The sequence below is a fragment of the Oncorhynchus nerka genome, linkage group LG16, assembly GCF_034236695.1.
Source record: "Oncorhynchus nerka isolate Pitt River linkage group LG16, Oner_Uvic_2.0, whole genome shotgun sequence".
Classification (NCBI taxonomy): domain Eukaryota; kingdom Metazoa; phylum Chordata; class Actinopteri; order Salmoniformes; family Salmonidae; genus Oncorhynchus; species Oncorhynchus nerka.
In genome coordinates this window covers 16,780,700-16,924,878 of record NC_088411.1, presented here as the reverse complement: position 1 = coordinate 16,924,878, position 144,179 = coordinate 16,780,700, and the positions used below count along the sequence as shown (strand labels likewise).

Sequence of the window (144,179 nt, the reverse complement as noted above, 5' to 3'; positions counted from 1 at the left end):
CAATTGAGCATTTTGGCCATCAAGGAAAATGCTATGTCTGGCAAAAACACAACACCTCGCATCGTCTAGAGAACACCATCCCCACAGTGAAGCATGGCGGTGGCAGCAGCAGCATCATGCTGTCGGGATGTTTTCATCGGCAGGGACTGGGAAACTGCTCAGAATTGAAGGAATGATGGATGGTGCTAAATACAGGGAAATTCTTGAGGGAAACCTGTTCCAGTCTTCCAGAGATTTGAGACTGGGACGTAGGTTCACCTTCCAACAGGACAATGACCCTAAGCATACTGCTAAAGCAACACTCGAGTGGTTTAAGGGGAAACATTTAAATGTTTTGGAATGGCCTAGTCAAAGCCCAGACCTCAATCCAATTGAGAATCTGTGGAATGACTTAAAGATTGCTGTACACCAGCAGAACCCATCCAACTTGAAGGAGCTAGAGCAGTTTTGCCTTGAAGAATGGGCAAAAATCCCAGTGGTTAGATGTACCAAGCTTATAGAGCCATACCACAAGAGATATGCAGCTGTAATTGTTGCAAAAGGTGGTTCTACAAAGTATTGACTTTTGGGGGGGGGGGGGGGTGAATAGTTATGCACACTCAAGTTTTCTGTTTCTTTGTAATATTTCTTGTTTGTTTCACAATAAAAATATTTTGCATCTTCAAAGTGGTAGGCATGTTTTGTAAATCATATTATACAAACCCCCCAAAAATGTATTGTAATTCCAGGTTGTAAGGCAACAAAATAGGAAAAATACCAAGGGGGTGAATACTTTCGCAAATCACTGTATAAGTATGTTCACAAGGGTTATCAAGAGTATCACTGTTCATTACCATTGACATTCATGAAAGACAAGTACTCCCTTAATAGGCTGCAGGGGAGGCAGTCGACGTGTCAGGGGAGGCAGTCGTTAGTCCTTTACTGGAAAAATCTTTGTTGAAACAACAGTAAAAACATAGATATTGATACTTGTTAGAGAGCTAAACAGGCCTTCGTATTTTTGTATTTTATTTAACCTTTTCAAACTGTGGATCAGAGAGTTGGCATTCACTGATCCTTGAGGGATGGAAATTAAGAAAGGGCTTCACAGAGGGACAGAGACTGTTAATAGAGAATCTAGTCTGATGTGGCCTTTCTTTCTCTTTTTACCCTACAAAAGTAATTATGGCATTCCTTCCGAATGATTGGTAGTTAGCCACTGGCTCACCAAGCACTGTACGTTCCCAATAAATGGCAGACTCATTTGGGTGTATGTGTGCATGTGTGTGCAGACCGACTGTGTGTTTGCTCTAGATGCTGTCTTTCTGCACGGGAAGCCACTGGCAACCTTGCTTCAGTCACTCCACCAGTTGAGCTGGTGTGTGTGTGTGTGTGTGTGTGTGTGTGTGTGTGTGTGTGTGTGTGTGTGTGTGTGTGTGTGTGTGTGTGTGTGTGTGTGTGTGTGTGTGTGTGTGTGTGTGTGTGTGTGTGTGTGGAGGAAAACACTGGCAGGCTAGCCCTTATGCCTGTTTAGCGAAGGCCTGCGTGTCGGGCTTGGAGGCTTGGCGTTTGTCCACCCTCTCCGTGGCCAGGTGGATGGATAGCTAAAACAACACTGGTCAAACCCAAACCTTTATTCATCCCTGCATCCTAACTAATGCCTAACATAGTCTTATTTAGTCATAACTCTACTGCAACGGTTTCCCTTACTGTTTAACGTGATCTAAAATGTATTTCACAGACCCTCTGTAACGTTTTTCATTGGTGGAAGAAGGAGTAGACCAAAGCGCAGCGTGGTACGTGTTCACGATGCCTTTAATAAACTGAACACTGAATACAAAACGAACAAGAGAATAAAGGAAAACCGAAACAGTCCCGTATGGTGAAAACACTGAAACGGAAAACAATCACCCACAACTCAAAATGGGAAAACAGGCTACCTAAGTATGGCTCTCAATCAGAGACAACGATAGACAGCTGCCTCTGATTGAGAACCATACCAGGCCAAACACATAGAAAAAGAAAACCTAGACCTACAACATAGAATACCCACCCACATCACACCCTGACCAAACTAAAAATAGAAACATACAAAGCAATCTACGGTCAGGGCGTGACACCCTCATACATAAGATTGCTTGATGATCATCGCTGATGTTTTCATAAACTTTCTAAATACCTTTCTGATTAACTTCAATCACTCTAAAAATACTTCCTTCAGACTGAAATTTGATTTGACATATCTTGTGCTAGAACTTTTTATTGAGATAATGACAACAGGGTCAGATTCTAAAGATGTGTAAAATCATTTTACGTATTTCTTTCTGATACCCCCAAGTTGACTAAAATAGAGAAAGAGATCATCAAAAAGTTTGATGGTCCATGTTAATAGCAACATCTTGTATAAATCCATGTAATATCTTGTATAAATAGTGCAGGGACGATACCAGTATCGCAATACTCGTTAGTATCGTGGCAACCAAAAACCAAAACACAGAGCGAATTGAACTTCTTTAGGAAAACAGCCCTAATGTTGGAAACCAACATCATGATGTTGTCATCCAGAGTCACGCGTGTTAATTTCCCAAGCTATAGCACACAATATTCTACGTACAGCAGGTTTGTAACGGACCAACAATTTTAGTATGCTTCGTGTTTGTTATATTTACCATGGAAATCAAATGACGAGCCATCACGTAATTTCCCCATTCTAATAACGGCTTTACAGAACGTAATCCACTGGACTGCACAATTCCCATCCTGGTTACTGATTTTCTGATTTAAAATACATCTTGGGGATGAATAAAGCTGGTGTCACATATAATCCATTGACAATTCACAACAGTCTAGGCATAATTCGATCCAGGCCTCTGGGTTATCTAAGGTCTCAGGAAGCCCAGCAGTAGTCATCTCATTTTAAACGGCCCGTCTTTGATTGATTTGCCCTATGTCTAGGAGGGGGATACACAGGTTGATTCATCGAGACTATAAGTCAAACTGATCATGCAGGGCTTAAAGAGGCAATCTGCAGTTGCTACATCAATTTTGGGACATGCAAAGGAATGTTATATACCCATTGATTCTTGAAGAACATATCTTAGAAATGCCTTTTGAGGCTTGTTTTACTCCAATGTTTGTCAATAAATTAAATATAAACAAACACTTTATAGCCTAAAAAAAAAGGTTAAAACTATACATTTTATATCATGAATGGTCAAGTCCTTCCATCCACAGCTCTGTCTATGAATTTGAGAGTGCTTACATTTCTCCAGCCCCTTCCCCCAGCTTTTTCTGAAGCAGTGGCAGGGACAGTACTTTATTATTTTTCAACTCCTGATTGACGCTTTTAGTTTCAACACTCCTCTCCTGTGAAAGCCAGTTCTCTCTCTCCTATATCTCCTCCTTTCCTCCTCCCATCTCCCCCTCTTCCGTTTTGAATCTCCTCCTGCTCCTAGTCCTCAGCTTGAGCCTCCTCTCCCCTCCATTCCCCCCTCTCTCCCTGTCCTCTCCCCCCTCACTCGCTCCTCTGATTGAAAGCAGATAGTTTAGTCATCAATAAGGCTGAACAGAGCTGGCCAGCTAACTTCATTAACACTCTCCAGATGAAGCCGTCTCTATATAGCTGTCAGAGACGCAGGCACATACACACGCACGCATTCAGGCATACATGCACACACAGAATGTTCCTCCATGAAGCTTCCCTCCTTGACTAAAATAAATCCATATCCTTTGATTTGATTGCTTTTATGTTCATAAGTTAGAATGAAAACAAACCTGTATTTATTTTGCTAGATTCCTCAGGCAGGCTGAAAGCCCCTTAGGCCTATTTCTTCTCTGTGACATTGTCAGGTTCCAGGTCTTTGTTAATGGCCTTTGTCAGAGTGGACTGTAATACAACATGATCAAGCGACTCATTTCAACACGCATCAACATGCTGGAATAGTTTCACTCACCATACTTAACACTGACCATGGCAAAGAGACCCTTAGATTTTTTTATATATTTTTTACAGATGATAACAGTTATTAGTTTAGAAGAGAGGTCTGTTGCCCTCCACAATACAGCGTGCGATTGTAGAATCTCACACATTTACTGTCAAACAATGGATATTGAACTGTTTGTTCTTCCCTGTAGACTAGCCCTACCTCTTTCTATCATCAGACTACTCAGAACCTTAGAGTTTTTTTTGGCAGCGTCCCACAGGTTTCCCTGTAAAGATCCTAGCCGGCCCTGCCAAGTCTGTCTCTCTGTATCTCTGCCGCTGTGACGGATTGAGGAATTCTGTTGGACATGAGTGTTCCAGAAAGTCTCTCTCTTAGTTCCATAGAGGCTCTGTGTGTTGCTGCTCCAATTCCTCCCGTCAGACATTGTATGTGTAAGTGTGTGTGGTGTGGTGTGGTAAGAGTGTGTGAACAGTATGTATGTTTGTGCCTGCGTGTGAGCGCAATAAGTTCTCACTGTCACACTGGGGGGAGGGTGGGCGGCGAGCATGAGTGCCGAGCACTGAGAGTGAACCCACGATCCTCTGCACCGAAGAGCGGGTACCTACTAGTATTGAAGGCATCTCCCGTCGCTTTGGGACATGGACAAACGTTGAATACTGAAGGCTGTCTGGTGTGATCTCGCTGGAGTGCGTGTGTGTATACGTGTGTGTGTGCGTGTGGGTATACATGTGTGTGTGTGTGTGTGTGTGTGTGTGTGTGTGTGTGTGTGTGTGTGTGTGTGTGTGAAGATAAAGATTCCCCAGTCAGTTAAACTCTATAGTGAAGCCTATCACTCACTGTCTCACTTTCTCATAGTAGTAGCTCATGTTTGCTCAAGCCCTCTTGTCCTCCATCTCCAGTCTAGCCATCACTTGATCTCTTTTGTTTTTGAAGGATTCAGTTGCTCCTTTACATTCCATTCAGCTCCAGTGTAATAACACCTGACTACTGCTTACAAAGCCTGGGACATGGGAGAAGCTGTTCAAACTCTTCCACGTATTCCAAGAAATTCCTCTGTCCACTCCAGTCTCTTGCACCCATACATTACCAGTCATCCATAAGCTCTCTTTATTACTTCAGATCTCACGCACCTCTGGTATAAAGCTTGATGCTTCAAAAGAGACAGTGAAGAAGTCATGTTAGAATTTGTAGCTTTTAAAGTAATGTTTAAGGGATGTCAAAGCTCTGATATCTTTATTAACCCACCATGCGTACATTAATTAGTGACTCTGCCTTCACCATAAGGTCAAAGGCGCCAAAAATGTTTTCCAGAGGGTTGTTGTGAGCAGGTATGGTGGAAGCCGACTGGATGGAGAAAACACACCAAGATAAGTGTGGGAATGGATACAATATTAGGCCCTATTTGATACTCTCGTACGACCATTGATTGAACAATGGCTTTGCTACACAAAATGCTGGCCCCTCCCTAACCGAAGAGAGGCTCCTTTTGTACTTCTGTGCGGTAAACATTTATTTACAATTTATCACAACATAACATTACAACATTACATCACTACTGCATACAGGATGGAAAGACAAAAGAGTGGAAAATAAGATTGGTGGCGGTGGGTGGATAGAGGGAAAATGGAGGGTGGATGGAGGGATGGGTGGATAGAGAGAAAATGGAGGGTGGATGGAGGGAAGGGTGGATAGAGAGAAAATGGAGGGTGGATGGGTGGATAGAGAGAAAATGGAGGGTGGATGGAGGGAAGGGTGGATAGAGAGAAAATGGAGGGTGGATGGAGGGAAGGGTGGATAGAGAGAAAATGGAGGGTGGATGGAGGGAAGGGTGGATAGAGAGAAAATGGAGGGTGGATGGAGGGAAGGGCGGATAGAGAGAAAATGGAGGGTGGATGGAGGGAAGGGCGGATAGAGTAAAAGGAATTACAGGAGTCATTGAATAGCAGTTAGATGAGTTGAGCAAAATTGTGAGATGTTTTAGAATATGGCTGATATGACCTTCAATATGACTTTCAAATCAATATTACTTGAGAGTTTGTTGAGTCCATATTGCAGTTATAGAAAACGTAGGGAGCCGACAGTGAATCAGTGTTCAATTCATGATGGACCCTTAGGGGGCAGTCTTTCACATAAAGAGATCAGGAAATGTTGGTTGAAAATGAAAGGTTTGTCATATAGCCACAAACGAATCTAAAACTAGCACAACTAACTAACCAAAATTAATATTTTGATATGGGGTCATTGCATGTCACAAACTGTTTTATTTGTTAGACACATCCATGGAGTCACCCATGAGGCAATACAGAATTATTCAGGATCAGATTTGGAATCATGCCAACATCCCAACCATGATGGAATGGGATAGAACTAAGCCATAAGAACTGGGAAGAATGGTCATAGAACTGGAATCAATTCATATGGTAATGACTAGAATGAGATGAAGGCTTACAGTGACGTTATAAACATCACGTTTCTCTAGGAAGTATCTGTTCAGTAGAACCCCCCAGTGAATAAAGCTGAATGAAACAACACCAAACGATCACCCGCCAATCTCTCTCACTACAGATTGTATCAATTTATGAACCCATTTCTCTGAACAACAATACTGTGGTTATTAAAACAATACGCATTGTACATATAAATGATGTATTGCCTTGCTATATTGTTGTGTTGGGTTATCTCTCTTGTCGTGGTGTATGTATTGCATTTTTTTTTTAAATCCCAGCACCCGTCCGCGCAGGAGGCATTTTGCCTTTTGGTAGGCCGTCATTGTAGATAAGAATTTGTTCAAAACTGACTTGCCTAGTTAAATAAAGGTTAAATCTAAAATCCACCAAATAATGTGTATTATTTGGTAAGGAAGGCTTTTTCCTTTGTGCTTACTGTGATAAGAATATGGAAAGAAAAGAGGGAGAGAGAGATTGAGAAGGGAAGTAAGAGAGAATACATGTCCATACAGTAAGTACAGTTCCATTATTGCACTATATAGGAAGCAGACATTTTAATATTTAGCATTTTATTACAGAATAATATTACATTGAATTTATATTGAAATGACAAAGAGAATAGCTGATATAAGATGAGGTACAAGGTATACATGTGTCATTTAGCTGATGATTCATTATCTCTGGACTGGGGTACAGCAGTATATGAATGGGATTTAGGGCTTATGCCCAGTGCTCTGTGACATTCTCTCAGTAATTACAACCTTGATAACTCACACCTATAGTTGATCACGCACGCATGCACGCACACATACGGACACACACCTGCAGCCCCAGGTTGCTGGCAGGGTCTGTGGAAGAACATGGATATAATCACAGATAGATGAAAAAGGAGATTCAAGAAAGTGAGTTTAGTCTGGAAAAAAAAACATTCCTGGTAAAAAAATGTTAAAATGCGAAACTTAAGGGGTTTGGCTCTCAATTAGGGACCTGCAAGGTCTTACCATACAATTTCCCAGAATGTTCTCAATTGGAGAGAAACAGAGAAAGGAAAAACAGAGAACATATTTGGAAGGAGAGAGAGGGAAGAAAGAGGGAAGAGAGGTTGAAAGAAAATATATAGATAGGAAAGCAATTTCCTTTCTAGGTCAAAACTGTTTTGGAAAATGATCCGAAAGTTATTTTATTTAAAAAATATATATATTAATGGCAGGTATTTTCTGATTACACCTATTGCTGTAATAATGTGCTACCCTTACGGAAAAATGAATTCCACATGTGAACACGTGAAATGTTCCAAAAACATGTTTTCATGTGATCATGAGATCTTATGTTAATGTGATAACGTGATAACATGAAACTATGCATGTGAAAACATGTGATGACCTGTGAAGTGTTCCAAAAACACATTTTCATACGATTTAACATGTGAAATTTCATGTGTTTTTTCTGTAAGGGTACTAAAATGGTGTTCTGGCTGTGTGGAAGCAAGTCAGAGGGGTTTTCCAGTAAACGCAGCAGGGGTGGCCATTAACTGTCACAGGGGCGGCAGGTAGCCTAGCGGTTAACCAAAAGGTTGCTGGTTTGAATCCCAGAGCTGGTAAGGTGGAAAAATCTGCGTTCTGCCCTTGAGCAAGGCAAACAACTGCTCCCTGGGAGCCGATGACGTGAATGTCGCACCTCTCTGAGTCACAGGGGTTGGGTGAAATGTGGAAGACACATTTTGGTTTAATTAATTCAGTTGTGCAACTGACTAGGTATCCCCTTTCCCCAACAATCCTTACGGACACACAACACATCTACAACACATTGCGGACCACCGCAAGGCCTCGTGTTCAAGGCACACACGTGTCAGACTTGACAGAGTACATGAACTATGAGATTGAGCTAATCTTTTAATACTGATCTAGTGCTTAGCTAGATCCCAGCACCCAGCTGATTTTACAACTGGGTTACAGACCCTGGGTTACAGACCAACCCAGCGCCATGTCTGATTGACTGAAATCTGATGTCTGACCACCCCCTGACTTTGCAGCATCGGTATCAGAAGTATGCAATTACGGAGCTATTAGAAGCTTGAATGTGTTAAAGGGATAGTTTAGTAGTGATAGTGCCTTAGAATAACACTTAGAGGGCCTCATGGCCTCACGGAACAAAGAGAGGATGTGAATAAAAGTAACAGAGGGTATGTTTTTCTTCCACTGCCCTGATTACCCCTATTTTATCTACACTATCAACAAAAAAAGGTTATCAAGGGGTTCTTTGTCAGAGGTAAAACTCTGCTACCCGTCCCCGACGGACACCGACATTACACATTGGGTTAAGGTCGGGTAGGGTCTGTTTATTAATCTATAACTAGGGTACTGGCAGGGTTTGGGTATCACTAAATTGATCACTAACATTTTGAAGCTGAGCCAATTGCTCGTGCTCTGCTGCACAGTACAGTCATATCTGACTCAGATCATAAACGTGTCATAAGTGCTTCAACCTATACAAATAAAAGAAAGGAGAGATTATGTCACAGAAAATAATAATGTTCCGTAGAGTTTAGAGTCGGAGTGACGAAGAGAAGCTAACAGCTAACTGCTCTGTCATGTCTCTTCATTGAGCAGAGCAGAGCAGCCGAAGCGGAGCCGTTGCTATGGTTACTCACAGACTCAGAGCCGCCATGAGCAGAGCGTATGCAGAGTGAGCTGCGCGCAGGGTGTGGGTGACACACAGAGAGGAGCAGCTAATGGATTTACTAAAGGAGGAAATCATTTCTAATTTTGTGTTTTGGGCAGGGCCAGGCCGGGCCTTAAATTTGGCAGAAGAAATCAGGGCAGGGTAAGGCCGAAACATAGTGGCATGGGTAGGGCTTAAAATTCAGGCCCGTGCAGGCCTCTAGTCAGGGGTGAGGGTGATGTGAAACCATTTTCACCAAATGGTTCTTGGCATATCATGTAGGATTAATTACTTCTGTGATGGTTGTGAAGAACCCCCCTGTCCTTTACCTCTCCACCATGTCTTATTTTATGCCATGAAATGTAACACTGTTAAAAGGTTCCTGTATTTTTACAATACTTTAGGCAGTGAAAGTACGGTAAACAACAAGTTACTGAGTTATGTGGAATTGTGCCAACCATCAGTGGAAGTGTTGTACCAGTTTAACCTCCTAGAATTGATATCCGCTCGCCTGTTGAAATTGAATTAGCATAATTAACAAATCCCTATAAAATCAGTTTAACTAGAAATGTTTGTTTTTTTGCATTAAATGTATCTCAATCCACCGCATCCGCTGATATCCTATTATGACGCCTATATGGAAAGATGAGACTCTCACGAAATGTAATTTATTTAGTAAATGTTTTCTTAACTTTTATTTTCTTAAAACCGAATTGTTGGTTAAGGGCTTGCAAGTAAGCATTTCACAGTAAGGTCTACACCTGTTGTACTTGGCTCATGTGACAAATAACATTTGATTTGAACACGAGGGTTTTGATCTACGACCCACTCAAGCATCTTCGTCTGAATTCGGAAGAGCCAATCTGCCAACTTCTGTCTGCAGCATCCAAACACTTTGGGCTTCACAGTAATATGACCCATCTGTGGAAAGGTGAGACTCTCATGAACATATACAAGTCGGTTGTTTTGAGCCTCACAAAACTGGTCTGAAGGTCCCCCGGTACCAGTTGAAAAATCTCCAGTGCATTCGGAAAGTATTCAGACTCCTTGACTTTTGTTACATTACAGCCTTACTGTAAAATGTATTAAATACATTTTTTACTCATCAATCTAAACACAAAACCCCATAATGACAAAGCAAAAACACGTTTTTGGGACATTTTTGCAGATGTATTACAAATATAAAACAGAAATACCTTATTTACATAAGTATTCAGACCCTTTGCTATGAGACTCGAAATTGAGCTCAGGTGCATCCTGTTTTCATCCTTGATGTTTCCACAACTTAATTGGAGTCCACCTGTGGTATATTAATTTGACTGGACAAGATTTGGACAGCCACACACCTGTCTGTATAATGTCCCACAGTTGACTCTGCATGTCAGAGCAAGAACCAAGCCATCAGGTTGAAGGAATTGTCCGCAGAAGTACCAGACAGGAAAGTGTTGAGACACAGATATTCAAAAATGTCCGCAGCACTGAAGATCCCCAAAAACAAAGTGGCCCCCATCATTTTAAAATAGAAGAAGTTTTGAATCACCAAGACTATTCCTAGAGCTGGCCATCGGCAAAACTGAGAAATCGAGAGAGAAGGGCCTTGGTCAGGGAGGTGACCAAGAACCCGATGGTCACTCTGACAGAGCTCCAGAGTTCCAATGTGGAGATGGAATAGCTTTCCAGAAGGACAACCATCTCTGCAGCACTCCACCAATCAGGCCTTTATGGTAGAGTGGCCAGACTGAAGCCACTCCTCAGTAAAAGGCACATGACAGCCCGCTTGGAGTTTGCCAAAAGTCACCTAAAGGACGCTCAGACCATGAGAAACAAGGTTCTCTGGTCTGATGAAACCAAGATTTAAGTCTTTAGGCCTGCATGCAAAGCGTCACGTCTGGAGGAAACCTGGCACCATCTCTATGGTGAAGCATGGTGGTGGCAGCATCATGCTGTGGGGATGTTTTTCAGCAACAGGAACTTGGAGAATAGTCAGGAACGAGGGAAAGGTGAACGGAGCAAACTACAGAGAGATCCAAGATGAAAACCTGCTCCAGAGCGCTCAGGACTTCAGACTGGGGAAAAGTTTCACCTTACAAAAGGTCAATGACGCTAAGCACACAGCCAAGACAACGAAGGAGTGGCTTCAGGACAAATCCCTGAATATCCTTGAGTGGCCCAATGGCCAGAAACAAAGACCTTTCTGCTGAAACTCGTCAGTCTATTGTCAAGAAACTGAAGATCTCTTACTCCCTTCACAGAACAGCGCATACTGGCCCTAACCAGAATCGAAAGAGTGGGAGGCCCCGGTGCACAGAGGACAAGTACATTTGAGTGTCTAGTTTGAGAAACAGATGCGTCACAAGTTCTCAACTGGCAGCTTCATTAAATAGTACCCGCATACACCAGTCTCAACGTCAACATAGAAGAGGAGACTCGGGATGTTGGCCTTCTGAAGAAAGTCTTTGTTTCTGGCCATTTTGAGCCTGTAATCGAACCCACAAATGCTGATTCTCCAGATACTCAACTAGTCTAAAAAAGGACAGTTTTAAAACTGCTTATTGCAACAGTTTTCACCTGTGCTAACATAATTCATTTCAAATGGGTTTTCTAACGATCAATTAGCCTTTTAAAATGATAAACTTGGATTAGCTAACACAACGTGCCATTGGAACACAGGAGTGATGGTTGCTGATAATGGGCCTCTGTACGCATATGTAGATATTCCATAAAAAATCGTCCGTTTCCATCTACAGCATCTACATCTACAGCATCTACAGCAAGTAGCCTAGTGGTTAGAGCATTGGACTAGTAACCGGAAGGTTGCAAGATCGAAATACCCGAACTGACAAGGTAAAAATATGTCATTCTGCCCCTGAACAAGGCAGTTAAACCACTGTTCCTAGGCCGTCATTTAAAATAAGAATTTATTCTGAACTGACTTGCCTAGTTAAATACAGGTAAAATATATGATTTGAACTGGCTAGCTAACAAGCTAGAAACTAACCAAAACATTGTTTAGAAAGTTTATTTTAGTTGCCTGGTTTGCTAGATTGACATATACTAAATTCATCTTTAAATGGATGGGTTTATTGGTGTTAAAATACACCAGTTATGCTATTTTGGACCACCGGGCTGCTGATGTCATGCAGCCTGTCGTTTTTGTGATTATTCTGTACAGCATTTTGAGATATCAGCCGATGTACGAAGGGCTATATAAATACATTTGATTTGATTTGATTATTATTTTACATAACAACAAGGAGAAGTTTGATGTCAGACGACAATAGAATGTTCATGATGTCACCGTGCCGGCGCCGACAGAGATGGCCGCCTCGCTTCGCGTTCCTAGGAAACTATGCAGTTTTTTGTTTTTTTTACGTGTTATTTCTTACATTAGTACCCCAGGTCATCTTAGGTTTCATTACATACAGTCGAGAAGAACTACTGAATATAAGATCAGCGTCAACTCACCATCAGTACGACCAAGAATATGTTTTCCGCGACGCGGATCCTGTGTTCTGCCTTACAAACAGGACAACGGAATGGATCGCATGCAGCGACCCAAGGAAACGACTCCGAAAAAGAGGGAAACGTAGCGGTCTTCTGGTCAGACTCCGAAAAAGGGCACATCGCGCACCACTCCCCAGCATTCTTCTTGCCAATGTCCAGTCTCTTGACAACAAGGTTGATGAAATCCGAGCAAGGGTAGCATTCCAGAGGGACATCAGAGACTGCAACGTTCTCTGCTTCACGGAAACATGGCTTACTGGGAAGACGCTATCCGATGCGGTGCAGCCAACGGGTTTCTCCACGCATCGCGCCGACAGAAACAAACATCTTTCTGGTAAGAAGAGTGGCGGGGGCGTATGCCTCATGACTAACGAGACATGGTGTGATGAAGGAAACATACAGGAACTCAAATCCTTCTGTTCACCTGATTTAGAATTCCTCACAATCAAATGTAGACCGCATTATCTTCCAAGAGAATTCTCTTCGATTATAATCACAGCCGTATATATCCCCCCCCAAGCAGACACATCGATGGCTCTGAACGAACTTTATTTAACTCTTTGCAAACTGGAAACCATTTATCCGGAGGCTGCATTCATTGTAGCTGGGGATTTTAACAAAGCTAATCTGAAAACAAGACTCCCTAAATTTGATCAGCATATCGATTGCGCAACCAGGGGTGATAAAACCTTGGATCACTGTTACTCTAACTTCCGCGACGCATATAAGGCCCTGCCCCGCCCCCCTTTCGGAAAAGCTGACCACGACTCCATTTTGTTGATCCCTGCCTACAGGCAGAAACTGAAACAAGAGGCTCCCACGCTAAGGTCTGTCCAACGCTGGTCAGACCAAGCTGACTCCACACTCCAAGACTGCTTCCATCACGTGGACTGGGACATGTTTCGTATTGTGTCGGATAAAAATATTGACGAATACGCTGATTCGGTGTGCGAGTTCATTAGAACGTGCGTTGAAGATGTCGTTCCCATAGCAACGATAAAAACATTCCCTAACCAGAAACCGTGGATTGATGGCAGCATTCGCGTGAAACTGAAAGCGCGAACCACTGCTTTTAATCAGGGCAAGGTGTCTGGCAACATGACCGAATACAAACAGTGCAGCTATTCCCTCCGCAAGGCTATTAAACAAGCTAAGCGTCAGTACAGAGACAAAGTAGAATCTCAATTCAACGGCTCAGACACAAGAGGCATGTGGCAGGGTCTACAGTCAATCACGGACTACAAGAAGAAACCCAGCCCAGTCACGGACCAGGATGTCTTGCTCCCAGGCAGACTAAATAACTTTTTGCCCGCTTTGAGGACAATACAGTGCCACTGACACGGCCTGCAACGAAAACATGCGGTCTCTCCTTCACTGCAGCCGAGGTGAGTAAGACATTTAAACGTGTTAACCCTCGCAAGGCTGCAGGCCCAGACGGCATCCCCAGCCGCGCCTCAGAGCATGCGCAGACCAGCTGGCCGGTGTGTTTACGGACATACTCAATCAATCCCTATACCAGTCTGCTGTTCCCACATGCTTCAAGAGGGCCACCATTGTTCCTGTTCCCAAGAAAGCTAAGGTAACTGAGCTAAACGACTACCGCCCGTAGCACTCACTTCCGTCATCATGAAGTGCTTTGAGAGACTAGTCAAGGACCATATCACCTCCACCCTACCTGACACCCTAGACCCACTCCAATTTGCTTACCGCCCAAATAGGTCCACAGACGATGCAATCTCAACCACACTGCCCTAACCCACCTGGACAAGAGGAATACCTATGTGAGAATGCTGTTCATCGACTACAGCTCGGCATTCAACACCATAGTACCCTCCAAGCTCGTCATCAAGCTCGAGACCCTGGGTCTCGACCCCGCCCTGTGCAACTGGGTACTGGACTTCCTGACGGGCCGCCCCCAGGTGGTGAGGGTAGGCAACAACATCTCCTCCCCGCTGATCCTCAACACGGGGCCCCACAAGGGTGCGTTCTGAGCCCTCTCCTGTACTCCCTGTTCACCCACGACTTCGTGGCCACGCACGCCTCCAACTCAATCATCAAGTTTGCGGACGACACAACAGTGGTAGGCTTGATTACCAACAACGACGAGACGGCCTACAGGGAGGAGGTGAGGGCCCTCGGAGTGTGGTGTCAGGAAAATAACCTCACACTCAACGTCAACAAAACTAAGGAGATGATTGTGGACTTCAGGAAACAGCAGAGGGAACACCCCCCTATCCACATCGATGGAACAGTAGTGGAGAGGGTAGCAAGTTTTAAGTTCCTCGGCATACACATCACAGACAAACTGAATTGGTCCACTCACACTGACAGCATCGTGAAGAAGGCGCAGCAGCGCCTCTTCAACCTCAGGAGGCTGAAGAAATTCGGCTTGTCACCAAAAGGACTCACAAACGTCTACAGATGCACAATCGAGAGCATCCTGGCGGGCTGTATCACCGCCTGGTACGGCAACTGCTCCGCCCTCAACCGTAAGGCTCTCCAGAGGGTAGTGAGGTCTGCACAACGCATCACCGGGGGGCAAACTACCTGCACTCCAGGACACCTACACCACCCGATGTTACAGGAAGGCCATAAAGATCATCAAGGACATCAACCACCCGAACCACTGCCTGTTCACCCCCCGCTATCATCCAGAAGGCGAGGTCAGTACAGGTGCATCAAAGCTGGGACCGAGAGACTGAAAAACAGCTTCTATCTCAAGGCCATCAGACTGTTAAACAGCCACCACTAACATTGAGTGGCTGTTGCCAACACACTGTCATTGACACTGACCCAACTCCAGCCACTTTAATAATGGGAATTGATGGGAAATGATGTAAATATATCACTAGCCACTTTAAACAATGCTACCTTATATAATGTTACTTACCCTACATTATTCATCTCATATGCATACGTATATACTGTACTCTACATCATCGACTGCATCCTTATGTAATACATGTATCACTAGCCACTTTAACTATGCCACTTTGTTTACTTTGTCTACATACTCATCTCATATGTATATACTGTACTCGATACCATCTACTGTATGCTGCTCTGTACCATCACTCATTCATATATCCTTATGTACATATTCTTTATCCCCTTACACTGTGTATAAGAGAGTAGTTTTGGAATTGTTAGTTAGATTACTTGTTGGTTATCACTGCATTGTCGGAACTAGAAGCACAAGCATTTCGCTACACTCGCATTAACATCTGCTAACCATGTGTATGTGACAAATAAAATTTGATTTGATTTGATTTGACAACTGTCTACAGACATGCCAATAGATGCAGTATAAACCAGCCTTTAGTCTTGAACTCTTTGGTTGTTTAGTACACTATCATACTCACTCTGTTTAGCAGATGGCCTCACATGTGAATCCTTAAAGGGATGGTTGTGGCTAAGGCTTAAGAGGGTGCTAACGATGCTGAATGTGTGTAGACAAAGTTTTACCAAAGCATTCAAGGGCCATTTTCTCAAAAGTTGTATTAAAAGTTTTTCAACTTCCAAAGCAGAATTACAATCCCATTGTTCCTCAACTGTAGTGTATGAAATATAATTTTCTAGCTCTGAGTCGCTACTTTTATCCAATGCAAAAATTACAATTTCAAATGTTGCTACATACTGTAAGACCGAATCGAGCCATTTCGGTCACATACTGTTTAGTGCCAGATATAAGGGGTTAAATACATGTGTAAAAAAATACAAATGCTTCCTGATCTTTCTTATATCTCTCAGGTACAGGAAAGACACATCAGAATAAACTTCCTTTCAATTTTTTCTGGGGGGACTACCTGTTGTTTCATGTAATGAATCTGTTATTCAATGTGTTTGTATGGGCTTATAGCAGTAAGGCCAAAAATAATTTGCCTTTTTTTTAACCAAAAATGTAAAACATTTTCATTATTCTATATTACTATAGGCTATGTGTAAAAACGAAAAACCACTAAAACACAGATTTTCAAGTGTAAAATATAATTTATTTGTACAGTGCCTTTGTTACAACTATTAAACAAAAATGTTTGATGAAACACAGTAAAAGCTAACTTGTATAATGACAAAAGAAATAAAAACTTCCAAACTGCAAGACATGCATGCATGCGGTCAATGAAGAAAATATCAGAAAATATCAACCGTGCTTGTGAATAGTGCAAATCAGCACAAAAGCATTTTAATGAATGTAAGTGTCGTTATGACAGTGGTCTACTATTGTCAGTTATTGGACACATTATTTGCAGTGGTGTGTATTTAGAGATGCCAAGGGAAGTCAGGCTTCCCCAAAAATGACCAAGAAAAAAACATATAGAATAATTTATCTTTTGTCTCTCTGTTTCATAAAATGTCATCAATTCGCAGGAGGCTGATGTATCTCACTGGAGAAAGCATCCAAGCGAACAAAACAGCGCCCCTCTGTCTCTGTATGTGTAGCCCATCTATGCTGTCTGGTCAAAAATAGTCTGACATTGTTGCCGCAAGTAGAATTGAATGCAAGGGAAGCATTTAGCCTCCCTTAGTATATATTTGTTTAAATAATATCCAATCAGCATTGAGCTAAACTGAGTGAGCTAAGCTGTGAATGGTCCTGGCGGACCAAAAAAAAGCCTGGTTGGATTTGGCTTCAGACCATTCACATTGCATTAGAAGCCATACGTCATTGACAGACAACTGAAAGAGGAGGATGGCATTGGCGTTATCTACAAGTAGGGTGAGCTAACTTTTTTTTCTTCCACTTGCGCACACACACACACACACACACACACACACACACACACACACACACACACACACACACACACACACCATATTTAGCTTACATTGATTGGACTGAATTGTTTTTAGTATCTTTTAGTTGTCACTGTATATCAGACTAAGATACAATTTATGCTTGAGCTGAAAATGTGGTCGGAGGCTCCATATGGAGGGCAGTGACAACCAGTGTGTCTTGCGATGGGTATACAGAGATGAGGCTGCTATCCTCCTGGAAATGTAATAATCCTGGGAGGAAACAAAATAGGTCACGTTACTAGCTACCACCGGCGAAACTGTGATAGGGCTGCCAGAGGAAGTGCTTTGATACACCAACTGTGCACTGGTCTTTCATACCGGCTTTAGCGGCTGAGGCTCACGAGTAGTTTAACTGCCCGTGGTTTATGTGTAAAATGCGCCCTGTCAATCCAGGGAAAAAAAATGGTGCACCAGTAATATGGGTCAAATCTTTGAACTGCTAGAAACAAGCCATTTTCATGAATCTGAATTTGTTCTCTGTGCAACTGGGTACTGGACTTCCTGACGGGCCGCCCCCAGGTGGTGAGGGTAGGCAACAACATCTCCTCCCGCTGATCCTCAACACGGGGCCCCACAAGGGTGCGTTCTGAGCCCTCTCCTGTACTCCTGTTCACCCACGACTGCGTGGCCACGCACGCCTCCAACTCAATCATCAAGTTTGCGGACGACACAACAGTGGTAGGCTTGATTACCAACAACGACGAGACGGCCTACAGGGAGGAGGTGAGGGCCCTCGGAGTGTGGTGTCAGGAAAATAACCTCACACTCAACGTCAACAAAACTAAGGAGATGATTGTGGACTTCAGGAAACAGCAGAGGGAACACCCCCCTATCCACATCGATGGAACAGTAGTGGAGAGGGTAGCAAGTTTTAAGTTCCTCGGCATACACATCACAGACAAACTGAATTGGTCCACTCACACTGACAGCATCGTGAAGAAGGCGCAGCAGCGCCTCTTCAACCTCAGGAGGCTGAAGAAATTCGGCTTGTCACCAAAAGGACTCACAAACGTCTACAGATGCACAATCGAGAGCATCCTGGCGGGCTGTATCACCGCCTGGTACGGCAACTGCTCCGCCCTCAACCGTAAGGCTCTCCAGAGGGTAGTGAGGTCTGCACAACGCATCACCGGGGGCAAACTACCTGCACTCCAGGACAACTACACCACCCGATGTTACAGGAAGGCCATAAAGATCATCAAGGACATCAACCACCCGAACCACTGCCTGTTCACCCCGCTATCATCCAGAAGGCGAGGTCAGTACAGGTGCATCAAAGCTGGGACCGAGAGACTGAAAAACAGCTTCTATCTCAAGGCCATCAGACTGTTAAACAGCCACCACTAACATTGAGTGGCTGTTGCCAACACACTGTCATTGACACTGACCCAACTCCAGCCACTTTAATAATGGGAATTGATGGGAAATGATGTAAATATATCACTAGCCACTTTAAACAATGCTACCTTATATAATGTTACTTACCCTACATTATTCATCTCATATGCATACGTATATACTGTACTCTACATCATCGACTGCATCCTTATGTAATACATGTATCACTAGCCACTTTAACTATGCCACTTTGTTTACTTTGTCTACATACTCATCTCATATGTATATACTGTACTCGATACCATCTACTGTATGCTGCTCTGTACCATCACTCATTCATATATCCTTATGTACATATTCTTTATCCCCTTACACTGTGTATAAGAGAGTAGTTTTGGAATTGTTAGTTAGATTACTTGTTGGTTATCACTGCATTGTCGGAACTAGAAGCACAAGCATTTCGCTACACTCGCATTAACATCTGCTAACCATGTGTATGTGACAAATAAAATTTGATTTGATTTGATTTGATTTGACAACTGTCTACAGACATGCCAATAGATGCAGTATAAACCAGCCTTTAGTCTTGAACTCTTTGGTTGTTTAGTACACTATCATACTCACTCTGTTTAGCAGATGGCCTCACATGTGAATCCTTAAAGGGATGGTTGTGGCTAAGGCTTAAGAGGGTGCTAACGATGCTGAATGTGTGTAGACAAAGTTTTACCAAAGCATTCAAGGGCCATTTTCTCAAAAGTTGTATTAAAAGTTTTTCAACTTCCAAAGCAGAATTACAATCCCATTGTTCCTCAACTGTAGTGTATGAAATATAATTTTCTAGCTCTGAGTCGCTACTTTTATCCAATGCAAAAATTACAATTTCAAATGTTGCTACATACTGTAAGACCGAATCGAGCCATTTCGGTCACATACTGTTTAGTGCCAGATATAAGGGGTTAAATACATGTGTAAAAAAAATACAAATGCTTCCTGATCTTTCTTATATCTCTCAGGTACAGGAAAGACACATCAGAATAAACTTCCTTTCAATTTTTTCTGGGGGGGGACTACCTGTTGTTTCATGTAATGAATCTGTTATTCAATGTGTTTGTATGGGCTTATAGCAGTAAGGCCAAAAATAATTTGCCTTTTTTTTAACCAAAAATGTAAAACATTTTCATTATTCTATATTACTATAGGCTATGTGTAAAAACGAAAAACCACTAAAACACAGATTTTCAAGTGTAAAATATAATTTATTTGTACAGTGCCTTTGTTACAACTATTAAACAAAAATGTTTGATGAAACACAGTAAAAGCTAACTTGTATAATGACAAAAGAAATAAAAACTTCCAAACTGCAAGACATGCATGCATGCGGTCAATGAAGAAAATATCAGAAAATATCAACCGTGCTTGTGAATAGTGCAAATCAGCACAAAAGCATTTTAATGAATGTAAGTGTCGTTATGACAGTGGTCTACTATTGTCAGTTATTGGACACATTATTTGCAGTGGTGTGTATTTAGAGATGCCAAGGGAAGTCAGGCTTCCCCCAAAAAATGACCAAGAAAAAAACATATAGAATAATTTATCTTTTGTCTCTCTGTTTCATAAAATGTCATCAATTCGCAGGAGGCTGATGTATCTCACTGGAGAAAGCATCCAAGCGAACAAAACAGCGCCCCTCTGTCTCTGTATGTGTAGCCCATCTATGCTGTCTGGTCAAAAATAGTCTGACATTGTTGCCGCAAGTAGAATTGAATGCAAGGGAAGCATTTAGCCTCCCTTAGTATATATTTGTTTAAATAATATCCAATCAGCATTGAGCTAAACTGAGTGAGCTAAGCTGTGAATGGTCCTGGCGGACCAAAAAAAAGCCTGGTTGGATTTGGCTTCAGACCATTCACATTGCATTAGAAGCCATACGTCATTGACAGACAACTGAAAGAGGAGGATGGCATTGGCGTTATCTACAAGTAGGGTGAGCTAACTTTTTTTTCTTCCACTTGCGCACACACACACACACACACACACACACACACACACACACACACACACACACACACACACACACACACACACACACACACACACACACACACACACCATATTTAGCTTACATTGATTGGACTGAATTGTTTTTAGTATCTTTTAGTTGTCACTGTATATCAGACTAAGATACAATTTATGCTTGAGCTGAAAATGTGGTCGGAGGCTCCATATGGAGGGCAGTGACAACCAGTGTGTCTTGCGATGGGTATACAGAGATGAGGCTGCTATCCTCCTGGAAATGTAATAATCCTGGGAGGAAACAAAATAGGTCACGTTACTAGCTACCACCGGCGAAACTGTGATAGGGCTGCCAGAGGAAGTGCTTTGATACACCAACTGTGCACTGGTCTTTCATACCGGCTTTAGCGGCTGAGGCTCACGAGTAGTTTAACTGCCCGTGGTTTATGTGTAAAATGCGCCCTGTCAATCCAGGGAAAAAAAATGGTGCACCAGTAATATGGGTCAAATCTTTTGAACTGCTAGAAACAAGCCATTTTCATGAATCTGAATTTGTTCTCTGTGCAACTGGGTACTGGACTTCCTGACGGGCCGCCCCCAGGTGGTGAGGGTAGGCAACAACATCTCCTCCCCGCTGATCCTCAACACGGGGGCCCCACAAGGGTGCGTTCTGAGCCCTCTCCTGTACTCCCTGTTCACCCACGACTGCGTGGCCACGCACGCCTCCAACTCAATCATCAAGTTTGCGGACGACACAACAGTGGTAGGCTTGATTACCAACAATGACGAGACGGCCTACAGGGAGGAGGTGAGGGCCCTCGGAGTGTGGTGTCAGGAAAATAACCTCACACTCAACGTCAACAAAACTAAGGAGATGATTGTGGACTTCAGGAAACAGCAGAGGGAACACCCCCCTATCCACATCGATGGAACAGTAGTGGAGAGGGTAGCAAGTTTTAAGTTCCTCGGCATACACATCACAGACAAACTGAATTGGTCCACTCACACTGACAGCATCGTGAAGAAGGCGCAGCAGCGCCTCTTCAACCTCAGGAGGCTGAAGAAATTCGGCTTGTCACCAAAAGGACTCACAAACGTCTACAGATGCACAATCGAGAGCATCCTGGCGGGCTGTATCACCGCCTGGTACGGCAACTGCTCCGCCCTCAACCGTAAGGCTCTCCAGAGGGTAGTGAGGTCTGCACAACGCATCACCGGGGCAAACTACCTGCACTCCAGGACACCTACACCACCCGATGTTACAGGAAGGCCATAAAGATCATCAAGGACATCAACCACCCGAACCACTGCCTGTTCACCCCGCTATCATCCAGAAGGCGAGGTCAGTACAGGTGCATCAAAGCTGGGACTGAGAGACTGAAAAACAGCTTCTATCTCAAGGCCATCAGACTGTTAAACAGCCACCACTAACATTGAGTGGCTGTTGCCAACACACTGTCATTGACACTGACCCAACTCCAGCCACTTTAATAATGGGAATTGATGGGAAATGATGTAAATATATCACTAGCCACTTTAAACAATGCTACCTTATATAATGTTACTTACCCTACATTATTCATCTCATATGCATACGTATATACTGTACTCTACATCATCGACTGCATCCTTATGTAATACATGTATCACTAGCCACTTTAACTATGCCACTTTGTTTACTTTGTCTACATACTCATCTCATATGTATATACTGTACTCGATACCATCTACTGTATGCTGCTCTGTACCATCACTCATTCATATATCCTTATGTACATATTCTTTATCCCCTTACACTGTGTATAAGAGAGTAGTTTTAGAATTGTTAGTTAGATTACTTGTTGGTTATCACTGCATTGTCGGAACTAGAAGCACAAGCATTTCGCTACACTCGCATTAACATCTGCTAACCATGTGTATGTGACAAATAAAATTTGATTTGATTTGATGGCATTCAGAGACCGCAGCAAAGCCTATTATATCACAACAATTATTATCTGGGGGATTTTCTTCTAGGTCACAAAGCAAGATATTTGTGAGCAATTTAGAGCAGACTCAAATGGCTTGCGCTAGATAACTAGCTAGCTAGCTAGCAAATGTTAGCCAGCTAGCTAGCTAGGATAGCTAAGAAAACATGCAGTAATTCAATGTTGGCTAGCAATAAAGTTACTTATAAATAAGTCAAGGTACCTTCCCAACAGCTGCTAAAAATCAGCATCAGCTTCAAGAAGATATTTACTAAAATAGTCTGAGTTAAAAAATACAGTTACTTTTTGTATATTTACTGTATTTTCACTGCAATCAGTAGCCGGGAAATGTTTAACAAGTGTAATGAATAACCCTCAGTGTAATGAAGAACCCTCCGCAGATGGTTATTCAAAGAACCAATATAAAAAGCCCAATAAAGGGTTCCCCTACAGGGACAAAATTAAGAACAAAAAAGGGTTTGCTTACAGGGACAAAATTAAGAACACTTTTTGGTACTAACTAGCACTTTTTTTGAGATTGTAGAAGGTGGCGATGTAGGGATTCAATGTCTCTTTTTGACTTTCTCTCCGTCATGGTTTATGTCCTCACTCACTGTCACTGTTTTCCCCTCTCTCTCTCTCTCTCTCTCTCTGTCATTTTCAAATTGTATTTATTTCATATTTGCATTTGTTCACACGGTTTCTTCTTTGTCTCTACTCCTCTGTCCCTCTCATACCCCACCTCCTCCTCTCCCCTAACACTCTCCATCCTCATGCATCTCGTCTCCCCTTCTTCCTTCTCGCTTGAAGGATTTATCTAGCGATCCAGGAAATCTTTCCTGGATTGCACCCTACTTTGATTACTTTATTTTTCATTCTGCAAAAATGTGACATTAATTTCCAGTCTCTCCTTTCTGCCCCTTAACCCTGACTTATAGAAAGACAACCATTTAGTTGCGCTTTGCATTTGGTTGCGCTGCTGAGACAACATTAGGGTAACCACTTAATTGCTCCGACCCCTGTCTGTCTCTATTTAACTCTCTGCGTTCACCTTTCAACACTGCTTTAATTCCTTAGATGAGTATTGGAACTATTTTGCTGTCGATGAATAGTTAGTGTGACAGCCAGCGTGAGTGAATAGTATGACAACGCAACCTTTCCTCTCACCCACTGTGGTCCTGTGTGGCTCAGTTGGTAAATGGGGCCAGCCATTTGAATGTAGTACAGATGTAGGCTTTTCATCACATCACACATTTACACTTTGAAATGTCAGACTTGATTTCGCAAAACAAAAAAGGCATCAACCCCTACAAAAATGTCCATTAATTATAATCAATATAATATAATCCTGTTGCTGCAGGATTACATTCCTGCTGTAGCAAACTGGCTCAAATGGAGGTCTTATATCTGTATGTGCACTCACTGATGTAATTTAGGATAACAGTGTATGCTAATTGGCATGCATTATTATTATTATTATATTACCCTCTATTTCCTTGCTTTAGCCCAGCTGGCTTGGGTTTCGAGCAGTTATAATTTAAAAAATGATACATTTATCTGGATGGCTGTTGCCTTTCTCCATGTACTACGAGCTGTTCACACGACCAGTCCATGTATCAAGACAAAATATATTCTTAAACCAGACTTGGTACGTTGTCAAAGATAATAAAAGTCATTTTGTAAAATAGCGGCTTATTCTTTCCAAAATAAATGCTACATGTCAATGCTGTCTACATTAAATAAATCTAATAGAGATCATGAAGGATTTTGGCTTTTACTAAGCTACTTAAGGCCTGGGGCTATGACAATGAATCAATAAAACAAATCAATCCATGCTTATGTACCCAACACATTATTTGGAGAAAAAAGGAATATGTCTAAAAGACAACATTTGGGAGTAAATTACGGAGCCAACAACAACTTTGTCGAAAGGAAATCCTTTAGAAGCACAGTATGTTAATTCATCAACTCATAAAATAACAAAATTGTTCTCTTTCTGCAGCTTGTCAGTTCAATTTGAGTTCCTCCCAACAGGACATTTAAAGGACATATCAAAGCTGTGAATAATACAATAATGACAATAATTAAGGGTACAGAGAAAGATGCAAAATGGAACTGTTATTTCTGTGACCCTCTTGTCGTTCCCCTGGATGGAGTCTGTTTGTTCGTGTTGGATATACATTGCATTCGGAAAGTATTCAGACCCTTTGACTTTTTCCACATTTTGCTACGTTACAACCTTTATTCTATTTATTTTATTTTATTTTTTATCTCCCCAATCAATCTACACACAATACCCCATAATGACAAAGCAAAAACAGGTAAGACATCTTTGCAAATGTATGAAAAAAAAACAACTGAAATATCACATTTACATATGTATTCAGACCCTTTACTTAGTACTTTGTTGAAGCACCTTTGGCAGCGATTACAGGCTTGAGTCATCTTGGGTATGACGCTAAAAGCTTGGTACACCTGTATTTGGGGAGTTTCTCCAATTCTTCTCTGCAGATCCTCTCAAGCTCTGTCAGGTTTAATGGGGAGTTTTGCTGCACAGTTATTTTCAGGTCTCTCCAGAGATGTTAGGTTCAAGTCCAGGCTCTGGCTGGGCCACTCAGGGACATTGAGACTTGTCCTGAAGCCACTCCTGCGTTGTCATGGCAGTATGCTGAAGGTCATTGTCCTGTTGGAGGGTGAACCTTTGCCCCAGTCTGACGTCCTGAGTGCTCTGGAGCAGGTTTCCATCTATGTACTTTGCTCCATTTATCTTTCCCTCAATTCTGACTTGTCTCCCAGTCACTGCAGCTGAAAAATGTTCCCACAGCACGAAGTTGCCACCACCATGCTTCACTGTAGGGATGGTGCCAGGTTACCTCCAGATGTGAAGCTTGGCGTTCAGGCCAAAGAGTTCAATCTTGGTTTCATCAGACTAGAGAATCTTATTTCTCATGCTCTGAGAGTCCTTTAGGTGCATTTGGCAAACTCCAAGCGGGCTATCATGTGCCTTTTACTAAGGAGTGGCTTCTGTCTGGCCATTCTACCATAAAGGCCTGCTTGGCAGAGTACTGCAGAGATGGTTCTCTCTCTGGATGGTTTTCCCATGTTCACAGAGGAACTCTATCAGGGAGACCATCGGGTTCTTGGTCACCTCCCCGACCAAGGCCCTTCTCCCCCGATTGCTCAGTTATATACTTGTCAATAAGGTATTTCTTTTTACATTTTTAATAACTGTGCAAAAATGTATACACACCTGTTTTCACTTTCTTATGATGGGGTACTGTATGTAGATTCATGAGGGGACATTGTTATGTCATCCAGTTTAGAATAAAGCTGTAACATAACCAAATGTGGAAAAGGGGTCTTAAAGGGACAATGGTTTTAATACTTTCCAAATGCACTGTAAATAGATCAGAGTGGCGTAGAAGACAGACAGAGGGCGAAGAGGGGTAAGGAAGGGTAAGGACAAGAGGAGAGGGAGTGAAGAAAGGTGGAAAGGCAGACAAATGGGACACGGTTAGAAGGTGTGAAGCTAATCCAAACTCCACACTAAACCAGACCAGACCTCAGGCCATCTCTGTCCTAGCAGCACTGCGTATCTGGGAAAAGGTCTACATTAAGCAGAAAGGGTTATGATCTAGTGTCCATGTGTCTATGTCCAGTTGTGAAAGTCACCAGGAGGTCATCGACGGGTCAACCAATGTCTTTTTGCACCTGGAGCTTCCTAGATTCCAGATTCCCGGGAGAGAGAGCGACAAAGAGAGAGAAATTGGGATAGGAAGAGCGAGAGAGTCCACTTAAAGGCAGACTCAGCATTATGGGACGGCAGGTAGCCTAGTGGTTAGAGCTTTGGGACAGTAACCAAAATGTTTCTGGATGGAATCATTGAGCTGACAAGGTAAACATCTGTTGTTTTGCTCCTGAACAAGGCAGTTAGCCCACTGTTCCCTGGTAGACTGTCATTGTAAATAAGAATGTATTCTTAACTGACTTGCCTAGTTAAATAAAGGTTACATATAAATACATTATGTCATAGATGCAGAAAGTAAACTGCATTTTGGGTCAATTTACGCAACAACTAAAAGTGTTGAAGCATGAGGCTCAACTTCTCTTCTGTTTTGGTATCGTGGCTAAAATGCTGTAACAACATGAAGCGAACTAGTCCACATGTGCAGATACTGTGTGCCACTCAGAGTAGTACAGGTCACTTTGTCTGTACACCCCAGTCTGGTCCAACCTGGACTCAGGGGTAGACCTAACCTAGTAAATCTAAATCTAAATCTGTCTCCCTCTATTTACATTTTAGTAATTTAGCAGACACTCTTATCCAGAGCGACTTACAGGAGCATATAGGTTTATGTGCCTTGCTCAAAAGGGTACATCGGCAGATGTTGCGCCTAGTTGGCTCAGGGATTCAAACCAGCAACTTTTCAGTTACTGGCCCAACACTCTTAACCTCTAGGCAAATATTAAATATGATATCTTACGTTTTGTATGGTATGTTATAAATTCCAATTTGCTGTGGCTAACGTAAGCTGGGTAACTAGGTGGCTAATGCTAACAATAGCTAGGTGGCTAACGTTAGTTAGGCTAGGGGTTAGTGGTTAAGGTTAGGAGTTAGGTTAAAGGACAAAGGTTAGAGTTTGCTAACATGATAAGTAGTTGCAAAGTAGCTAAAAAGTAGTAAGTTGTTGCAAAGTAGCTAATTAGCTACAATGCTAAAGTTGTCCATGATGGGATTCGAGATACGTTAACTACAGTATGTTACCTCTAGTCTATGGCTGTTTTATGAGGCTGTCTGGTCAGGGATAATCCACTGAGACCACCAAAGAGTGGGAACCAGGGGGTGGACACACAGGCAGTTTCAGCAGGCAAACTTGAGGAGGAAGTGAGCTTTTAGAATAATTTCCTGTGGATTGATGTAGGTTATTGTAGCTTAATATGGGTTATTGTAGCTTAATATGGGTTATTTAACTGGTCTACCTCGACTGTGAGTACACAGATGACAGAGTGCACAGGTAACAGAATACCAAGTAGGCTACTTTATGATTGCACTGCAACTTTATAGTGTTCAGTCTGCAGAAGAAGGAAAATACCTGGACTGTGAGTCATTCTCAGGTACTGGACTGGACTCCGGCTCTATGTCTCCCTGTTCTCTGTTATTCTATAGCAGGGGTTGTGAAGTACGCTACTTTCTTTGTATGGTAATTAATTGCCGTTCATTTTCCCTACTTTTCTCTCAGAACATATCACTCACCTTTTTGTTCTGATATTACTGTATTATTTCAATCATCTCCATTGATGTATGGGATTAGAGAAACCTTTTTTTCACCACAGACCAGAGCAAACGCATAAATATTTTCATGGTCCGTGGTGGGGTGAGTTGGGGGGGGGGGGGTACTGTTTGAAATCGGGAACAGCACGTGACAAGGCGCGCATGACCCAAACAAGTGATCATATATTGCACAGTTCTACATACACTGTCACTTCTTTTCATCTGGCATGCACACTTAATTGCTATCTAGCAAGAAAACTTCACTCTGAAGAATACCGAAACCATTTCAACTCACCATTCTTGAATTGCTAGGATGTGTTCCTGATGCAAGGGCTTTTGTTATTACATCCACAACACATGCTGATTGGCTGGACTGGACCCGCATCTTGTCTCTGACAGTAGCCACCTAAACTTTTAAATTACAGTGCAAGAGTGCCATTGTAGTTACAGTAACAAGCTTACATGGACATGATATGCAATAATAATAGAAATTCTAGCACATTGACTAATAACTATTTACATGATAAGTTTGAAGAGAAGTGAAGTGAGTAAATAACCTATGATCAAATAAGTAGGCTATGTGAACAACAACAGTGCCCCCCTCCTGCTGTCTGAGAACACCCCCCCCCCCAAAGGGAACTTGGAGAAATGAAAAGATTATCTTTATTTGTGCTTAGAGAGCCAATAGCCCCAAACCCCTGCAACCAAACACTGTCTGCTACGATGAAGATGGTAAAGGATCCTAAATGGGACCACTCCAAAATATATGTTTTTGAATGGTGTCCCATTCATGATTCTTTATCTGTGTGGACCAGCACCTGTACGGACCTGTTATAATTGATTTATTATGCAGTGAGTATGGACTTCCTATCTACACATCCAGAGTGAATGTTTCAAATGTGGCAGTGGGGATATCAGATAAACTCATTAAAAGTTTTATGAGGCGTTTTGTGCAAACGTGAGATCTTCTAAACTTACTTATTTTTGCTCCTTTTTGTGAAACTGTGACTATAAGGGCACAAGGCAAGACCCAAATGCAGACACAGGAGGCAGATGTTAGAGCTCCGATGTTTATTATAACAAAGCGAGTAGGCAAAGGCAGGTCGGGGACAGGTGAGAGTTCATAAACAAGGTCAGAGTCCAAACAGTGCCAGACGATAGGTTGTCTTGAGGTCAGGCCAGGCAGGGGTCAGAGACCAGATCCGAGCCCAAAAACGGGGATAGGCAGGCTGGTAGTCAGAACAGGCAGAGTGGTCAGGCAGGCGGGTTCGGAGTCAGGTCAGGCAGGCGGGTTCGGAGTCAGAACAGGCAGAGTGGTCAGGCAGGCGGGTTCGGAGTCAGAACAGGCAGAGTGGTCAGGCAGGCGGGTTCGGAGTCAAGACAGGCAAGGGTCGAAACCAGGAGGACTAGAAACAAACAGAGACTTGGAAAAATTGGAGCAAGGAAAAACGCTGGTTGACTTGACAAACAAGACAAACTGGCACAGAGAGACAGGAAACACAGGGATATATACACTGGGGATAATAAGCGACACCTAGAGGGGGTGGAGACAACCACAAGGGCAGGTGAATCAGATCAGGGTGTGACAGTGACAGTGAAAAATACAATTAAAATCTATCTGTATTTCATCAACAACATGATTTGCATGACATTTTCTATAATTGGCAGGCAGAAACATAGCTGACCTTTTACACAATCGTAGCTTAATTTTCCATGAATTATTCAGTTATAATACCTAATGACCACATACGTTATTCAGCCCTAATCAATGATAGATGTTAAAACAATGTATCTGTGAAGTGAGTGTATTTGGGTCTCATTGAGTAAGACGTGTTCTGCCCTGGCATGTGCTTGAGTAGAAAGATTGTTTCTCGCTCTATAAATCTCCCAACCAGTTGACATTTAAGAAAGACCAAAGACTTCTCGGGAGATTCGTAACAGCTTATCTTTGAAATAAATCTGCTACAAGGTGTAAGACACCAAGAGTCAGTTGGGGAAAAAATTATTCCCATTTCTCAAAGTAATGGATCAGGATCCTAATGTTGGTGGTCATTAAGTACACTGTCAGTGACATTTTGCCAGTAAACTACATATGAAAGTTCACCAATCTAGCTTGTGATGTTGTTGGTCTATGTTTCCGTCCAAAACCATTTGTTGGCATGATGACACAAGTGTAATGGTATTCAGCACATGACCCGGACCTCTAAGCATTTGATTAGCAGGTTAGAATCAAAAGTCACGATAGTGTGTGTGTATTATCCAGACAACAATGTGATAATAGATTCAACATTTAGAGTGTGCTCATGGATAATGCAAAGCTGTAATCGGTGCTTAGACCCAACCTGCTTTTCCTCACAAGCACCTAATCACTCACAGGGCGGTATACATCCTGCCCCATGTCACCTTCAATAGGAATCTAACACAGATGAGAGTTTAAGCAAATTAATGTAACTGAGCCAATTGGCTTTTACCATTGCCGCTCTCTGTCGGATGGCTACTCTCATTCTGCAGTTTGGACATTTCAGATTATAAGACAAGAGGATAGAGTTGGTTCGGGGTTTGAGCTAGTCCATTAGAGTAAGCAATTCAGCAAAAGCAATTCAGAGCGTACCGGTTGCCAAGCTTTGTAAAACAAGGGAATTAAGCAAAGAAATCAACCATAACTTTTCAAACACACCTGCTACCTAGCTTGTGTTCTAACACAGAATAAGAATGTGTAACATTGGTTTTCAAATGATGTTGTAAAGAGTTTGGATAGAAGGAAGCACAGTCCGCCCTATTTACTGACCTATCAAATACTTTTGTCACTGTTGACCACTCGTTACTAAGTTTGTCAAAAATAGGCATGGATCAGGCATCATGTGAGTGTTTTAAAGATTACCTGACAGACAGGACACGGTGTGTATTTTCTGATGGTGTTAAGTCTGGTTTCCAAAGATATTACGAAGGGTGTCCCGCAAGGGTTAATTTGTGACGCAAGGGTCAATGTCGCTTGTCAATACTTCACAGAAGATGCATTTGAATGTTTAAAAAAAGTCAATAAAAATGTGAAATTTCATGTGCCTTAATATAAAGCGTGTATGCCATCTGTAAATACAAATTCAATTGTTAAATTACGAGCCTTGTTGGTTTAGCCATGGAAAAAGTCATTTTCCCGCTAGCCATGATTGGCTGAGATAATGGATGGGCTGGATATGCAGAGAGATGAGTTTGGAATCATCTGCCACGTAGCAGCTTCTGTCTATAACATGAGCTGCTCAGTATGTGTAGGTAATCCTTTCTAATACAGCTTTTCAAAAATATATCACAAAGAACTGCAAAAGTGTTGCTAATGCTCTTCACCTTCTGGGCAACTGAGTTTTGAAATCAGTAGAATGTCCAGTGGAAGTAGGGTATGATAGCTAAGGAGATTCTGGCGTGTGATTGCAAATATGCTGAGGTAATCGAAAAGAGAACACAAAGAAGGCTGTTGTATAAAATACCTATCTCTGGATTACATCTTCAAAAAAGGACAACCATGGCATCCGTGACAGACAGGGAGAAGTGTTCATCCATGTATACTGGTAATAGAGTCTAGCTAGCGACATTTTCAAATATTTTGTCAGAAAGTTGTTTTCATTGCAAGTTAAAGTGTACTGTTAGCTAGCTAACTAACATTACATGTATGATCTGTGTAGTAATATTATTCATATCTCATTGAAAGTCATAGCCTCATGTTAGCTAGCTAGCTAACGATAACCTAGATGGTTAGATTTAACTATCTGTAGATTCATGCAGGGAAGTAACGTTATGAGTTGGGATTGTGGTTCATTGTTGAGCTAGATAGCTAGCTACATGTCTAAACAAAAGTCTCCACTATGCAAGTAACCATTTCACTGTACCGTTCACAACGTCTGTAGCTTCTGCAAGCGACAAATACACTTTGATTTGATTTGATATAGTGTGTGTTTACTAGAGACGATAATGTGAAGAATAACATGACCTGTACCAGAGTCAAAATTAGGATATAACGTTAGGCCAATGAAACAGTGTCCAAGTAAAAAAAATGATCCGGTAGAATGCCCTGCTTTTATTTCGTCACACTCACAGCCATAAGCTATTTTCTGTAATTGAATAGATTTTCCCCTCATCAATCTACACAAAATACACTATAACGACGAAGCAAAAACTGCAAAGCTATTTTCAGGTCTCTCCAGAGGTGTTTGATCAGGTTCAAAACTGGGCTCTGGCTGAGCCACTCAAGGACATTCAGAGACTTGTCTCAAAGCCAGTCCTGCATTGTCTTGGCTGTGTGCTTAGGGTCATTGTCCTGTGGAAGGTGAACCATTGCCTCAGTCTAAGGTCCTGAGCACTCTGGAGCAGGTTTTTATTAACCATCTCTCTGTACTTTGCTACGTTCAGCTTTGCCTCAATCCCGACTAGTCTCCCAGTCCCTGCAGCTGAAAAATATCCCCACCGCATGATTCTGCCACCACCATGCTTCACCATAGGGATGTTGCCAGGTTTCCTCCAGACGTGACGCTTGGCACTCAGGCCAACGAGTTCAATCTTGGTTTCATCAGACCATAGCAATCTTGTTTCTCATGGTCAGAGAGTCCTCTAGGTGCCTTTTGGCAAAATCCAAGCAGGCTTTCATGTGCCTTTTACTGAGGAGTGGCTTCTGTCTGGCCACTCTACCACAAATGCCTGATTGGTGGTGCTACAGAGATGGTTGTCCTTCTGGAATGTTAGCCCATCCCCACAGAGGAACTCTGGAGCTCTGTCAGAGTGACCATCGGGTTCTTGGTCATCTCCCTGACCAAGGCCTTTCTCCCCTGAAGGCTCAGTTTGGCCAGGCGGCGAGCTCTAGGAAGAGTCTTGGTGGTTTCAAACTTCTTCCATTAAGAATGATGGAGGCCACTGTGGTCTTGGGGATATTCAATGCTTCAGATTTTTTTTGGTTCCCTTCCCCAGATCTGTGCCTCGACACAATCCTGTCTCGGAGCTCTACCACTAATTCCTACGATCTCATAGCTTGGAGGGCTGGTTACTGTCCGACGTACTGTCCCTCCCGATAATCGATAAGGTCATTCTGGGTCGATACCTTCGGGCCCTCTGATAAGAGATGAAGAAGGCGGCGAGCATGCAGAACCCCCAGAGCCTGGAGGAATTGCTGACCGCAGTGGAAATCCAACAGAACACCTGCTGAAAGGGGCCTGGGCAGAGAGAGTGGATACGGGGAGGGGGAAGAAAAGCACAGAGAGAGGTGAGGGCTGAAGGAGGCCTGGACGGAAACAGCAGAGGCCGTGAAGCGGGAGGGCGAACCGAACCGACAACAACGTCCGCTGCTGGAACTAGATCAAAGGCATTGCTATGAGTGCAGCGACCCGGGAGGAGTCCATAACCTCCGCATCCCCCAGCTCCGGGGTAACCCGGATGGTGAGTTATGTCACCTCCTGTTGGGCGCACACCAAGATGGCGCCTCCAGTGGTTCCTGTACGAATCAATGGCATCGACACCAGCGCTCTGCTGGTCTCCGGCAGCATGATGACCCTGGCCCAACCTCAGTGGCTCACACGAGAGGGGAAAGGCCAACTGGGGACGAGGAGGTGACAGTGGCATGTGTACACGGGTACACGAAGAGGTACACAACCGTGCCGGTGCGGATAACCACACCAAGGGTGGAGTGCCAGATGCACGTGGGGGCTGTTCCTAACCTGCCCATGCCCTTTCTCCTTGGTAGAGATTGCTCCCTCTTCCAGGAACTGTGAAGGAGGGACCTGGGGAGGCGTGCACACGAGGTAGGAAGGAGAGGAAAATAAAGGCTCCCCTTTATGGAGGTGGAGGCACCAGACGGATTGCCCAACACGGGAATCCTCACAGGCTAGTTCAGGCCGAGCCAGTTAGAAGACCCCAACCTCCAGAATGCGAGGGGCCCGGTGATCGTGTTGGATGGCGTGCTGTTACCTGGGGTAAGTGAGTGACACTACCCCCACTTCGCCATCAAGCATAATTGATTGCATCAGGTAGCAAAGCACAATGGGGAGACGAAAGACTTGTTCCTCATACCCAGCCAGTATGTTAGGACTGTGTTGCAGCTCACCCACACCCAACTGCTTGGGGCAAACCTGGGGATGGAGAAACCAGGGTGCGGATCAGGAATCGGTTCTACCCGGCCCGGAGTCAAGAGTGCCGTGGAGGACTACTGCCGTACCTGCCCGGAGTGCCAGATCACCGTGCTGAGGGCAATATATAGAAACCCTTTGGTTCCCTTGCCCATTACAGTGGTGCCGTTTTGAGCGGGTGGTGATTGGTCTGGGACACCAATACAGTTGAAGTCAGAAGTTTACATACACTTAGGTTGGAGTCATTAAAACTTGTTTTTCAACCACTCCACACATTTCTTGTTAAACTATAGTTTGGGAAGTCGGTTACGACATCTACTTTGTGCAAGACACAAGTAATTTTTCAACAATTGTTTTACAAACAGATTATTTCACTTAGAATTTACTGTATAACAATTCCAGTGGGTCAGAAGGTTACATACACTAAGTTTACTGTGCCTTTAAACATCTTGGAAAATTCCAGAAAATGATGTCATGCCTTTAGAAGCTTCTGATAGGCGGTGGTGGTGGAGGTGTATATATTTCAAGGCCTACCTTAAATCTCAGGGCCTTTTTGCTTGACATCATGGGAAAGTCAAAAGAAATCAGCCAAGACCTCAGAAAAAATATTGTAGCCTCCACAAGTCCAGTTCATTCTTGGGAGCAATTTCCAAACACTTGAAGGTATCGCATTCATCTGTACAAACAATAGTACGCAAGTATAAACACCATGGGACCAGGCAGCCGTCATACTGCTCAGGAAGGAGACGCGTTCTGTCTCCTAGAGATAAATGTACTTTGGTGCGAAAAGTGCAAATCAATCCCAGAACAACATCTAGAGACCTTGTGTAGATTCAGGAGGAAACAGGTACAACAGTATCTATATCCACAGTAAAACAAGTCCTATATCGACATAACCTGAAAGGCCACTCAGCAAGGAAAAAGCCACTGCTCCAAAACCGCCATAAAAAAAGCCAGACTACGGTTTGCAACTGCACATTGGGACAAAGATCATACTTTTTGGAAAAATGTCCTCTGGTCTGATGAAACAAAAATAGAACTGTTTGGCCATAATGGCCATTGTTATGTTTGGAGGAAAAAGAGGGAGGCTAGCAAGCCGAAGAACACCATCCCGACTGTGAAGCACGGGGGTGGAAGCATCATGTTGTGGAGGTGCTTTGCTGCAGGAGGGACTGGTGCACTTCACAAAGTAGATGGCATCTTGAGGGAGGAGAATTATGTGGATATATTGAAGCAACATCTCAAGATGTCCGGAAGTTAAAGCTTGGTCGCAAATGGGTCTTCCAAATGGACAATGATCCCAAGCATACTTCCAAAGTTGTGGAAAAATGGCTTAAGGACAACAAAGTCAAGGTATTGGAGTGGCCATCACAAAGCCCTGACCTCAATCCCATAGAAAATGTGTGGGCAAAACTGAAAAAGCGTGTTCGAGCAAGGAGGCCTACAAACCTGACTCAGTTACACCAGCTCTGTGAGGAGGAATGGGTCAGAAATCACTCAACTTATTGTGGGAAGCTTGTGGAAGGCTACCCAAAACGTTTGACCCAAGTTAAACAATTTAAAGGCAGTGCTACCAAATACTAATTGAGTGTATGTAAACTTCTGACCCACTGGGAATGTGATGAAAGAAATAAAAGCTGAAATAAATAATTCTCTCTACTATTATTCTGAGATTCCAAATTCTTAAAATACAGTGGTGATCCTAACTGACCTAAGACAGGGAATTTTTACGAGTATTAAACGTCAGGAATTGTGAAAAACTGAGTTTAGTTGTATTTGGCTAAGGTTCTCTCTCTCTCTCTCTCTCTCTCTCTCTCTCTCTCTCTCTCTCACACACACACAGCTAATGCTAGCCAGAGCGAGATAAGCTAAAAACTAACGAGGGAATATAAGATAAACCCTCTTAAATTGTCAAGCTAATTGTGTCCCGATTCAGGAAACTAGGTGTATGGCGCAAGTCACGATTTCACAGGAGAGCTATTTGAATGTTAAAAAAAATTGAATGAATTATAGGTGAAATTATCTGTCTGTAAACAAGTGTGTCATGCACAAAGTAGATGTCGTAACCGACTTCCCAAAACTCTAGTTTGTTAACAAGAAATTTGTGGAGTGGTTGAAAAACTAGTTTTAATGACTCCAACCTAAGTGTATGTAAACTTTCAACTTCAACTGTACATATTTGCAGAAATCCATTCAGATGTATTTTGTGACTTTTGGCGAATGTGTTCAAATGATCAAAGGTCGCGCTGTTGCTACTGCAAGCCTGTGTGAAAAAAGAAGTCTGCACAAGGTCTGTGCAGACTTCGGTCCAGGACAAGACAGATATTTTTAAGAGGTTTTATGACCATATCTAAGTACTCGCAAAAAGTTTTTGTCATATTCTTCCTGAGAGTGTATATGAACAGGTTTTCATGTTGCTAAAACGCTGCCAGTTACTGTTTAAATTAAAAACATGAAACGTTAAAAGACAGAGAGAGCAAGTGAGAGAGAGAGAGAGAGAGAGAGGAAAATGGAGGTAAAGAAAGTTAGAAAGGGTAGAGTAATTGCTTCTTACCTTGAAATTCTATTCCAGTTAAGAGCTGTTACTTCTCCACATTCTATATTCCACATTCTTCATTTCACAGTGCGTTCTGTCTATGAAAAGGACACAAATTGCTCCAGCAGGAGTTATCTAACGCCTCTATAATTTATTCAGGTTCGAACGGCGATAACAGCATAATCAGCTAATTCAATAATACGGCCACCATCACTTTCTTAGAATTTTGGCTGATAAATCTCCCTCAACGCTGTATGATAACGAGGTAAATATACCAGGAAACCAGTAAGCTACAAACAATGACCTTGACTGTTTTTCCTCCTATAAATTCTCCCAATTTTTGCTATATTTTTTAAAACACCAACGCTGCACACTGACAATTTTTTAGAGTGGCAGGGGAATTGGCACTCTTCTGCCGCAGCAAATTACCTCTGATAGCTGCTCTGCCGCGACTGGCGGGATTGAAAAACCAGGACCTTTTTAAATTTAACGCTGGCATTGGGTATGGAAAGGTAAATAGAGAAGGAAGAGTCAGAAAGTACAGTTCGGGTAAAGTAGCAAAACCTCAAGCCCTCCTTCACACCCATCCCGAATCCCAACAGAACAGACCAGGCAGGAAATGGTGAGTTCATAATTGGGGGACACATTCAGCAGACGTCCCTGACACATTAGGATAAAGGAATAGTTGTTTAGGAATGATCATTCTTTTTGGAACGGGGCTGTGTGAGTGTGTGTGTGCGTGTGGACTGACTGTGAGTCGACACACCTGGAGAATCACTCAGCGTCCATCAGTGTCTCTGACCCAGAGCCAGGAAGCCCCCACACTTGAGAGTGTGTGTGTGTGTGTGCGTGCGTGGACCTAGAAGCACACCTACAGGACTGGAGCACAGCGCAGAAATAAAGATACACTGTCTGCTGGTCTTTTATGACTTTATTATGGCAAGATGATGTCCAGTTTATGAACTCCGATCATATAAAAGAGCTTAGTCAGGATGGAGAGGAGTTTAGAGGGTCTGTGCTCTTGGGAATACACAGTGGCATCATTTCTGTTTTAGTGGCAGATGTTAAGTGTATGCCAGGGTGGTCATATGTCTCTTCTAAAAGTTTTGGCAAAAAAAGGAAACTTTAAACTTTAATTTCACTTTATGATTTTGATTCCAGTTTATGAATGAGGTTAGAGAAGTCTATAAGGGCTATTAGCATTGGACTCCTCTTCTTACTACATTGGACCTGCGAGTCACTCGACAGTCACAGATAGCACCATACCAGCTCTTCTAAATGCCACAGTAAGTACTTTAGAACGAGGCCACTGCCAAGAGGCCCTACTTATGGTGTTAAATGTCCCCAAACCTCTGCCAAAAGAGAAGAACAATTTCTTCTGCTTTTTTTCCTGACCAATTTAAGACTGTTGGAGCATGAGTCTACTGATTTAAAGCCGACAGACAAACATTCACTGTTTGTCTTTGTACCTCGCTGCAAATTTATTCTGATACACCTCTCATCCATCTTGTGAGTCTGTCCGACGTTGTTTTATTTGTTGTCATTGGACTACTTGTGTTAAAAAGGCCATGAAGAGGAACGACAATTCCCTCTGTTTTCGTTGTTGCACACATCCGTAGCCAAGGTAACAGAATACCCCTCGGAACCCCTGGAATGAGAATTAGAGGGTTCATTCATAGAACCTTCTAGAATGACTGAACGGTCTTATGCTCAGTGCCTGGAGAAGTACAGACATTATAAATAAGGACAGTTATCCAGACTATATTATGTTTGGGCAGTCTTTCGTGTGAGTTTGTGTGTATGTGTGTGTGTGTGGCTGTGTGTCTGTGTCTGTGTGTGTGTCTATCTTCTCTTCTGGTTAAGTCATCTCTGTCCCGGCTCTAGGCCAAATTATCAGGCTGTGTGAGCTGCATGTTGTTATGTGTATTCAGACTACTGTTCAGCCAAATGGACACATATCCTCTCCAACAGACAAAACAATTATAATTTAGGGGTCGATTCAGACTTAGGACATTTACGCCTTTTCCGACGCACTTCACAGTATTTGTTATTCAGACTTACCTTATTCAGTTGTCTAATGCAGTCTGCAGGTGTGGCTACCTTGCGCACTCTGAATAAATGTCATTCAACCACTGAAAACCGTGGAATTTTAATTCAATGGGGTTTTCAGTACATTTATCTTAAGTCATCCCTTTTAAAAGGGTGTACCTTTTAGTTAGAATTTTGTCAACACTCAGTAGAATATATCGACAGAACGGGTTCAGAATGTTAGGGATCAATGAAACAAAGCGAACTAAATATATGCATATTCGTCTCCGTTTCAGCATCAATTGGTAGATTTAAAAATACTCAGATCTTATAGATTATTTAGGTTGAGGAAAGTATTTCTGAATCATAAAATGCAGGTTTGGAGAACCTTTACGTACGAAAGGAAGAGAACTGCGGTTTGATTAATTCTGAAAATTGCCACTTTCAGTTCTTCGACAAATGGTAATGTTGGAAGATTAGTGTGCATAGAATGATAGTAGGGAGAATAGTGTGGAATAGTAGGCCATACCCTCATCTTTTGCCTGCAATAACAATGGAACTGTAAAATGACAAGGCCAAATATTGCGCCATGCATTCAAACTATTAAGATTTGGTCTGAGCTCTGCTCCATAATGTTTTAATTAGGTTATATGTCTTATTTTTTAAAAACATTATCAACAGCTACTAATGATCCTCAGTAACAACCACACGGCTGTGACAGGATTTACAGAGGAAGCAAACTAAACAAAGTAATTAAATGGAATGATAATGTAGGATATACCAACTGAAAGGAACTAACAGTAAATTGGTAGTTGAATATGTGTGTTTTTTAAACCTACTGTTGGCCGATACTGATAGTGGCTAATAATTAACATGATAGAAATAGGAAACAGAGAAGGTTGTGGTAGCCTGTAATTAAGACATCTGAGAATTTAATTGAAATGCTGCATATTTGCACTGCATTTCATAAAATGAACTGTGTGAAAGTTGATATGTTCATATGCTTCCTTTTATTGCCATATGACATACTGTATGTGCTCAGGTTTTACTAGGCAGTTAGTCTGTTTTGTCTGTCAGCGAGATAAATAAATAATTAAACAAACATCAGCCTCTAGAATAATTCTGGAAAACAAAGTTATCCTCTGTCAAGTTAAATATTGGAGCAAGGATCTAAGATATAACATAACACAGTAAAATTCAAGTTGGCCACTGTGTGGATGTTGCTCTTCAGTCCCCATAATAAGAGTCAGTCCCCTTGATTCCTCCTGGGGGTGCCACAGGGTTCAATTCTCGGGCCGACTCCTTTCTCTGTATATGTCAACGATGTCGCTCTTGCTGCGGGTGATACTCTGATCCACCTCTACGCAGACGACACCATTCAGTATACATCTGGCCGTTCTTTGGACACTGTTAACAACCTCCAAAAGAGCTTCAATGCCATACAACACTCCTTCCTTGACGTCCAACTGCTAGTAAAACTAAATGCATGCTTTTCAAATGATCGCTGCCCGCCCGACTAGCATCTCTACTCTGGACGGTCATGACTTAGAATATGTGGACAACTACACATACCTAGGTGTCTGGCTAGACTGTAAACTCTCCTTCCAGACTCATATTAAACATGTCTAATCCAAAATTAAATCTAGAATCAGCTTCCTATTTTGCAACAAAGCATCCTTCACTCACGCTGCCAAACATACCCTCGTAAAACTGACTATCCTACCGATCCTCGACTTCGGCGATGTCATTTACAAAATAGCCTCCAACACTCTACTCAGCAAAACATATGCAGTCTATCACAGTGCCATCCGTTTTGTTACCAAAGCCCCATATACCACCCACTGCTGCGACCTGTATGCTCTCGTCAGCTGGCCCTCGCTACATATTCGGAGCCAACCCACTGGCTCCAGGTCATCTATAAGTCTTTGCTATGTAAAGCTCCGCCTTATCTCAGCTCACTGGTCATGATAACAACACCCACCCGTAGCAAGCGCTACAGCAGGTATATCTTACTGGTCATCCCCAAGGCCAACACCTCTTTTGGCTGCCTTTCCTTACAGTTCTCTGCTGCCAATGCCTGGAACGAATTGCAAAAATCGCTGAAGTTGGAGACTTACATCTCCCTCACTAACTTTAAACATAAGCTATTTGAGCAGCTAACCGATCGCTGCAGCTGTACACAACCCATCTGTAAATAGCCCATCCAATCTACAGTACCTACCTTATCCCCATATTGTTTTATTTACTTTTTTGCTCTTTTGCACACCAGTATTTCTACTTGTACATCATCACCTGCACATCTATCACTTGTGTTAATTTTCTAAATTGTCATTTCTTTGCTACTATGGCCTATTGATTGCCTTACCTCCTCACGCCATTTGCTCACACTGTATATAGACTTTTTTTATTGTGTTATTGACTGTATGTTTGTTTATTCCATGTGTAACTCTGTGTTGTTGTTTGTGTCGCACTGCTTTGCTTTATCTTGACCAGGTTGCAGTTGTAAATGAGAACTTGTTCTCAACTGGCCTACCTGGTTAAATAAAGGTGAAAGACCCCTAACAAAGCCCTGGGCTTCTATTGGTCTCTTATCTGGTCTTAAAGTGCTGAAGTTACTAATGTCCTGTGGAGACAGAGATAGACAGCCAAAGAGAGTGTGAGTACTGCTACTGAAGCGGAACCATTATCTCTGATGGGAAGATGGGTGCTACTGCTTAGGTTTAAGAGCTGTCACTAGTGCTACTGACAAAAGCTTGAAACGAACAGCTCTTATCCAGAGCGACTTACGTAAGTGCATACATTGTGACTCGTTTCAGGAAACTAAGTGTATGCCGCGGGTCACTACTTCACAGGAGCGTCTTTTGACATAAATGCCTTGTGGAACATATGAACTTTCATGTGCCTTTAACCAGTGAAAGTGCAGGGCTCCAAATTCAAAACAACAAAAATCTCATTATTAAAATTCCTCAAGCATACAATTATTTTACACCATTTTAAAGATAAAAATCTCTTTAATCCAGCCACAGTGTCTGATTTCAAAAAGGCTTTACAGCGAAAGCACCACAAACGATTATGTTGTTGGCCGATCTGCGGCCAACAAGGCAGAGTTCATCTCAGCCTATGCCACCCTCCAGTCCCTCGACTTCTTGGCTCTGACGGAAACATGGATCACCACAGACAACACCGCTACTCCTACTGCTCTCTCTTCATCCGCCCACGTGCTCTCGCACACCCCGAGAGCTTCTGGTCAGCGGGGTGGTGGCACCGGGATCCTCATCTCTCCCAAGTGGTCATTCTCTCTTTCTCCCCTTACCCATCTGTCTATCGCCTCCTTTGAATTCCATGCTGTCACAGTTACCAGCCCTTTCAAGCTTAACATCCTTATCATTTATCGCCCTCCAGGTTCCTCGGAGAGTTCATCAATGAGCTTGATGCCTTGATAAGCTCCTTTCCTGAGGACGGCTCACCTCTCACAGTTCTGGGCGACTTTAACCTCCCCACGTCTACCTTTGACTCATTCCTCTCTGCCTCCTTCTTTCCACTCCTCTCCTCTTTTGACCTCACCCTCTCACCTTCCCCCCCTACTCACAAGGCAGGCAATACGCTCGACCTCATCTTTACTAGATGCTGTTCCTCCACTAACCTCATTGCAACTCCCCTCCAAGTCTCCGACCACTACCTTGTATCCTTTTCCCTCTCGCTCTCATCCAACACTTCCCACACTGCCCCTACTCGGATGGTAGATGATCTCGCCATCACGGTTGACAACTCCATTGTGTCCTCGTCCCAGAGCGCTAAGAACCTTGGCGTGATCCTGGACAACACCCTGTCGTTCTCAAATAACATCAAGGCGGTGGCCCGTTCCTGTAGGTTCATGCTCTACAACATCCGCAGAGTACGACCCTGCCTCACACAGGAAGCGGCGCAGGTCCTAATCCAGGCACTTGTCATCTCCCGTCTGGATTACTGCAACTCGCTGTTGGCTGGGCTCCCTGCCTGTGCCATTAAACCCCTACAACTCATCCAGAACGCCGCAGCCCGTCTGGTGTTCAACCTTCCCAAGTTCTCTCACGTCACCCCGCTCCTCCGCTCTCTCCACTGGCTTCCAGTTGAAGCTCGCATCCGCTACAAGACCATGGTGCTTGCCTACGGAGCTGTGAGGGGAACGGCACCAGTACCTCCAGGCTCTGATCAGGCCCTACACCCAAACAAGGGCACTGCGTTCATCCACCTCTGGCCTGCTCGCCTCCCTACCACTGAGGAAGTACAATTCCCGCTCAGCCCAGTCAAAACTGTTCGCTGCTCTGGCCCCCCAATGGTGGAACAAACTCCCTCACGACGCCAGGACAGCGGAGTCAATCACCACCTTCCGGAGACACCTGAAACCCCACCTCTTTAAGGAATACCTAGGATAGGATAAAGTAATCCTTCTCACCCCCCCTTAAAAGACCTAGATGCACTATTGTAAAGTGGCTGTTCCACTGGATGTCATAAGGTGAAAGCACCAATTTGTAAGTCGCTCTGGATAAGAGCGTCTGCTAAATGACTTAAATGTAATGTAAATCACCACCAAGTCACAGAAAAACACAGCCATTTTTCCAGCCAAAGAGAGGAGTCACAAAAAGCACAAATAGAGATAAAATGAATCACTAACCTTTGATGATCTTCATCAGATGACACTCATAGGACTTCATGTTACACAATACATGTATGATTTGTTCGATAAAGTGCATATTTATGTAAAAAAATCTAATTTTACATTGGCGCATTACGTTCAGTAGTTCTAAAACATGCAGTGATTTTGCAGAGAGCCACATCAATTTACAGAAATACTCATCATAAATGTTGATGAAAATACAAGTGTTATACATATAATTAGAGATATACTTCTCCTAAATGCAACCGCTGTGTCAGATTTCAAAAAAACTTTACGGGAAAAAGCAAACCAAGCAATAATCTGAGTACAGCGTTCAGACAACAAAGCAGCCAAAAAGATATCCGCCATATTGTGTAGTCAACATTAGTCAGAAATAGCATTGTAAATATTCCCTTACCTTTGATGATCTTCATCAGAATGCACTCCCAGGAATCCCAGTTCCACACTAAATGTTTGATTTGTTCGATAAAGTTCATAATTTATGTCCAAATAGCTTCTTTTGTTAGGACGTTTGGTAAACAAATCCAAACACGCTTGCAGGTCCAGCCAAACATCGGACGAAAAGTTCAACACGTTATATTACAGGTCGAAGAAACTTGTCAAACTAAGTATAGAATCAATCTTTAGGATGTTTTTATCATAAATCTTCAATAATGTTCCAACCGGAGAATTCCTATGTCTGTAGAAAAGCAATGGAACGAGAGTTAACTCTCTCGTGACCACATGTCACGAGCCTGTGAGACTGCCAGACACCTGGCTCAATCCCCTCTCATTCAGCCCCCCTTCATAGTAGAAGCCTCAAACAAAGTTCTAAAGACTGTTGACATCTAGTGGAAGCCTTAGGATGTGCAATATGACCCCATTTATATATATATTGGAATGGCAAAGAGTTGAAAAACTACAAACCTCAGATTTCCCACTTCCTGGTTGGATTTTTCTCAGGTTTTCACCTGCCATATGAGTTCTGCTATACTCACAGACATCATTCAAACAGTTTTAGAAACATCAGAGTGTTTTCTATCCAATACTACTATTAATATGCATATATTAGCATCTGGGACAGAGTAGCAGGAAGTTTACTTTGGGAACCTTATTCCTCCAAGCTACTCAATACTGCCCCCTGTCACCAAGAAGTTAATAACAAACTTGTATGCCATCTGTAAATATGAATAAAATGGTTAAATTATGAGCCTAGTTGGTTTAGCCAAAGAAAAGGTCAGCAACCTTTCCTCTAGCCATGATTGGCTGAGATAAAGAGTGGGCTGGACATGCCGAGAGATGAGTTCAGATTGGTCTGCCATGTAGCACTTCTGTCTATTTGAGCTGGTCAGTATGTCTAGGTAATCCAGTCTAACGTGTATTTAAAAAAAATATATATCGCGTAGTACAACTGCATAAGTGTTGTTCTCCACTTTCTGGAGGACCGAGTTTTGAAATCAGTGGAATTAGAGTATGATAGCTAAGGACACCGGTCTCCAGATTACATCTTCAAACTAAGGGCAGCCATGGCATCCAACAGGAGACGCATCCATCCACGAATGATTTATCTGGGAAAGATAGTCTAGCTAGCTCCATTTTCCGAATTTACACGTTTCTTATTTTGACAGAAAGTAATTTTCATTTCAAGTTAAAGTGTACTGTTAGCTAGCTAGCTGGCACGCTAGCTAACATTACATGTATTATCTTATTCTTATCTCAGAGCCATTTGCTTTGCTAGTTATAGCCTAATGATAGCTGGCTAACATTGAACCTGGTTGGTTAGCTACCTGCAGATTATTGCAGGGTAGTAACATTATGAGTTGGGATTATGGTTCTTTCTTTTACCTAGCTAGCTAGCTAGCTTATCAAAATACTCCACTATGCAAGTAACCATTTCAATAGAATGTCACTGCGACAACTGTTGATAGACGTTGCTGGTATATTCACTCTGGCTACCTACTCCAATTTTAGACCACCCTCGTCTGAGTGTGCCATTTACGAATGCTCAACACCTGTTGAATATGGCCGGTGTCAGTAAACGTTGGCAAAAAAGTGTAAATTGTTGCCAGCAGCACAGTTGCAGTCACCAATGCTTTGGATAACATAAAAACAGCCTAACCAGCTCTGCTAGGGGGAGTAAACTGGTCAGTGAGCTGATCTCTCATTTACCACCTTTTCTGTTTAGTCATCAAAATCTTTCAACTTTGAAAATGTATATTTATTATATAATTATGATTATATAACTCCAGGTTAATTACTCTGACTAACGACCCTTTAAATCTCTGTTTGGCCCATTTGAACCCGAAATACAAAAGGAGGAAAACTCGGAGGAGTTAAACAGAGTTCTTTTTAATAAGTGCTCATATTGTAGATGGACACAGCGCAGCGCTGGCGGTTGTCTTAAATAAAGTATGGCAGGAACTGAGGCAGCACGTTTACACCAGCAAAGCAAGCTGACTAAACCCAACAATAGGAACAAGAAAACAATCCGCATTTGATCAGGGTGTGTGTGTGTGTTTGTGGCCCTGGTCCTGTCCCGGACCCAAAACTAAGCTGTTTACATTTACACTCTTCAAAATGGGGAGCGACTCAAAAGTGAATATCCCATCTTCGAGTATTTGCCACCACAAAAGAGGTGTGTGTGTACGTTTGTGTGTGTAAGTTTGTGTGTGTACATTTGTGTGTGTTTACGTTTGTGTGTGTGTACGTTTGTGTGTGTGTACGTGTGTGCGTGTGTGTGTGTGTGTACGTTTGTGTGTGTGTTTGTGTGTGTGTGTGTGTACGTTTGTGTGTGTGTGTGTGTGTGTGCTTGGGTGTGATCAAGGGAGCAAATCGGAGCCAAAGAGTGCAATATAGCTACGTTGTTTGTGTTAGCCAGAAGGAAATATAGAAAACATCTTGGTTCCCGATATGACAAAAACATTAAAAGAAAAGCTTTCTTTTTTACAACCAAATCAAGATGTTTGATGTGAATGGCAGGTTATAGAAGGGTGCAGTCACCTTTTTTTGGTGATTTCACTAGTTAAAAAATAAATAAAAATAAAATAAAATAGTACATGGACACACCCGGCCTGCACACCTGCGTACTGGAAATGGCTCGAGTCGCACAAACTGTAACTTTTTTGTGATTTCACTTTCAGTTTTTGAGAAACTTACCCAAAACCGGGAATCAAAAAACATTAACAAAGGCAATTTTTTATATTTTTTATATCCTTTTAGAAACAGCAAAACTCTCAGTATAGTGATGCAGGTCTTTAAATGTGGCATACATAAAATGTGTGTCATTCCGAAATGTATCCGCAAAAGTTCGGAATGACACAATTTCATGTGTACAACATTAAAAACAAGTGAAATCATAAAAAAAAGGTGTCTGGAACATATAACCTGCCATTTCCATCAGAAATAGAGATTTGGGAGTAAAAAAAGAAACTTCTCCTTTTAACATGTTAAGCAGTAGACTGGAGCAGGGTCTGCTAGACTCGTTATCAGTCTCCAGGCACAGATGTCTGCCCTGTGAAAAGCCAAGTGCATCTCCCTGGAGGTGTGTGTTAGAGCTCTGCTACCCCACCTGAGCCCGATGGGTCCTGACATTCCACATCATGTTAGGGATGGGTAGGGCCTGTTTTGTCGCCAATAACTAAGGTACAGGTGGGGCACGGGTATCACTACATTGATCACCTGCTCTGCTGCGCGGTGTGGTCATATCTTACTAAGATCATGACATGATGTCAGAAGTGCTTTCACAGAAAATAATAATGTTTCTTGAGTTTTGTTCGTTGTTTAGATTGACAAAAAGTAGCTAGCTGACAGCTAACTGCTCTCTAATGTCTGGTAATTGAGCAGAGCAGGCCAAGCAAAAGGTTTCTCTTAGATAATACAGCCAAAAAAGAAAAATTGTCTATATCGTAAGAATTCATGAAAACAAAAATGTGTTTTTTGGTCTTAATTTAAGGTTAGTAGTGTGGTTAACGTTAGAGTTAAGTTTTTGGGTTAGGTTTAAAATAAGATTTAAGAAAATAAATGGTAAAAAAATAGGCTGGTTTATGACTTTGTGGCTGTGGAGACGTTGCTATGGAAATACATGCACGCAGAGTGAGCTGTGCGCAGGGAGTGGGTGACACATAGAGAGGAGTAGCTAATGGATTTACGTAATAATGGAGGAAGTTATTTCTGCCTTACATTTGGCAGAAGCGATTGGGCCAGTGCAGGGCTCGTGTGTGTGTGTGTGTGTGTGTGTGTGTGTGTGTGTGTGTGTCTGTGTGTGTGTCTGTGTGTGTGTGTGTGTACGTACAAGTGCCATGGGTAAATATGATTTTGTCTGCCTGACATGCAAAGGAGTTTGGATAGTTGCGTAAACAATAGCATTTTTGCAAAGACATTACAATTACAACATCAACAACAATCGCGACGACGACTGAGAAATGTACAGCATCCATATATTTCATATATATGTATCTTGTTCGGTAAATGTCTTTTAAAAGCAGAATTCTACCCTTGTCTTGATTTGAAACAAATGACTTCTGTAACACTTGGCCTGATCGCTTTTGTAATCAGATATGGTATATTCATAAAGCATATGTCAAACCTCGATCTGCCACAGTTGAAGCCCTTTCACAGTCCTTAGGCTCGGACGCATCTTGTTGAATTGTTCATTCACTGACATTATATTAGAATGGTCCGTTTCAGTCTCCTGGTGTGATTGGCGTGGGTCTTTGAAGAAGAGAGTATTGTGTTAACCAAACGGTTGAAGGCTTATAGTAAAGAGTCTCTTTTCTTTGTTTGTTCATTAATAACTTGTTTGCTCCCTCTGTATTTAGTAATTGACAACATTGTTGATTGATGAAAACTTGCATACATGAGCCCGACCACAGTCATACACACACCCGTACAAACTTGCGCGCGCACACACACACACACACATTACATTACATTACATTTAAGTCATTTAGCAGACGCTCTTATCCAGAGCGACACACACACACACACACACACACACACACACACACACACACACACACACACACACACACACACAACATTGTTCAAACTTTTCTGGTTGAACAGAACAAAAGCAGAAAATATGTATTTCATTGTCTCCCTCAACATGAAACATGTACAACCGTGCACAGAAGAAAAACAGAATGTCATTGAAACTGAATCAACTTCGATATAGAATATTGTCCTCGTTTTGTTCTATGAATGACTGAATTTTTTTTAAATGATGTGAACTCAAAAGAGCAGAAAATCCCAACACTACATAGAAATGGACTTAAACACTTGTGGCCTAAAGTTTTCAAATTATGTGACAGATTGAACAGGGTTTCTGATGGAGCGCCGCAAGGGATCAATGGAAAGTGAGAATGCCTGACACTTCCCAAAATGTCTGCCTGAAACAGTCATCCACAGGAAGTCGGTGCGTGACACACACAACCTAAACAGGATACTGAGAACTTAGTGTGTTTTATAAACAAGAGTAAAGAAACAAGGGACAATATTCAAATCAGATCAGCAGTAACCCGTGGTGAACCACAAACATATAACTTATCATTGCTTTTGTTTAAGCGGTGTAACTGGTTTGGAGCTGTCAGATCCACAAGCGGCTCCCAGCGATATAATTATCACAGGGAGTAGAAATCCTGTGCAGCTGTTTTACAAGTTCAAACACTGGAATGTGTGATGTAATCTACACCTTGATTAGGCTGATTAAAACGTATTATTTTGTTTAATGATTTTCAATTAGTGTCATGATTTCTATATGGCCTACACATTTTTTGTTCTGAATTGAATCTTGGCCAAGAGCTGCCAGCTCTATGGTTCCTGTGTGTGTTGAAGTCACTGCCGTCGCTCAGGGGAGGCTGGTTTGGAGGGTAAATTACGATTGTTATCTCTTTACATTAGTCCAAGAAGCATCCAGATTCATCTAGCCTCTTCCGATAAAAGAACGAGTGAGGTCTGCTGAGTGCACTGCACTTTCTTCCTTCCCTCCTTATCCCCCTCCTTCACCGCATCGTCTTCCTCTTCCTAGTTCCATGATGACGAGTTTAAGCAGTAGGATCTGCTATGTCCACGCCTTTCTCTTTCTCCTTTTCCTCCTGTCCCCTCTGAACCTGGGAGTGAAACAGAGGACAAAGGATCATTAATGCAGTGGCTGTAAATCTGAGTGGCAAGACAGGTCTCTCCAGAGCTTCTAGAGAAATGCCAAAGCGTAGAGGTGGCACAGCAAACCTTGTTCATCTCCCTGTACACAAACTCACCCCCCCCCCCCCCCCCATACACACACACTCAAGCAAATAGCACCGGCTTCATCTGTATATCAACGCCTCTATCTCTGCTATTGTTTGCACCTACACGTCTGCCATATGTATTCTCTAGTTGTTCCTAACAGCTTTGTTAACACACAGAACTGGATAGTGGTTATCTGGCTCAGTGTGTGTTTGGAGGTGATGGACACAGCCTATGTGTGGAGGATCAGACCTTCTGTTAGCCTGCCCAGATGGAGGTGCACACACAAACACACACACAGAGGGTTTCATCTCAGTGTAATAATGTTAACATGGGCAGGAGGGCAAAGCTGACACACTAACAATGCCAAGATGACCTAAGGGTAGATGTATGGTGATTGATTATAGTTACTATGCCCTTGCAGAGTTTTAGTACCGTAGTGCACTTGACTTTTAAATACTTTAAAAGGTTCCCATTACCATGAAGAACTTACAGATTGTTCTTCAAACAGTCACTATTTACAGCCAGCATTTTTTAAATTTATTTTTTTACTTCTGAGTCAATGGAATATCATGAGCACTGCTGCATAGAGGAGAAGACGAGGTCATTATGGCAAGAGAAATATACACGTTTACAGTGTGTGTGTGTGTGTGTGTGTGTGTGTGTGTGTGTGTGTGTGTGTGTGTGTGTGTGTACATGTGCAGTACTCCTGTTTAACAAGTGTCCGGACAAAACTGTTTCCACATGCAGATGAGTTTACAGGAGTTCCTAACTGGAACAGCTAACACCACCCAGTCCCCTAAATGAGAGACTTTCCCCTATCCTTACAGAAGAAACACACAAACACACAGAGAGAGCGAGAGCTTAGCATGGGTTTTACAGAGGGCCTTGTAAAGAGTCTTATTTTCCACACGGTTTGTGCCGTCGCTGTTGGCATGAGAAGTGCTGAGAGGAGCTCTCTATAAAATGTATGCTCTCACTGTGGCTGTATCTCACTAATACACATCAGCCCAGCAGGCTGCGTTTACACAGGCATTCCAAATCTGATCTTTTGACACATTTTTGGCTGATGGTCAAAAGACACATTTGTGGAAAATGATCAGAATTAGGCTGCCTGTGTAAACGCAGCCTCTGACACACCTTACTTTACTAATCAATGGCTTGATGATCAGTTGATTCGTTGAATCAGGTGTGATTGTGCTGGGATGGAACTCATTCTACACACCCGTGAGACAAAGAGAGGGCATCACTTTTAACTCTTCAGAGAAAGATTGGAAATGGAAGCTAGAATAGATTGAGCTGTCAATTGCTATATTATTGGTGGAGAGTTCCACTTTCTTTTCCCATCTGTCCCTCTCGCTACCATGGTATAATCAGAGCGAATGAGGATCAGAGAGGTGGCATTCACAACCCCAACTCTCCCTGCCATACGGCTACACTACCCATCCCTGCTGCTCACAGATTACCTGCACCGCCTTCATTGTCATTCTAATAATCACTGTCTCTATTCTGTTACAATGCTGTCTCTCTCTTATGACAGCATTCTCTGTTTATTCTAATCCGAGCTACCCATTCCGTTAGAGTCTAGAGCAGTTTTTGTGTTGCGATCCACCAAGAGCTTTCAGAGTTTCCCTTTGACCTGAAAAAACATAAACAGTGTTTGTGGTTATAATTTCTTTCCATGACCCATGAAAGAATCCCTCACAACTCACACTCTGTACCAGGGAGTCCCGATCATCCCACACACAGTAGCTTCATATCAGCTGTAAGAAGGGCTAGTCTTTCACTGGACCTCAACAGCTGGGCAGAAACACCAATGGGTCGCTAAATGTCATTTCTGCAAGCCATGACACCCACCACCTCAGATTGTTCTGAAATCTTTTTGGTAGTTATAAACATATTTTTTTTATATATTTTTTTATTTCACCTTTATTTAACCAGGTAGGCAAGTTGAGAACAAGTTCTCATTTACAATTGCGACCTGGCCAAGATAAAGCAAAGCAGTTCGACACATACAACGACACAGAGTTACACATGGAGTAAAACAAACATACAGTCAATAATACAGTATAAACAAGTCTATATACAATGTGAGCAAATTAGGTGAGAAGGGAGGTAAAGGCAAAAAAAGGCCATGGTGGCAAAGTAAATACAATATAGCAAGTAAAACACTGGAATGGTAGTTTTGCAATGGAAGAATGTGCAAAGTAGAAATAAAAATAATGGGGTGCAAAGGAGCAAAATAAATAAATAAATAAAATAAAATTAAATACAGTTGGGAAAGAGGTATAAGATTAGCACATTATTTTGTGTAAAATATAATTTTATTTCTGAGAAATTAAGCTAATTGATTGCACCCAAATTGGCCATTTCAATGTATGGCATTCATAGTATTCAACAAATATAGTACCTAACATCCGATTTGGACCTAACTTTTTTCTAACAATGAGTAAGACATGAGGAATCCAAAGAAATTGTTAAAAGACACCCACGGACCCCCACACCCCATGCCAAACCCAACTCACACTGTACCAGGGAGTCCCGATCTCACACACACACAGTAGCTTCATATCAGCTGTAAGGGCTAGTCTTTCTCTAGATCGCAACAGCTGGGCAGAAGCACCAATGGAAATGAGAAATGCTTTGTCCTATAAGTATATTCAGGAAATGTATCCAGGAAATGTTGGTCTTTGCATTAGCATTATACTTACTCCTGTTGTATTTTAAAGGTTATGGATGTGGTTATAATTGCCAAGCTGTATTCATTTCCTGAGTTGGAGAAAGACCTTTAACCATTAGGCTCATGCACACAAGTAAACAGACAAAATAAAGCACAGAGAGAGAGTCTGACAAATTTGTTCCAGCCACCAGGCAGAAGCACCCAGCCAGTGTATCCAATGTCTAATGCTTCTGAGTTAGGAGTTAGGCCTCAGCACTGAGAAGTGCTTGGTCATGCACAGACATTCCGACATGACGTAATGGTGGAACACTGACTTGAAATTAGAATGTCTGATGTCTCATTTGTGATTCATTCCAGTCTAATTCTATGGTTAGACCCAAGGACTGTATGGTTGGAGAAAAATGAGGAAATATAGAGTGTTGAGACATGGTCATCCATGGTGTTCAGTCCCTCTCTCTCAGCAGCTCTGGGGAGGTGTGATTTCGGAGTTCTTCTCTGCTTATCCCTGCTTAGGACTAAATACCCTCTAGGGGGAAATTAAAAACCCTCTCTAGGGGGATATTAAAAACCCTCTCTAGGGGGAAATATTTATTCGCAGAGAGACACGTGTGTGTGTGTGTGCATGTGTGTGTGTGCGCATGTGTGTGTGTGTGTGTGTGCACGTGTGTGTGCACGTGTGTGTGTGTGTGTGTGTGTGTGTGCATGTGTGTGTGTGCGCATGTGTGTGTGTGCGCATGTGTGTGTGTGCACGTGTGTGTGTGTGTGTGTGTGTGTGTGTGTGTGTGTGTGTGTGTGTGTGCGCATGTGTGTGTGTGTGTGCATGTGTGTGTGTGCGCATGTGTGTGTGTGTGCATGTGTGTGTGTGCACGTGTGTGTGTGTGTGTGTGTGTGTGTGTGTGTGTGTGTGTGTGTGTGTGTGCACTGTAAATGCATTTTTTCTCAAATACTAATAGCAAGTTGAACTCTTAAGCCAATAAAAAGTTGTTATTACTTAAAATGTTTGTGGTTCTGACTCAAAACTAAATGAGAAGTCACACCAACAGTTTTTTAAAGATATAACAACAAATGAAAAAAAAATCCCAGCATGCTCTGCTGCAGGTCAAATTTTTTAAATTGTTTTTAATATCTGTTTTTTTTGCATGCATAGTACATTGCGTGATTAATATTATGCTACACAAAGATAAATAACATACACTTTTCTGAACTAATCCAATCATTTAGTTATAATATTTGCACCCATTACTGAAATGCTTATTCCAGTTAAGATGGATCAGGTAGTCTCCTCCAGCTGTGCAACTGTTGGATATCCTGATGACTCACTGCTTCCAGACAATTTCCATCAGGGAGGCTGGGACTATGGATGTACAGTGTGGTCTGAAATTATTGACACTGTTGACAAAGATGAGCAAGAAAATACTGTGCTTTTTCGAGGCTCAAAAAACTGGGAAATTATATTATTTAATACTTATACAATTGCTCAGAGAAAGACGTTTTACATAACAAGCAAACATTTGTTTTCAATAAAACGTAGGGCTAAACTATTTTGATACCCCTGTTTTCAATACATTTCAATACCTCACCTTGCAAGGATAACGACACTTTACCTTTTTCTAAATGGTTTATGAGTTTGAGAACACATTGGGAGGGATCTTAAATCATTCCTCCATGCAGAATCCTAAAGATCCTTCATCTGCGCTTATGGACAAACCACAGGATTTCAAAGGGTTTCAAGTCCAGAGACTGAAATGGCCATTGCAAGATGTTGATTTGGTGGCCAAATAACATCTTATTTTTCGATTTTGATGTGTGGTTATTGTCTTGCTGGAAGACCCACTTGGGGACAAGTTTCAGCCTTCTGGCAAAGGCAACAAGGTTTTTGGTAAAAAATATCCTGGTACTGGGTAATGTTCATGATGCCATTGACCTTAAGGACCCCAGGACCAGTGGAAGCAATATAGCCCATAACATCAAAGACCCACCACCATATTATACAGTAGATATAGGGTTGTTTTCTGCTCATGCATTCTCAATTTGACTCCAAACCCACCACTGGTGTGCATGGCCAAAGAGGTTTCTTTTTCTTGTCATCTGGCCTAAGCACTAGTTCCAATCCAAGTACCAATGCCGTTTAGCAAACTCCAGGCGTTTACATTTCTTGGATGACATGGAAATATAGTTCGTTGGCCATGCACACCAATGGTGGGTTTGGCGTCGAAATGAGAACGCAGAATAGTATAAAATAATATAATGTCCCTATTTTTTAGCATACAATATAGCTTTGTATTTCTTTTTAAATTATGTATTTTTTAATATTTTTTTAAATATTTTGTAATTTATTTATTTATTTATTTACATTTTTGCTCATCTTCATTAAGGGTGTCAATAATATCATAACCCACTATATCTCAATAGTCTCACCCACCTAGTTAGGTGTCCACCACACTCTGTCATTTTTCAGATCAGTAAAGATGGAGATGAGAAGTGGGAAGGAATGCACTTGGCTACTTAGATGCCTCCTTTTAGACACAATTCATCTGGAGTTCGTCTGACGGTCCCCAGTATAAGTAGTCATACACCTGAGTATTAGACAGAGCACGTTAGCTGAGCTGTACAAATCAGATGGATTATACTATTGAGGTTTACATTTACTGGAGGAATTACAATGTTTGTTACTCTTCTTATTGTTCTGTATCTCACACTGTCTGCATAACTGCTTTTCAATGGTTTGTATCACAATCCGGCCATGATTGGGACTCCCATAGGGCGGCGCACAATTGGCCCAGCGTCGTCCAGGTGTGGACGGGGTCGGCCGTCATTGTAAATAAGAATTTGTTCTTAACTGACTTGCCTAGATAAATAAAGGTTAAATAAAAATACAAAATTCAACTAGAGTAGTCGGACAAAATGAGTATCATAACAGATATGGGCAATTTTCTGGATACAATTATATTTTTGTAATCATCTTTTTTTTTTGTAATCAAAACTAAACATCTTTCTCATGTCAGTCAGTCAAGTAAGGTGCTACAGTGCTACACTGTCTAAGTAACTCAACTGGCTAGTTTGCTTGTCTGTAAAGAAAAGGGTGGGCTGCACATGGATCCGGCTGCTCTAATTGGGTAGAGTGAAGCTGTATTTCTCTGTCCACTCACTTCATAAATTCACCTGATCACTTTCACTTTTCTGCTTCAATTAAGAAGGAAAGAAATTCCACAAATGTGCTTTTAACAAGGCACACATGTTAATTGAAATGCATTCCAGGTGACTACCTCATGAAGCTGGTTGAGAGAATGCCAAGCGTGTGCAAAGCTGTTATCAAGGCAAAGGGTGTCTACTTTGAAGAATCTCAAATATAAAATATATTTTGATTTGTTTAACACTTTTTTGGTTACTACAAGACTCCATATGTGTTATTTCAGAGTTTTGATGTCTAAACTATTATTCTACAATGTAGAAAATAGTAAAAATAAAGAAATACCCTTGAATGAGTAGGCGTGTCCAAACTTTTGACTGGTATATATGGGGAATTGGAAAGATTGGAAGTGATTGGGGGATTGGAAGTGATGCAGACAATTACATTGATGGACGCTGCAATATATTTTCAATATTAAAGCTGATCTAACCCCTAGAAAAAACTTGTGATGATGCGAACAAATAGCTCTGTTTGCTGGAAGAGGAACCCTCACCCTGTGTGTGTGTGTGTGTGTGTGTGTGTGTGTGACCTAGGCCTGCTGAGAGAAAGTGGCAGATCATGAAAGGGAAGGAAGCAGTGTTTATGTATTTTTGTCTCTCTCCTTCTCTTTAGGGATGATTCTGTGTTTCATCTTGTTCAGAGCTAGGTCACAGTCTGGGTAACGACGTGAGCAGGATCATAGAAGTACGGATAGAGAGGAACAACTAAGGTGTGTGTGCTAGCGTTCCTGTGTGAGTGTGTGTGGCTCTTGTATCGGCCTCCACAGCCAAATGAAGTGGCACGGGCACCATAAGGGCAAAACTTTGGTACAGAGAAACGTATGCTGAACAAAAATATAAATGCAACATGCAACATGCAACAATTTCCACGATTTTACTGAGTTACATTTCATATAAGGAAAAAAGTCAATTGAAATGAATATATTAGGCCCTAGTTATGGATTTCACATGACTGGTCAAGGTCTCAGCCATGGGGAGCAAGGCTGAGGCAATCAGATTACGTTCTGCCCCACAAAAGGGCTTTATTACAGACAGAAATACTCCTCAGTTTCATCAGCTGTCTGGTCTCTTTCGATCCTGCAGGTGAAGAAACCAGTTGTGCAGGTCCTGAGGTAGCATGGTTACACGTGGTCTGCAGTTGTGATGTTATGTTTGCAGTGTTATGTTTTGTGCAAATCCAATGAAACACATAATTAGGTACAGCTCTCCAAATTTTCAAGCATAGCCGTGGCTGCATCATGTTATGGGTATGATTGTTAAGGACTGGGGAGTCCTTAATGATTTGCACAGGCAAAATCCTAGAGGAAAACCTGGTTCAGTCTGTTTTCCACCAGACACTGGAAAATAAATTCAGGACAATAAGCTAAAACATAAGGCCCCATCTACATCAGAGTTGCTTACCAAGAAGACAGTGAATGTTCCTGAGTGGCCGAGTTACAGTTTTGACTTACATCTGCTAGAAGAGCTACAGTATGGCAAGACTTAAAAATGGTTGTCTAGCAATGATCAAGTCAGTTAAGAACAAATTCTTATTTTCAATGGCGGCCTGGGTTAACTGCCTGTTCAGGGGCAGAACGACAGATTTGTACCTTGTCAGCTCAGGAATTCGAACTTGCAACCTTTCGGTTACTAGTCCAACGGTTACTAGTCCAACGCTGACAGAGCTTAAAGAATTGTGAAGAGAATAATGGGCAAATTTTGCACAATCCAGGTGTGGAAAGCACCAGAAATAATCACAAATGTAATCGCTGCCAATGGTGATTCTAACATGTATTGACTCAGGGCTTTAAGTACTTATCTAATCAATATATATGAGTGTTTTATTTGTCATTTGTTGCTTTACAAATGTTATAATTTTTCTTCCTCTTTGACATTACAGAGTATTCTGTGTAGATCGTTTACAAAAACAAGAACATTTAACCAATTTTAATCTCACTTTGTAACACAACAAAATGTGGAAAAAGTCAAGGGATGTGAATAGTTTCTGATTGCACTGTATGTGTTCTCCTAGTAAGAAACTGTCTGGAAAAAGCTGACTTTCATGTTCAATCTTGCATTCTGAATGCCTGTGTTTAAGATGCAAACACTTATTAGCACATCTAAATGCATCATGTTTAAGTTTTAAACACTGACGTGTAGGTTATAAATGTATCACATGGTTTCATGTTTCATGGTTTGACAGTGAGGCATTTTAGAGACACCCTGTACCTCTGAACACAGATGGGACGAAGGATTCGCATCCCAGCACAGGCAGATGTGGAGACACACACACACACACACACACACACACACACACACACACACACACACACACACACACACACACACACACACACACACACACACACAAAAGAATATAGCACGGACAGCAGTCTATGACCAGCTGAGGCCTGTGCTAACTACCCCAAGATAAATTCACTAATGCCACGTTTCCCTGGTTGGTGCTAAACACATAGCAGCATGACATAGCAATCCATCACAAACTGCTCTGTGTATGTGGGTGTGTGTGCATGTATGAGTTTGTGTGTCTGCTTTAGCAGGTCCAATAGAGTCCATAACTGCAGAACACACAGGTCGTACAGGGCTCCCCGAGCGCAAGAAATAAGGCTTTACGAATACACACACGCACTCACAGAGGAAATAAGGCCTTCTGTGCCTCATGGCTTCTTTGGCAGGATAGTCTGGAGAGCTTACTGTCTGTCTGTCTTAGCTGTGTCCTACTACTACTTAGTCACATGTGGTCAGTGGGCTATAGCATGTGCTGGCATGAGATTCACTGAAGCTGTTTTCACTCCGATCGTCTTTTTTAAAACATATTTTTAACAGCCATTCTCCCTCCTCTTCTTTAATTCAGTTTAATGGTTGTTCTCTCTCTCCTCTCTTCTCTACATCCATTTACAGTTTTTTTCCAACTGCTTACACAAGTTTTCAAAACTGTCTCCTTTTTTTCAAAACTTTACACACAATTCCCAAAACTGCACACACAAAATGCAAAGTGCCTCACATCTTCTTCAAAATGTAACACTGCATTCAAAATGCCATAAACACACGTCAGAATGAAGCATTTGCATCAAATGGCAAACACTGCTTTCATAATACTACATTTTTGGATATACCATGTAAACACTGTTGTTCTAAATCTAAAGCTCTTTGGTCTTTCATAGGCTTATATCTACATTTCAATACAATGTTCTACAGTGAAAGTAATCGGCTGAGAGGGGTAACAAGTACACTGTAAACACCAATGCAATGTAGAAACAGAAAATATTTATTAGGCCAAACATTACTGTGGTATACAGTAGCGTACAACAAAACCATAAACATATGTAAACCAAAAGTATATTCTTTAGAATACAGTAAAGAACACAATTGTGTGTGTGGGGTCCCGGGGGGCGGTACAGGAATTGGTGGGGGGGGGCAGTCACCAGTGCTAAGCTACGCTTCATCTCTTTTCCAGCCTGAGTCTGGCCACGATACTTCGTCCACATCACAAGATACATTTTCTCTTGCCAAACATCGAGGAAAGTATTTCCTAGCATGGCGTATCCAACCTTGGACAGAGGCAACCTCTATGTCCCCACATATACCATATTTATAATTGCAGTCTCTTGTACATCTGTAAACAAGCATCCTCGTCCTCCTTGATGTCTTTGCCTTTCCACTCTGTACAGAATTCAAACACAGTATGTGTTCAGCATAGGAACTGTAAACAATGTACAAAAGAAATGTAGTACAGCATGATAACCAACCTCATTCATTCAATGCAGTGCAGTAAATGGATGGCTTAGAGTTACAAATGTTTATGCAATACTATGAAGTCATACGTATTTTACAGTACATTACTGTAATGCTAAAATAGTCATTAGATAGTTGCATACCTGTTCTCATTTCTGAAGGTTCGAATTATGGACGCCACTGTAAATCGACTCAAATTGGGCTGGACTCTCAGTCCAGCCTCTCTCATGGTCAAACCGTGGTTGATCACATGATCAACAAATTTTGCCCTAATCTCATTAGAGATGCCTCTCCTTCCTTCTCTTCTTTGCCCTCGTCCTTGTCCTCTCCCTCCTACTCCTCTTGCTCTCTGTCCATTGTTGGCATCCATTGTTCAAAACAGGTCATCTGACCTTTGACCTATTTATAGGCCTATACTACAGTAAAGCAGTGATTGGTTAGTGATCAGTTAAGCTATTAGTGTTTGCACATTTGAGGAGTGTGTGTGTGACCTGGTGAATAAGTGTAGCATTTTGATTGGTTGTGTTTGGAAAAGGAAAGCAAGTCACTTCCTGTTCGATTTTTGTGTTTTAGGTTGAGAATTGTGTGTAGTATTTTGAAAAAAGTGTTTTATGCAATTGACAACTGAGTCAAAGGCTGAGAAATAGCTTATGGTTTTGCACATTTGGTGTGTAGTTTTGCACTTTGAGTGAGAGGTTTCAAAAATCGTGTGACATGAAAAGATTTTGTGTGTAAGCAGTTGGAAAAAACTGTAACAGCCTCTCTCTCTCTCTCTCTCTCTCTCTCTCTCTCTCTCTCTCTCTCTGATTCCTGTCTGGTTAGGTCAGGTTATCTGTTCTCATTTTATAAGCCTGCTCTCCATTACCTTGCTGAACCTGTAAGTATGCATGTATATATGTGTGCGTGTATCTGCATACTCATACTAGCACTCCACACACCTGCAGACCGCAGATTTATCACTCTTCTCTCCCTGTGGCCTCCTTTCTCTAAGGTGGAAACATTTTTCAGTTCAGTTCATTACAAGGACTAAACCCCTGAACAGTGTGATTTTATGACCCAGATTAATCACACCCAGACTAAAACAGTCTACATTGCAACACGCTTTGGATTCCTAACGGAGACATCAGCAGACTATATAACGAGCAGATTATAAAAACAAAATACTGTATAGTGATTACATCTGCCATTGATCATCATTTACAACCCAAAGTGTTGCTAATACATCTCTGCCTACATCTATCTGGACACCAGTCCATGATGAGTGCTAGCCCTATTGTAGCTCTGCTGACATGTGGAAGTGTTTTTCATCCCACGAAGATTATATCCTCCAGGATTTGTCCTCAGTCTATCTGTATTTTAATGATCGCTCTTGCCTTTTCCCCCTAATATTACTACTTTCTCGCCCAGCACACGCGAGCTGTGGGTTTTAGCGTAGTCTCTAACTCTCCATAGCGTGCAAGTCACAACAGAATCGCACCATGCAACATGACAACTGGCAATGGGAAATGGAAATATGGGTCTGGGTTTGTGTGATAAACATGAAGCAACATGCACGCAACAGTGATCAAGAGCTATTGGATCTATTGGTTTGCGTTATCTCTCTCGGCTGTCTAATATAATTACTGCTAAGTTGTTCATTCAATTTACAACAACCTCCATCAATAACAACTTACAGGCTGTTGGCTCTGGATTTTGTGAGTGCCATTCATACAACATAAATTCTTCTGAGCAGCAGTCCATGCTTCCACTGTGATCTGTCAAACACGTCCTTCCCCGTTCATTAAATTCTAAATCAATTTGACTAAACACATTTCTGCTTGACTGAATTAAAGTCTATTTGACTAAATTCATTTCAGTAGGGCTTCAATCTGGTTTCAGAGCTGGTCATGGATTCACCTCAGCCACGCTCAAGGTCCTAAATTATATCATAACCGCCATCGATAAGAGACAATACTGTGCAGCCGTATTCATTGACCTGGCCAAGGCTTTCGACTCTGTCAATCACCACATTCTTATCGGCAGACTCAACAGCCTTAGTTTCTCAAATGACTGCCTCGCCTGGTTCACCTACTACTTCTCTGATAGAGTTCAGTGTGTCAAATCGGAGGGCCTGTTGTCCGGACCTCTGGCAGTCTCTATGGGGGTGCCACAGGGTTCAATTCTCGGGCCGACTCTCTTCTCTGTATACATCAATAATGTCACTCTTGCTGCGGGTGATTCTCTGATCCACCTGTACACAGACGACACCATTTTGTATACTTCTGGCCCTTCTTTGGACACTGTGTTAACTAACCTCCAGACGAGCTTCAATGCCATACAACTCTCCTTCCGTGGCCTCCAACTGCTCTTAAATGCAAGTAAAACTAAATGCATGCTCTTCAACCGATCGCTGCCCGCCCGTCCAGCATCACTACTCTGGACTGTTCTGACTTAGAATATGTGGACAACTACAAATACCTAGGTGTCTGGTTAGACTGTAAACTCTCCTTCCAGACTCACATTAAGCATCTCCAATCCGAAATGTAATCTTGAATCGGCTTCCTATTTCACAACAAAGCATCCTTCACTCATGCTGCCAAACATACCCTCGTAAAACTGACTATCCTACCGATCCTCGATTTCGGCAATGTCATTTCCAAAATAGCCCCAACACTCAACAAACTGGATGCGGACAATCACAGTGCCATCTGTTTTGTCACCAAAGCCCCATATACCACCCACCACTGCGACCTGTACGCTCTCGTTGGCTGGCCCTCGCTTCATACTCGCCAAACCCACTGGCTCCAGGTCATCTACAAGTCTTTGCTGTGTAAAGCCCCATCTCAGCTCACTGGTCACCATAGCAGCACCCACCCGTAGCACGTGTTCCAGTAGGTATATTTCCCTGGTCACCCCCAAAGCCAATTCCTGCTCTGGCCGCCTTTCCTTCCAGTTCTCTGCTGCCAATGACTGGAACAACTCCAAAATCACTGAACCTGGAGACTCATATCTCATATTAGTGAGGGCACTAACTGTAAGCACCAGCTGTCAGAACAGCTCACAGATCAGTGCACCTGTACATAGCCCATCTGTAAATAGCCCATCCAACTACCTCATCCCCATACTGTATTAATTTATTTATCTTGCTCCTTTGCTGCCCAGTATCTCTACTTGCACATTCATCTTTTGCACATCTATCACTCCAGTGTTTAATTGGAATTGGAATTACTTTGCCACCATGGCCTACTTATTGCCTTACTTATCTTACCCCATTTGCACATCCTGTATATATACTTTTTCTACTGTTTTATTGACTGTATGTTTGTTTATTCCATGTGTAACTCTGTGTTGTTGTGTGTGTCAAACTGCTTTGCTTTATCTTGGCCAGGTCGCAGTTGTAAATGAGAACTTGTTCTCAACTGGCCTTCCTGGTTAAATAAAGGTTAAATAATATATATTTTTAAAGGAATCAATAGCTGCATTGTGTACCAGTGGAATTGTGCAGCACATGTAGGCAGGGTAGGCAGTGAAAACTCTGTGATATTCGAATGAAAAATATATTATGTTAAGACAAATAAAAAAATAATTATGTGACACATTTTCATATTTTATTCCCATTATCTGTTTTTTCTGAAAGATTCAGGTGGATTTTTTGCTCAAAATCAAACATTTTGCTAAAACTGCACACAAAAAAAGGCGCCAGGGAATTCATGACTTTCTATCCATCCATACGAATCCATACGAATCCATTCAAATCTTTCAAATGCACAGCCTTTCCTGTCTCCAGGCATGGTCAGCATAGCAAAAATACTGTTTTTCCTACAGTAACTTGAAGTAGTTTGAGCCGATTTCATATTTTGCACATGCGTATTGCCTAAACATTTTCTGTGGGTAATTGTCTGGGATAAGCTGTGCACATTTGGGGATGTAAGCATCATTTGGCGCTAGCATCCCTTGAACTAAACAATGCTAGCTTGCTATCAAAAACAACCTGATAAATGGACACCACTGTACTGCACCTCAAACAATTTCCCAAGTTAAAATAATCATGTAATAAGCTGTTTGGGGGATTCGAAGAGTGAAACGTGAACTTTATTTTTTTTTTTATCTTCCCCATGTACATCTCTTAACTTTCTCCATCCCACCCTCCCATGTACATACAACTATTCCACCTCTGGAACGTCAACTATAATGACAGTTAAGACCAGACAGAGGCAGGATACAGCATAGAAGACGGGATTTTATTCATGACAGGCAAGTCAACCACCATCTCCCTCATTGCTAGCTGTCGGGCAGGTGAACAGTGAGTGATGGACTGTCCTCTTGTCTGAAAAGTCATTACCAATTAATACTTTTTACCCAGACTTTTCGCATCTCGGGCATTTCATTTTGCTTCGTGGACGCAGTGTGGGCTCAATGTGGGCCCAAGCCTTATATTCCATGGTGTTTACATGCACCGCGCATTGGAAGAATTACACATCCATTGTGAATGGCTATGGAGTTTTCATTGTGAATTATTCAGATGAAATGTGTCCATATTTTGGTATTTTAGTGCCACCTTTCAGTTATAACTGTAAATGCAAAATAGGTCTATGGCTGAGTTGATCAGTGTGTCAATTTGTAGAATTATTTGAAATATGCAGTTATCCGAGGCTATTGCTTATCTATCTTCACTACGTTGGTATTTACATTTGGTGAAAACATTTTTGGTCAATTTCGGTTTATAGCCGATGTCACCTTGGTTGTTGGAGCTATCTATTGTATGGTGCGGCAGGGTAGCCTAGTGGTTAGAGCGTTGGACTAATAACCGGAAGGTTGCAAGTTCAAATCCCTGAGCTGACAAGGTACAAATCTGTCGTTCTACCCCTGAACAGGCAGTTAACCCACTGTTCCTAGGCCATCATTGAAAATAAGAATTTGTTCTTAACTGACTTGCCTAGTTAAATAAAGGTACAATTAAATGGTGGGCTTCATCAAGGTTTATTTGTGAGTAAATCTGGCTTTGATAATGGCCAGTATTTACCCAGCCACCGACCTCACCGCACATCGCTGGTGCAGTGTCATCGCTCTCTCTGGTCTATTGTATGACACTGAGTGAACAGCTTTAACCCTGTGAGATCCCTGATTGCAAAAATGCAACAGGTCCTAAACTCACATCCAACACTACACAGTTCATCTCCTAGCATTTGTTGTGTGTCCTGTCTTCTCTATAATTCAGTGACATGAAGAATTTTTTTTACCGAGAAACAAACATTCTGAGCCAGAAATAGAGGTATTTTTGTCAGTGAAGGCAAAAACGCATTTGCAAAAATGCTTGGGTCTCACACTACGGATTGTTGCTTTCACCTCTATGCCTCTCATCCCTCTGTAAGGTCGTGTGTGTGTGTGTGTGTGTGTGTGTGTGTGTGTGTGTGTGTGTGAGAGAGAGAGAGAGAGAGAGAGAAAGAGCAGCAAAGTGCTTTCACTACATGCAGTACAATCATCAACACCCCCTTCATATCTCTCTCTCTCTCTTTTAGTGACGTTGGTTGAGAAGTGGCTTTTCCTAATGGGCCAAAGCTGCCAGACAAGCCCTTGAACACACACACACACTCTTCTCTACATCAGATATCCCTCTCACTGGGGTTTCAATGGCTCTACTCTAACCAGTTTTTTGCCCTTTTGGCTGAATACAGACTTACTAGGGGTTTACATTTTTTTTATGACACTGTTATTGTTTTCATTCTTTTACTTCATTAATGACCTTCAGGTCAAACGTGTTATTCATTTATTTCTGAAGTTATGGGAAAAACAAGAAAGTGGCTTAGTCTAACTGGATTAACTACCAAGGTGGGACCGTGAGTCTAACTGGCTTAACTACTGAGGTGGGACTGAGTCTGGGCCTGTTTCAGACTGCGAGGTCAGTCTGAAAAAGTCAGTCTGATGCTTGACTTGTTTATTTGTGCCGACGACTAAAGTGACTTTCACAGGAATGGCTTGGCTGTGACTCCTTATAGTGTCAAACTTCAGGTAGGCTTGGCTGTGACTCCTTCAGGTAGGACATCAAATGTTTGGGCCAGACTTATTGACAGGAAATGGACGGAGAGGGAGATGGTTTTGGAGTTTAATTATGAGATTCAATAATTCTTCTGGGTTTTCATTAAGGCTGAACAATTGTGCCTCATCAAAAGCACTCGATCAAAATCAACCCCAGCCAGAGAGAGTTGTTATTTATTGAGATTAGTCTATTTATTGAGTAATTTCATTTGTGTATCCCCAGAACGAGCCTTCGCTCCACTCAACTTAAGTTCCCAAATAAACTAATTACCTTGCCTAAAACAACACCAACAGATGGAGGGCAACAGTAAAACTTTAGCGGTGGAAAAGTTTGCGAAATGCTCGTAAGATGTGGAGCCAGCAACTGCCAGGTTTGGTTTCCAGACCATCCGAGGCAAATACCAGAGATGGTTCGGCAAGACTTTATTAGGAGATGCTGCGAAGAGACAGTGTCATATTATTAAACACTGTTTGACTGTCGTCCAAGGCAAGAGAAGAAAGCAGAACACAATTGGAAGTAGTAAGTTAGGAGTAAGTGCGGCTAGCGGCTACTCAACAGATGTCCATGTAATCGTTTCCAGCTTAAGGCCTAGATTCAATCAGCAGACATCCGCATAGTAGATGTTTTGGGGGTACCGGGGGTGGGACGGCATTGAAGCCATCAAATCGGTGAGCAACTGCTCTTGTGATCATTGTCACAAAGCCACATCCACCCCACTCCCGTTAAAATATCAGAACGAGAAAGTGTAGGCTATTTAGAAATAATTACTCTCAAATTGAAAAATTGGTCAACTTAATAATGAGGATTTCTACCATCCTAATGCAGGTGTAGATTACATCTCACGTTCCACTGTTTGAACTTGTAAACAAGGCTGCATGGGATTTACTCCGTGCAGCCAATGGAAATATCGGCTTCAGGTATAATGCCAGGAGCCACTTATGGATTTGGCACCTCTTAATGTAGTTCAACCTCAGACACAGTCAAAACACTCTCTATGAGGATGTTGGCTAAGCGGATCGGTTTGAATCCAAACTTAAATGTGTTTTGTAGTTGTGGAGAATAGGCCCTTTTATCTGTCCTAATGTAATGATCTAATGACCAGTCACTGGATCACAGAACAGTAATATGACATCACCCGCTGGCAGAGGTTTAAAGTCATTCATTACAGTTACTCTCATTACTGTAATTGAGTAGCTTTTCCAAGTACTTTTTTTGGTATTTTTCAAAGTCAGTCATTTTACTTCTACTTGATAAAATGTAATTAACATAACAGTACTTCTACTTGAGTAGGATATTCCAGTACTCTTTCCACCAGTGGTGAGTGAGTGAAAGGTATTTTTTTGTGTGAGGGAGAGAGGGCGGCAGGGAGGGGGGTGGGAGGGAGGGTGTAAGGACTGACGCTGGAGAAGAGAAGCAGGTACAGGGAGTTGACATTTAATTAGGAACGGACATGCAACAGGACAGGAACAGCGTCAGAAATGGTAACACAAAGACAGACGACAATCTATGCTGAAGCGGGGAATGGAGCTGGGGAACAGACAGATGTCAGTGAAGTAATAAACCCGGTGATATAGTCCAGGTGAGTCCAGTGAATCGCTGACCTGCATGACAAGGGAAGGCAGGTGTGCGTAATGATGGTGGCAGGAGGGCGTAACGCAGGGCAGCCTGGCGCCCTCTCGCTCCAGGGGGGAAGAGTGGGAGCAGATGTGACAGAGGGAGTATAAATGGGTGAATGTCAGCCGGTCCCGTGGACAAGTAACAGACTTTACTGTTATGCACTTTTTTGTGTAGCTTTTTTATTTATCAATACATTTTGATTCCTTTGAATGTTTAATAAAAAAACAAACATGTTATTAGTATATTCTGAACAAATCATATACAGATGTGCCTTGTTGCAACTCATAAAATAAAGGACCTTAGTTCCTACTGTACATTCATTTCCTCTCTTCCTTTTTCAATGTAATGCAATTTAATGCAATATTTAAATTTTAAAAGCAACTCAGAGTAAAAGTAATGAAGTACTTTTTAAATGAGCTACTTTTACTTGAGTTGTTTTTTCAGTACTAGTTTTTTCAGTACTCTTTCCACCGCTGCCCGCTGGCCAAGAGCTTGGTGAGAACATGTTCATAGATACAACACTGCTGAGTGAAGGGGGGCAGTACTCTTTCCACCGCTGCCCGCTGGCCAAGAGCTTGGTGAGAACATGTTCATAGATACAACACTGCTGAGTGAAGGGGGGCAGTACTCTTTCCACCGCTGCCCGCTGGCCAAGAGCTTGGTGAGAACATGTTCATAGATACAACACTGCTGAGTGAAGGGGGCAGTACTCTTTCCACTTGGTGAGAACATGTTCATAGATACCACTGCTGGTGAAGGGGGCCTCTTTCCAAGAGCTTGGTGAGAACATGTTCATAGATACAACACTGCTGAGTGAAGGGGGGCAGTACTCTTTCCACCGCTGCCCGCTGGCCAAGAGCTTGGTGAGAACATGTTCATAGATACAACACTGCTGAGTGAAGGGGGGCAGGATGAGATTGACCCTATTCCGCTCAGGCATTTCCAAACCATGCATCAACTCTGTTTTCTGAACTTCTGTACTATTAGCTATTATCCCAAATGTATTGCTTATCTGTCCTCGCAAATGAAAGCTACAAGTAATTGTCTGAAATACCACCACGCTCACATCATGAAGGTTATGCTTGGCCTTCAAATATGCCTTACTAATTATTCAGTGTAATTTTTCAATAACTGCGCTGCAATATACAGGTGACAACCATGTGTGCATTTGTGTGATGTGTTATTGCGGTGTGTTCCGCCTCCTCATTAATTCACATAGAATTACACCATTTCAGTGTTGCGGACAATTTACATAGGAGGCATTACTGAGCAGGACAAACTTCTCTCTTCAACCAGAGCAGAACAAACTTCTCTCTTCAACCAGAGCCCAAGCACAAACTTTTTCCTCCCTGGCACATTTTCCAGCTGCCCTCACTTCGCCTTCACTACTAATAATAACTTTGGACATGTGCATTTCTATCAAAGTAAGTGCCTTATCATTATCATTATAGTTTCTGTATATTGTGTTGTCATTTCTACTGTAGCACACTGTATGTATGTATGTATGTATGTATGTACTGTACAGTTTACATACACTTAGGTTGAAGTCATTAAAACACATTTTTCAACGTCTCCACAAATTTCTTGTTAACAAACTATAGTTTTGGCAAGTCGGTAAGGACATCTACTTTATGCATGACACAAGTCATTTTTCCAACAATTGTTTACAGACAGATTATTTATCTTAAAATGCACTGTATGACAATTCCAGTGGGTCAGAAGTTTACATACACTAAGGCTAACTGACATAATTGGAGTCAATTGGAGGTCTACCTGTGGATGTATTTCTACTATTATCTACTATTATTCTGATAATTCACATTCTTAAAATAAAGTGGTGATCCTAACTGACCTAAGACAGGGAATTTTTTTACAAGGATTAAATGTCAGGAGTTTTGAAAAACTGAGTTTAAATGTATTTGGCTAAGGTGTATGTAAACTTCCGACTTCATGTATGGAGCATAATGTACTTACTGTTTTATTCACGTTTACAAGCACTGGTGACAAGTCATGTATTCCGATTCTTGCATTGTAATGGACATATACTGTATGATGTATGTAAAATACTATAAGTCCTATTGGTTATGATGAGCTAATGCTGAGCTAATTACCAGCTATGTGTGGCGTCATGTTGACATCATACAATGCATTCCGGTTGTCACGTAAGCGTCTGTCAGACCAAAGATGTTATAACAAAACGAGGTGAAGGGATGGCTCACTCGTCTTTCCAGTAAACTTCTGGAAGTGAAGGATGGTAGATGACACACCCCCTTCAACATGCATACTGCAAACAGGCCCAACTCATCTTGTAACCTCTTATTTTTGGTTGCCGGGGAAAAAACAAACATGTCGGTGCTCACAAGCTACCCAATGTCGGATTACTTTATATTTTAGAAAGTGTTCTACTCAATTATTTCGATCACTAGTGAGGTCACCCATGATGTGATGAATTATAAATCATAATTGCTATTAGCTCATTCATACGATGGTTTCTGTCATTCAAGAGTTAGCTAAATATGATCCCTTGTGTTAAGTCACTCTTTCCTCAGTTAGCGCTATAACTAATGTAGCCTACATTTTCTGGTTTGGATGATAATTGTGTTATGCTGTCACAACTTCTGTGAATGTCTGAACATTAAATAAAAAAATTAAAAAACTGCTCACATTGAGGACATAACATTGTAAAGACCGTGTTCATGCAAAATGTTTCTGTGAATAAAAAACAATGTGGCTATCTCAAATGCTGACTGTTGCGTCAATCATAACTGGACATTCTAAATAAGTATTCTAATCACACCGGTTTGAGAGTACAATGCAGGAACCACTGTAGAATGATCACACCTGTGTTTGTATGTGTCAAAGTGTTAATGAACTTATTACCTTTGCTAATGTGTGTCTGTGTGTGTGTGTGTGTGTGTGTGTGTGTGTGTGTGTGTGTGTGTGTGTGTGTGTTTACGTGCCTATGTGTGTGCTAAATAACTTTTATCTTCACAATTTAAGCCTGTCTAATGAAGAGCCCTCTTGGGTGATGAATGTCACATTACCATGAGTACCCAGCTAATTGGGTTCTACTGTATGGTTCGTATATTATGTAATTCCTTTCCTTTTCAAAACTTATTACAATATCACTGAAATACAGGAAATGAACAGGGAATTAGACTAGGCCTATAGGCACTGTAGGGTACTCTATGCCTGTAGTGAGTAATATTGGACTTGGAATAAAAGGTTATCTATAACATATGAAAGTAATTTGAAAGATCAAAGAATGTTGACATTTTAAAATATAGCTCTTGGATCCATCCCCACGATATCATAGTCAAATCAACTCTCTCTTTTAATGACGAAAGTACCCTCGCCCGCAAAGCACTGGAGCCAATATCTGACCTGTTTCAGGAAACTAGGCATCTGTCACGGGTCAATACCTCACAGTTAACTTTTTTTAATCAAAATGCATTTTTGGCAGAAATGCTTCTCGAACATGTGAACGTTCATGTGCCTTAATAACAAACTTGTATGCCAACTGTGAATACAATTGTTTTTTTTAAATTACGAGCCTAGTTGGTTTAGCCCAGGGCCTGATTGGTGTCACACTTTTTCTCCATCCCTAGCAAACACAGCTGATTAATCAAATTGCATTCTAAACTGAAGATCATGATTAGGTGATTATTGGAGTCAGGTGTGTTAGCTGGAGTTCGGACAATCAGGCCCTCGAGGAATGGAATTGCCCACCCCTGGTTTAGCCAAAGAAAAAGTCAGCAACCTTTCCGCTAGCCATGATTTGCTGAGATAATGAGTGGGCTGGACATGCCAAGAGATGAGTTTGAATTGGTCCGCCATATAGTACGCTTCTGTCTATTTGAGCTGGTCAGTATGTCTAGTCCTGTGTAACGCACATTTTTTTAATGTATCATGTATTAAAACTGCATAAGTGTTGCTCTCCACTTTTTGGAGGACTGTGTTTTGAAATCAGTGGAATTTGAGAATTACAGCTACGGAGACAGGTGTTTTCTCAGTCTTTAAATTTCATCTTCAAACTAAGGGCAACCATGGCATCCGACAGAAGATTTGTCCAACAATGAATGATGTATATGGGTAAGATAGTCTAGCTAGCTACATTTTCAGATATTGCAAGTTTATAATTTTGACAGAAAGAGCAATTTGCGTGGCTAGCTATAGCCTAATTTTAGCTAGCTAATGTGGAACCTGGTTGGTTAGCTACCTGCAGATTCATGCAGGGTAGTAACGTTATAAATTGTGATTATGGGTCATTGTTTATCTAGCTAGCTAATGTTAGCTGGCTGGCTCGCTAGCTAAAGTTACATGTATGACCTTATTATTTGTATCTCAGAGCCATTTGCTTAAATTGCTATAGCCTAATGTTAGCTAGCTAACATTGAACCTGGTTGGTTAGCCACCTGCAGATTAATGCAGGGTAATAATGTCATGAGTTGAGATTATGATTAATTGCTAGATGTCTTGCTAGATTAATTGCTAGATTAATTGCTACATGTTTTAACAAACGACTCCACTATGCATGTAACCATTTCGGGTGCGTTCGTAAATTCAGTCTGGCCATCTACTCCGATTTCAGAGCACACTCATCTAACTGATTCATTTACGAATGCTCAACACCCGTTGAATATAGCTTGTGTCAGTAAACATCAGTAAACTAATCGTCCAGGGTATCCTGTGTGCACTCTTAACGTGAAACACTCTGACTTTACTAATGGACAATCTGACAGCACAGCTGCAGTCACCAACGCTCTGGATAATGGCGAGTAATGTTTAGTGAGCTGTTCTCTCTCACGTAGATGTCTGGTAGTAGCTAGCAAGTTAGCTTGGGTGCTTGACTGCTGTTGTTAGTACATTCGGATCAACCCTGGGGCTAAAGCATAAGAGGGTGTGAACAATGCTGAATGGGTGTAGACAAAGAAGGGCTCTCCAATAGTAGTACGAAAACATTCAAAGACCATTTTCTCAAAAGTGAGTTTACAAGTTTATCAACTTTCAAAGCAAAATTACTTTCCCATTTTTCCTCAATTGTAGTGTATGATATACCATTTTGTAGATCTGAGTCTCTACTTTTATCCAATGTAAAAAAACACAATTTCAAATGTTGCTACCTATGACCGATTTGAGCAGGTCGGTCACATATAGCCTCACCAATGCGACACGAACGTAGTGTCATTTAAGGTGAAGTCTGAATACTACAAGCATACTTTTATGAAAGCATTGGCAGGCAACATACCCCTAAGACTTGTTGAGATGTTATCTCACCAGTCCATCAATGATCCTGCATAAAACCCCCTGTTATTTCGGATGACTCTGTGATCTCGCTCTCTGTTGCCGATGTTAGAAAAACGTTTAAACAGGTTAACACTCACAAGACCGCCGGGCCAGACGGAATACCAGGGTGCGTTCTCAGAGCATGCACTGACCAGATGGCAAATGTCTTCTAAGACATTTTCAATCTCTCCTTGTCACAGTCGGAAATACCAACATGTTTGAAGCTGACTACCATTGTCCCTGTTCCCAAGAAATCCAAGGTAACCTTCCTAAATGACTTCCGCACTGTAGCACTCACATCTATAACTATGAAGTGCTTTGATCATGACACCATTATCCCAGACACCCTGGACTCCAATTCACGTAAACAGATCCACAGATGATACAATCTCAACTGTACTTCACACTCCTCTCTCCCATCCTGACAGGAGGGGAAATAACTATGTGAGAATGTTGTTCATAGACTACAGCTCATCATTCAATACAATAGACCCCTCCTAGCTCAGGACCCTGGGAATAAACACTTCCCTCTGCAACTGGATCCTGGACTTCTTGATGGGCTGGCCCCAGGTGATGAGGGGTAGGCAATAACACCTCTGCCATGCTGAACCTCAACATTGTGGTGGCAGGTAGCCTAGTGGTTAGAGAGTTGGGCCAGTAACCAAAAGGTTGCTGGATCGATTCCCCGACCTAACAAGGTACAAATCTGTTGTTTTGCCCCTGAGCAAGGCAGTTAACCCACTGTTACCCGGGCGCCAAAGACGTGGATGTCGATTAAGGCAGCCCCCCACACCTCTCAGATTCAGAGGGGTTGGGTTAAATGCAGAAGACACATTTCAGTTGTACAACTGACTAGGTATCCCCGTTTCCCCTCAGGGCTATGTGCTTAGTCCTCTCCTGTACTCTGTTCACCCATGACTGCGTGGCCACACATAACTCCAACACCATGCCTGTATGTAAATGGATTTCAGATAGTTGTTTTGGCCACCCGTGAGAGTACATGTCATTCCTGTTCATGTTAATCTCACTTTTCTTTCAATATTTTTGGACATGACATATTCTAATATCAAATTAATAACAGTATTATTTAAATATTATAACATAGTGGTAACTCTCCCAACACTGGGGCATGCATAGGCACTTGAGGAACTCTTGAGTAAGCCTCACAAAAGATACAGAAGTGTCTTTGCTCAACCGTAACATGTGATGGCAATACAACAGAACAGATGAACCAGAAAGACATTTACTCTCACTCCCATACCTCCAGTCTTCTGATCTGATCCAGCATCAATAACCCAACAACCAAACTGAGTGGCCCAACTGGCTCGGTCAAAATAACCCAACATGTGTTTTGTCCAATGATTTTATCTTTTTTTTGTATATGATTTTATCCCAGCAATTTAAAGAGCGTAGGAGACTTTCAAACAAAAATTATCCATCCTTTTCTCAAGTCACTGGACATTTGCCAATAAAATGCAGGGGAGTGCCTGTCCCCCCAAAAATTCAAAAAATTCAAAAATACATCTGTCTCACCAGGACGCCAGCCCATCTACACCTGCAGCATTGTGGTAGCCCATGAAACAAAGGAATAGCATCCGGTGTGAACAAGGGAACAGCTCAGTCGGACTTGAAGTTGGATTTGAAGTCGAAATCGAGGTTAGTAACTGTTGTTCTGATGTCCAAAAGTGCTCGGTCGGTCATATGTGATAATAGTATGAACTTTCCGTACAAAAAAAACACGAAAAAAGACACTAAATAGCAAAGTCGGGTTGGAACTCATAAAATGACGTCTTTCTCCGTCGGCATCATCTTTCAATGGAACCATAAGTGGTCAGTGTGTTCATGGCCATCATTGCTGTATATGAGGCATTAGCAATCACAACAGACACAGATTCAAGTCGTTTGAAGCCAAATCCGTCTCACCTCACGGTTGTAAACAAATCAAAGCGCCGACAAGGACAACTTTTCACATCACTCCGCTCTTCTCTTCTGAAGATCTTTTGATCAACAGAGCGGGAAAACTGCCTGCTGCTGACTTGAAATAAATGTTTTTTTTAAATCCAGAGATGAATGTTTCACCAGTTCTCAGTAGTCGGTTATCTGAGTTTTCAAGGGTATTTGAAGTGTGTTAGTTGAAGTAGTCCGAGGTAATCAAGGGGACAGCGGGACACCAACAGGTAAGGGTGCACCGTGAATACAAGTCTGAAGAAAAATATGGCAGATGGGGTGTAATGTTCAGTGTGAAGTTAAAAAAAAATCTGTTTTGCTCACAGTTTAGAAAGCCACAGTTTGTAAAGGTTAGAAAGTTTAGATTATTTTAGGTGTCCAGAAGTTCTAAACTACGTATAAGCTACTATTAGGTTATTGTGTGTGCATGTCATTGCATCTGGTCTGGCATCATGTTGAAGTTATCTCCTCAGAACTTAGAAGAACATATGTGATTAAGCAAATGTACTGTATGTGTCCTCTCTACCTTCACCCTGAGAGAGCAGACATCTAATGAACCCCACAGCTCTCTAGCGTTACCTCTCTCTCTCTATGTATATATATATATATATATATGTCACGTGTGCTCCCTCTCCGGCTTCTAGGTCACCAGGCTGCTCGTTATGGCACACACCTGTCACCATCGTTAAGTACATCAATGCATTATGACACTCACCTTGATTACCTGCCCTATACATGTCACTCCCTTTGGTTCCTTCCCCAGGCCTTATTGTTTCTGTTTCATGTCTGTGCGTTGTTCGTGTTTCTTGTTTTGTATTATGTTGTGTTTATTTATAAAAACACTGACTCCCTGAACTTGCTTCCCGACTCCCAGCGCACATCGTTACATATATGGTCCATCTTTCCTGGCGGATTCATTTATACCATTGATTTACCTAGCTGAGATATAGACTGACAGACTCTTTAAAAGTTTGTATCTTGCTTGATTTTATGGCAAGAATGTTTAAATGTAGAATTGATTATGGCTCGCACACTTCCACAGAACACACACAAGCATTATACCTAATTCACAGACACTAAGTAGATGTTGCTTAACCACACACACAAAACCATTATCACGCTAAGCCTCAGGAGCTCTCAGACTAGCCAGATATTTATGTTTGAAGGTACTGCATGTGAAAGCCCTATGGCTGGTATGAAAATTGGGAAAGAGTTCAAGTTACCTTAGCCAAACAAGCCACCATCACTAGTGAGACTGCTTCGTGACTACTTCAACAGGTGGTTTGTGTGTGTGTGCGTGCGTGCGTATGGGTATGTGCGTGTTTATATGTGAACGTGTGTGTGTGTGCTTGTGATGTATTGAGTCTTAGGGAGGTTGGTTTGTAAAAGCTTTGTAAATACAGAATGGCCCAATGGTGTTTTCTCTTACAGTGTAAGCTGTGGCGGCAATGAGTTACTGCAATGTGTGTGTGTGTTGATATACTGCAGTGTGGCAAATCCAGCAAGGAACCTGGACTGAAGAGAAATGGGTTCACTGAAACTTTAGCTCAGCAGCTCTGTAGAGAGACAATGGGGTTCTAGAATGGAACTCCAAAATTGAACTCACAAAACTGCAAACACATTGTATTCTACAACATAGTAAAAAATGAAAGTCACAAAATTATGAATTAACCCAACACTCTAACATAACTGAAATCTTGTTGACAGTTACTTTATGATGTAGGATCTTAAATTAATAGTTTTTAATTCTTCATTTAAACAGTGAATTTCAAACACAAAGACCAGGGAGGTTTTTCAATGATTCGCAAAGAAGGGCACCAATTGGTAGATGGGTAAAATAAGTGTCACGACGCCTACTGAAGGTGGCTCCCCTTCCTGTTCAGGTGGCGCTCGGCGGTCGTCGTCACCGGCCTACTAGCTGCCACTGAAGGTGGCTCCCCTTCCTGTTCAGGTGGCGCTCGGCGGTCGTCGTCACCGGCCTACTAGCTGCCACTGAAGGTGGCTCCCCTTCCTGTTCGGGTGGCGCTCGGCGGTCGTCGTCACCGGCCTACTAGCTGCCACTGATCCCTTTTCCCCCTTTCTCTTTATTGGTTTCACCTGTGTTCATTTTAGCCTGACTGGTCGGGCTTTATTTACCAGCAGGCCCGCCTGGGAGTGTCCGATGTACATGTGTACACGTCTGTATGTCAAGGTTTTCTGTTTAAGTCCCCCGTGTTTGGGGCATTTGTTTTGGTTGGCGTATGTTCACCGTTGTTGTGCATTAAAAGTTAGCACTACCCTGAACTCTCTGCTTCCTGCGCCTGACTTCTCACCCACTACACCCCAGGCGTTACAATAAGCAGATATTGAATATCCCTTTGAGCATGGGTGAAGTTATTAATTATACTTTGGATGGTGTATCAATACAGGCTACTTTCCTAACTCAGTTGCCGGAGAGGAAGGAAAGTGCTTACGGTTTTAACCATGAGGCCAATGATGACTTTAAAACAGTTTAAAACAGAGTTCAATGGCTGTGATAGCAGAACTGAGGATGGATCAACAACATTGTAGTGAATTCAAAATACTAACCTAATTGATGGAGTGAAAAGACGGAAGCTTGTACAGAATAAAAAATATTCCAAGACTTGCATCCCGTTTGCAACAAAAGTCACTAAAGTAATACTGCATAAAATCCCTTTCTGTCCTGAATACAAAATGATTATGTTTGGGACAAATGCAATACAACATATTACTGAGTATCACACCATATTTTCAAGCGTAGTGGTGGCTGCATCATGTTATGGGTATGCTTGTAATCATTAAGGACTGGGGAGTTGTTCAGGATAAAAAAAAACGTAATGGAGCTAAGCACAGGCAAAATCCTAGAGGAAAACCTGGTTAAGTCTGCTCCCAGACTCTGGGAGATTAATTCATCTTTCCTACAAGACAAGGCCAAATCTACACTGGAGTTGCTTACCAAGAAGACAGTGAATGTTTCTGAGTGGCCGAGTTCAAAAGAAATCAAAAGAAATCAGCCAAGACCTCAGAAAAAAATGTAGACCTCCACAAGTCTGGTTCATCCTTGGGAGCAATTTCCAAACGCCTGAAGGTTGTACTACACCGATCGCGTCGCAAAATACATTTAGGAATCTATGTTATTCAATTATTGCATGCACACTGCTCGCACGCGCCAACGAGTGTCTGCGTTTAGCCATGGGCTAAAATAGAAGTCATTCCTATTTCTGACGCAGATCGCGCTGAAAGTCCTGCCTCTTCCATCTCCTCATTGGTTTATAGAAGAAGGTACCCACGTGCCATCTTCTCATTGGTGATTGAAAGATGAACTGTTTTGCCGGTTGTCATGGTAATACTATGAAAGTGTAGATGCCAATCACCATATAAGTTCAAAGAGGAAAAACCTGTAAGGAGGAGAGATGACTAGAAACGATTCGGTTGACCGTTTTATGTGTGAATTAATTGTCGGAGTAGAGGACCTTGTGCATTTCAGGTAAAATAACAACTCAATGTTTATTTCAGAGGACAAATTAGCTAGCAACAGCAAGCTAGCTAAATAGGACAAATTAAGCTAACTAGCTAAATTGCCATACATGTTTAATGCTTTTCGACCTGTCCCCAAATTAATGTCATTAGTTCAGAGTTTGTGATGATATTTTAACCTGCGTGTCGTAATCGTGTTTGGTATAGGGGGACAAAAAAAATGTATGCACAATAGCACACGATGGTGCATGCACACAGCCGGTTTGGGTTCCATGTGAAGGTACCACGTTCATCTGTACAAACAATAGTACGCAAGTATAAATACCATGGGACCACATAGCCGTCATACCGCTCAGGAAGGAGACGCGTTCTGTCTCCTAGAGATGAACGTGCTTTGGTGCGAAAAGTGAAAATCAATCCCAGAACAACAGCAAAGGATCTTGTGAAGACGCTGGAGGAAACAGGTACAAAAGTATCTATATCCACAGTAAAATAGGTTCTATATCGACATAACCTGAAAGGCCGCTCAACAAGGAAGAAGCCCCTGCTCCAAAACCGCCATAAAAAAGCCAGACAATGGTTTGCAACTGCACATGGTGACAAAGATCGTACTTTTTGGAAAAATGTCCTCTGGTCTGATGAAACAAAAATATAACTTTTTGGCCATAATGACCATCGTTATGTTTGGAGGATGAAGGGGGAGGCTTGCAAACCAAAGAACACCATCCCAACCGTGAAGCACAGGGGTGGGAGCATCATGTTCTTGGGGTGCTTTGCTGCAGGAGGATCTGGTGCACTTCACAAAATAGATGGCATCATGAGGGGGGGAAAGTATGTGAACATATTGAAGCAACTTCGCAAGACATCAGTCAGGAAGTTAAAGCTTGGTCACAAATGGGACTTCCAAATGGACAATGACCTCAAGCATACTTCCAAAGTTGTGGCAAAATGGCTTATGGACAACAAAGTCAAGGTATTGGAGTGGCCATCACAAAGCCCTGACCTCAATCTTATAGAGAATGTATGGGCAAAACTGAAAATGCGTGTGCGAGCAAGGAGGCCTACAAACCTGACTCAGTTACACCAGCGCTGTCAGGAAGAATGGGCCAGAAATTCACCCAACTTATTGTGGGACGCTTATGAAAGGCTACCCGAAACATTTGACCAAAGTTAAACAATTTAAAGGCAATGCTACCAAATACCAATTGAGTGTATGTAAACTTCTGACCAACTGGGAATGTGATGAAAGAAACAAAAGCTGAAATAAATCATTTTCTCTACTATTGTTCTGACATTCCACATTCTTAAAATAAAGTGGTGATCCTAACTGACCTAAGACAGGGAATTTTTACTAGGATTAAATGTCAGGAATGATGAAAAACGGAGTTTAAATGTATTTGGCTAAGGTGTATGTAACTTCAACTGTATGTAGGCAGCAGCCTCACTGTGCTAGTGATGGCTGTTTAACAGTCTGATGGCCTTGAGATAGAAGTTTTTCAGTCTCTCAGTCCCAGCTTTGATGCACCTGTATGGACCTCTTCTTCTGGATGATAGGAGGGTGAACAGGGAGTGGCTTGGGTAGTTGTGTTCCTTGATGATCTGTTTGGCCGTCCTGTGACATCGGGTACTGTAGGTGTCCTGGAGGGCAGTTAGTTTGCCCCTGGTGATGCGTTTGTTAGACTACACCACCCTCTGGAGAGCCCTGCGGTTGCGGGTGGTGCAGTTGCCGTACCAAGTGGTGACACAGTCTGATAGGATGTTCTCAACTGTGCATCTGTAAATGTTTGTGAGGGTTTTAGGTGCCAAGGCAAGTTTCCTTAGCCTCCTGAGGTTGAAGAGGCACTGTTGTGCCTTCTTCAACACACTGTCTGTGTGGCTGGACCATTTCAGCTTGCCAGTGACGTGTATGCCGAGAAACTTGAGGCTTTCCACTTTCTCCACTGCGGTCCTGTCTATGTGGATAGGGAGGGGGGGGGGGGATACTCCCTCTGCTGTTTCCTGAAGTCTACGATCATCTCCTTTGTTTTGTTGATGTTGAGTGAGAGGTTATTTTCCTGGCACCACACTCCCAGAGCCCTCACCTCCTCCCTGTAGGCTGTCTCATCATTGTTGGTAATCAAGCCTACTACTGTTGTGTCGTCTGCATACTTGATGATTGAGTTGGCCATGCAGTCATGGGTGCACAGGGAGTACAGGAGAGTGCTGAGCACACACCCTTGTGGGTCCCCAGTGTTGAGGATCAGGAAAGTGGAGGAGTTGTTTCCTACCTTCAACACCTGGGGGTTGCCCATCAGGAATCCAGGACCCAGTTGTACGGGGCGGGGTTCAGACCCAGGGACTCGAGCTTAATGATAAGCATGGAGGGTACTATGGTGTTGAATGCTGACCTATATTCAATGAACAGCATTCTTACATAGGTATTACTCTTATCCAGATGGGATAGGGCAGTGTGCAGTGTGGTGGCAATTGCATTGTCTGTGGGTCTATTGGGGCGGTAAGCAAATTGATGTGGGTCTAGGGTGATGGGTAAGGTAGAGGGGATATGATCCTTGACTAGTCTCTCAAAGCTCTTCATGATGAGAGAAGTGAGTGCTACGGGGCAATAGTCATTTAGTTCAATTACCTTTGCTTTCTTGGGTACAGGAACAATGGGGCGGCAGGGTAGCCTAGTGGTTAGAGCGTTGGACTAGTAACCGGAAGGTTGTGAGTTCAAACCCCCGAGCTGACAAGGTACAAATCTGTCGTTCTGCCCCTGAACAGGCAGTTAACCCACTGTTCCTAGGCCATCTTTGAAAATAAGAATTTGTTCTTAACTGACTTGCCCGGTTAAATAAAGGTAAAAAAATAAAAATAAAATGGTGCCCATCTTGAAACATGTGGGGACAACAGACTAGAATAGGGAGAGATTGAACTGGTCTGCGCATGCTCTGAGGATGCGGCTAGGGATAATGTCTGGGCCAGCAGCCTTGCGAGGGTTATCACACTTAAATGTCTTACTCACATCGGCCACGGAGAAGGTGAGCCCAGAGTCCATGGTAGCGGGCTGCGACGGTGGCACTGTGTTATCTTCAAAGCGGGCGAATTGTTCCCCAAACACGTTTTCATGTAATTACGTGAAGTTACTGTGATTAAATGTTACAATATGTAAAGCAACTTGTGATAACATCAAACTACAGATGTGAAAACGTGATCACATGTGGTGTTCCATAAACACATTTTCACATGATTTCACATACTAATTTTCATGTGAATTCATACGATTATCCACGTGAAATCATGTTTTTTTCTGTAAGGGGTGGGCACCATTATCCCCCTGACTCTCACCATATGAATTGCTGGACCAAAAAACAGGGTTTTTTTGTCCATGAGGTAGAGCATCAAGCAGAAAGGATGTGTGCAGCTTACTGGCATCTTGTTATGAAGCACTAATAGATAGTTCTGAGAGACTCTATAAAGGCTGCCAAAGGGACATTTCTCGAGTTGCAGCCGAGACAAGACACAAACAAGCGCACACACACACACACACACACACACACACACACACACACACACACACACACACACACACACACACACACACACACACACACACACACACACACACACACACACACACACACTCAAGCAATGTCGAGGTATATTTTTTTATGTTGAGATACATTTATTTATGTGGACTGGAGGTGCAACACCATATTTGTATTCCCTCTCTGTGAAACAAACATGTCACAATAGTCAGGTTTGAAATGGACACACGTTTTGTGACACTGTGGGGAAGTAGGATAGATTAGAAAGAGCAGAGAGCACCATTGTATAACAATGTTGCATATTTCAGCAGAAAGGAATTTGGAATATAAAAGAGGAGAGAGGAGGTGAAGAATCTTACAATCAACAGAATGTATTGAACCACCATCAGGGTCATCGTCTCTCACCTTTCTTTGCGTCTGAGACCAGAGGTCTTGGGGTGAGTGGATGCATAACTTCATATTCAGACCAAACTTGAGAAAGTCCCCCGTGTACAGTGTTTCCTAATTGCTTCATGCAAGTGCTCTTACACAACTACACTGCGCAAACAGCAATCTTACCAATACAATTGTGTAAATAAGTTACATTTCACAAGATCGAGCTTTCATCTTAAATATTACAACGTGAAAAATGTATATTTCTGTAACACAGCCTATGATATAGCCTACTGGAACAGCTAGGGTCTATAGACAGCTCAAAGTTGTTCTAAAACAGATTTTGGGTGCAGTTAGACTTGCCAACTGTCTCACATCTTTGTCTCTTTGTACAGTGCTCTAGGAGTGTTTAGAGCTGTGTCTTCTCACAGATGAATGGCTTCCCAATCTGTTTTTGTGTTTTAATCAATACTTGACAACAGGTGGAAACAGTGCAGTCAAGCTGAACATAACTCAGGTGCCACAGTCTGCCTTGTGCGCATCCATATTAAGGAACATCTTGCGGATGTAAAACAACCTGAACGTAACTCAAAGATGCAGATTGTGCATATCCCTGTTTATACACCCTGTGTAACTGAGAAAGGACTTAGAGAGTTGGGAGAGTTGCCCCACAATTTTGCGACTCTCATGGGCGAATTCTGCTGAGAGTAAGTGAGTGAAACAGTATCAGTGGCATATATATAACTACATCTATATATAGATTTCTTGTATGAACAAAAAACTGGACTCTGAGAACACAGATGTCCAGATATCCTATTGATCACATCCTAGCATTATGTCCCTGCTTTATTTCTAGTGATGGATTATACACACCTACCAGACATTCTGTTAAACACATACACACGAACACACACACACACACACACAGTCATTGGTCATCCTGTTATATTTAGCTGGGGAAAAGTTGGTGGTGTTTCTTTACACAGATCTCCTTGTACCTTGACACACACCACACAACCTCGCACACACTAGTGATGCGCAGGTCAGCTGTTTGTTCACCCACACCAATCTGCAACCCCCGATGGCCCTATTCCCACTACAAGAGGTGAAGGAGAGACAGAGGAGCGGGGTGGAGAAAGAGATTTCTACTTTTAAATTCACATAACATCCTTGCTTTAGCTTTCAATGTGGCTGGCAACACAACATTCTTGGTTCGCATCACAAATTGACCGTTAATGTCACAGTAGCCACTAGCCAGTAAACTCAAGCTATTTATGAATCCAAGCAAATTTTCTTCTAAAACATATTGCAATACATATTGCAATAACGCAATTAAAGCTTATTCCGCAACACTCCACAAGCATGTGCAGACAACTAAAAGGTTGATTTTCTCGTCCGTACACATTAAATTAGCGGAAAATTCACAGCTAACTCCTGCTAGCTAGCTATCTAGCAAACTAACAACATGCTTTATGTTCAAGTAAAGACAGCAAAACAATACTTAATGTTTACTCCTCTAATACAAATATAAAAGCACAGTAATGTAGTGTCATTCATATGATAAAATACAGTGCCTTCAGAAAGTATTCATGGCCCTTGACTTATTCCACATTTAGTTAAGTTACAGCAAGAACATGAAAACATATTTTGTTGTGTTACATTGAATTCAAAATTAATTAAATTGGGGGGGGGACTTTTGGAATATTTGTTTTTCTGTACAGGCTTCCTTCTTTTCACTCTGTCATATAGGTTAGTATTGTAGAGTAACTACAATGTTGTTGATCCATCCTCAGTTTTCTCCTATCGCAGCCATTAAACTATGTTACTGTTTTAAAGTCACCATTGGCCTCATGGTAAAATGACTGAGTGGTTTCCTTCCTCTCAGCCAACTGAGTTAGGAAGTATACCTGTATCCTTGTAGTGACTGGGTGTAGTGATACACCATCCACAGTGTAATTAATACCTTCACCATGCTCAAAGGGATATTTAATGTCTGCTTTTTTACATTTACCCATCTAACAATAGGTGTCCTTCTTTTCGAGGCATTGGAAAACCTCCCTGGTCTTTGAGTTTAAATCTGGGTTTGAAATTCCCTACTCGACTGAGGGACCTTACAGATAATTGTATGTGTGGGGTACAGAGATGAGCTATTCACTCAAAAATCATGTTAAACACTATTATTGCACACAGAGTCCATGCAACCTATTATGTGACTTGTTTAGCACATTTTTACTGCTAAACTTATTTAGGCTTTCCATAACAAAGGGGTTGAATACTTATTGACTCAAGACATTTCAGCTTTTCATTTTAATTTATTTGTAAAAACACAATACCACTTTCACATAATTGAATCCATAAATTCAGGCTGTAACACAACAAAATGTGGAAAAGTCAAGGGGTGTGAATATTTTCTTTAGGCAATGCACGCTACACAGCTAGGTAATGTTAGCTAGCAAGCTAGCTAAACATTTTTTTCTGCATCCTCACATAAACGTGCTGTAGCTTAATGCTGACATTTAGCTGAACCATATCTAGATAGGAACTTAGGCGTACACTAGCAACCCTGAAGTTAGAACAAGCCTGGCTTTATTTTATCAATATCATGGAAGTCATTATGAGGTAAAAGCAAATTGCAACTGAAAATGTAAATAATTCCCTGGAGAGTTCCTTCTTGCCTGGACCCCCTGAGGTCTCAGTGCAGTCAAGCAATTAACCAAAAAAATAAAAATAAATCTGATTTAAATCTACGGCAACCATTTCAAAATGTAACAGGCTGTTACTACAGTCAGTGTCCAGATTTCAGTTAGGCTACTATTCCATTTAACCCATCTGAACAGTACAGTGCTATTTTGAAGTCCCCGTCTTGTGACTGTCAAATTTGTATAGCGCCTCACAAACATCACACATAACATAGCCGGTGCTGCTAGCATGTTCTTTTACCACTTCACTAAATCTTTCCCAAACATTAGACTATTGCTCTGGCCCTCCCTTCTGTTTATTTTCAACTCTCCATTTCGCAGATTTTCTATGAATTCAACTCCAACATTGTCCTTTTTGCCTCAGTGGATCAATGTTAACTTTTCTGCCCATGTTCGTAAAAGCCTTTGGCAATTGGCGTGTATTTGACGTACTACAATTACGCCATAAAGCTTAGGCTTTGGCTACGGCAGATACAAATAATGAAAGAAAAACCTCAATGTAGCCTATTGATATGAGTTGCACAATAATGATACATTCATGGATTTTTTTATGCATTGGTTTCCCTTTGTTCAACCTGCCTGCCACCCACTCGCCCTTCATCCACACAATATGTCTTGACCCTTAACTCGCCCGCCGCGATGATATAACCACAGGGTCCGCGAGTTATGAGCCAACCCTTGCATCACTAACAAACACACACTCACCGCCATTGATCATTCCATTAGATTTCGGAAAAATGTTTACCCGAGATCTCCTTGTACCCTGACACACACACACACACACACACACACACACACACACACACACACACACACACACACACACACACACACACTGTCTGACACTATCTGATTGCCACACATTCAAGCCTCACTGAGTGATTAACATCACGAGGCTATATTCAAGAAAAGGTGAGGTTTGGAAAATGAAAGTGTAATTTCCTCTCCAGTGTGGCCTTGAAGTGGCCATTACGGCTGAAAACACACATTTCACTTCAATTCTCTCTCATTATAATGAATGCAGCCATTATAATTAGATTGATGTTAGATTGAGCCAGCCCTATTCATTTCTCATTACAACCAATAGATGAATTATCTAATGACTTTCAAGGACAGAACGGGTTGTGTGATTGAGGCATGAGGTTGAAGTAACTCAATCAATCTAATTCAATTGTTGAAAGGTGTATTGCTTAGTAAAAAGGTAATTCAGACAGACACAGAATGCTAAACACAGAAACACAGGCCTGGCCGTAACATAAGAACAAGCCTAAGGTGACAGGGACAGAATTGGATTCCTCTCGAGGGAAGTCACAGCTGTATTCCATTCCAACATATTCCAGTCTGTGCTAGCGAAACAGTCAGGTAGTGTAGCATCCGCATTATCTGACCACTTCCGTATTGAGCGAGTCACTGGTACTTCCTGCTTTAGTTTTTGCTTGTAAACAGGAATTAGGAGGATAGAATTTGCCAAATGGAGGGCAGGGGAGAGCTTTGTATGCATCTCTGTATGTGGATTAAAGGTGGTCTAGAGTTTTGTTTCCCTCTGGTTGCACATGTGACAGGCTGGTAAAAATGTGTTAAAACTGATTTAAGTTTGCCTGCATTAATGTCCCCGGCCACTAGGAGCGCCGCTTCTGGGTAAGCATTTACTTGTTTGCTTATGGCCTTATAGAGTTGGTTGAGTGCGATCTTAGTGCCAACATCGGTCTGTGGTGGTAAATAGACGGCTACGAATAATATAGATGAGAACTCTCTTGGTTGATAGTGTAGTCTACAGCTTATCATAAGGTACTCTACCTCAGGCGAGCAATACCTCAAGACTTCTTTAATATTAGACATCACGCTCCAGCTGTTATTGACAAAAATACACACACCCCCACCCCTCGTCTTACCAGACGTAGTTTCTCTGTTCAGCCGGTGCATGGAAAATCCCACCAGCTCTATATTATCTCTATGTCATCATTCAGTCACGACTCTGTTCTTAATGTTCCGTTGGTAGGATAATCGTAATCGTAGGTAATCAATTTTATTTTCTAATGATTTGCATGTCAGCAGGTAGAATGGATGGCAGTGGGAGTTTACTCTCTCGCCTGCTGATTCCCAGAAGGCAGTCCGATCTGTGTCTTTTCTTCACGCAAATGACGGGGATTTGGGCCTGTTCCTGGGAGAGCAGTATATCCTTCTCATCGGACTCGTTAAAGAAAAAATCTTCTTCCAGTTCATGGTGAGTAATCATTGTTCTGATGTCCAGAGGTTATTTTCGGTGTAAGAGATGGTAGCGTCAACATTATGTACAAAATAAGTTTCAAAATAAGTCACAAACAATGTAAAAAAAACGAACAAAATGTCAGCCATCCTCTTCGGCGCCGTCCTTGCCCCAACAACAGTGAAGTTCCTGAGGGAGCAGGGTGCACAGAATCAACAATGCGTTGTGCAGGACTGTAATAACATCACATAACGAGGTAGTTAAAGGACTTACGGTAACACACCTCTCGGTAAGAGGGCACTCCATCACGACACCAAATCTACTATCTACCATTTAGACCTCTGTCTACATCTCATCTTATCTGTGAAAGCTATGGTAAGGTATGGTATTAGCCAATTCTATTTGATACAGCTTGGGTATAGCTGTACAGAAGAGTTTAGATATGGAACAAAGATATACTGCCCTGTTTTCGGCCTTTTCTGAGAGCGGGTCAGTCTACCGTACACGGTTAGGTGAAATTTAAACCAGGGCAAAGTTGGACTCTTGGGGATATTCAAAATATTGTGCCTGCTATTCGTAATCTGTTTGCAATCTGTTTGTTTGTTTGTTTATTTGTTAGTAGTGCTCTTTGTGGAAACTGTGTTTCTATGCAATAGGCAGCTGCACTTTATTAGAAGTCACAGGAATGTCCCATGGATATCTGTTTCTGTTTTGTGTGCCTCTAGACAGTCCTAACCACTACAGTGTGTGTACCTGTTTTCCTCGACACACAGGAATGGATGATATTAAAAGTAAATGAAAAGAAGAAGACATAACTCCTTCCCACCGATAACTAATCTGATTTCATTCCATTGCAGACCGCAGAGCAATCCCCACTTCTATTACCAAACCTTCATGCTTTTAGATGTTTTTAGAAGTGTACTTGAGATAAATGCTGAATCCACAATTAGTGTCCCATTTGAGTGTGATAGTTGGTTGAATTCATTATAAAAATAACACTACAGCAATTTGAGTGCAGAGTATACAGTTGCCTAGTAGGCCATAGTGTATGTGTGCTAGTTTCTAAACAAACTGTGTTCCTATTTCCTGCTCAGGAGATTGTCCTATGGCTACTTCCTGCACTAGGAAGTGTTGTGTCTACATGTGATGGTATCTGTGTGCATTAAATATGGAATCTTCTGCCAGCACGATGAGGCAGCTGATAATCCATCAACAGATGTCACTGGGTTCAGAGGCTATTCTTTCATGTGCAATATATACAGTACCTGTCAAATGTTTGGACACACCCACTCATTCAAGGGTTTTTCTTTATTTGTACTATTTTCTACATTGTAGAATAATAATGAAGACAACTATGAAATAACACATATGGAATCATGTAGTAACCAAAAAAGTGTTAAACAAATCTAAATATATTTTATATTTTAGTTTCTTCAAAGTAGCCACCCTTTGCCTTGATGACAACTTTGCACACTTTGCAGAAATGTTTTGGTACTCTTCCCCAGGTCTGTGCCTCGACACACTCTACGGACAATTCCTTTGACCTCATTGCTTGGTTTTTGTTCTGACATGCACTGTCAAATGTGGGACCTTATACAGACAGGTGTGTGCCTTTCCAAATCATGTCCAATCAATTGAATTTACCACAAATAGACTCCAATCAAGTTGTCGAAACATCTCAAGGATGATCAATGGAAACAGGATGCACCTGAGCTCATTTTTAAGTCTCATAGCAAAGGGTCTGAATACTTATGTAAATAAGGTATTTCTGTATTCATTTTTTTTAAATTAGCAAACATTTTGAAGAACCTGTTTTCGCTTTGTCACTATGGGGTATTGTGAGTAGATTGCTGAGGATTTTCTATTTTATTTAATCCATTTTAGAAAAAGTCTGTAACCTAAAAAGTCAAGGGGTCTGAATACTTTCCAAAGGCACTGTATAATTTGGGAAGACAGTTTATTTCTTTGGTCTGAAAGAACCGTGTTAATTAGCTTGTAAATTATTATTGTTGATAAATGAACATCATCAATATCATTTTTACTTCTTAGATCACAGTTTTTACTTGTCCCTCTATGCAAACACAACTCAACTGGCTACTCTACAGTGAGTTCAGTTCACAGTACAATGCTATGTCCTTCAGAGGGACTCTCGCTCTAAAAATAGCTATGTGTGTGTTGGTCTTCATGGGACAGGCACGGACTCCTCACGCTGCAGTTAGGTGTTTATAAGACTAACATACATTTGGGAAAGTGGAGTGTGTCAGATAGATAGCTAGGTCTCTCCACCGCAGTAGGGTGCCCAGGCTTGTGGGACTGTATTGTGTGTGTGTGTGTGTGTGTGTGTGTGTGTGTGTGTGTGTGTGTGTGTGTGTGTGTGTTATACGCAGCAGGGTTTATTCTAGGGCAAGGAGCTATAGCTCAACACTGACTGACACACACACATATATACACGCACACACACACAGTCTTGTCTTAGTTATGATCACGTTTGTTAAGATAACAAAGATTGAAAATGCATATCCTTTCAGTATGTCTCCATAGGTATGCAAGACATAAATGTTACTGATGGCTTTATATAAAACATGTAATAGAAGAGCATATTAGATTTCCCCTCCGTTCTGCCTTGTAGTGATTGTCTTTGTTAGCACCCACAGTTTTCACCTAGCACCTATATTTTCCACAGCTTGTTAATTAACACCTATATTTTCAACTAAGTGTATTGCAATGGTGGAGAGGAGAGAGAGAGAGAGAGGAAGTGAGAAATAAAGAGCGATTGAGGCAGGAGGCAGAGGGAGAGGAAGAGCATGTGTGTGGTGTGGTGTGGTGTGTGTGTGTGTGTGTGTGTGTGTGTGTGTGTGTGTGTGTGTGTGTGTGTGTGTGTGTGGAACACGATAGTAGCACAGAGCTCTCCGTGGTGGTGTCGTTGTGTCCACCGTGTCTCCTATCTTTCCCTTCACTCCCTCCCCCGTTCCTCTTCCCCTATCCTTCCTCCCCTGTTCCTCTCCCCTTGCATTCCTCTTCACTGCAATCAGCTCCTCTGAATCCCCCTGCTTCCTTGCCAAGGCACATATAAGTCACAGGGTTGCCACACATACAGCCACACACACACACACACAGATATGCAGAGACACACACTTACACCCACACACACACACACACACCACACAGAGCATCTCCCCACACACTCCATGTGCACATTTGTTCAGCTGCGAGCTGCTTATGAAGCTCTCCTATCTGAAATTAAGCTCACACCTTCAACGACAACATTTCCTCACCACAAAGCTGAGCCAGCTTCCACTCCATAGAGTCTTACCAGAAAAAGCACCCAGAAAGGGAAAACAGAGATGAAGAAACACAAAAGTAGAAGTTGAAGCAAGAAAACCTAAACTAGTAACAGAACCCTGTTAAGATGGGCGGAGAGTGGAATATTCCCCCAGGGTGGACATGTGTGCATTGAAAGTCTAGGGAAAGGGATGAATAGGTAAATATGGCGGGAGTTAAGAGTTGGGAGAGCTTTGCGCTGAGGTGTGGCCTTGTGGTTACAGTGTCCGCCCTGAGAGTGGAAGGTTGGGACTTTGATCTAGAGGGCTGTATCTTGGTCCCGATAGAGATCATTGTGGCATGGTCAGCATTTTTCATGCTGCGGGTAGGAGCGTTAGCCTACCTATTGTATAAAAAAAACCTCTGTCGCATTATACACACACTCTCAGATTCACTGCAAGTTCAGTAGCCTACCTCTCCTCTCCAAGTTGGGCGTGAGTGATCAAGTGCGCTTACAGTATGTGTGGTCTCAATGAAATAGAGCAGACTGCATAGGCGGAGATGGGCATGCAAGATCAGGTGAACGTTGTGTCTCAAAGGCCTAAATAGAGTAGCCTAGGCTATAGCATATGCATGGGCGGAGAAGCACAGGACAGTTATCTTTCCAAGGAAATGAACTTCCTAAATATGATTAGGTTATAGTTTACTACATTGCCTAGAAATAAATATTGGTCACCTATATTTGTCTCTGTCTGAAAATCGTCCTGCTTCTGAAAGGTAAGCTATAGGCAAAACGTAGCTCAAAATAAAGTGCAAGTATTTCCTCTCTTTCCAAATCTGCTCTCTTCAAACTACATCTAGCCTTTTGGCTGATATAGCCCCGTAATATGATAGCCTAATATAATGGGCCATGTGAGAATCTCTGGTAATTTAACCTATAGGACCGTGCCCCAGGACTACCTGACATGATGACTCCTTGCTGTCCCCAGTCCACCTGACTGTGCTGCTGCTCCAGTTTCAACTGCTCTGCCTTATTATTATTCGACCATGCTGGTCATTTATGAACATTTGAACATCTTGGCCATGTTCTGTTATAATCTCCACCCGGCACAGCCAGAAGAGGACTGGCCACCCCACATAGCCTGGTTCCTCTCTAGGTTTCTTCCTAGGTTTTGGCCTTTCTAGGGAGTTTTTCCTAGCCACCGTGCTTCTACACCTGCATTGCTTGCTGTTTGGGGTTTTAGGCTGGGTTTCTGTACAGCACTTTGAGATATCAGCTGATGTACGAAGGGCTAAATAAATAAATTTGATTTGATTTGATTTGACTTAGGTTATATTTGTACATTTTGATATTACCTATAGAGCGCAAAATAGCTGGCACAGTGGCTGGCAAGCGAGGCTCGTCATATACGCCCAAGGTAACATTAGGGGACTGTAGGTGTGTTCCGGACCAGGTGTTGTGGGATCCCCGTGACTGTAAAGTATGGACCCAATGCATCTCTACTAGGCATTCAGAGTTAAGGAGATACAGTATATTGGGTTAAGGCCCTGTGACAGACTAGTGTCCTGTCAAGGTGGTGTATTTGTACATCAAGCTGCCTCACACTACAGAAACAAGAAATAAACTCCAGCTCCTATGAGCCGTCCCGGCTCTCACAAGCCAAGGCTCGTTCAAAGGCTTGGTCTGTTGTTTTTATGAAAAAGTTTTCATTAAATAATTTTTAATAATTTTTAACCATTGGAAGTTCTGATAGCTAAGGATTCCGCGATGAGGTTAGTTTTTTCGGCTGGTAACGCAAGTTTGTGTCTTGGATTCCTGAAGAAGAGAAAAAAATTGGTAGCGGTTAGCCATCACGCTAACAGAGCAAGATAACGCTAGCAGTGCTAGAGTCAAAACACCAGTGGTATGAGTCTACGTCTGCGCTCAAATGCGCTAGATGTGAGATTATATCCACGCAAAGAGGAGGAAAATAAGGTAGAACTGATGACTGAACATAAATTCTTTGTCTGTTCGAAATGTATCATCATCAAGCAGCATAGGGAAGAGATTATCTGGCTGCTAGCTCAGCTGTAGGATAAACAAGATGTGCTTTTAAGTACTTTGATGCAGCCCAGACACACAGAATTTCAGTTCTGAATGCCTCATACAGCCAAGGGGTTGATAAATCGGGCAATACTGACCTGATCCAATCCACTGGACCGATGGTAAGCTCAACTCCGTGGCCAGTGGGAGATTGGACACTGGAAGGCGAAGGAGGTCGGGTGGGAGGCAGTCTGGTCAGCCTCCATATATTATAGAAGATCAGATCCAGCTATTGAACAGCTTTACCCCACTGGAGGTGGACATACCGGCCCCGGGAGTTAGCTCTCATCCTGGGAGTACACCAACAGCCAGTAGCCATCCAGGGGCACCCGCCACAGCTCAACCGATCGCTGACCAAAAGAAACAAGGTCTTGGGGCCTCCTCCATTTCTCTGAGGTTTCCGACGCCATCCGCTGCTACTGGTACATGTGCGGCGAGTCAGGCTGGTTCAAAGCACACCCCTCCCCCCAAGGCAGGCCCGTTTCTGTTCCCCCTCTTCCTTCCCAATCGGATTCCATCACAACCACCATCGTCGTGGGCAGCTTGATGGTGTGAGATTTTGTCACCCAGGCGCCAGTGTCCAAGACATCAACTCCCTTCACCCCACAGATCTAGCCAACTACTCTAACATAGGCACCATTGTCACTCACTTCAGATTTATTGACATTCGCTTTTGGCAATCTGAGTAACTGAAGAAGGACTACAACATTCTCTTGAACACCCTTGTTTTTACAGGGAAGCAACAGAGGACATGGAAATCGTATTATATCGCAGAGAAATAGAAGTGCAGGAAACGTAAGTAACCTAATCTATGTTCCTTTAATGCTACGAGGGTACTGTCTGCAATATTCATACGCACTGCCAAGAGTAGTAGGCTAAGGCCCAGTTCTCTGTGACATTTTAGAGACACATTTGCATACACCCACGCACTCACTCATGACGAAGTTTTACTTTCACACACAAACGGAGCGCAAAGAAGAATGAACATTAAGAGAGAGTGGACATTGAAGAAGAAAAATACAAAAATAAGTCAAATAAATAAATTGGGACTGGAATTTTCCAAAATAATGTTTACAGGTTAAATATGTTAAATGTAAAAGTTTGAAAGCATGGGGAAATGTACAGTGGAAAATGTTATTGGAGTAATGCAGTAAAGGGGATGACAATGTTATAATGTTGTTTGCATTGAAATATGATGAATGTAGACAATGTGTTTTAAGCCTATAAGAACAAGGCCGTAGGGCCTGTAGGAGGTTGACAATGAAAGGTTATAATGCTGAAATGTTGTAATGATGAGATGTTTAACTTGTTGGATAACTAAGAGCTAAGGGGAGTAGTAAGTTAGGTTAGAGTAGGATTGTAATGGAGCCAAGTGGGGAATGGTAATATAAAAAAATGTATGTTTCAAAAGATAAGGTTTTATTAACATTAAGAGTGGTAGCCTGAATTGGAAGTTGCCTGGTCAGAGCGGCTAGGAGGAGACATCCTGTCAAGGTGGGCATCCTGGGAGGAAAGGAGCATTGTCCGCATTAGGTGTTAACCACTGTATGTGTCATCGGAGCAGGTGTCAGTCATGATGAGTTAGCAGAAAGAAGAATGGAGGGTATAAAAGAGCTATGATTTTTGGGAGATGGGCACTCTCTTTGAGCTTGCTAGAAAAACCTGTCGACTGCTGAAAGAAGATTTTTGGTGTATCTTTTTAGCCTAAAATATATTTTGGGACTTAGCCTAGTGGTTAGAGCGTTGGACTAGTAACCGGAAGGTTGCAAGTTCAAACCCCCGAGCTGACAAGGTACAAATTTGTCGTTCTGCCCCTGAACAGGCAGTTAACCCACTGTTCCTAGGCCGTCATTGAAAATAAGAAGTTGTTCTTAACTGACTTGCCTAGTTAAATAAAGATTAATTTTTAAAAAGATTTTTATACTCAGTTAAAGTAAAATTCTAGGTCTCCCGAGTGGTGCAGTGGTCTAAGGCACTGCATCACAGTGCTAGAGGTGTGACTACAGACCCAGGTTTGATCCCAGGCTGTGTTGCAGCCGGCTGCGACCGGGAGACCCATGAGGCGGCGCACAATTGGCTCTGTGTCATCGGGGTTAGAGGAGAGTTTGGCCGGCTGGTGTTTCCTCCGACACATTGGTGCAGCTGGCTTCTGGGTTACGCGAGCAGTGTGTCAAGAAGCAGTGTGGCTTGGCAGGGTAGTGTTTTGCAGGACGCATGGCTCTTGGCCTTTGCCTCTCCCGAGTCCATATGGGAGTTGCAGCTATGGGAGAAGACTGTAACTGCTAATTGGATATCACAAAGAAGGGGGGGGTGACTATTACAATTCTAGGAGGAATCCTTAAGGTTACCTCATTGATAGAGGTTTGGTAAAATAGTTGTTTGAGTTTTAGACGTCGTCTTAGAGACTGATCATCCTTAGGGGGAGCCAAAAAAACTGTTTATATAGTTGTAGAAGGTAAGAAACGTTTTTTATTTTTAAATATTGTGCTTCTCATAAAATTGTAAGAGAGGATGGCTTTCACTTCAGCAGCAATAAATTCATGAACTTGAGGAAAAGATCATGATCATTAGAAAGCAAATTACGGCCTCCTCTTTAAATCTGCGTAATCCTCCAAAGCTCAGTTGTCCTGAGTCTGCACAACTCTGCCAGGACCTAAGATCAAGGGAGACTGTTTTAGTGCTATATCTCTTGACACAATGATGAAAATAATCATGGCCTCTAAAACTTCAAGCTGCATACTGGACCCTATCCCAACTAAACTACTGAAAGAGCTGCTTCCTGTGCTTGGCCCTCCTATGTTGAACATAATAAACGGCTGTATCAAACTCACTAAAAGTGGCAGTAATAAAGCCTCTCTTGAAAAAGCCAAACCTTGACCCAGAAAATATAAAAAACTATCGGACTATATCGAATCTTCCATTCCTCTCAAAAAATGTTGAAAAAGCTGTTTCGCAGCAACTCACTGCCTTCCTGAAGACAAACAATGTATACGAAATGCTTCAGTCTGGTTTTAGACCCCATCATAGCCCGGAGACTGCATTTGTGAAGGTGGTAAATGACCTTTTAATGGAGTCAGACCGAGGCTCTGCATCTGTCCTCGTGCTCCTAGACCTTAGTGCCGCGTTTGATACCATCAATCACCACATTCTTTAGGAGAGATTGGAAACCCAAATTGGTCTACACGGACAAGTTCTGGCCTGGTTTAAATCTTATCTGTCGGAAAGATATCAGTTTGTCTCTGTGAATGGTTTGTCCTCTGACAAATAAACTGTACATTTCAGTGTTCCTCAAGGTTACGTTTTAGAACCACTATTGTTTTCACTATATATCTTACCTCTTGGGGATGTAATTCGAAAACATAATGTTAACTTTCACTGCTATGCGGATGACACACAGCTGTACATTTCAATGAAACATGGTGAAGCCCCAAAATTGCCCTCCCTAGAAATCTGTGTTTCAGACATAAAGAAGTGGATGGTTGAAAACTTTCTACTTTTAAACTCGGACAAAACAGAGATGCTTGTTCTAGGTCCCAAGAAACAAAGAGATCTTCTGTTGAATCTGATGGTTGTACATTCGTCTCAAATAAAACTGAAGGACCTACGCGTTAGTCTGGACCCTGATCTCTCTTTTGACGAACATATCAAGACTGTTTCAAGGACAGATTTTTTCCATCTACGTAACATTGCAAAAATCAGAAACTTTCTGTCCAAAAATGATGCAGAAAAATTAATCCATGCTTTTGTTACTTCTTGGTTAAACTACTGCAATGCTCTACTTTTCCGGCTACCCGGATAAAGCACTAAATAAACTTCAGTTAGTGCTAAATACGGCTGCTAGAGTCCTGACTAGAACCCCCAAAATGTATCATATTACTCCAGTGCTAGCCTCCCTACACTGGCTTCCTGTTAAAGCAAGGGCTGATTTAAAGGTTTTACTGCTAACCTACAAAGCATTACATGGGCTTGCTCCTACCTATCTCTCCGATTTGGTCCTGCCGTACATACCTACACGTACGCTATGGTCACAAGATGCAGGCCTCCTAATTGTCCCTAGAATTTCTAAGCAAACAGCTGGAGGCAGGGTTTTCTCCTATAGAGCTTCATTTTTATGGAATGGTCTGCCTACCCATGTGAGAGACGCAGACTCGGTCTCAACCTTTAATTCTTTACTGAAGACTCATCTCTTCAGTAGGTCATATGATTGAGTGTAGTCTGGCCCAGGAGTGTGAAGGTGAAGGGAAAGGCTTTGGAGCAACGAACCGCCCTTGCTGTCTCTGCAGGCCGGTTCCCCTCTCTCAACTGGAATTCTCTGCCTCTAACCCTATTACAGGGGCTGAGGGGTGCGTCACTTGAGTGGGTTGAGTCACTGACGTGGTCTTCCTGTCTGGGTTGGCGTCCCCCCCTTGGGTTGTGCCATGGCGGAGATCTTTGTGGGCTATACTCTGCCTTGTCTCAGGATGGTAAGTTGGTGGTTGAAGATATCCCTCTAGTGGTGTGGGGGCTGTGCTTTGGAAAAGTGGGTGGGGTTATATCCGGCCTGTTTGGCCCTGTCTGGAGGTATCATCGGATGGGGCCATCGGATGGGGTCTCCTGACCCCTCCTGTCTCAGCCTCCAGTATTTATGCTGCAGTAGTTTGTGTCGGTGGGCTAGGGTTAGTCTGTTATATCTGGAGTATTTCTCCTGTCTTATCCAGTGTCCTGTGTGAATTTAAGTATGCTCGCTCTAATTCTGTCTTTCTCTCTCTCTTTCTTTCTCTCTCTCGGAGGACCTGAGCCCTAGGACCATGCCTTAGGGCTACCTGGCATGATGACTCCTTGCTGTCCCCAGTCCTGGCCTTGCTGTCCCCAGTCCTGGCCGTGCTGCTGCTCCAGTTTCAAATGTTCTGCCTGCGGCTATGGAACCCTGACCTGTTCACCGGACGTGCTACCTGTCCCAGACCTGCTGTTTTCAACTCTCTAGAGACAGCAGGAGCAGTAGAGATACTCTCAATGATTGGCTATGAAAAGCCAACTGACATTTACTCCTGATGTTCTGACTTGTTGCACCCTCGACAACTACTGTGATTATTATTTGACCATGCTAGTCATTTATGAACATTTGAACATCTTGGCCATGTTCTGTTATAATCTCCACCCGGCACAGCCAGAAGAGGACTGGCCACCCCGAATAGCCTGGTTGCTCTCTAGGTTTTAGTCTTTCTAGGGAGTTTTTCCTAGCCACCGTGTTTCTACATCTGCATTGCTTGCTGTTTGGGGTTTGAGGCTGGGTTTCTGTACAGCACTTTGATATATCAGCTGATGTAAATAAATTTGATTTGAAAAAATAAATACATTTGATAATAGACAAAAAAACTTTTTTTTGGCACTCCCCAACAGGGGTATAGTTAAGGGCACTGAAGGTGGTCTATCAATTTATTTTACTGTACATTTTTGCTCATCATTAATTTGTGATATAGATTTGTGATATTGATTTGTGATTGATTGACTTATTTGTGATGTTTTATGCCTGTTTCTGAAAATTTGAATAAACGTGCTATATTGTTCTGAAACCCTGTGTCATCAAAGAGTCATACAAGTGCATGTCGTTTTACTCTAGGTTTCTGAAGAAGGCTTGATTATTTGAGGATCTCTAGCTAATTTTCTTGGTTAATTATTCCATCGGGAACCCGAGTAGCTGGTATAAAGGAACGTAACCTGATACCTAACAATAGTTACTGAGTGCATTGGTAGGACTCTTAGTGAGGAGTGTCTCTAGGCTAAAGCCAGAGCAGGACGACCCTCTCATGGTGTGCCAAGGTTGAAACTCTGTCCCGGGCGATCCTGTGAAGGCGTCGAGTTTATACGATTCAGGGAGCATAGGCACTCAACTACGGGGATAGCCTAAGGACAGTCCCTAGCTGTAGACCAGCTCAGTGATAAGGCAGAGCAGCATCTATCAGATCTGTAGGGATTAATGAGGATTGGGTAGGCAGGGGCGAGTTGAATTGTTAATCCTGCAGAAGTGGTATTTTAGCTTTGACAGCACACAATTGAAATAATGAAATTGACAACTTATTAACATCAGAAAACATAAATTTTCTTGCCATCTCTGAAACACACTTAGATACTTGATTTGATGATGAAGAAGTAGCTTCTGCTTACATGTTTATAGAATATATAGGAAAGACATAAATGCAAATGTAGCAGGTGTTGCCATGTCTGTTCAGAGTCATATTCCTGGCTGAGAAAGGATTTAATGTCAGATGACGTGAAAGTAATATGGTTCAGGTTCATCTACCTCACCTTAAGCATATTCTCATAGGAAGTTGTAATAGCTATATCTAGGAAAAACGAGTTAGCCTAGACAATCTGATGAGTGACAATATTAGGCCTATCAGTTGTCAAATTGTCCATGAAGAGATGGGCGCATCTGGTAATTGACAGATGCAGGGAAAGGAGCATCGCTTTATCAAATCTTCCTTCAGTCACATGCAGGTAAAACATTGTGATTTCTATATAGTATTTGATTGAACATATTCTGCCAAATAGCTCTCAGATTTCAAGAGGTGCAGCTCTTTTTTCAAATTGCACTTTTTCCAAGAATATCTGTGCTGTCCATGCATTCAGCACATGAACACTCGCCCGGCAGCATTGCTCTGCCTACTATAAGCAAAAACGAGTAACATAATAAACTTTAAAATTGTAAATATGTTAATCTGTCGTCAATGGCTGAATGGGAGCTAGAAACCAGATAGAAACACATAATGGTGCATGTGATATCGAAACCAAGTACCTGCTCAATGGCTTTCCATATTTGGGAAAAGATTGAACCAGGCCAGTGGGTGAGCGACTGTCTGAGACTGTGGTTTTTGAGAATCTGGGAGCCTTACATGGGCAAAGGCAGAGATGTGAAGAAGTTGCCCGTGGTCACATCAATTTCCCTGGTAGACAAGTTGTTTGCAAAGAAGACTAGCCTGCTCCGAACAGTGAACAAACAATGGCGGGAGCTGCTCTCCTCCGCGCTGTATCGGCTGTCGTGGGTGAAGAGGACCAAAGTGCAGCGTGGTACATGTTCATGATGTATATTTATTTGAACTCAGAACACTATGATCAAAATAACAAAACTAGACCAACACGAAACAGTTCTGTCTGGTACAGAGAAAGAAAACAACTACCCACAAACACAGGTGGGAACAGGCTACCTAAGTATGGTTCTCAATCAGAGACAACAATTGCCAGCTGCATCTGATTGGGAACCATACCAGGCCAAACACATAGAAATACAAAACCTAGACTACAAAACATAGAATGCCCAACCCAACTCACGCCCTGACCAAACTAAAACAGAGACATAAATAAGGAACTAAGGTCAAGACGTGACACGCGCAAAACATACCAGAAACTCCACATCAGTGATGGAGAGCAGTAAACACTCACGGTGACAAGATGTAAAAGAAAGTGTTTGCATCCTCAGCTCCATGCATCCCATGGGTCTAGCATGTGAGCTTCGTGAGAACCACATGAACGCCAAGAAAGAAGCTACAGCCACAAAGCAGGCCGCAGGTCCTGCTATCCCTCTTTCCCAAACACCACAGCTCCCACTCGGGGAAAAATAAGACACAATGTCAAGACTGCAGGTGCACACAAAACAATGCCCATGAAAACTGTGTGCAGTGCAACTGATCTGTTTGTAGGGCTTGCTCACACAAAGCCCCGAAGATCAGTGCTCACTCTGGACCCGAAGCATATTGATTCAAGACTAAAAGCACGGGTACATGAGCATTTCAATCAACAAATGACTGTTTTTATTTCTTGTCATTAATATTTTTCTACTAATATTTCTTCATGCAATTAATTCTTTACAATTGTTCATGCACTGGTGCTTTTGTTTAGGAATACAGCAAATAATTTCACCTGAGCACCTAGCTGGTTATATTAATATTTTTTTATATCATTTATTTTTTACCCCCTTTTTCTCCCCAATTTTGTGATATCCAACTGGTAGTTACGATCTTGTCTCATCACTGCAACTACACAATAGGCTCGTGAGAAGCAAAGGTTGAGTCATGCATCCTCTGAAACATGACCCGCCAAGCTGCGCTGCTTCTTAATACCTGCTCGCTTAACTCGGAAGCCAGCCGCACCAATGTGTCAGAGGAAACACCGTTCAACTGACGACTAACGTCAGCTTGCAGGCACCCGATCTGCCGCAAGGAGTCGCTAGAGCGCAATGAGCCAAGGAAAGCCCCCCGGCCAAACCCTCCCCTAACCCGGACGACACTGGGACAATTGTGCAACTCCCCAAAGGACTCCCGGTCACAGCCGGCTGTTTCACAGCCTGGGATCAAACCCCAGAAAGAATTGATCCCTCAGCACTGCGATGCAGTGTGTGACTCGAGAGGCACCATATTATTATTGGTATAATTTTTTGAATTTCTAATTTGTCAAAAGAAGCTGTAGCTGGACTATATTAATTACTATAACTCTATTACTAATCAAATGGATTACACTGTAATTATCATGACACAAGGCGAGACCCAGATGCAGACACAGAAGGCAGATGGTTGGAGTCTTACAATGTTTATTAATCCAAAAGGAGTAGGCAAGAAAATGGTTGTGGACAGGCAAAAGGTCAAAACTAGTTCAGAGTCCAGGAGGTATATAGTGGCAGACAGTGTCACGACTTCCACCGAAGTCGGTCCCTCCCCTTGTTCGGGCAGCGTTTCGGTGGTCGGCGTCGCCGATCCACATTTCATTTTCCATTTCTTTTGTCTTCTCTTCCCACACACCTGGTTCCAATTCCATAATTCCATATTGTGTATTTAACCCTCTGTTTCCCCCATGTCCTTGTCCGGAATTGTTTCTTGTAAGTGTTTGTGCACGTTATGTCTGGCATGTGAAGTGTTTTTGACCCATTGTATATATTTATTGTTTTTTGTTCACGATGATTTTTAATATTAAACTGCACCGTGGTAAAGCAGTCTTTGCACTCCTGCGCCTGACTTCTCTGACTTCTCTGCCGCCAGTATGCACTCATTACAGACAGTTTGAAAGGTCAAGGCAGGCAGAAAGGTCAGGCAGGCAGGTGCAGAGTCCAGAAACAGGCAAGGGTCAAAACCGGGAGGGCTAGAAAAAGCAGGAAAACAGGAAAAATGCTGGTTGACTTGAAAAACATACAAGAAGAACTGGCACTGAGACACAGGAAACACGGGGATAAATACACTGGAGAAAATAAGCGACACCTGGATGGAGTGGAGACAATCACAGGGACAGGTGAAACAGATCAGCGCGTGATGTGTATTGTTTAAATTGTATGGGAAATAAAAATAGACTATAGGCCTAAAATTAGACAAAACATATCCTTGACTCTTTTTTTATTGATATAGTTCCATGAATATTTCTTCATGCAATTAATCATTTACAATAGTTAATGCACTATTTTTCAAGCATTTATTGATTAACCATGTTTGCGCTCCTTGCAGGTTGATATGCATCTGATGCATATGCTGAAGAGGATGCCCGGTAAGGTCCGCTAGCGGGTACTTATATGCTGAAAGGCCAGGCGGATCTAGTGTTAAACCACCTGACCAATTCTTAAAACAATGAGACTCCCTAAATCTCTCTCAGAGTATTACCAATCCCACAAGGTATGACAGCAAACACCTAGAAAAGGCTACTCTCTGATGCTATCCTCACAAATAATCCTGACAGGTATCAGTCTGATGCTTTCTGTAATGACCTTAGTGATCACTGTTTTACGGACTGTGTTCGTAATGGCTGCTCAGTTAAACGACCTGTCCTGATTTGTCATAGATGCTTCCTTAAAAACTTTATAAGAATATTTTGAAGATAAATACACAACGCAGAGGATGAGAAGACTAAAAACTAGAGTACTAATGGTCAATAGGGAATTGTAAATAGGAGTTGGGTCTCAGTTCAACAGCTGTTTAGAATCTGTGGAATGTCACTCCTGAACTCAGAGCTACGTGTGCTAGTAGGGAGCAGGATACTTGTTATTTGGCCATTGGCCAAGTTGTACTGCAAGGACTTCTGTTTGGTCAACATCAGGCTAGATTGGGGGGGTTATAAATGACATCCTGTTCCTTTGTTTGGTGGAGAAAAGCTGAGGACAGGGGAGACTGAACATCTACCTCCCAGCATAACATCTTGATTTGTCCTTCTCAAATAAACCAATTTTTCTCCCCCTGATTTGCTTTGGAGTTTGTGTTATTGAAGGATAACATCAATTGCTAACAACTTTAATGAGCAAGCTTTCATTCATGACCTGGCCTCTGTGATTTGGTATAGAATCAGCTTGATACATTCTGTTGAAGATGCTAGGAAACTCTTTTTTTATATTTTCAGTGGTATTTTTTAACAAGCACACCTCCATAAAGAAAATGTGAATTATAAACAGGTTCAGTGCCTGGTTTTACCGTGATCTGGCAGTTAATCAACCTCAATAACACCATTTGGCGAAAGGCTTGCCACACAAACACTGACTGGCTGAAGTTCAGGCAAATGAAAATAAGTGCAAATAAGTGCGTAATGCCAAAGTTAGTTAATTTAAGGAGCCGTTCTCTCTCTGTGGGTCTAAACCCAAGAAGTTCTCGAAAACGGTGAAAGACCTGGAGAATAAACCCTCCTCCTCACAGCTGCCTATGTCCCTTAATGTTGATGATGTGGTTGTTAGCTGACAAGAACCACATGGCTGAGGTCTTTAATCCCCACTTCATTAAGTCTGTATTCCTATTTGACTTAGTCATGCCTCCTTGCCCGTTCAACACTTCCTCATCTCCCAGCCCTTCTAATGCGATTATCCCTGATGCACTTCCCTCTTTTCCCCCCTGCCCCGTTACACAGCTTCTCCCTGCAGTCTGTTGCTGAGTCTAAGGTACTAGAGGAGCTCCTTAAACTTGACCTCAAAAAAACATCTGCGTCGGATGGTTTAGATCCTTCCTTCTTTAAGGTTTCTCCTACAACAGTGGTTCATCAAGTTTAGAGCTTATACCGCAACAGTTTGTGGCATATGGTGGTAAACTGCGTAATTCTGTCCCCGCACCACACTATCATAAGGGGGAGTTAGAACACTGATCTGTCAGTAGTCTAAACGGTGCTAAAATGTTGGGATTTTTCACACCTAGGTGAGCTATTAGACTATCCTTTGGTAAATGAATGGAGGTGTGCATGTTTCAGTCTGAGAGTCTCTCTTCTCTGGCACTAGTGTCCTGCATCAGGCAACAACAACAGAAATAGCTGGTGGATGTTGAGATAGAGCTTGGGTAAATACAATGACGGAATTATACATAACATGTGGACTGACGTTTTCGAAAAATAGGCACGGTGGGCTTTTGGTTTCTCTCCCTCTAAAAACATAAATAAATAATCATAAATAACAACCTGGCTTTATTTAACACAGTGTGAGTTTCTGAAACATTCTTTGCTGTTGTGAAGAAGACACTGAATGAAAGAGAGTCCAGCGAGGATAGGGAGGGGAAAAAGTTGCCCATAATTTGAAGACCTGAGTTACTTACTTTATTTATTTTATTTATGAAATGTACTAGTTAATTTAGGCAATTTAATACATTCGTTTTGACATGGCCTATTTAATAGGTTATTTTGCAGCATAAAGCTATATTTGTCAGCATAAAGCTGAGTGACTCAGTCATTCGTGGCTTTGGATCAAAATAAATCATTACATTAAAGAAATGCTTTGACCAGGTTAATCTGCTCATGTTGTGTGTGTGTTTCTGTGTATATTTATTTTTTACAGGCAAGTTAAGAACAAATTCTTATTTTCAATGACGGCCTAGGAACAGTAGGTTAACTGCCTGTTCAGGGGCTGCCTGTTCAGGGGCTGCCTGTTCATTCAGGGGCTGCCTGTTCATTCAGGGGCTGCCTGTTCATTCAGGGGCTGCCTGTTCATTCAGGGGCTGCCTGTTCATTCAGGGGCTGCCTGTTCATTCAGGGGCTGCCTGTTCATTCAGGGGCTGCCTGTTCATTCAGGGCAGCACGACAGATTTTGTACCTTGTCAGCTCGGGGATTTGAACTTGCAACCTTTCGGTTACTAGTCCAACGCTCTAACCACTAGGCTACCCTGCCGCCCCGGGTATGTTCAATTATCTGTGACATTGTGGTTACAATGAAAAATGGAAACAAAATAAATCAAATACATCTTCTTCATAATGAATAATCAGATGTGTGTTGCAAGCTTGTCATTTGTCCTTTCTTTGTAAAATTGTAACACAAAACATGCACATACAAATGACAACTACATCACACCTTCCCAGACCCACACCTCACTCTCTGCCACATAACATATACATTTTAGTCATTTAGTAGATACTCTTATCCAGAGCTACTTACTACTTAAAATGCATTCATTTTCATACTCTTTTCATACCCTTTTCATACTGCTACCCTTTGCGAATTGAACCCACAACCCTGGCCTTGTAAGCACCATTGTTACGGATACAGTTATCCTGTGTGTGTGTGTATCCTGTGTGTGTGTTTCTTTTCTCTCCTTCTCCCCTCACAGGTGAACACCATCACTCAGGTGCCTCAGGGTAACTGTAGTTTGAAAGTCTCAGTCCCCGACCGCAGTTATGAACCATTCATTTTCGAGGGGTTTGTGTCCCTAACGAATGACGAAGCGTCTCAGCGACCGGTTAAAATCCTTAGAGATACTGGTGCGGCGCAGTCGTTTATATTGTCTGATGTGTTGCCCTTATCTGACGATACATATTGTGGTTCCAGTGTGTTAGTGCAGGGTATTGAAATGGGTTTTGTCCCAGTGCCATTGCACTTTGTGAAAGTACACTCTGAGTTAATCAGTGGAATATTCAGAGTGGGGGTACGCCCTATGTTGCCAGTGAAAGGTGTGACCTTTATAATGGGTAACGATATTGCCGGAGGAAAGGTAGTACCCGTATTGGAAGTATTGGATAAAAGTGACCACTCTCTCTCGAATGAGCTGGCACAGAGTTATCCACATGTGTTCCCCGCTTGTGCTGTCACTCGTGCTCAGGCACTACAAGAGGGTGACATGATAGATTTGTCGAACACTGTTCTGTTCAAAGAGGTTAATCAAGAAGATGGATTGTGTGATACCTCTGAGAAGCTGATCACCTCTGACAAACAGCCCAGGAAAGAATCAAAGAACGTTGAACTTATTGCTGATGCAATACAGTTACCAGTCACTCGTGAGCAGCTGATTGCTAACCAAAAGGTTGACAACAAGCTTGCTAAATGTTTTTCTAGTGTTGTCTCATTGGAAGATGTGAAGAAGAAGAACGTGGCTTACTTCATTGATGGTAATCTCCTCATGCGTAAATGGAAATCCCATGTTGACGCGGATGGAGATTGGAATGCTGTTTACCAAATAGTGATTCCTACAGCCTTTCGACAAAATGTGTTATCCCTTGCTCATGATCACCAGTGGTCTGGTCATTTAGGAATCACAAAAACTTATGATCGGATCCTTCGACATTTCTTTTGGCCGGGTTTAAAACAAGATGTAACTCAGTTCTGTCGGTCATGCTACACATGTCAGATAACAGGAAAACCAAATCAGGTTATTCCTCCCGCTCCTCTTTGTCCCATACCTGTCATAGGTGAACCATTCGAGCATGTGGTGGTTGATTGTGTCGGACCGTTACCGAAGACAAAATCGGGTAACCAGTTTTTGTTAACGATAATGTGTATGGCTACAAGATACCCCGAGGCCATTCCTCTGAGAAGGATTACAGCCCCGGTAGTGAGTAAAGCCTTAATAAAATTCTTCACGACATTCGGGTTACCTAGGGTGGTACAAAGCGATCAAGGTACCAATTTCCTATCCAAGCTCTTCAGGCAGGTGTTAAAATCCTTGTCAATTGCGCACCGTGTGTCAAGCGCCTATCACCCAGAGTCTCAGGGTGCACTTGAAAGATGGCATGAGACACTGAAGTCTATGCTACGTAAATATTGTTTGGAATCTGAGAAAGATTGGGATGAGGGAGTTCCTCTAGTTTTGTTTGCTGCTCGTGAAACTGTGCAGGAGTCCCTAGGTTTCAGCCCGGCTGAACTGGTGTTTGGTCACACAGTGAGAGGACCAATGAAAGTCCTTAAAGAACAGTTCTTGTCCCAAGAGTTGTGTACCAGAGATGAGAATGTGTTGGACTACGTTTGTCGCTTTCGTGAGCGCCTACACCAAGCTTGTGCTCTCGCAAAGGAAGCTCTGTCTTCCTCACAGAGGAGCATGAAAAGACACTATGATAAAGAGGCTGTTTCTCGTCCACTACAGCCAGGTGACCAAGTACTGGTGTTATTACCTGTTCCAGGATCTTCACTGTCAGCTCGTTTCTCGGGTCCTTATTTAATTGAAAAGAAAATAAGTGAAACTGACTATGTGCTTCAAACTCCTGATAGACAACGCCAATCTCGTGTGTGTCACATTAACATGTTGAAAGCTTACCACACCCGACCCATCACACAGTTAGAGAGTTCAAAAACAGAGGAAGGTACTGCTGTCTCCTCTGCTACTACTGCTATGATAGTGGACTGTCATATTGATGATGTTGATGGCTTGGAGTTGCGCAATACTCAGCTCAGAAATGTTGCTGTCTATCCAATCCGGTCTGGTTCATTTAACGGATGGACAGGCCAATGATATTGTGAGGCTACTACACAGTTTTCCATGTCTCTTTAATGACGTTCCTACTCGCACAAATGTGTTGGAACATGACATTAATGTTGGAAATGCTACACCTATCAAGCAACACCCATATCGTATCAACGCTTCCAAGAGGAAGATAATGAGGGATGAGGTGAGATATTTGTTGGAGAATGACCTGGCTAAGCCAAGTTCAAGCCCTTGGAGTTCTCCTTGCATTTTGGTTCCTAAACCTGATGGTACGTCCAGGTTATGTACGGATTATCGAAAGGTAAATTCTGTCACAATGCCAGATTCGTTCCCGTTACCCCGACTGGACGACTGTATCGACACTATTGGTGCTGCTAAGTATGTAACTAAGTTAGACCTCTTAAAAGGTTACTGGCAGGTTCCGTTAACTTCACGTGCTTCTGAGATTTCTGCCTTTGTGACCCCAGACAACTTCCTACAGTACTCAGTCATGGCTTTTGGGATACGAAATGCACCAGCCACTTTCCAACAACTGGTTAACTCCGTATTAGCTGGCGTTCCTAATTGTAGTGCATACCTTGATGACCTAGTGATTTATTCGTCTGAGTGGTCAGATCATGTTGACTCGCTAAGGGTAGTATGTGAACAGTTGGCAGCTGCTTCTCTAACCCTGAACTTGGCAAAGTGCGAGTTTGGGAAGGCTACTGTTACCTATCTCGGTAAAGAGGTTGGCCATGGACAGGTGCGCCCTGTTGGTGCCAAGGTCTTGGCTATAACTGCATTCCCTGCACCTACCACCAGACGAGAGCTACGCCGCTTTTTAGGGATGGTTGACTACTACCGTAGCTTCTGTAAAAATTTCTCTGCGGTAGTTGCTCCATTGACCGATTTGCTTAGTCCAGCTAGACCATTTGTGTGGTCCCCTGATTGTAAGAGAGCTTTTGAATCAGCGAAAGCACTCTTATGTAGTACACCTGTACTTGCTGCTCCAGATTTTGAACAACCGTTCAAACTTGAGGTAGATGCTAGTGCCAGAGGTGCTGGTGCTGTTCTACTGCAGCAGGACAAGAGTGGAGTGGATCATCCCGTTTGTTATCTTTCACGTAAATTTAATAAATGTCAAACAAACTATGCGACAATAGAACAAGAAGCTCTTGCTTTGTTGTTGGCTCTGCAATACTTTGAAGTATATATTGGTTCCAGTGCCCTACCCGTGATTGTATATACTGACCATAACCCCTTAGTTTTTCTCCACCGAATGTACAACCAGAACCAGCGCCTTATGCGTTGGGCGCTGATTGTACAAAATTATAATTTGGAGATCCGCCACAAAAAGGGTTCTGATAATGTGTTGGCAGATGCTTTGTCTCGTGTGTGAAAATGATTTCTGTATGTTTTGCAAGGTTTTTGCTTTGTTGTGAGTTTTCATTGAAATACTGTAGTCGCAACCCCTAGGGTTGCTCTTTTAAGGGTGGGAGTGTTACGGATACAGTTATGCTGTGTGTGTGTGTGTGTATCCTGTGTGTGTGTTTCTTTTCTCTCCTTCTCCCCTCACAGGTGAACACCATCACTCCCCAATCAGTCAACAATCAATCATCAATCAGAAGACACACCTCCTACTTCCTATCCTATCACAGTTCCTTCCCCATGGTTTAAAAACCCCATCATTTGTTTGTTCTAGAGCTCAATCTCTAGCTCAATCTCTCTGTAAATGCCATGTCTGTAGGTCTCTGTGTTTCACTCTCGCTTTGTGTCTTAACCTCTCTTTTGTTTAAGCACCTCCATAGCATTTTGTCATCACCTGTGAGTATGGTTTTTGGTTATGGTGTTTGTTTGTTGCTGGTGGGAAAAGGGGGAAACCAAGACAAGTCGCCCATGGGCATACACTACCCGTAGGTGAACTTTGTTAAATACACTAGTTAGAACTGGGCGGACCACCCACTGTATTTTTGGTTAGTTAGTTAGCTGTTGTTAAAGTAGGCTAGTCTAGTTTAGGGGTGTGTTTTTGTATATTTATGGTTTCTTTCCTTGGTTCCAGCTCAGCCCCTTTTCCTGCTCCCCCCATTACCGTGTGTTTTTATAAATAAACCTGGAGTTTGACGGTAGATTTCTGTTGTCGTGGTTATTTCGTTCACACTTTTACTTTGTCACAATAATAATTTGCATGAGTTATGTTACGGTCTCATTACCATCCCCCCTAGACTGTCGGGCCAAAAGGGATTCGTAACAACCATGCTCTCTACATACTGAGCTACACAGGGCACGAGGCCTCAAACTGCATAATTTTGTTTCTCTCCATCACCCACGCACTTTCAACATTTGGATGATAAAGCTGAATTTGGATTGATTTTCAGTTTTTAAGTATACACTTTTTTTGAGGTGACTGATGAGAAAAGTATCATCCAACCAATAGGGTATCTCATTGCATCCTTATATGTCATGTCTTGAAATATGCAGACAGACGAATTCAAAGTTAATTGCCATTGTAATACTTCTGACAGCCACATTTGTAACACCGTCCATAACTTTTGGACCTTATACAATTCCCAGAAAGATTATTATAACCTGAACCTGGTAATCAAATGTCATTTGCTGAGACCCTTTACCCAACAAAATAATACATTAATTTCAACATTCACACCTCCATTAATTTACAAAAGGATAGTCTAACAGCCTGGCTAGGTGTGATAAAAATCCCCCAATTTGTGCCACAAGTTTAGATGACCGATAGATGCTGCGGTCAGAGTTGAGTCCTATTGTAAAGTGGCAAACTTGCAATACATTCGAGGCTTAAGTCCTCTAAAGTTGTACATTTATAAATCAATATCACAGATCTGATTTGCCCTAACAAAAAAAATGCATCGACCCTTACAAATATATATTGTAGCAAGAGGAGAGAAACTGTATATGGTGAAGACAATCAGAAAGAATGTGTCTGTAACCCTGCATTATAATATAACTTGTTTTGAACGAAAGCCAGGAATTAGTGAGTCACTCAGCCCTACGCTTGGGGTCCTGCTTCTGTTGTCTATTTGAGTGTTTGTTTAATATCCTACTGATTCTGTGATCACCAAGCCTCGAAATGTTGGATAAAGAAATTTGTCATGCTATATTAAAAGCTTTACAATTTTGTTTCATTAGACCAGACTCGCTGGTATTACTTCTAATTTATTTAGTGTTGTTTACACTCTTCCAAACGGGCAGAAAAATGATATTGTAATCTAACAGCACCTGTTTGTCATGCAACATTTCACCTATTTCACATGATATGCCAAAAATACTTTCCACTATCCACTAGACTAAATAGTCAAATTTTTCCTTTCGATTATTTAGTGAACCATTATCATGTTGTTTCAAGTTATCCCTTCATGCAAAAGCGATTTGGAGTTGTTGCGCTGGAGACTAAATGTGTTACAATTTCATTTGAATGAACGGAATGAGGAGAATGAAGAAGAAAAAGGTGATTGAATTTAGAACAATAGTGTAAGAATTGCTCTTCGTCTGTACCGCATGCACACAAAAAAAGTATATATCAATCAATGATGTCGCTCTTGCTGCTGGTGATTCTTTGATCCACCTCTACACAGACGACACCATTCTATATACTGTAGTTCTGGCCCTTCTTTGGACACTGTGTTAACTAACCTCCAGACGAGCTTCAATGCCATACAAGTCTCCTTCCGTGGCCTCCAACTGCTCTTAAATGCAAAAAGTAAAACTAGTAAAGTAAAACTAAATGCATGCTCTTCAACCGTTCGCTGCCCTCACCTCCCCACCCATCCAGCATCACTACTCTGGACGGTTCTGACTTAGAATATGTGGACAACTACAAATACCTAGGTGTCTGGTTAGACTGTAAACTCTCCTTCCAGACTCACACTAAGCATCTCCAATCCAAAATGAAATCTACTTCCTATTTCACAACAAAGCATCCTTCACTCATGCTGCCAAACATACCCTCGTAAAACAGACTATCCTACCAATCCTTGACTTCTGCGATGTCATTTACAAAATAGTCAACAACATTCTACTCAGCAAGTTGGATGCAGTCAATCACTGGCTCCAGGGTATCTATAAGTCTTTGCTAGGTAAAGCCCCGCCTTATCTCAGCTCACTGGTCACCATAGCAGCACCCACCTGTAGCACGCGGTCCAGCAGGTATATTTCACTGGTTACCCCCAAAGTCAATTCCTTGTTTGGCCGCTTTTCCTTCCAGTTCTCTGCTGCCAATGACTGGAACGAATTGCAAAAATCACTGGAGCTGGAGACTCATATCTCCCTCACTAACTTTAAGCATCAGCTGTCAGAGCAGCTCACAGATCATTGCACCTGTACATAGCCCATCTGTAAACAGCCCATGCAACTACCTCATCCCCATATTGTTTTTTTTTTTTTTGCTTCTTTGCACCCCAGTATCTCGACTTGCACATTCATATTCTGTACATCTATCACTCCAGTGTTAATGCTAAATTCTAATTACTTCGCCACTACGGCCTATTTATTGCTTTACCTCCCTAATCTTACTTCATTTGCACACACTGTATATAGACTTTTTTCTATTGTGCTATTGACTGTACGTTTATTTATTCCATTTGTAACTCTGTGTTGTTGTTTGTGTCGCACTGCTTTGCTTTATCTTGGCCAGGTCGCAGCTGTAAATGAGAACTTGTTCTCAACTGGCCTACCTGGTTAAATAAAGGTGAAATAAAAAAATAAAAAAATAAGTAACATATTTTCCAGACCTAAGTTAATTAATGTATGTGTTTTATTTATTAAATGTACTTGTGGAATGTTATCGAGTAGATAACAACAATAGAAAGAAGCTTCTGGTGGCAGAGAGTCAGGCTGAGAATGGAGTGAATATGCACTGTTCTGTAAGTACGCAACAATGCTGTTGGCCAGGTGTAAATGTTTTAGAAACCTTTCCAATAAATTGGAACACAAAAGAAGCCATCCAGCCTTGATGGGCTATCAGCAATACAGTAGACACTTATAGAGTTCAGGGACTTTACATTTATTAATGGATGTTTGTGAGGCACGTCGGCGGTCGACGTCACCGGTCTTCTAGCCATCGCCAATCCACCTTTCATTTTCCATTTGTTTTTTCTTGTTTTCCGGCACACCTGGTTTGCATTCCCTCATTACTCATCTTGCATATAACCCTCTGTTTCCCACCATGTCTGTGTGTGGAATTGTTATATGTAAATGTATGTGTACTCCAGGCTGGTTTGCACCGGGTTATTGTAACCCGTGTGTGTTTAGCTTTCTGAGTGCCGTGTTTTGTTCGCCTCAATAAAGGGCTCCGTTTGCTAACCATGTCTGCTCTCCTGCCCCTGACTTCCCTGCAGACAGTTACGTACTCCTTTACAACCTGTCACTTCACCCATCACTTTGCATAACCCACCACATACACTGTTTTCTAACTACATCTGGATTTTCATTTTATTTAACCTTTATTTAACTAGGCAAGTCCGTTAACCTCACTAGGGTACGTGGGAGGTCCCACCTGGCCAACATCCATGCAGAGCGCCAAGTTCAAAAACAGAAATACTCATTCTAAAAATTCATAAAACATACAAGTGTTGTACATAGGTTTAAAGATCAACGTCTTGTTAATCCAACCACAGTGTCAGATTTCAAAAAGGCTTTACGTCGAAAGCATACCATGCGATGATCTGAGAACATCGCCCAGCAGACAAATCATTACAAACAGTAACCAGCCAAGTAGAAGTGTTAAACAAGTCAGAAATAGAGATACGATTAATCACTTACCTTTGACAATCTTCATATGGTTGCACTCAGAAGACATTCATTTACTCAATAAATGTTTGTTTTGTTCGATAAAGTCTCTTTATATCCAAAAAACGTTTTGTTTGCGCGTTTTCTTCAGTAATCCACAGGCTCAAACGCAGTCCCAACAGGCAGACAAAAAATCCAAATAGTATCCGTAAAGTTTGTATAAACATGTCAAAATATTTTTATAATCATACATAAGATTGTTTTTAGCCTAAATAATCGATAATATTTCAACCGGACAATAACATCGTCAATGTAAAAGGTAAACAAGAAAGGCTCGCTCTCGGGTCGGACGCCTGAAAAAGCTCTATGACACTGTAGGGTTCAGTCATTCAGACTGGTCTTACTCCCTCATTTTTCAGAAAACAAGCCTGAAACAATTTCTAAAGACTGTTGACATCTAGTAGAAGGCATGGGAAGTGCAATTTGAGTCCTAAGTCAATGGATACTGTAAAGGCATTCAATAGAAAACTACAAAATAAAAAAATCCTACTTCCTGGATGGATTTTTCTCAGGTTTTCCCCTGCCAAATCAGTTCTGTTAAACTCACAGACATTATTTGAACAGTTTTGGAAAATTGAGTGTTTTCTATCCAAATTAAATACATATTCTAGCTTCTGGGCCTGAGTAGCAGGCAGTTTACTTTGGGCACGCTTTTCATCCAAACTTCCAAATGCTGCCCCCTAACCTAGTGAAGTTAAGAACAAATTATTATTTACAATGATGGCCCACCCCGGCCAAATCCAGACGATGGTGGGACAATTGCTCACCGCCCTATGGGACGCCCAATCACAGCCAGTGGTGATACAGCCTGAAATCGAACCAGGGTCTGTAGTGATGCCTCTAGCACTGAGACTCAGTGCCTTAGACCGCTGCGCCACTCGGGAGCCCCATGACAAATTTCTAAGGGAATGAATATCACTGAATGACAAAAATATTGGAATAAAGTAGGCTAATTCAATTGAACACATCACATTGTTGCTTTCTGAAACACCCAAAGTCATCCAATTGTTATAATAGGATTTGAAGCAATAGCCCGCATGTGGTCAAGTATTTCAGCACCGTTTGCGCTGAAAGAGAGGCCATCAGTAAAACATTGTGTTGTTTGGTAAAACTAGGTTAATTAAAAATGCTGGAATATGCTCTTTCAGATAGGGTATAGCAATCAAAACGTCTGGCCTGCATGGACCTCTGTAGGATTATTTGGAAAAGTAAGCAAGCACCAACAAGCTTCATAAAGCGCCCTCAAAGATGCCCTCTGATGGTCAAATTAGCATCAATAGCAACAATGGCTGACAGTAAAATGTGACTCACCACCTGGATTCGGTCTTATGTAGCAAAATTTGTGTTTTTTACATTAGAAAAATGTAAAAGTAGAGACTCAGAGCTACAAAATGGTATATCATACACTGCATTTGAGGAACAATGGGAAAGTAATTGAAAGTTGATCAACTTGTAAACTCACTTTTGAGAAAATCGCTTTTGAATGTTTTGGTATTTAGTGAAGAGCTCTGCTTTGTCTACACCCATTCAGCATGGTTCACGCCCTCTTAAGCTTAAGCCTCATCCATCTCGTTTCGCTCTCTGAGCGTTCAGAACGCACACTTGACGCTCTGGCCGATGATTTGTTTACGTATGGATAACATGAAAACAGCCAAACCAGCTCTGCTGGTTTTTTTGCAGACATTTACTGACACTGGCCATATTCAACGGGTGTTGTACACTTTAGCTTAAGACATGTAGCTAGCTAGCTAGGTAAACAAAAGCTAAGTTAACAAAATGCTAACACATATCACGTAATGTTAGCTAACAAGCCAGCCAGCTAACTTTAGCTAGTTAAACAACAATGAACACAGTGCCAAATCATGTCGTTACTACCCTGCATGAATATGCTGTGAATTAGGTTCAATGTTAGATAGCTAACATTAGGCTCTAACTAGAAAAGCAAATGGCTCTGACGATACGAATAATAACGTCAGCTATGGAGCCAGCCAGCTAATGTTAGCTAGCTAGCTAACAGTACACTTTAGCTAAAGACATGTAGCTATCTAGCTAGGTAAACAATGAACCTAGCTAGGCAAACAACGTTTAAGATCACACACGTCATGTAACGTTAGCTAACGAGCCAGCCAGCTAACATTAGCTAGTTAAACAACAATGAACACAGTGCCAAATCATGTCATATCCCAGAGCAAACGGCTAGCTAGCTAACAGTACACTTGAGCTTGAAATGAAACCACTTTCTGTAAAAATTGAAACGTGTAATATCTGAAAATGTAGCTAGCTAACTTTAGATTATCTTTCCTATATACATCAATATGCATGATGGACGCATCTCCCTGTCACGAATGCCATGCCACGGTTGCCCTTACTTAGAAGATGTAATCCGGAGACAGGTGTTTTCTCATTCTCTTTAGCTATCATACTCTAATTCCATTGATTTCAAAACTTGATCCTCCAGAAAGTGGAGAGCAACACTTATGCAGCTCCACGACACAATGCATTTTAAAAAGCCGCGGTCGACAGGATTACCAACACAGACTGACCAGCTCAAATAGACAGAAGCCCTCTATATGGCAGACCAATCCTCTCTCCTCTCTCAGCATGTCCAGCCCACTCATTATCTCAGACAATCATGGCTAGTGGGAAGGTTGCTCACTTTTTCTGTGGCTTAACCAACACGGCTCGTAATTTAACAGTTTTATTCGTATTTGCAGATGGCATACAAGTTTGTTATTAAGGCACATGAAAGTTCATATGTTTGAGAAGGCATTTCTGCCCCAAAAAAAGGCATTTTGATAAAAATAAAAATAAATGTTCAAATGGCTCTCCTGTGAAGTCATGACTTGCAACATACAACTAGCTTCCTGAATTGGGGATCCACTGATCCACTGTATCATTGCCAAGGCGATCTCTCACCCTTTTAACCCATATTTCCTCTCTGGGGATGTTCCCAGTGCTTGGAAGGCATCCACGGTGCATCCTTTATTTAAAAGGGGAGATCAAGCGGATCCTAACTGTTATAGGCCAATATATATCTTTCTCTGTTTATCAAAAGTGTTGGAAAAACTTGTCAATAAGCAACTGACTGGCTTTATTGATGTCTAAAGTAATCTCTCTGATATGCAATCTGGTTTCCCCTCAGGTTATGGATGTGTCACTGCAACCTTAAAGGTCCTAAATGACATCACCACTGCCCTTTATTCTAAGCAATGTTGTGCTGTTATTGACTTGGCCAAAGCTTTTGATATGGTAGACCATTTCATTCTGGTGGGTGGACTAAGGAGTATTGGTGTCTCTGATGGGTGTTTGGCCTGGTTTGCTAACATACTCTCATAGAGTGCAGTATGTAAAGCCAGAACATAAGATGTCTCATCCACTTCCTGTCAACCAAGGGAGTACCCCAAGGCTCGATCCTAGGCCCTACACTCTTCTCAATTTACATCAGCAACATAGCTCAGGCAGTAGGAAGCGCTCTCATCCATTCATATGCATATGGTACAGTCTTAAACTAAAAAAACACCCAAACTACATTAAAATAACCTGGAGTCCAATCAATGAGACAAGATCAGAAATGTTGGTTAGAGATGCCTAGCCCTATAAAAAAACACTCACAAAATGTAAGTTGACTATTCACAAGAAGCATTGCCTGATGTGAACCATGCCTCGAACAAAAGAGATCTCAGAAGACCTAAGATTAAGAATGGTTGACTTTCATAAAGCTGGAAAGGGTTACAAAAGTATCTCTCAAAGTTTTGATTTTCATCAGTCCACGGTAAGGCAAATTGTCTATAAATGGAGGAAGTTCAGCACTGTTGCTACTCTCCCTAGGAGTAGCCATAAGGAAAGATGACTGCAAGAGCACAGCGCAGAATGCTCAATGAGGTTAAGAAGAATCCTAGAGTGTCAGCTAAAGACTTGTAGAAATCTCTGGAACATGCTAACATCTCTGTTGATGAGTTTATGATATGTAAAACACTAAACAAGAATGGTGTTCATGGGAGTACACCACGGAAGAAGCCACTGCTGTCCAAAACATCTGAGGTTTGCAAAAGAGCACCTGGATGTTCCACAGCGCTACTGGCAAAATATTCTGTGGACAGATGAATCTACAGTTGAGTTGTTTGCAAGGAACACACAACACTATGTGTGGAGAAAAAAAGGTACAGCACACCAACATCAACAACTTATCCCAACTGTAATGTATGGATCATCATTGTTTGGGGATGCTTTGCTGCCTCTGGACCTGGACAGCTTTCTATCATCAATGGAAAAACGAATTCCCAAGTTTATCAAGACATTTTGCAGGAGAATGCAAAATGTCTGCCAATTGAAGCACAACAGAAGTTGAGTGATGCAACAGGACAACGACCCAAAACACAGAAGGAAATCAACAACAGAATGGCTTCAACAGAAGAAAATACGCCTTCTGGAGTGACCCAATCAGAGTCCTGACCTCATCCTAATTGAGATGCTGTGGCAGGACCTCAAGAGAGCGGTTCACATCAGATATTCCAAGAATATTGCTGAACTGAAACAGTTTTGTTAAGTGGAATGGTCCAAAATCCTTCTTGACAGTTGTGCAGGTCTGTTCTGCAACTACAGAAAACATTTGGTTGAGGTTATTGCTGCCATAGGAGGGTCAACCAGTTATTAAATCCAAGTGTTCACATACTTTGCACTGTGAATGTTTACACTGTGTTTTCAATAAAAACATGAAAACATATAAATGTTTGTGTGTTATGAGTTTAAACAGACTGTGTTTGTCTATTGTTGTGACTTAGATGAAGATCAGATCAAATTGAATTCCAAAGGGTTCTTGCCACTGTATTGCTGTCTCTACCTTTTTGCCCTTCATGCTGTTGTCTGTGCCTAACAATGTTTGTAAAAATGTTGTGCTGCTACCATGTTGTGTTGCTGCCATGTTGTGTTGCTAACGTGTTGTTGTTGCGTTGCTCCCATGCTGTGTTGTCATGTGTCGCTGTCAAGCTGTGTTGTTGTCTTAGGTCTCTCTTTATGTCGTGTTGTGGTGTTTCTCCTGTCATTTTTTATTTTTTATCCCAGCCCCTTTCCCCACAGGAGACCTTTTGCCTCTTGGTAGGCCGTCATTGTAAATAAGAATTTGTTCTTAATTGACTTGCCTAGTTGAATAGAATAAAAAAAGATAGAGGAAAGCTACAAGCAATAAATATCATGAAACTCCCGGGGATAATAAAAACAAACAATTATACACGGATTCATGTTTTTCTGTTGGGTATCTTTAATACATGCAATAGGACAGTGATCACTGATGACATTAGCAAAGACAACCCTCAATAAGTACTTGTAGGGGCTATTTTTCAAAGTGTTGTCAATCAGCGAGGAGTTTGCTGGGTTTCTTACATGAATGCATGTAGTTTTGGAGATTATTTGAGTCAGGTTAAAGTCAAGACAAATATTCTTCAAATCATCAGAGGCCGGGGTAAGCAGATCCAGGTTAAATTCTCCTGAAATAAGTCCTTCAGATGACAGAAAAGGTTTGAAATATTCAGAAATAGCATCAAATGCATCCATCAGTGCAGCAGACTGGCAGTAAATCCCCGCTACAAACAAAAGTGTATTTTGGCACAAGGCCACATCTACAGTGCCTTGAGAAAGTATTCAAACCCCTTGACTTTTTCCACATTCTGTTGTGTTACAACCTGAATTGAAATGGATTCAATTTAGATGTTTTTTTGTCACTGGCCTACACACAATCCCCCATAATATCAAAGTGGAATTGTGTTTTCTACATTTTTACAAATTAATCAAAAATGAAAAGCTGAACTGGGTTGCGTCAATAAGTATTCAACCTCTTTGAAGTTAAATACTTTTTTGTTTTTTTGAAGCCTAAATAAGTGTTGGATATAATAAGGAAGACCAGGAAGATTGTCCAATGTCTCGAAAAGAATGTAACCTAATGGTATATGGGTAGGAAAAAATGCAGACATTGAATATCTCTTTGAGCATGGTGAAGTTAATAATTACCATTTGGTGTATCAATACACCCAGTTACTACAAAGATACAGACATCCTTTCTAACTCAGTTGCCAGAGAAGAAGGAAACCACTCCGGGATTTCAACACAAGGCCAATGATGGTGACTTTAAAACAGTTACAGAGCTTAATGGGTGTGATAGGAGAAAACTGAGGATGGATCAACAACATTGTACTTAATCCACAATACTAACCTAATTGAGTAAAAGGAAGGAAACCTGTACAGAATACAAATATTCCAAAACATGCATCCTGTTTGCTACAAGGCACTCCTGAACACAAAGTGTTATGTTTGGGGCAAATCCAATATAACACATTACTGAGTGCCACTCTCCATATTTTCAAGCATAGTGTGTATATGTATGCTTGTAATCATTAAGGAATCAGAAGTTTTTCAGGATAAAAAAGAAACCTGGAGCTAAGCACAGGCAAACTCCTAGAGGAAAGCCTGGTTCAGTCACTGGGAGATTAATTTAACATCTACCCTGGAGTTGCTTATCAAGGAGACTGAATGATCCTGAGTGGCAGAGTTACAGTTTTGACTTAAATCTGCTTGAAAATATATTGCAATGATCGACAACCAATCTGACAGAGTTTAAACCATTTTCAAAATAATTTTGGGCAAATATTATACAATCTAGGTGTGCAAAGCTCTTAGAGACCAGAAAGACTCCCAGCTGGAATCGCTGCTAAAGAAGATTCCAATATGTATTGAATCAAGGGATTGAATACTTATGTAAATTGGATATTTCTATATTTCATTTTCAATAAGTGTGTAAACATTTCTAAAAACATGTTTTCACTTTGTCATTTAAGGATATTGTGTGTATATGGGTGAGTTTTTGTTATTTTTGATTAATTAATTTTGAATTCAGGCTGTAACACAACAAAATCTGGAATATGTGTGACGATGGTGCCAATATTAGAGTTATTGACCAGAACGGACTCAAACCAAGCTAGTCTAACTGCTCCAGCAGCAATTGATGGCGTCAGGAGGTGTGGTAGGCTGGTGGTATGGACAGGAGTTGTAGCTACTGGCTGGCTGCCAGCCGTTAGTCAATTCCCAGGAACAGAGCCGACTCCCAGAGCCGGTAGGTCTGCCTCCATTGGGGCAAAACTGTTTGATAGCCCAATCTGATCTTCCAGGATAGATGTAGACCAGCCAGACATCCACCCTCCAGGACCTCCTATGCCTGGCTAGTGATCGGCGCTCGACTCATCGGCACCCTGACTGTAGGAGGCACTCAAGACCGAGATGCAATTCTCCCGGGATGCAGCTTTGTCGGTGAAGTTTGATAGCAGGTCCTGCTTCTACCGCAGCTGAGCTAACAACAGGAGAATCTCTTCCTGAAGCTGCATGATGGTGATGCATATAGGGCAGATGAACCCCTGTCCATCGATCAGTTCCCCCCTTTTCTTTCCTCTTGCATGGGAATCATCTCGCACCTGTCACATTTGGGCCCAGCCATGTATAAACACCCAGGTAGGCTAGCACTGCTACTCTGCTAGCCAATAGGATCCAAGCTCGGGTCAGGTTCGAGCAGTCCCAGCCACAAGGGCTAACCGTGATGTGGATAAAAACTTGAATCGAAACGCTAAATCAAACAATACGAAGACATAGATTAGACTAAAAACAGACTAAAACAAACTATGCATTCACATGCCAAACCAATCAAAAAACACCAGCCTTCCCTCCAACCAGACGTGATGTAGTCTACATTACAGTAAAGCACAAGGAGTTCCCATGGGAATGAATATGTTTGGAGAGATGTGCGATAACATCAGGGGAATTGCCCAAACTATGCATGGACCTCCTATGTCATAGTCTGTTTACTAGACCTATCTCACAGGCTGACCTCGCCGTAGTTACACACAACAACACACCTCTTTCACCCCATCAGACATACATTACATCACTATAAATGGGTTCACTGTTTTTCATTTCTATAAATGAGCAGACATGTGGAGATAATGCCCCAATAAGACCAAGACCAGAACCTCTTCTCCTACCTCACAGGCTGTTGTTGTGCATGGTGCGCTGTGACGGCGTGTGTGTGAGCACGAAACTCTCCGTGCACTGCTGGCTGCTAGACGACAGCGACCTCCTGGGCGAGCGCTGGAACCGGTTCCTCCGGTTGAAGTAGCTGCCCGAGGTGCATGTACGTTGGCGCTTCCGCAGGTACTCCTTGTAGTTCTTGGTGAGCAGCGTGTAGAGGAAAGGGTTGATGCAGCTGTTGGAGTAGGTGAGGCAGGTGGTCAGATAGTTGATGTTGCGCTTGGCCTTGGTGGAGAGGTCGATGGAGGGGTGGAACTGACCCAGGAGCTGCCAGATCCAGAAGGGCAGGAAACAGGCCCAGAACAGCAGGACGATGGTAAAGATCAGGTAGAGGACCTGGAGAATAGAAAAATACAAGATGGAGTTAGAACTAGCTCAGATAGAGGAGCTGTTGGACAGGGATTTACAAGATTACAGCAATCAATCACATTCACTTGTTTTACCAAAGGATATTCCTTTGACATATCTAAATGATGGATAGGCAGAGAGATAGTTAGTTTGATTGACTGACCTTCTGGTTTGGTAGTTTCTTGGTTTGTTTGAAGGTTTCTGTCTGAGAGATCCAGTAGGTGCGAGCCAGACCGATGTATAGAAAGCCGATGATCATCCCCGGAGCCACGATGCTGGTACAGAACAGGAAAGTGATGTACACCTTATAGGACAGCGGAGAGATGGTCGGCTGGCACATGGCCTTGCTACCTACCATCATCATCTGAATCCTGAGGATCATGGGTAAAGTAAGAACCAGGGAAGCCACCCATACAAGCACCGCAATGGCTTTGCGGTAGCTCTTGGACCGTTTGACTGTGTCCAGCGGTTTCAGCACGGCAAAGTACCTCTCCGTGCTCATGATGGTCAGCGTAAAAATGCTGGCATGCATCGTCAGGAAATCCATACTGATCAGAATTCTGCACCCAGCATCGCCAAAATACCAACCTTTCAGGAAGTACGTGCAGACAACGAACGGGATGGTCAACAGATAGAGCAAATCCGCCAAGGCTAGGTTGATGATGTAAATATACATGGACGCTGCGGAACGCATGGAGTGACACATGACCACGAGGGTGTAGATGTTTCCGGAAACGCCGACCAGACACATGAGGGAGAGTATACAGCCTATGGTGAAGGTGGCGGCTGTGTTTTCGGGAGAGGAAGGGGCAGAGTCAAAAGGCGGGTCAGTGGCGTTGGGGATCCGCTCCACCAGGACCAGCAGGGGTTTCATGGATACAGTGGTCATCGCTATGGAGGGGGAGCGGGGCATGGGAGAGCAGAGAGAGATAAGCAAGGGAGTGTTATCAATCATTATTATTCAATTATATTTCTGCAGCAACAACAGATGTTCCATGTATATTATGGTGATTTTAGGTTATGGGAAGAAAGGAATAGGAAATACAGTGCCTTCAGAAAGTATTCATAACCCTTGGTTTATTCAACATTTTGTTGTTTTACAGCCTAAATTCAAAATGGATTAAATAAATAATAATCTCACCCATCAACACACAATACGCCATAATAAAAAGGGAAAACATGTTTTTAGAAATGTTTGCACATTTATTGAACATGAAATAAATAAATATTTAATTTACGTAAGTATTCACATTTATTCACAATACATGTTAGAATCACCTTTTTGGCAGCAATTACAGATGTGAATATTTCTGGGTAAGTCTCTAAGAGCTTTGCACACCTGGATCGTACAATATCTGCACATTATTTATGTTTTATTCTTCAACCTCGGCCAAATTGGTTGTTGTTCAACTTTAACCAGGCCATTCAGAAACATTCAATGTTTTCTTGGTAAGCAACTCCAGTGTATAGCATGGGCTATACACTGGAGTTGTACCCCTTCTACTGATTCTACTGCCACTATACCCCTTCTACTGCCGGTACGGGGCATGGAACCCCGCAGATCCTTCACGACTGGAATACCGACATAATCTGCCCGAGAATTCCAGCAGGCTCCTCAGGCGCGACGTCCTCTGAAGGCCCATTCTGCTAATCGTGACCTGCTAGCTTTCTAGAGCATATTGGACTGTTAGCTGATCCATCAACCAATTTCTTGGACCACTATACCCATTTTGCCAATTGGACTTGGACCTCTCTGCTACTTGGAACCCTACTAGTTCCACGACTGGTCTATCGATGTCACCTCACGAGGAGACAAGAACAGACTTTCCCCCATCGCGACGTCCCTCTAAGGCCCTTCTGCTAACTTGCTAGGCCCGGCCTGCTAACTGCTAGCTTGCTAGCCCCGGCCTGCTGTCTGAATCGCCATGTCCCCAGCCAACCCAACCACTCACTGGACCCATAAGATTCACTTGGCTGCGCATGCCTCTCCCTAATATCAATATGCCTTGTCCGTTACTGTCCTGGTTAGTGATTACTGTCTTATTTCACTGGCTCAAAATGCCTTAACCAACCATGTTGTTCCACCTCCCACATATGCGATAACATCACCTGGTTTAAACGTCTCTAGAGACTATATCTCTCTCATAATTACTCAATGCCTAGGTTTACCTCCAATGTACTCTCTTCCTACCATACCTTTGTCTGTACAGTATGTCCTTGAATCTATGCTATCGTGCCCAGAAACCTGCTCCTTTTACTCTTTGTTCCGAACGTGTTAGACGGCCAGTTCTTAAAGCCTTTAGCCATACCCTTATCCTACTTCTCCTCTGTTCCTCTGGTGATGTAGAGGTTAATCCAGGACCTGCAGTGCCTAGCTTCACTCCTACTCCCCAGGTGCTCTCATTTGTTGACTTCTGTAATCGTAAAAGCCATGATTTCATGCATGTTAACATTAGAAGCTTACTCCCTAAGTTTGCTTTATTCACTGCTTTAGCACATTCTGCCAACCCGGATGTCTTAGCCGTGTCTGAATCCTGGTTTAGGAAAACCACCAAAAACCCTGAAATATCCATCCCTAACTATAAGATTTTCCGCCAAGATAGAACTGCCAAAGGGGGCGGCGTGGCAATCTACTGCAGATATAGCCTGCAGAGTTCTGTCTTACTATAAAGGTCTGTACCAAAACAATTTGACCTTCTACTTCTAAAAATTCACCTTTCCAGAAACAAGTCTCTCACCGTTGCCGCTTGCTATAGACTAACCTCTGCCCCCAGCTGTGCTCTGGACACCATGTGTGAATTGATTGCTCCCCATCTATCTTCTGAGCTCGTGCTGCTAGGTGACCTAAACTGGGACATGCTTAACACCCCGGCCATCCTACATTCTAAGCTTGATGCCCTCAATCCCACACAAATGATCAATGAACCTACCAGGTACAACCCCAAATCCGTAAACATGGGCACCCTCATAGATATCATCCTAACTAACTCTTCAAATACACCTCTGCTGTTTTCAACCAAGATCTCAGCGATCACTGCCTCATTGCCTGCTTCCGTAATGGGTCTGCGGTCAAACGACCACCCCTCATCACTATAAAAACGCTCCCTAAAACACTTCAGCAAACAGGCCTTTCTAATCCACCTGGCCGGGGTATCCTGGAATGACATTGACCTCATCCCATCAGTAGAGAATGCCTGGTTATTCTGTGCATTCCTCACCATCTTAAATAAGCATGCCCCATTCAAAAAAATAGAACGAGGAATAGATATAGGCCTTGGTTCACTCTAGAGCTGTCTGCCCTTGACCAGCACAAAAACATCCTGTGGCGTTCTGCATTAGCATCGAATAGCCCCCGGGATTTGCAACTTTTCAGGGAAGTTAGGAAACAATATACACAGGCAGTTAGGAAAGTTAAGGCTAGATTTTCAAACAGAAATTTGCATCCTGTAGTACAAACTCAAAAAGGTTCTGGGACACTGTAAAGTCCATGGAGAATAAGAGCACCTCCTCCCAGCTGCCCACTGCACTCAGGCTAGGAAACACTGTCACTACCGATAAATCCACAAAAATTTAAAATTTCAATAAGCATTTTTCTACGGCTGTCCATCCTCTCCACCTGGCTACCCCTACCCCGGTCAACAGCTCTGCGCTCCGCATAGCCACTCGCCCAAACCTCCCCCACCCAAATCCAGATAGCTGATGTTTTGAAAGAACAGCAAAATCTGGACCCCTACAAATCATCAGGGCTAGACAATCTGGACCCTCTCTTTCTAAAATTATCTGCCGAAATTGTTGCAACCCCTATTACTAGCCTGTTCAACCTCTCTTTTGTGTCGTCTGAGATTCCCATAGATTGGAAAGCTGCCGCGGTCATCCACCTCTTCAAAGGGGGAAACACTCTCAAAACTGCTACAGATCTATATCTATTCTACCCTGCCTTTCTAAGGTCTTTGAAAGCCAAGTTAACAAACAGATTACCAACCATTTCGAATCTCACTGTACCTTCTCCGCTATGGAATCTGGTTTCAGAGCTGGTCATGGGTGCACATTAGCCACGCTCAAGGTCCTAAACGATATCATAACTGTCATCGATAAGAGACATTACTGTGCAGCCGTATTCATCGACCTGGCTAAAGCTTTCGACTCTGTCAATCACAACATTCTTATTGGCAGACTCAACAGCCTTGGTTTCTCAAGTGATTGCCTCGCTTGGTTGACAAATAGAAATCTCCGATAGAGTTCAGTATGTCAAATCGGAGGGCGTGTTGTCCAGACCTCTGGAAGTCTCTAAGGGGGTGCCACAGGGTTCAATTCTCTGGCCGACTCTCTTCTCTATATACATCAATGATGTCGCTCTCGCTGCTGGTGATTCTCTGATCCACCTCTACGCAGATGACACCATTCTGTATACCTCTGGCCCTTCTTTGGACACTGTGTTAACTAACCTCCAACTGCTCTTAAATGCAAGTAAAACTAAATGCATGCTCTTCAACCGTTCGCTGCCCGCACCTGCCCACCTGTCCAGCAGATGGTTTTGACTTAGAATATGTGGACAGCTACAAATACCTAGGTGTCTGGTTAGACAGTAAACCAGACTCACATCCAACATCTCCAATCCAAAATTAAATCTAGAATTGTCTTCCTATTTCACAACAAAGCATCCTTCACTCATGCTGCCAAACATACCCTCGTAAAACTGACCATCCTACCGATCCTCGACTTCGGTGATGTCATTTACAAAATAGCATCCAACACTCAACAAATTGGATGCAGTCTATCACAGTGCCATCCGTTTTGTCACCAAAGCCCCATACACTACCCACCACTGCGACCTGTATGCTCTCATTGGCTGACCCTCGCTTCATACTTGTCACCAAACCCACTGGCTCCTGGTCATCTATAAGTCTCTGCTAGGTAAAGCCTCGCCTCATCTCAGCTCACTGGTCACCATAGCAGCACTCACTCCACTAGGTATATCTCACTGGTCACCCCCAAAGCCAATTCTTCCTTTGGCCACCTCTCCTTCCAGTTCTCTGCAATTTAAAAAAAAATATTTTACCTTTATTTAATTAGGCAAGTCAGTTAAGAACAAATTCTTGTCAGTTCGGGGGTTTGAACTTGCAACCTTACAGTTACTAGTCCAATGCTCTAACCACTAGGCTACCCTGCCACCCCAATGACTGGAATGAACTGCAAAAATCTCTGAAGCTGGAGAGTCTTACCTGCCTCACTAGCTTTAAGCACCAGCTGTCAGAGCAGCTCACAGATCACTGCACCTGTACATAGCTCATTTGTAAATAGCCTATCCAATCTACCTCATCCCCATACTGTATTTATTTATTTATCTTGCTCCTTTGCACCCCAGTATCTCTACTTGCACATTCATCTTCTGCACACCCTACCATTCCAGTGTTTAATTACTATATTGTAATTACTTCGCCACCATGGCCTATTTATTGCCTTACCCCTCTTACCCTACCTAATTTGCAAATGCTGTTTATAGATTGTTCTACTGTATTATTGATGGTATGTTTGTTTACTCCATTTGTAACTCTGTGTTGGTGTATGTGTCGAACTGCTTTCCTTTATCTTGGCCAGGTCCCAGTTGCAAATGAGAACTTGTTCTCAACTTGCCTACCTGATTAAATAAATGTGAAATAAATAAATAAATAAAAATATATTTGGCCTTGTGTTTTAGGTTGTTGTCCCGTTGTAAGGTGAATTAGTCTGAATACGGTTTTCCTCTAGGATTTTGCCTGTTCTTAGCTTTATTTAATTTCCTTTTATCCTACAATACTCAATAGTTCTTGCCGATGACAAGCATACAAATAATATGATGCAGCTACCACCATGCTTGAAAATATGAAGAGTGGTACTCAGTGATGTGTTGTGTTGGATTTTCCCTACACATAACACTTCGTATTCAAGACAAAGTACATTTCTTTGCCACATGTTTTGCAATTTTACTTTAGTGCCTTAATTCAAACAGGATGCATGTTTTGGAATATATTTTATTCTGTACAGGCTTCCTTCAGTTCACTCTGTCATGTAGGTTAGTGTTTTGGAGGAACTACAATGTTGTTGGAGTAACTACAATGGTTTTGATCCATCCTCAGTTTTCTCCCATCGCAGCCATTAAACTCTGTAACTGTTTTAAAGTCCCCATTGGCCTCATGGTGAAATCCCTGAGCGGTTTCCTTCCTGTCTGGCAACTGAATTAAGAAGGATGCCTGTATCTTTGTAGTGGCTGGATGTATTGTTACACCATCCAAAGTGTAATGCTCTGCTAATATGTATTTTTACCTACAGTATCTACTAATAGTTGCCCTTCTTTGCGAGGCGTTGGAAAACCTACCTGGTCTTTGTGGTTGACGCGACTGAGGGACCTTACAGATAATTGTATGTGTGGGGTACAGAGATGAGGTAGTCATTCAAAATCATGTTAAACACTATTTCCATGCAACCTAAGTGCATTTTTACCCCTGAACGTATTTAGGCTTGCCAGAAAGGGGTTGAATACTTATTGCCTCAAGACATATCAGCTTTTCATTTTAATTAATTTGTAAAAACATAGAAAAACACCATTTCTACAATGACATCATGGGGTATTGTGTGTAGGCCAGTGACACGATCTCAATTTAATCCATTTAAAATTGAGGCTGTAACACAACAAAATGTGGAAAAAGAGGTGTGTGAATCATTTCTGAAGGCACTGTAAATAAATAGATATTTTCTTCAACGATCACTCCACCAAGATCACCATTGGTTCCATGGATGCAGTGGCCATCGCTGGAAAGAGGAGTGGAAGACAGGGAACAAAACAGAGAGCTTGAGAAGAGAGGAAGAGATAAAGATAAAGATTAGAGCGAGAGAGAATGACAGAGATAGAAAGGGTGAGAGAGAGAGAGAGAGAGAGAGAGAGCGAGAGAACAGTCGGAGTAGTAGTGGTGAAAGTGTTGCTAGATGCAACCAATTTGATTAACAGTGAAGTCTCATCTTGAATTAGACCTTCTGCTGGTCTCGCTAATCAAGATCTGGAAATGTGAGTATAATTAGATACTTCTGTGTATAACAGGGATGAACCGGACAGCAAATCCCTAGGAAAGAGAAACAAAGTAAAACTTTTTCAAAAGAAGCGTATCTTAGGGAGCATGAAACTTCTTTCTACGGACTTAAGGTCAAATCCACTGAAATTCTATTCAGGAATTGGGAAATGCAATCATGTTCCAATAAATATGGTATGGTGGGTCGATATACTTAACTGCATTGACTGACTGGAATACAAATGTCTGTGACCTTAGCTGCCCTTTGGCAGTACTGTGGTTCAATACTGAGTGCACTTTTAGAAAAAAGGGTTCCAAAAGGGTTCTTCGGCTTTCCACATTGGAAAATCCTTTTTGGTTCGAGGTAGAACCCTCTGTGGAAAGGGTTGTTATTCGAACCCAAAAGGGTTCTACCTGGAACCAGACGAAGAACCCTTTTATGTTTTTTTTTCTACGAGTTTAGGATCAGGATAATAGCATATAGGAATCTAATAAGACATGCGTAGTTAGGGGGAGATCATCATAGATCATATTGGTCTGGTTATAAATTGCTTATAAATATAACTGTTATGTTTTGTGAACAATTATATTAACTTACAGTATAAAACCCGTCGGCCTTGATGTCTATATGTCTACAAATCAATATAATAAATGGTTTATACGTGGTAAATAATATTAATAACATGTCATACGTGAACAAACCCTACACAATTATAAAAAATAAAAAATACATGTTCCTGCTTTTTTTTCTAATCTGCAGTCTCTCTTCAGACTCAGAAATTCAGATGGAAGAGTTTGGTTTTAGATCCATGCTCTTATAGCCCTTTAAATCCACTATCAATGTCAGGATCCTCAGGGAAAGGTTGTTGTTCCCCTAGGATCCTAAATCCAGCTGTTCAAACAGAGGTAATTTACATATCATCTGATAACTTCTGATAGTCAAATCAGGCCACATACTCCATCTCTGATGACCTCCCCAGAGGACGACGCAAACATTTCCACAAAATGTATTCTAATTAGCTAGGAGATCAAATATTAATTGACTATAAAAACAAAACAGCAGACTGTTTTCCAGACTGGATGTAATTATAATTGTACTTTACCTCAGTCAGATTCTCTCTCTCTCTCTTTGTCTCTCTCTGTGTCTCTCGCTCTCTCAAAACTCTGACATAAATCAATACAAATGTAATCCGCTCTAAGTCTCCCTGTGCGACACCAGCCAGACACATCACTAGCAGACGTGATGTTAAAGGACAGACTTAATGTCTGGGAGTTACACTCTGATGCCTATTTAATTAACTACTCTTTATCTGCTCTGACAGAGCCCGGCAGCCTGTTGGAGTGCCAGGTGTGTGCGTGCGTGTGTGCCTTACCTTGATTGTAAGCCGCAAACAGACTGGCAGCCTGAACAGAAAAATGTAGCATCTAGCTCCGTTTGCCCGTTGAACCATCACTTAGCTCACTCTGGTTCCCCAAATTTCACACATACTGCAGGTATGTCTAGAGCCATTAAAGTCCACACAGAATCTTCAGGAAATGTGGTGATTCTTTGCATTTGAATTGAGATAAATAAAAAAATCCTGTATCTTGAGTTTGGGTTTAAAAAAATCCTGTGCTATAATACCACTGTCTTTAGTTTACCATAGTAAAAAGTCTGTCAATCAAAAGTCTGTCAATCAAAAGGTGAACGAGAAAGGTGTCTTTTGAGCTGGAGTAAAACTTATCCTACGCTCTCTGTTTCTCAGTGCCTCTTGAGAGTACCTTCCACAGGTCTGGTTGACAGCTTTAAAATGCCACCGGAGAAATTGAATTTAGAGGAAGAGAAAAAAAAACATCAATGAAATGATGAGGAGAAAAATGAACGTTTCCTTACGGGGAGCAGAGAGTGACGGAGGTGAGAATCACAACAAGCCACAGCTGGTTACGGTGAATCTCCTTCACTGAGACACGGTGTGCCTGAGAGACTGAGAGAAAGAGGGGAGAGAGGAGGGAGGGAGAGAGAAGAGGGAGGGAGAAAGAGACTCATAGAGAAGCACTCTCGCGAGAAGTGGGAGGGGAGACGACTGAAAGAGGGACAGAATGGGGAGAGAGAGAGAAATGGATTGAGAGAGATGGAGGGGGGAGAAAGATAAAGGAATTGGCATGGATTATACGGAAATATGCAGGAAATATGTCCTGCTCACTCTCCTCTACCCTTTAACCTGCTATTTTTGTGCAACAGTAGTGTGTGTGTGTTAAGCTGGGAAAACATCTTTCAGACTCCCTATCTCTCAGCACAGGGGCGCCGCAGGGTTGTGTGCTCTCCCCCTTCCTCTCCACCAATGACTGCAACTTTGCTGATGACAACACCCTGGTCGGTATCAACTCAGACGGTGACGAGTCCAAGTAACATGGAGAGATTGACTGCCTGGTGGCCTGGTGCAGTAGCAACAACCTGGAACTCAACACAGTCAAAACTGTGCAGTTGGTGGTTGACTTCAGAAAATGTCCCCCACCGTCTCTCCCCCTCGATATTGATGCTTCAGGCGTCAGCAAGGCCAAGTCATTCAAATACCTGGGAACCATCAGCTCCCACAACCACAAATGGGAGGACAACATCACAGGGGTGACAAAGAGGGCTCGATGTAGGACGTACTATCTGCGCTAGCTGATGAAACTCAATCTCTCTCTGACAATTCTGATTCGGTTCTATACGGCCATCATTGAGTCCATCCTCACCTCTTCTATCACCGTCTGGTTTGGGTCTGCCCTCCGCAAGGGCAAACTGCAGCTCATTGTCCGGTCTGCAGAGAAGGTTATCTGCTGTCACCTGCCTTCCAGGACAAGGAAGCGTGCAGGAAAGATTTTCACCTACCCTGCCCACCCCAGACACTCCATCTTTCAAAGACTCCCCTCTAGCAGACAGTTTATGTCATTACCAAAGCCGACCACCACCTGAACATTTCCTGTAAATCAGTTAGTTTTATGTTTACTGTTCTGATTTTGTATTTTATTCTGTATGATGTATATGTGGACTTGTATTTTGTTTGTATATTGTCTTTTGCTGGCAGCACCTCACTAAGTCAAATTATGGGTATGTGTAAACGTACTTGGTGAATGAAGGCCATTCTAATTCTGTAATCTTCCAAGGTGTTTGTGTGTACAGTATATTTTATGGTACTATGTATACATGACTATGCTTCTTTAAACTTTTTCTTGTAAACATCAGATATAACCGGAGATGTTTTGTGTGTGTGTGATTTCGAGAAAGAGCGATTCAGTACTTGGCCCTGCACAGTTTTAATCAATAAACTCTCTCTAACCAGAGACAGAGGGGACAAGACTCTCATATCTCTCCCACATACAGAGGTCCATCCAAGGTCCTCCTGAAATCACAGGAGACAATTTGTGTTGATTAGAGAGAACTAACATCCCATTCCAGACCCCGGTCCATACACACACCCATGACAACCCACCCTTAGAGATCAGACTCATTATCTGCATTAGCCTGGACTGCCCATAATCTACTGCTGTGGGACTACAATTCAAGGATATTGTATCAAACACACTTTTAAAAAATTATTACACAGTTTACCATATTACCCCTGAATGTACTGTAAACAGGTTGAAAAGGGCTGGGAAAAGAGATCATAAGATGGTATGCTATGCAGAGAAGCATCAGAGGCAGGAATGAGGCATGGGTGTGGAATGCAGAAGGCTAATCTGTTTTAGATGTTAGTCACGTAGCACAGGAGGACTGACAAGCAGAGTCTATTTTTACTTTTGTGTGAATGCGTATTTATTTAGATGTATCTCTGTATGTAAGAGATCCTTTAACTCACAACCTCTAGAATATGTGGGTTTTTCCCCCCACTGAAAAAAACAGGCTTTTGGCAAATCTTTGGTCAATTTGCTGCAAATGTGCTGTAATGTCATTTTCACATGCAAATTAGTTTTGTGGCAAACCATTGTGGCAATTTAGCAGCGACTTGTGAACCTCTGGCAAAAATTCTGGGAAACTTGTGGCAAACATTCTACTGTTTGTTGCAAATTTGCTGCAAACTCATTATGAATATGCTAATTAGATCAGGTTTTTGGTTACTTTGGGCATTAACACAATGTTGTATCTCCATAAACCAAATCACATATAACTTTAAATGAACTTGCTTCTCACAGATAAAACTCAACTCAACAATACTAAACATGTATTCAATATCTTAACAGATAAAAAATATATCCAGTACAACTTCAAATCACCAGCATGCTAATGAAGAAAAGAGCAAAGACGTTTTTTATTTAACCTTTATTTAACTTTATTTAAAGACTGAACATTTCCCAAATAAACTGTTCATTTAATGTAGCTACAACATTTACAAGAGAGAAATGCGAACACTATGGGGATGTGGACCTTAGGATGTTTAAAGGGGGGGACTACATTACAATGAGCTTTCAACCAATGGATGTTTAGAAGAGAATGAACAAAATTGAAATAACTAAAACAACAGAAACAAAATCAAGCCCAGTTCAGAACTGTTGCGTGTTTGGGTGAACTTTGGAGATGGCGGCCCAGTGGAAGTCCTTTGTCCCAAGCTTGTTGAATGCATGCACTGAAACAATCAGAAAACACTAAACAAAAACATTAGGATACTGAAAACAATTACTGAAAATTATTTTATATTTTGGCATTTAAAAAAAAGTAGACTCAGCGGCTAATGGGCAGGTCTGGCTTTGGAAAAATGGGGTCAGCCATTACAATGTTGCCTTGATGTTGATATGCTTCTTACTGAAACTACCATTCTATGTATTTTTCAGCAAGGAAATAATGTAGCAACATAAACGGGGACTAGGCCTATTAAATCTACCTTTAAATGTGTTGCCAACTATTCTTAGAGAGCTACAGTAAACCCGATTTTTCTCCAGCCAAGCCTCAACACAATTGATTCAAACAAATCAACTAATTACTCATTTCAATTTAGACTGGAGACTTCCTCGTTAAAAGAGACAGCTGTCTACTAGTTGTCTCCTCTTCATGACTCTGTTGTATAAGGCTTGGGTGGAAGAAAAGCTCAATCAAATTGAGTTATACCTAATATGGTAATTCATATTATTTTTCCAAAATGAATTATTGTTAATTATTGTTAACTTACATCTCAAAGACATGCATGCAAGAAGCCGTGTGTGCAGACACATTTATCTGTCCTCAGTTTGATTGAAATCCTCAATCTGTCTTTTTGCCTTGTAACTGATTGATTCTAGAAAGAGAGAAGGAAGATCAAGATGAGCTAGCTACTAGTTTAAAGCAATGACATATCTAATTGTTACAAAGAAAGAATGTATAGGCTAAATGTACGAGAATAAAGCATGAACCTTATCAAGGTTGAAGACAATACACTCATTTATCACTGAAACAAGTGTTATGAATGAGTGCACCACAAACATTTTTCCAGGGTGTTGATGCATTCTGAATGCAGCTTCTTCCAACACCAAGTCATCTCATATTGTTGTTATCTCTTCTGCTAGCTAACATGCTACTGAACAGGGACACTAGGATATTGACATCCATAGTATTGGTATTAGCTAAAAGATAGCAACATATCAACCTAAAAATATAAGTGTCTAGGCAAATCATTAGCTAAATATGCAAAATATGATAGCTAAAGTTAACTAGCTAGCTAAGTGCTAGCGAAGTAGCTAAGTGCTAGCCACTAGCTAGCCAGCTAGTCAGTGGTGTTGACAGACTGTAACTGTTACAGCAACAAAATGTGTTTCATTCACTCCCATAAAGCATGACATTGCTAACCAGGCATCAATTAGCTAACACCATTTTTTTTGTTTATTAGGAAGTTTAATGAATGAATTAAACACTCACGGGACTACTTTGATAGTTAGCTAGATAGCTTGGTTTCCATTTTCCAAGAGGCTAATCACATGAAAAGAACCTGAGAACATACGCATGTGAGTGTGTGATTACTTGCAAGAATACCCCTGATCCCCTGGCAGTCCATTTGTTTTGCTGTCATATAATCAGCAGGGTGCGTGAAAGATTCCGACGTGTGTGTGTATGTGTGCTGGAGGGTGATTGGAGTCAAATGCAGCAAATTGTTTTGTTCTCCTGTGGCTTTGAAAGGCACATCTGGACCCCATCAGACTGTCATTCATTACCTCTGCCTAGGAACTGAGATGGTGAGAGAGAGTGAGTGAGCGAGAGAGCGAGAGAGAGAAAAATAAAAAGAGAGAAAAATAGAAAGAGAGAGAGAAAGAAAGAGAGAAAGAAAGAGAGAGACAGAGGCGGAGATAGGGAAGAGGGGCGCAGAAGGAGAAAGAGAGAAAGAAAGAGAAGATATAGACAGAGTATGTCTAAGCATGCAAGTGCCTGTATCTGCATCTGAGCGCCAGGGAGTTTTTGGCCCGTGGCAGACTGGTAGCACATTGCTCTCCAGCCGATGCTGCTATTCTCTGTCCTGTACTATGCCGTGTTAAGCCCCACTGTGAGGCGAGAGAGAGGTCTGGAGGATGTGATGACTTTATAGGGGGAGAGGACAGAGCAGCAGAGGGGCACAGCAGACAGAGACTGTTACATGGCAGGGTAAGCCTGGCTTGGCACTTCTAACTGCACATCTAACTGACAGGCTTTGTGGGTTCCACTAGGACATAGGCCAGGGGTTGTGGTTATGACGACAGACAGTTAGAACTACACTATATGTAAACGGTGGTGTAATCTAAGCCGCTATGTGTGTGAGAATGTGGGGTCTCTGTGCGTGTGTGTGTGTGTTGCATGGAAAGCCTGAGGGGAGCAAGAGAGAGAGAACGAGAGATATGTAATGAGAGAGAGAGGGAAAGGGGGAGAGAGAAGGGGAAAGTGTGTTTAAGCTGAAAAATATTTGCAAGCCATTTAACTCTCTCTCTCCTGACTACGGATTGTCCCAGATAACCCTGGAGATGCTCACACACACACCACGCTCATTCAAGACTGACAAGGACCCTGGGTCTGGTACAGATACACAGATAATGTGATTTAACCAACATGTCTACAAAACGTCACCAGAGATCTTTCAACCTGTTATTGGCGATACTTTATCGTCGATTCGTGGAAACAGGAGTCTCATAAAATGTCCAGGGGGTCCTTCTGAATTTAGAAAACGCTCCATTATTAAAATAAGAAAATGTTTTGCACCAGGAAGTAATCCAACATTGTGTTGCCGCCATCTTGTCTATTTCCAGTCTTCTCTCATTGATCGAGACAGGTGTCTGCCAATCATGCGGCACTTTGGAGTGGACCCACGTATCTCAATCAAGGAGAAAAGATTTGAAAAAGACACGGTGGCGGTGTACACATTGTTGGTTTACTCAGTGGAGCAGAAACATATTCTAAATTCAAATGGAACCTGCAATTGGATATGTTTGCGACTCCTGTTTCGTGGACGAAGATAGTATGTCCAATACCAGGTTAGTTGAAAAATCTCCGCCGATGTTTTGTAACTACCAGTATAATGATACCAAACATTTTTCGTTAAATCATACTATCTGGTGTTGCAATCTGTAGCTACCGCAACCACGTTTTAAAAATATTTTTTATTAAGTAATAATTTCTAAATATTGTATTATATAATTTTGGGATATATACCTACAGTACATACAATGCCATACAATCCAAATTGAACAATTGTCTATGCCTAGTGGCTAGTGGCACAAAGAAAACACGTATATTTTTAAAACACTAAAACACCAAATTAGGCCTACATTATTATTCAATTAGACCGCCATCACTGTCAATCGTTAATGATAATTCTTCACATTTTACAGGTGAAACGTCCATGCTGCATCTGCATGACAACCATGTGATCCCAATCACTTTCATGGGAATGTGCATTTTGATCTTCTTGAATGATGTAAGCAGCCCTAATACTGTTCCATTTAGAGCAGATAGAGTTAAGAAGCCAGCTGTATTTTGTTTCAATCAAAGCATATTTAGCATGGTGGGTTTGGCCACACGATAAAACATTGACTTACAATTCAACACAATCCTCCTAAATTGTCATAAGAAATTACGTGGTGTTTTTAGGTCTCACAGTAACCTAACATGATCTAAGCTATTCGGTTTGTTATGTAAAATACTAATGAATCATTAAGTGATCTTGCGAGACATATTCATTCAACTTCAATCTAAACTTTATTAAACTAACCTCATTCTTTGAAGTGACAGAGCATCACACCGGCAGCACTACACCGCCTGCTCAAGATGCTGAAAGAAAGAAATCATAGCCTATTTCTCAACTCCTGTTCCCGAGTCAAAATTTACATTTGGTGTATCATTTTACTGCAATAAATGCTTAATTCTGCAGAAGGTAATATTATATTAGGCTACATGTGAGAGGTTATAGACCTACAGTCAGTGTCCAGATTTCAGTTACTATTCCATTTAACCCATCTGTGCCTACAGTTAGTTCCCTTGATATTTTACGTCTCCGTCTTGTGACTGTCCAATTTGTATAGCACTTCACAATCATCACACATAATCATCACACTGTTCTCATCCTCTTTTAACCAAGTCTTTCCCAAACATTGCTGTTCAGGACCTCCCTTTATTTTTAACTCTCCATTTCACATTTCCCTTATTAAATTAAAACATTGTCCTTTTGGCCTCAGTGGATCGACGGTAACATTTGGTGATTGGAGTATACTTGGCACATAAAGCATATGCTTACGCACTAATGCCAGATACAACAAAAATGAAAGAAAAACCTCAACATAACCTGTAGATATGAATTGCACAATAATTACACATTTATGGATTGTTTAATTCATTGTTTTCTCTTTATTCAACCCACCCGCCACTCACCTGCCCTTCATTCACACAATATTTCATGACCCTAAACCCACCCGCCTCGCGGATATAACCGCAGGTTATGAGTCAACCCGCGCATCACTAGTGTGTTTGTGTGTGTGCATGGTGTGTTTGTTTAAGTGATTTACAGACACACATAGTTACTCTCCGCTACAGTTTCTCCCGATACAGCTCAGATAAGCCACCACTCACAACCTAACCCCATACTGCCCTCTAGCACCGGCTACAGCACACTCCTACTAGGATGCTATTTCCCCCTCCATAGCGCACAGGTCACTGTCATCATGTAGTTTGCTCAGCTTGGGGAAGTGTTGCCCTTTCTGTACTATGTGTGTTTAGAGTTGACTGGGACAACATTTTTCATCTCATGCACACACTTTGATGTACTCTGTGTGTGAGTCCCTCTCTCCCTTCCTTCCTTCCTTCCTTCCTCCCTCCCTCCATCCCTTCCCTCTATTTCTCTGTCTTCCAGGTAACACTTTAACAGTATATTCTCATGTATACTATGAATTCCTAGCCCAGATGTGTTATAGTGATGACAGGAGAGTGAAAGTGACAGAGAGTACTTTACCTCTCTAGCATCAATAAGATGCTGCTAAGAAAAGCTGACCTGTTTCAGATAGTCAGTATGATTCAAAACGAATGATACATTCTGCTGATAAATATTGTGAGTAATATAGTTTCTGGTATGGTCTGTATAGTGTTGCGTTGTCAAAGTGTCATCCAGACTCTCTGCTGCAGAGGTTTCTATTCTCCCATTTGATGTTGTCAACACTGTCACAAGAGCAACAGTGCCAAGGGATTATATTTGCTGTTGACTCCTGGAAGTACCGGCCCCACCCTGTTTCCGTATCACCTGCTTCCTCACACAGTCTGTTTGTGTGTGTTTCTATTTTTATGTTCTGACTCAGTACCTTATGTTCCCACGTGGACTCAGAAGAGCAACAGCCAAAATTCAAGAATGCTGATATTATTGGCATAAGTTCAGAAAGTCGTTTACACTTTCACACAGTGGGATTTGAGCACCTATGTAACTTTATCTTGGGGAAAGGAGTGTGTGTGTGTACACATTTTTACTACACTTGTGAGTACCAGAAGTGCTCACAGAATCCAAGTCAAATACAGAAAAGTGAGGATTTTGTCGGTCCTCACTTTAAAAAAAAGCCATTTTAGGTTTAGCTGTTAGGTTTAAGGTTAGAAATAGGGTTAGAATTAAGGTTAGGGGTTAGGTTTAGGGTTTGGTGTTAGGGAAAGTAGGATTTTGAATGGTAATCAATTGTTGGTCCCCAAAAGGTCCTCACAAGTATAGTTAGACATAGCAGTGTGTGTGTGTGTGTGTGTGTGTGTGTTTGTGTGTGTGTGTGTGTGTGTGCACTGGTCGTCCTAGGAGATGAACAACGTTCCTATCATGCCTGGTTGTATGTTCCTTATTATCACTAATCCTGTTTGGGAACATCTCAGTCTCCATCCCATTAATATAGACATGTGCGCGCACACACACACACACACACACACACACACACACACACACACACACACACACACACACACACACACACACACACACAGAGACACACAGATCCCTCATATCCCCCACATATCCCGTGTTGTGTCCCCTGTATCCCAATTCTGCTGCCTGATTATTTAGAATCTAAATTTGAACAGTTTGTCACAGCAGGAAAACAACCCTGCATTTTAATTATTATGTGTATTATAATAAATTGACATTGTTGCAGGAGTTGATTTTTTTCTTTAGGGCGAATCAAGTCTGAATTTTAAAGTGGAAATTACAAACTTTATAAACCTCAAACACACTACAAGTTTGCATTTCCTGCCACGCAGAAAAATTCTCTGCAACAGCAGAGTGATCAAATGAAGATAATGCACCTGTATGTCTGCCTGGTGAACTGAGCATAAAGAAAAGGGAATAGATATATAGACAGGATAGAGGATGTATCCCACAATTAGATCCAAGACAACAGAGACTTATAATGCATGGAATGTAAATATGCACACCAGGAGGCAGGAAGTATACAAGGATGTAACCTGGTATGACCAAGACGTTGACATTGGAAGGTCTATGGGTCTCGTATGAGCCCAACAAGTTTGTAGAGAGCGTATATGGAGTACGCAGCTTTCTTTACTCTATACAGGTCTATGGGTCTCTACACATGCATGTAAACATAAACAGTAGTGATTCGTCCTGCCACACTGTAGAAACGTTTTGTGATCTGGTCTGGTGGGGCATGAAGTTGCTAGACAACAAAACAGTTTAATTCCACCACTGTTTGGGAAGAGACTGACCTAAATTGCACTGCACATGATACGCTGATATGATAAATATATCATAGCATTTATCACATCAATAACTGACGCCATAGAAACGACCAAATAAATATATGGCAACATAGATATGTGGAAACATCTCACAAAATGTTTGGTTGGCCTCTTTTTCAGAGTCCACACACAATAACATATCCACAAAGAAACAAACGCACACAACAATCTATCACAATATATTTGCTCCCTCTGCAACATTTCAATTATCCCAGTATGAGTCAACCCACATTTTTTCTCCCTACTGTCCCTTGCTTTTCACTCCTCTCCATGTCTCTCCCTCCCTATTTCATAATTCCCTCCCTTCCTCTCTCTCCTAATTCAATTTAACGTTGTGTTCCTGTTTGTGTATCTTGGAAGGGATGTGAGGCAATATGTGTTCTTGGAATGTGCTCTAATGCTGTAATGTGCTGATGTATTGTAATGTAATGATTTATTGTATATTTGGGTTCGGCAGGTTAGAGCACTGGGTGAGTAACCGAAAGGTTGCTGGAAAAGGCAGTTAACCCACTGTTCCCCGGAAGGCCGTCTTTCTAAATAAGAATTTGTTCTCCTGGTTAAATAAAATAATAAAATTATTACCCAGTTGTGTACCCAGTTGTGGTTTGAATTCTCTTCCTCTGTCTAGCTCACTCACTTTCTCTCTGCTTACCGTGTGGTTGAGTTGACGACAATGGGCCTGCCAAGTATTAGGGCTGGAACACTTTTCAGAATTGTTACAAAACAATGTCTCTGTGTACACAGTGTGTGGGTGTGTGTGTGTGTGTGTGTTTGTGGTGTCCAAAATAAACTCTGATCTCTTCCCTAGCACTGAGCATCCTTTCATTGTATCATAACAAGCTGCCTTGGGGGACCAGTGTTCCTCTGACTGGCTTCTGTTGGCATTCTGATCCATCATCAACAACTCTGGTTGCTCTTCTGGGCAACACATTTCTCTGCCTCTCTCCCTCGTCTCTCTCTCTCTCTCTTTATCCTTGTGTGTCTTTCTTTCTCTCTCCTTCTCTCTGTCTCTTTCTCTCTTTGCACCCTCTTCCCTCTTCTCTCTCTCCACTTCATCCCACTTTCACCTCCCTATCACTCTAAAAGCTATGTGTACTGTACACTTTTGGTTTCCTAGGTTCCGTTAATTTAACCTCCTCAGTGGCAGGATTTGAGGTTAAACACATTTACCACTGTAGCGGAGTTTTGTCGCCTTCCTGCAATATCATAAAACCCACAGCTTCCATTACTGCCATATTAATGACACCCTTGCATCTCTCAGCCGTTCTCTGACAGTTTTCTAAGTGTGTGGAAAAATGTCTAGTTGTCAGCATTATCTCACGTAGAGCAGTTTGATGTAATCATTTGGGAGTTGTCAACACTGAATAAGAGGTGCCCTCGTTGCCAATATCTGTGTGTGTGCACGCGCGTGCATGGCATGTCTGTCAGAGTTCGGCTGGAAAGACAACCTGTACATTCTAGAGACAGAGTGCCAGGAATGAAAGAGCAGCCAGGAGAGAGAGAGTATACATTGAGTAAGAGTGACAGGACATCTCCCAGTTGGTTAGACAGTTGAAACCCTGTCAGGTCCAATGAAGCAAAGAGAGTAGACTGACTAGGGCTGTCTCTGGAGAGAGCTGACTCTGGTTTGGACTGGTGTGTGTGTGTGTGTGTGTGTGTGTGTGTGTGTGTGTGTGTGTGTGTGTGTGTGTGTGTGTGTGTGTGTGTGTGTGTGTATGTGATGTGCTGTGCGGCGTGTGTGGATGAGACATAACATAACGTTAAACTCTGTTAAAGCTCTGGTGTAACTAGATCATTATTTAGTTTATCCTTCACTTAGCCAGGTATGTCCTTGTGAACATTGCGATCGATGGCAACGCCAGTGAAGTCAAAACTATTTTTATAAACACGTCATTGTGATTAAGTTATGTTAAAGTGGAGGTGTGTGTGTGCAAGTGTGTATTCGTGTGTCACATTTTCTGATTTTAACAGGAGTATGCTGCATCAGCACTGTAATCCGCAGAAGCGCATCTTTGTGTTTTTTATTTATTTATTTTTTTACCTGGCTTCCATAGACTATCTTAAAATAGTCAGATAAAGGTGTTTCGGGGCAATCAACACCAATCCTCCTTCGAGGGCCACCGAGTAGGACCTTCAAGTGTGCGGATACCCGCAGATCGCATCCCCGGCCGTGGCCTCAATGCATGCATAGACCAACTGGTCAGTGTCTTAACAAACATACTTGACCTCTCCCTGTCATAGTCTGTGGTCCCCATATGCTTCAATATGTCCACTATTGTCCCTGTACCCAAGCAAACTAACGTAACCTGCCTAAATGTCTATTGCCCTGTAACACTCAATTCTGAAATCATGGAGTGCTTTGAGAGGTGGTCAAGGACCACATCAGCTCCACCTTACCTGTCACCTTGGACCCACTCCAATTTGCATACCGCCTCAACAGATCCATTCCCACCTGGAAGAGAGGAACACCTATGTGAGAATTCTGTTCTTCGACTACAGCTCAACTCCAAACTTGACATTAAGCTCAAGGCACTGGGTATGAGCACCTCCCTCTGCAACTGGATCCTGAACTTCCTGACAGGTAGACCTCAGGTGGTGAGGGTGAGGGTAGGCAAAAACACCTCCGCCATGCTGGCCCTCAACATGGGGCTCCCTGTACACCTGTGATGCCATGAATGACTCCAACACCATCATTAGGCTTGCAGATGACACAATGGTGGTGGGCCTGATCATCAACAACAACGACAGCCTACAGGGAGGAGATAGAGCCCTTGTACAGTGTTGCCAGGGAAACAGCCTCTGCCTCAACGTCAGCAAAAACAAGAAGCTGAAGAAATTTGGCATGGGCACTCGGATCCTAAAGAAGTTCTACAGCTGTACAATCACAGCATCTTAACCAGCTGCATCACTGCCTGGTACAGCAACTGCAAGTTGGCCCTACAGATTGTGGTACGGACAGCCCAATACATCACTGGGGGCAAGCTCCCTACCCTCCAGGACATCTACACCAGGCGATGTCTGAAGAAGGCCCGAAAGGTCGTCTAGAACTCCAGCCACCCGAGCCACGAACTGTTCACTCTGTTACCGTCTGGCAAGCGATATCGGAGTATCAGGTCTCGGGCCAACAGGCTCTGAGACGGCTTCTACCACCAGGCCATAACACTGCTCGAAAGCTAAACATAGCTTTCTCCCTGCACAGACCTGCACATAAAATATTATTTGCACCGGAAAAATTATGTCAAATTTTGGAAAACTCAGGTCGTTGTGTTCCACAGTGCAATTTCAGAATGGATGAACAACAACCAGGCAAGTTTCACAATGAACAATACTTAATTTGAAAAGGTAGGAAATGTCTCTTACAAATGATTGTTTTTGCAACGTCTGTTAAAAGTCTCTCCTCAAAAATACCAACAACTCTTAATACCCTCTTGCTTCTACCTGAGACGCTTGCGTCCCAAATAGAGCTCTGGAAATGCAAATGCGCTACGCTAAATGCTAATAGTATTAGTTAAAACTCAAACGTTCATTAAAATACACATGCAGGGTATCGAATTAAAGCTACACTCGTTGTGAATCCAGGCAACAAGTCAGATTATTAAAATGCTTTTCGGCGAAAGCATGAGAAGCTATTATCTGATAGCATGCACCAATACACTACAACACAAAAGCCACGCAGGGGACGTAAACAAAATAATTAGCATTTCGGCGTTACACAAACCGCACAATAAAATAGAAAACAGTCATTACCTTTCACCATCTTCTTTGTTGGCACTCCTAGATGTCCCATAAACACTATTGGGTCTTTATTTCGATTAAATCGGTCCATATAAAGCCAAGATATCGTTATATGTAGACTGTGTGATAAACGAAAAAAACAGCGTTTTCAAAACGTAACGTCATTTTTTAAATTCAAAAAGTCGACGATAAACTTTCACAAAACACTTCGAAATACGTTTGTAATGCAACTTTAGGGATTAGTAAACGTTAATAAGCGATAAAATTCATCAGGAGGCGATGTAAAGATCATTAGCTGTCCGTCTGGAAAATGTCCGGCTAGAAACTCAACGAAAATATCCGGTCCTAGACCTGAAGAAATACGGTGCCCTGCATGTGTTTGACCAAGAAAAAACTCGAAGGGAAATGACAAGACTCTAGACACCGTGTGGAAGCTGTAGGTACTGCAACCTCAGTCAATTAATTGTGGTTCACCTTTATCAATGGGTTCAAGTAGCGCATGGATATATTTTCCCATTTTCAGTGATCAGTTTTTCCTGTGCTTTTCGATGTAAATGCCGTTCTGGTAAAGCCACAGCAGTGATTTAACCAGTTTTATAAACGTCTGAGTGTTTTCTATCCACACAGACTAAGCAAATGCATATACTATATTCCTGGCATGAGTAGCAGGGCGCTGAAATGTTGCGCGATTTTTAACAGAATGTTCAAAAAAGTAGAGGGTAGAAGCAACAGGTTAACTTCTTGCATCGAGCCATCCCGGATCCGGTATCGTGACTACAGCCTCAAGCTCATTACCATAACGCAACGTTAACTATTCATGAAAATCGCAAATGAAATGAAATTAATCTATTTGCTCTCAAGCTTAGCCTTTTGTTAACAACACTGTCATCTCAGATTTTCAAAATATGCTTCTCAACCATTGCAAAACAAGCATTTGTGTAACAGTATTGATAGCTAGCGTAGCATTTAGCGTAGCATTTAGCGTTAGCATTCAGCAGGCAACATTTTCACAAAAACCAGAAAAGCATTCAAATAAAATCATTTACCTTTGAAGAACTTCGGATGTTTTCAATGAGGAGACTCTCAGATAGCAAATGTTCAGTTTTTACTGAAAGATTATTTGTTTAGGACAAATCGCTCCGTTTTCTGCGTCACGTTTAGCTACGAAAAAAACCTGTATCCAGGATTGTGTAAATCTATCCGCAAGCTCATTAGCATAACACAACGTTAACTATTCATGAAAATCGCAAATGAAATGAAATTAATCTATTTGCTCTCAAGCTTAGCCTTTTGTTAACAACACTGTCATCTCAGATTTTCAAAATATGCTTTTGAACCATAGCTAAACAAGCATTTGTGTAACAGTATTGATAGCCTAGCATAGGATTATGCCTGGCTTTCAGCATGCAACATTTTCACAAAAACCAGAAAAGGATTCAAATAAAATCATTTACCTTTGAAGAACTTCAGATGTTTTCAATGAGGAGACTCTCAGTTAGATAGCAAATGTTCCGTTTTTACAAAAAATATTATTTGTGTTGACAAATCGCTCCGTTTTCTTCATCATTCTTCATCACGTTTGGGTAAGAAAAAAAACGAAAATTAAGTCATTAAAACGCAAACTTTTTTCCAAATTAACTCCATAATATCGACAGAAACATGGCAAACCGATGTTTAGAATCAATCCTCAAGGTGTTTTTCACATATCTATTGACGATAAATCCTTCGTGGCAGTTGACTTTCTCTTCTGAAGAAATGGAACGCGCATGGACCTACAGATTACGCAATAATTTCGACACAGGACACCGGGCGGACACCAGGTAAATGTAGTCTCTTATGGTCAATCTTCCAATGATATGCCTACAAACACGTCACAATGC

The 144,179-nt window shown here is 42.1% G+C and overlaps 1 protein-coding gene and 1 long non-coding RNA gene across 8 annotated transcripts; one reads left to right on the top strand and one right to left on the bottom strand.

The window, feature by feature from the left end:
* Nucleotides 1–45,561: 45,561 nt before the first annotated feature.
* Nucleotides 45,562–129,382, bottom strand: LOC115144110 (urotensin-2 receptor). Of its 5 annotated transcripts, none has more exons than XM_029684847.2 (5): nucleotides 128,777–129,382; nucleotides 120,524–121,251; nucleotides 120,273–120,348; nucleotides 119,967–120,187; nucleotides 45,562–49,333 (listed from the first exon to the last, which is right to left on the bottom strand). In XM_029684847.2, the coding sequence occupies exons 1-5, from the start codon at nucleotides 128,826–128,828 to the stop codon at nucleotides 49,268–49,270; spliced, it is 1,143 nt and encodes a 380-aa protein (XP_029540707.1). In that variant the 5' UTR covers nucleotides 128,829–129,382; the 3' UTR covers nucleotides 45,562–49,267. The 5 variants fall into 5 exon arrangements, with proteins under 5 accessions (XP_029540707.1, XP_029540704.1, XP_029540708.1 ...); XM_029684848.2 differs by lacking the exon at nucleotides 45,562–49,333 and adding an exon at nucleotides 117,191–119,551; XM_029684844.2 differs by lacking the exon at nucleotides 128,777–129,382 and having other exon boundaries at nucleotides 49,246–49,333; nucleotides 119,967–120,348; nucleotides 120,524–124,007.
* LOC135561222 (uncharacterized) lies at nucleotides 81,161–97,092 on the top strand. Of its 3 annotated transcripts, none has more exons than XR_010459323.1 (4): nucleotides 81,161–81,356; nucleotides 86,046–86,214; nucleotides 92,276–92,335; nucleotides 95,874–97,092. It is a non-coding gene; the product is annotated as an uncharacterized LOC135561222 (long non-coding RNA). The 3 variants fall into 3 exon arrangements; XR_010459321.1 differs by having other exon boundaries at nucleotides 86,043–86,214; XR_010459322.1 differs by lacking the exon at nucleotides 92,276–92,335 and having other exon boundaries at nucleotides 86,043–86,214.
* Nucleotides 129,383–144,179: the final 14,797 nt, after the last annotated feature.

Excerpts from the sequence above, each read along its gene's own strand:
- LOC115144110 (XM_029684844.2), bottom strand. The coding sequence starts at position 121,315 with ATGATTGATAACACTCCCTTGCTTATCTCTCTCTGCTCTCCCATGCCC. Across the intron at positions 120,349-120,523 it reads AGAAACTACCAAACCAGAAG|GTCCTCTACCTGATCTTTAC; the intron begins GTCAGTCAATCA and ends TCTATTCTCCAG.